We start from the raw sequence: 144,179 nt of genomic DNA, 5'->3' as shown, positions 1-144,179 counted from the left end.
TTCGATGCCACGTTGTTTTGAAAGCTTTTCAAAAGAACGACGTGTTTGCCTCATTACATCATAATAGAAAGCCAAATTGCTAAATAACTAAATAAGGTATTGTCATAATCGGTTATTGCATTCCTGGGATTCGTCATCACGGAGCCATACCTATTGATACATGATTGCTTCGTTGGATCAAATTTTGTTTCGTCAGTGTTTGATCGTGTTGGATTGATACAGTTCCACGATAAAAGTCTGTTTTTCGCGGAAAACACGTCTGTAACAAATTATTTCGATTTTTCATCGATTTTGAAATCTGCTGCCACTTGAAAGACCCCGAAGGCGTCTGAAGTCTCAAAGCTTAATTTCATCCAAGTAAGTTACCACGGACGAAGCTGTAGCCCGGCTTTCCAGATAAGGAACGACAATTTTTTTTCAAGTTGCACCACGTCTTGAGTTCCAGGCGGAAAGTGAAAAACAGTTGGGGAATTTTCAAAAGCTATTTGTAGGTAAGAATATCATGGATATAAACGTCTTTAATAAATGTCTTTGTTTTTAAATTTCTTATAGAATTATTTTTTTATAGACGGATTTCTTATAGTGGAAGTGTCAAATTTTCAATGGTGATGATGAATAATACAGTTTTAGCTAGATTTATTGTTCTTTATTATTTCCGGGTAGCAATGTACTAGAAACCGTGAGAAAACCTTTTGATCATCTGGTGCAAGTGGATGGCCGAACGAAGAAAGAATTCTGAATTCAATAACAAATCTGCAATTTAGATATTTGATGTGTTGCTTCTTTGAAATATGAAAAGTTTCTAGTAAGTGGCTGCCCGCTGTTAGTTAGGAATGCTTATTCTTTGAGGGCTGCATTGACAATGTTTTTGATCTTTCTACGGCTGACTCGTTACCGCCACCATTATAATATTGGACCAAAATATCCATGTTTGTTGTTAACTATGATTCATACTTGGGCGTGGCAACGTCGTAAGATCCTTAGTTTGATCGCTTGCCAGCGAAAATCTTTATTCGTTGACGCGATGTTCATTAGCAAATCCCGTGATTTGTTAGAGAAGAACCCCAGGATTGCAAAAATAGCTCAAAACGTTTGTGCTGTCGTGAAAGAATTTGAAGAAACTTCCCGATATGTCTTGTTGTCTATTATTTGTGACATCTTAATCTTACTTTATAACCACGACATTTGTTGAGAGAGTTCTCGTCGATGGTTTAATTTTGCATACTTATTAAATTACTCATCACTGACAGGCATTGCAAATAACTAGGATTTGTTTTGCATCCTGTGTTTCTTAAAATGTGTTTTTCAAAAAAGGAAACCGCGGTGTAAGTCGAATTTAATTTTTAGCCTAACAGTGTCGTGTTTAAGCTGTTCTTTATAATGCTTTTTCAACAGGACATGCCGTGCGTGATGCTTTTGCTACATACAAATTCACACCCTCAATTTTCCCTCTAATAATAGAACCTTGACTTGATTAATTCAATTGAAACTCTACCTTGTCTTCTGACACGCAATGTTACGCAACCTGCCTTGGTGTCCACAATGTGGGTATCTTAGCAACGAAAGAAGACATTTCAATTCGATTTATAAAAATTTGCCCCTCCATCTTGAAAGTTGTGGCGTGGGCCCTGTCTAGGTGATTTGTTTGAGTCTACACATTTTAAGGCTTATATGGACACCCTGTTACTGACTTGCCTCAGAACAGCTACTCTGGGTACCAGAACCACATAAATTCCATCGCTGAAGAAGACAGGAGTGGAGCTGGACTTGCTACAAGTCTCTCTCTCTATTTCTCTATTTATTTATTCTGTCTCTCTATTTCTTTATTTATCTATTAATCTGAAAAATTAAGAAAGAATAAGGATTTCAGGTTAATGAATAAAGGCTAATTACCACATGTAAATTCAGGCGTACCGCTACAAATCAAAGGACAGCATGTTTTCAATGTTCTGCGAAATTGTTAATGAGCTGTATAAGATCCAGAAATAATTTTACTGGTACTTTGACATTTTGGGGAGTGTTTGAATTTTGAACAACAATGACAAAAAGTGGAAAATGTCATGGCCTAAAACGCTCATGTGGGAAAAAAACATCCAATCAAATTGTTTAATTCTGTTTGAAATATGTTGTAGAATAAGTCTTGAATGGCCAGTAAACAAAAAGGGAATGTTACTTCACCCCAGTTGCAAGCTGCCTTCTTTTAACATTGTTGTTCATTACAAGTGACAATTTTTAAAGTGCTTTAGCTAAGCCTCCAGCTCCTACCTCCACGTGGCAAAAGACATAAGGCCATCTTGTTGTTATGCAAGAATCCTGGAAATTTAGAATTATTGAAGATTCCTGTCATGCTATTGCAACATATTTGAAAACAATAGACAATGCATACCATGTTTTGGAGGCAATAAGTCCCGATAAACCGGTATGTTTGATATATAAATTTGCGTTTGACCGCTTATAAAATCTTGTTTAACATTTTATATGGCAATTTGTCATTTATAAATGCCTTAAAAAGTTTAGGATAGACAACGTAGACCCTTGAATCCTTTTGGATTCGGAACAAAACAACTGCAAGTTGTCAAAATCCCCCAAAACCACCTCTGATATGCTAATCGCTTATCATAAAATAAGCAAAGTCAATTAAGACTGCAAACCTCGAGCCATTACAATTATCTTTCATTGAGTCGCGTTATTAGAAATTGGATTGATATTGTATTTGGTTTTTAAGATAGGCACTTCTTGCTCACCAAGCAATTCAGGGAAGCATGGATTACTCTCGTCAAAAGAAACAGTTTCAAAAGGTTATAAAATGATTAGTTTAATCGTAATGCAAATGAGCATATTGACCAGGGATATATAAAGGACGGTAATAATTTGGAAAATGTGAAGGGAACTTTTTCAAGCAGTTTATGGGACGCAGTGAAAAAAAGAAAGGACATTTGACTGAAATTATTGCTCACATGGAAATTGGAAAGATGTATGTCGTATAGTATGACCAGGGGTGTAGAGCAAGGGGGCTCAGGGGGGCTAAGCCCACCTTGTTGATGCCGAAAATTGGCAGATCACTACTTTTGCTATTGTTTTTCGCAACATTTTGGGCAAGAGCCCCCCTTGTTATTTTGATAGCACTACGCCACTGAGTATGACTCTTGATCAACTGAATACCATTCTTACTTCGTCTTACATCACTGCATCTCATTGCCAATCTGCATCGTTTCCAGATCCGGCTTGGGTACTAGGGTATAGTTTGAAGCAGATATAAACATAAATTTTAATCTAAGGGGGTTGATAACTTCACCCTCTCTCCCCTCCCCCAGTTACCCGATCTTGACACACTCTGTCAGACCATCTGTGGCAAAAAATCATCCGTTACTGGGCTTTAGATACTAAAGGTTGCGTTGCCCAAAAAACCCTCGACGTTGGCAAAACTTTTCCAGGGGGTCGTGCCTCCACCCTACATAATTGGTAAAGCCATAGCAAGTTTTCTTACAAAGAAGATTAACGGATTCATGAATCTGCACAACAACTAAACTCCAAAATTATTTACAGCATTCGCGTAACAATATGGCTAAAGCCCACATGTGCTCTTTCGTTTGTCAATGGGTCATTTCGCCGAAATGTTTTTCCTTTGTTAAAATTTATCTGCACAAACGAACTTAACATCGTTAGGTCAACTTTAACACTAAACATCCGCTGTATCATATTCGTTTTCATATTCCGTCAGTAATCAGAATATACACGAGGCCTTCTTTTTTCAGGAATCTACTATATCTGCTAACGATTTTGATCATTGCCCCCCCCCAAATTGCTGCACAGAAGTTGTGGGCGGGGGCTTTAGCCCCCTAATTATTGTCAAAATGTACTTAAACGATACAGAAATAATTTTGTATTGGGCTTCTTGCATAATTAAACCTCAAAAATGTTTTAACCCCCCTAAAACCCCAAAAGTGTTGTTCTGGAAAGTTGCACCCCTCACATCCCCTGAACACAGTATAGAGAATAGCAGTGGCGTGGTGACCAAAATAATTAGGGGGCGCAAAAGGCGCGCTCCGAAGAGGTGCATATTTCAATATGGCATCTTTCCCTAGTCCCTTTCTTTCCATCTCTGCACTCCAACGCCACTCCAACTTCTCCGCCACCCTTTGAAAAGGTTGTTCTTGTTATGTAATCATTGCAATTTGAACATGGCGAGGGTTGGTGTTTTTTCCGAACATTAGTTGAGCAGCCAGATACATTGATTGGTTGAGCAGCAGCTGAGATCAGAACATCGGCACCATGTGAAGGGCCGGAGGCAGGCCGGGGAGGAAACTTCACTGAAAGTGAGAGGGGGGGGGGGGGCAAAATGTTTATATTGCTTAGGGATATAGTGAAAGCTGCACCATGGTTGGCGGTGAGAAAAATTAAGAGATATGACATTCTAAGGATGGCCAGAAATGCATCCATAATATTTACCACATGGTTCCTAATGTTTGTAAGCTTTCGTTTTGAAAATTATGACCCATTGGTTGGATTTTCAATTGACACATTTCCTCTCGTGTTACTCAGCGGACATGGAAAGTATCAAGAAAAAATATACTATTTTATCTTGAAAGTATTCATAGTTTGCAGATATAGAATGTCAACATTGAAATAAGAACAAAGTTAGGAAAACTTGAGCATGAAATCATCCAAAAATAAGAACATCAAGCATTAGCAAAAATTGTTCTGTTCTTATCAATGAAAACTGTAGTGCATCAAATATTAAAAGTAGGCAAGACCAGGGACGCCGGAGAGGGATAGAAGTGCCCTTGACACCGGCCTTTCGACGAAAATCCTGATTGTAGTGCCTTATTTATGACGACATTTTTTAAAACTTCTAAAGAAATTTTTTATGCCAAAAGTTAGCCGATACTGACAGAAGATCGAAACGAAATGACAGTTGCAAAAGATTTGTTGGTAGCTGAGCATTATTTTCAAATGCCCTTTTACCGAAGCCTGTCCCCTTACCCCTTTGTCGTTCCGGCGTCGTTCCAGCGTCCCTCCGGCGTCCCTGGGCAAGACAGTGTCCTTGGGCAACCGGTTTCAAACTTTTTGAAAAAGAGGGGGATGGATGACTCATATCGTTATAGTGTTTGCGTTGGGTCGGCAAATGCGTAAGATAAAATTTGTCAATGTGAGCACGCTTCCTGACGATTGCAATGCAAGTATAAACGATTTTCTTGACAGATATGGAAGAGCCTAGACCCAGACCTCTAGGTAGGCATGTTTTGCTCATGTTTGATTAATCAGTACTATCGCTGAAGCTGAGTAAACATGTATGTTATATGCACGCCTTCACGGTGTGTATGTGAAGGGCGACTAAATATAAACATTACAACAAGGTTGAAAGTGTTTCGATTTCGAAAGTCTTTCGAAACGCAGGGGAACATCTCGTGTAGGTCCATAAGGAAATTTGTGTTTATGCATGTATCGCCAATAAGGAAATTTATATAACGGGATTGCTAATCGTTGAATATTTTTGCTTATTTAGTTTGCCAGTTACGACAGAAGTTTTTAGAAATTCATGGAGTGCCGTTGTTATGGAAAACCCGAGATACTATTGGGTGGTCAGCTAACTGATAAGCTATCAAGTATATTTTGCCCAGATACCCCCGTCCCCACACTCCTGGTGTGAAAATATTTTAATATCTCTCTGGGGAAATATGTCGGTTATCTGAACCTGAAGAGTCTTGAACATATTTTAAAAACCTGGCCGCCATGTCGCTTCTAGCAAAAGCCCCATGTCACACTCAATAACTCCACCTGTCCCATTTAAGTAACCTGGCAGTTTTCATAGTTCTTTGAAGCTGGTGTTTACATCCACGTGACCCCAGTGTTGTGTCCCCCACATGTGGATAACACTGCCGTTTCCTTTCCATGCTCGAAGCCAACCTGTTTTGTTACAATTAGGATTATAATGGGTTGTATTTTTTTATTATACAGGTATATGTATTCAGTGTTTTAGAACAGTGTAGAAAAGTATGTGGACACCAGTATGTACCCGATGTTCAAGTAAAAATCCTCTGGCAACTAGGTATGGTAGGAAGGGTAGAGAAAAGTTGGAAGGGCAGGGGAGGGTAAGGAAGGGTAGGGAAGGGTAGGAAAGGGTAGGGAAGGGTTAGGAAGGGTAGGGAAGGGTTAGGAAGGGTAGGGAAGGGTTAGGAAGGGTAGGGAAGGGCACGGAAGGGTAGGGTTAGGAAGGGTAGGGAAGGGCAAGGCGGTGCTAAAAGCAATGTAAGATAATGTGTTCATTTGTGATAAGAAAAACTAAAAAAATAGGAGTATAAAACTGTAATAAATTGGAAAAGGGGCCCGCCCACCTGCACAGCTCGCACTGCTTCGCGTTGGCTGGCATCAAGAAAAACACTTTATTTACTAATGTATGAGTTTGACAGTTCCAGACGGAAAGTTTGCTGCAAATGAGCCTTGGTCGGAATCCCAGATTCATTGGCAGTAAGCGGAAAATTAAATGGTAAGATACTCTAAGCGGAAAAAACAAAAACTGATGAATTGATTGAATTTGGAGATAATGGATGTTAGGCAATATATTACGCTGCAGCATACCGAGCTTTCTCTATTTTATAAGAAACCAAATGAAAAGTATTTGGGGTGCGTGATGGTGATAGCAAATTGGTGGATGGAACAAGTGCGATTCATCCCAGGGGATGGACTGGAGTAAGACAAAATGCAGGAGTAAGTTTTAGAAAGGGTTGGGCTAGATTGTAGAAAAGGCAGACAATTATGAGTCTGTTTGGAATGATGAATGATCAAGGGTGACCGATGCAGTTTTTATTGCGCTAGTTCTGCCAAAAAGCGAATGTTTTGAGCACTTTTAATCTTTTGTCTTGTTTAGAAATACGAAATTATTGTTCTGTGCTCGCATAGAGTTAACAGACCGAATCACAATAAAGTGGCCTAAAGCAGTGTGTTAGGGTAGCAGGTGTTATTGTGAAGGGAAGTCGCTAGTGAGTTTTTATAGCTTCAAATTCACATAAACGCACAGCTTACAGTTAAGTCGAGAACGGGCTCGACATTTTGATATCATTTTCATCTACAGTGTGAGAATATACTTATGATAGATACAAAATTCACAGGGGAGAAAACAATCTTTAACTTCCAAACAGGCAACTTGTAGTACTAAATGGCCACACCTTTTTTGGTAGAAGTCTTATGATCAGAAAGTGCCAATAAAATTTTTTTCGTGAAACCAATATTTTGCCTGATTTTGGAAACGTATGCAGGGTATTAAGGGCCCACGCTAACGGGGGGGGGGGGGGAGGAGCGGAGGGGCCACGGCCTCCCACTTTATTGCGAAGCAAGTTGTTTTAAAGCTGCAGTAAAAGGGGGGAAAGCTTGCCCCCTACTTTTGCTAGCCTTGATATTGCACATATATAAACGACTTTATAAAGACCCTTGCTTATACCTTGTTTATATTTCATAACGATACCAAGGCCGGAGTAATGTTTTATGCATCAAAGAAAAAAATGGATTAAGATGGATAAACAAGATTGTGTACTGTATGTGGGCTTGCTAGCCAGTCTGTATTGGACCACTAGTTACTCGAATGGGTCCAAAGTAAAAATCTAATTTTTTAGAAATAAGTATTTTTACACTTTTTAAAGGAAAACCCAAAGAAATATTGAAAGTATCTGATGTTTATATGGATAGAATAAACTAGACAGGGGGTAATGACTATAGTTCAGCAGAGGGGGCATGCAAATCTACCATGGCTCAACCGCAAAAATTTCGGACAGGGAGATGATAGATGGGACACTTGAACACACAACTTCTGTAAAACTAGGGAGTCAGCGAAACAGAGCACAGTAAATGAAAGTTAGGGTAGGCAAAAATCCCGAAGTTTGTGTATTTAGTAAAGACTGGAATTGGAATTATGTTTTGATGTCTCTCCGGAAATTGAAATGCAAAAACCTGCGAAAATTTTCGCCTGGAGAATTTTCCAATTTTGTGCTGAATTTTCAAAGCATGACAAATATGGTGTCCAATTGAAAATCCTTTATGACCAGAAATAGGATTGTTAAAAATGTCTTTGTTAACCAAAATCAGCTGTTCCTAACAATAATACACGCATAGTCGTAGAGAAGGCAGATTGCTTTCTTTCATGATACTGACGCTGAATAGTCCTAGGAGTAACCGTTACTGCTTTTTATACAACTTCAAATAGAACAATTCTTTTAACCCTGTCGACCTGTCCAATCAGCAGCGTATATTTCTTTCCCAAATGCGATTATCCAATCAGAGAATTCTTATTGTAGATCTAATTGTATCTTAGAATAAGATTATCCAATCAAAGTGAGACTAAAGAGCCTTAGCTTTTGTTTTATTTTAGTAGCTGTCCAATGATTGAAAGCTATAAACAATCACTATTGTCTAACGAACTTGTCCATTGTCTGCTTTATTGAATCCACTCCCATTCTGGACTCAGGCGCGCTTTTGATCGTGTGCCTTACCGAATCAAACCAACGTGGTGACTGTAGAATCGACCTTCGCGGTGTAGGCTTCTTGTTCGTTGAAACGCTCGTGGTATTAAAACTAACAAGTTTATTTTGTCCTTATCCTACAGGATGAATACCATGGCAAGAACATCTCTTGTGATCTTGACAGTATTGATTTCATCTTGCTGTAAGTACAAGTTTCAAGTTTTTCTTGAAAGCAGCCATATTTGATTTTGTCATCTTAGGCTGTGTCTCCATAGTGTTTGTCCTAAGTTCAGACTGTTGTGTGCTATCTTATATGAAGTTCACCGCTGATTTTGTGATGGTACATTTCACTCTTTAATTGCTAACGAAACTGGGAATAGTATTACCTTTGTACATCCGGACTGTACTTCGACTCTGTGAAATGCCACGCCTCAGAATCGCGACAAACAAATCTAACAAACTTTCGTGCTGAGAAGTAAAGTAAAAGTTGTCGTAAGTACGTGTTTGTAGTTCTCAAGAGCTCGCCAGCCAATTAAAGCATGATAATTACTTCTTCATACCACTTTAAAGAATTTGTTAATGTTCTTGCTTGGTGCCACCAAATCCACACCAAACCATCAATCCTAGGGTAAGTTTCACATGAATATATTCAGTTAATTGGCATGTAGACTGTCTAAAGAAGATGCATTTCATCCATTACCCAAATAAATGAAAATGACTATATTAATATCCAGTTGAGATATTGTGAGATTAGAATAGCTTGGGTTTCTCAAGGTTTCTTGTCTCTAAGTATTTTATACCTCAACAATTTTTTTATGTTTTTTTTCAAGAATAAGAACATTCATTTTCATCTTGAGAGGGCGTTGTTTTAAACAATGCGCGTGTCTGCCAATACTGGATGTCGGATTTAAACCTCTCACAGCCAGTCAATTATTGAAACTGTAACCGTCGTGCTTGATAGATTTCAGAACAATTAGGGATCAAATGGCAGTTCTCCATGTGACATGTGCTGCTCTAGCAAACACAATATGTCCCGCCAGGCTTTCTCAATTTTTATCTTTCTACAGAATTTAGTTATGGATGCGCCTAAATCTACGTTTTCTGACATATAAACATATCTGCCTTTCGCTAGTGGCCGAAAGTCGTTATCACTTGGTTCTGTAATAAATAGATTTTTGGTTCAACCTTGTCTGCATGTGAAACCACTTGTTCTAAGATTTCTCGTTATCTCGGTATATACCCGAGATTTCCTTAAATATTTCCTGCCCAAGCTTAAAGTTTAAGCGGCTGTACGACATTTCTGAAGGCTTCTTGTTTCCTAACCGTAAACGTTGCCGGTTGTACCTGCCTGCCTGACCCAGGTGCTGAAGCGTTTCGTTGCCTGTTTAGATGGCTATGAAGCCTAGGCCACTTCAGCTTCAAAATTCTTATCTGCTTGAAATTCAGGAGCTAGACGCAATAGGAAATAATTTATATTTTCGAATTTTTTTATTCATACAATGGCTTGTCGGCCCTAAAACTAGGCGGTGGTTCGTTTTTCATTTTTGCAGCTGTCTCCAGCATTCATTCCCCTACACAATAAAATCGCTGCTAAGTTATTTTCTCTTAAAGAAGCATTGATTCAGGTCGTTGAACCAAATGTAAGGGCGTTGACAAGAATTGCTTATGTTTCAGACAGTTTTTGGTGGCATCTTTGTTTGGCGCTTTGATCTCGCTAAAATATCAGTTCTCTCAACCAAGTTAAACATCTATATATATATTTAAATATTCCCAACCTATGAGTCGTTAAGAATTCAGGTATAACATGCAAGTTTTACCCTTAAAACAATGCGAATAGCTGTTGTAAAGATCTTTTCGATTTTTCTTTGATTTTTACTTGCATTCACATATTGTCTTGCATCAATAAATCAAGTCAGTTTCCATAAATGGATTCTATCTTCTTTGCATTCAATATAAAATTTTAACATTAAATTAGGGATGCTTTGCATCAAAGTATTTATATACATTTGAGTGTCTGAACTGTTGCGACTCTGAGAGACTTCTGAATTCAAGTTTTAAATAAACAAGGTCACTTTTGATTAATAATTTTTTTTTCTCATGGCAGTAAGTTGAAAATATTAGTTGGATGGTACAATTGTTGTTTTTTCCGGCTTGATCCATTCATTCAAGTTTATCACTTAATTTTCAGTATATATATACAATTTACATATTAATTATTTGAAAGTCTCTTGGTTATTGAATTGATTGAAGTAAGGTCTTGTGCTCCTATTTTAAGTGACAAATGCGGTCTTAGGAAGGTTTTATCAAAAATATATGTGACCCCTCTTATTCCGAAAAGTGTAAAATTCTGATAAAGCTTGTATGGTTCTTTAGTCCTAGACATTACGTTCAGTGCCACTAGGATTATAATGTTATCTTATAAGCAAGGAAAGACATCAGAAATATTCATAATGACATGGAATGTTTATATTGTGCCTTCTTTTTGAATACTTAGTATTCTAAAAATGTGATACATTACCAACAAGAAAGGATAATTGTTTATTTAGCCTCTTCTTTTTAATAATTAGGTTGTGCCTTTTGTTAGAAAGGTAAAAATTGTCCTGGAATGGAATGTTTTTGAACTGAAAGTATCTAATTGTTTAATTATATATCATGCTCTATGTGATGTTTAATTGTTTAAATATACTAATTCATTATATATATATATTAATTATATATATATAAATATTATAACATCTCCATATAGAAATTTTTAACATCACATAGAGCGTGATATAGCATAGGGTTGGAGAAAATTAAACTACATGTTTTATCTCTACAAGCCTGTTTCCTGAATAACTCACTCTTAAGAAGATGATGATATATACTTAATTATATTTATATATATTTCTTGAATGTTACTATGAGCAAGTTGAATTCACAAGTCTGTTTCAATGCATCTGCTACCACTGTTCTTTCAGTTTTTAAAGCATTGTAGCACCATACAAAATACAATTTCTTCAATGCACGTTATTAGCAATGAACATCAGTATTTTTTTAACATTTCCTCATTCCCTCAATACATGTTTGATTGGTCAGCTTGTTTGTTATTTTTTCAAATCCTGTCTTTGATGTTGATGAATCCCTGTCACTTCTCAATGTCATTTTTTTAGATGCTGCCTTTAGATGGGAGCTGGCAGCCTACTCCCAGGAACTTGGTGACACTGTAGCACTAAAATGTTTGTCTGATGACGCAGCAACATTTGAGGTATATCACAAAGGTGTAAAGGTAGTAACTGGTGGCAAATATACAGTTACTTCCTACACCTATGAAATAGATGTAAGACTAACTGGAGTAGGTATTGATGAAGCAGGAGAATATGAATGCAGAGTTTCTGGATCTACAGAAGTCCAAAAAACTCGAGTTATGCTCAAAGGTATGTTATGCACGAGTTATTAAGCTTCAGTGAAGCCACCATAAATAGATTGCAATAGTTATTTAGTTATTTTGTAAATGTTAAAATTGGATACATTTAATACTTGATTTGGCATCTCATTTGTCTGACTACAGTCAAACTTTTAATTAACATTTCCTTTGAATGACCATTCCCTTTGAACGAGTCTCTCACACCCTTCAAATGATCACAACTTAGCATCCTGTCTACTTAGAATTATATGTGTAGTAACATATCTCTTACATGGAATGTTTTCTCTAGCTGTGCAGGTATTGTTCGGCATAGTTTGGACAATTATATATATACTGTTTGCAATTTCAGCCAACTACCCTGATAATGGCAAGACATTCTACAAAACATTGGGAACGAGGTCAACTGTTCCCTTTTCAATCATTGCATATCCAAGGCCTGAAATAGAATACCTCATTGTAAATGCTGTTGGTACAAAGACAACTGTAGCAAAGGCTGGCTCACGTGGAGATATGAGAGTTGGAGGTGATAAGTACTCTATCAATAGCACCAATGGCCATCTTGTGATTTTCAGTGTACAAAAAACTGATGGAGGAAAGTATGCTGTACAATCTGTTGGGGCTGGTTCACAGAAAAATGGCGAGTTTACTCTCGTTGTTGGAGGTGGGTTTCAGTTAGTGTAATTCCAAAGATACTGCTTTTTAGAACCTTTAAGAATTTCATAAAATTTAAAGTTATCACCATCTAAAATTTACTGAAAACTTTTGGGTTAATATAAAATTTTGATGAAAAAGATTTGTCTTGTTTTCACATACCTTTTTTGTATGTACCTGTATTTCACATACCTGCTGAATTATGGAAATCTTGATTTTATATGTGAAGAATATGAAAATGTTTGTTAGGGAAAAACCAAGACTTGAAAACTTGTTGAGACTAGGAATGTTATTTTGACCTGTACATTTCTTCTGTCTCTATATAATAGTCTATATATATATATATATATTTATATATATATATATATATATATCATTTTGCATTGTGAGAAAACGAATTTTGTTGCAAAATTTACTTTTTGTTTGAAAGTGCCTGTATATAAAAATATATGGCCTGAAATCTAAAGATATATATTATTACTGGTTTTTATTGTAGATAAACCCCAAATTACAACTGCACCAGATGCTCTTTACAAGCTAGTCAGTGGGAAGGCTGCAACAATCACCTGCAAATTTGATAAAGAACCCGACACTGTCAAATGGGAATATACCCCAAAAGGTGGAGCCAAAGTTGAAATTACAAAGGTCTCCTCATCAGGTGGATTGTCCTTAGATGGGACCAATTTGAAGATTGCAAGTGTAGATGTCAAAAGCGAGGGTGCTACATTAACTTGCATTGGATCCAATAGATTTGGAGAGACAAAAGCTAGCTCTAAAATCGAGACTGTCTTTGGTATGTTTCATTTTTCTAGAACTAGTCTTTTCATCTTCAGTCTTTATAAGTGATGAATTGAATATATTTTTTTATGTAGGTCTACAATCTGCTAATAAAATAGTTATTATATACTGTGCATAATCAAAATTTTATCAATCCACTTTTTATATAGCATTTTTGAAATGTGGTAGCAGGGTTGGACACTTGGTCAAATATTGGGGGGGGGGGGCAAGCCTATTGTTTTAATAAGATGACATCACATTTCCCATTGTTTTAGAACAAAATACCATTGTCCTCTAAAGTATTGGGGGCGGTCTGCCATTTTCCTCTAAAGATATCATTGAGAGAGCTGGGGACAATTACCTCAGCTCAAACAAAGAATGAAAATAAATCATCAAAAGGGATCAAAACTTTTGTCAGTGTGAAACAGTGATGATAAAATCTAGATACTTGGTCTCATGAGGGAAACATAAACATAACTATACATTGTAGTATTTAATTCATTTAAAATATTTTGTCACGTTTAGTGTTTCAGTAGAAAAAACCTTTTTGTTCTGTGCTACGAATTAAATTTGATTTGGTGCCAAGCCCTTATCACCCACGTTTTTGGCAGCATGTGTTAATTTCTTAATATGAAAGCCCTGTACCTCTTATGATTAAGAATACATTTGTTTCATGATCATTTTCAAATTTCAGTAACACCAAAAATAGAGCCACTGGTAAATATAGATATTGCACAAGGGAAATCAAAGACATTGGTGTGCAAAGCATCTGGCAACCCAGCACCACAAGTTACTTGGCATAAGATGGTAGACAAAACATTTTCCAAGATTGATGGTCAAAAGGTTTGTATTGCGCTTTTATTAGGTTGAACAAGTAGAGATTTCTTCCTTATTTAATTTATGCATAAGCTAACTCTATGTACCATTTGTCATTTGCTGCATCAACACATTATCCAAGTTCCCTCTTCATGTCAAATATATATATTCATGTTTGAGGTCTTATGTTGTTTTCTTCTTTTGTCCTATTTGATCAAAACTTGTCCACTAAATTTTAATGAAACTGTGGCTACATGCAGTCATTGTTGATTGTAATCCAATTTCTTTGCAAATATTTAGACTACAGAAAGGTATATTATTTTGCACAATTTGGCTTTCCACCAGACACCTCATGCGAATCCATGCACCAATTATTCTTTGAGTTGTGCTTTTTGAAAACTTAAAGGTATTCAAAGGCAGTCTGTCCCCTATTTTGCCAAACTTTCACGGGAGTGAAACTTAGGCACTGTTAAGCTTGTTCGATAATTAAATGATTTAAACCAATCAGAGACAACTTTGATTCCAGAGCTTTTGAATCAAATGGCTGTGTTCCTGTTGTAGTGAAGCTGTGGCTAGAAATATTTGTTTCCCTGTTTGGTTTCTGTGACAGTTATGTCAACAGGGAAAAGAAATGCTTCTGTTATCATCATTCACTTCCAGTAACTCAATCTTCTTGCCATTTCTGAAAGCTTTTGCTTGCAGTTTCAAATGTCGTCCACTACCGCTGCTGGGCCAGCCAAAGCGAGCAGCGTTATCCGTTAAGGTGGGAAGACCAATTGTACAAAGAAGCCAATCATTGAGGGACAGACTGTCTTTAAGTTTAATTATTTTTAATCTTATCAGGACATATTCATCTTGGGTAGATACAAAAGAAATGTTGACAAATAAATAAAGAAATTGCGTCTAAAAACAAATTTGCTCAATAGTTCACCAATATTGATTCTTGCTCTTAATGGGAAAATCTAAATCTGGAGTTTCTAAACTTATTCTTTCCATTTTATAAGCAAAAGCCCGGCAACAGTACATACACAATTGCTAGTGCCTCCCTATCTGATGCTGGAACATACAAATGTATGGCTCTTTTGGCTGATATGGCTTCACTCAACAACAGTGCCACATTGACTATCACTATTCTCAGTAAGTATAGTTGCAAGCTTTAACATGTTGTTTATAGAATACAAGTATATTTTAGATCAAGGAAAGATGATCAGGCAGTAAAGGTTTGGGTTTGCTGAAGTAACATCTAATGTAGGGTTTCACTCTATGGTCTTGTTTTGAAATGTTCCTTGTAAAACTTAAGATCAGGATAATGTACCAAAATGTTTGCTTATATTTTGGCATCATGATGTTAATACTGGTGAAATTGATTTTATGATGACATAGAAGTTTAAATTTGGTAAAAGATTAAACAATGATTAGCAAATAGGGGCAAAAAGTTTCACTTGGGGCAATTTTAATGGTTGAATCCCTATTATAATTTCAAGTGTCACTTGAAATTTGAGCTAAATGTAGATATTTAGGCTTCTAATGGCGTTATAGTGCTGATAGCATCCTATGTCCTTTTCTTTTGTTTTAATTTTCTTTTCATTTTTCTTTCAACATTTCTTTACATATATTCTTTACATATATATTTGTGATTTATTATTTTCACTTTCCTTTAACAGCCCTTCCTGTGATTTCTGAAGCAGAGACAACTAAGTCTAAAACTTATGCAGTTGGTCTTGAACAGAGTCATAATTTGACATGCGTCGCTTCTGGGAATCCATTGCCAAGTTTAGTTTTCAAGAAGGATGAAACAGTGCTTCCTGGGGCAATTGTAGAAAAAACTGCACTCAAAGTCAAAGCCACATTGAAGCATCTTGCAAATGCTTCATCAGACTCTGGTGTTGTTGTGTGTGTGGCAGAGAATTTAGTTGGAAACGCTTCTCGCAACATTGATATAAAAATAATTGGCAAGTTGTCTTATATTATATTATATTATATTTTTGTCTTTAGTAGTCAATATTATATTTTTGATTGATCTCTACTTGTCCTTGATTTAACTGTGTTTGGAATCAAAGCATACAGATTATATGGTTATTTGCTATCTTTAATGTTCTTTGCTTTTCTTTGGGGCATCACATTGTGACCTGCTTGAAATTATCCATAGATCTACCTGTTGCACCCATTAACCTTGTTGCATCTAAGGTTGAGAGGACCTCTTTTGTGCTGACATGGGATCCTGTTCCTGGTGCCAGTAGATATGAAGTAAAGCAGTATATGAAAGGCGTTATTGGTGCACCAACAATGCCAAGCATGAAAATAGAGGGCCTTGCTGGTGGTGCAGACTACAAATTTGCTGTTGCTGCTGTGAACATAGCTGGATCTGGACCTTACTCCACCTTTTTGCCAATGAAGACTCAAAAATTTGGTAAGTGTCAAATAGAATTTTGTTGATTTAACCCTACCCTACAGCCGCTGACAAAGTATTGTAATTATTTAGATATAACAAGGAATGGCAGTCTAAAGCCGCTTTTACACGGTCAGATTTTGTCGAATTCGACAATCGAATTTGACAAAATCTGACCGTGTAAAAGGAGAAATTGAATGTCGAAAGCCATCATCAGATTGTCAAATTTGATTTTTCAAGAATCAAGTGTGTTCTATTCCATTCGACAAATGGAAAGGTGAATGAATGACATTCTTGCTCGCCCACGCTGCTACGTCATCCAAATTACCATGTTCTGTATTGTTTCAGTCTGTTTGCAATCATTTTAAAGAAAAAATGGAGTGAAAGCAGCCAAAGTTCAACAAAAAGGAAGAAACAGAATTATTCATTGCTAAATACTCATGTTGTCCTTCATGTAGTCCTTTCCTTCCGTGAAGCGCAACTCGTTCAAATCATATGACTATGATTCAGCCATTCTTTTGTCCATGTTGTTCGTTTTTGCACCTTTCCTTACTCCATTTCATAAACAGAATTGAGGCATTTGACTCTTATCTTATTTGTCAAAATCTGACCGTGTAAGAGCGGTTTAAAACTTTTAATAGTCAGTTAAAGCTCTGTTGTTTGTGGGACTGAACACTAATATCAGTTCACACATTGAGCTTTATGTTTATGAACTTGTATTGTTATTTTTACTGCTGAGTATAGTCTTATTTTGTAAAGCAAATAAACTTTGAACTCCATCTTTGCAAAACAATTTTGCATGGTCAATTTTTTTGGAAATGTATAGTTTTGGTAATGAGGATGGTTTCAATAAATCTGAGAACCACTGTTTAGGTTATTCCTTGCATTTAAAAAGTAAATTCTTTTTTCTGAAGTTCTTTCAAACTTCCCCTTTCCCCATGAAACTATGATGAGTGTTATCTTTTCATATATATGTGACAAACATCCTTATCTGACTTGTTTTAACATTGCTTTTAGACCCGCCTGCTAAAGTTGTCATCAGTGATATACCATCAAAATTTGACAAGAATGATATCACCATTAAATGGGATAAGCCTTATGATGGTGGTGATGCAAACCTTCTGTACTCGGTGACATATTGTCAGGTTGATGGAGGGGCAGAGAAAGATTGCAAAACTGTCAATACTAAAGAAACTACTGTGGATCTGAAGAATCTAAAAGAGGATACAGAGTACTCTTTTACAATTAAAGCTGAAAACAAGAGAGGATCTGGGGAAGAATTGAAATTCAATGCAAAAGTCGGATCTAGTAAAGGTAATAGCAAACAAAACCATTTCGATTGGATCCAAGGTTTTAAAGAGTATATATATATATATATATATATAGTACCATTTTTGTTGGAGGGTGTTATTTTATTTATCTTTACCCATATTACACTTCACAGCACCACCACCACCAACCAAGGCACCAACAACAACACCACCAGATGTTGTTGTACCTGGCGAGAAGAAGGGACTTTCAGGAGGTGCTATTGCTGGAATTATCATAGCTGTTATCTTGATCTTGCTTCTTGTGATTGATCTCTTCTGCTGCTTCTTCAACGAGTGTGGATTCACATACTGCTGTTACCAGACGTGTTGTCCAACAAAGGGCAAAGAAAGTGGTAAGTAATAAACATCTTTTTAACTATCACTATTAATGCGGCACTTTTTAACTATCATGCAGCACTGTCTTATTAACTATCAAATTATTCCTCAAAATGTTATATGTATCCTAGTATATCTATGTTTTCACCACCAATGTTTAATATGTGAGCTGAAGAACACAGAAGTCAGCAAAACCTTATATATATATGTTATTTTTAACGCTTGCTTTGCTTTATTTTTGTGTATTATATCAGTTTTAAATAGAAGCCATTTCTTTGTTGTGTTTTTGATGTGTGCTAGAAATAATGGGAATTTATCTACACTAAGCAGCTGCATTGACAGTGGTGTTCTAGTCTGATCGATCATCAAACTTGATCATAAAAAGATTTCTGTGTTGACCTGATCCTATGAAACACATTCATAAAACTGCTCAATAGTTAATCAATGCAAACCTGGCAACTTTTCAAATATCATTATAGAAAAAGCCTTCGATCTTTACCAGCTTGCAAACCAGACCACGTTCATTTAAAGGCAATCTGTCACAACGTTGATTGATTGTAAAAACAAAGGGATTTTTATTGTTTCCAGTCCCCCTTTAATTTATCGCATTGTAAAAAATATGGTGGAGCGCTGGAATCGTGTTTAGGCTATTGTTTCAGCTATTGTTCTCGTTAACCAATCCACAACGAGACAGATTGCCTTTGAGGCTGTAGATACTTATGATTGTTGAACTGAACAAGATTTAATATTTAGCTCCACAGAGGTTTATAACTGTTGTTGTGACTTGCATTTGTTTCAGGTGGAGCTGACGGAAAAGATCCTGAAAAGGCTGAGCTAAAGGATGTTGGAAATGATCATGATGGTGAGACGAAAACTGCCCCAGAAGAGAAGCAAGCATTGACGGAAAAGTAAGAGTATCTCTTAATTGGCCTAGCTGTTTTTAGTTGATGTGATTCTCCCATACTAGCAGTATGTAAGCTTGCAGTTTCCTACCTTGTGATTAAAAAATAATTTCAAAAGGCCCTAGTGTGTTCATAAAACACATTATACCAATTCCTGTACTTTACACCATTTTCAAAATTCATTTTACATCTTCTCAAAGACTATAGATATTTTTATGATAATTATCGTTTTTAAAGAAATACGTTTTTGCTGGCTCAGTATTTATTTTTTTTTATTTATTTTTTCTTAGTTATATATTTTAATTTTTATCTTTGACTTAGTATATATATCAATACTGATGTGTATGTATGATTTTACCATGCATTGATTTTGATCTACTTGTTTAATCTTATTTAGAAACCTACCCATTGCGTTTACTAGAAATTTCAATTTGCAAGTGCTAATTGTATATATAAAACTACCTTTTTATAGAGTGAAGAAATTCTTTGCCATAATTGTTATATACTTAAGATGGCCAAATAATAACTTAAAACCTTTAGTAGGTCAGCAGAATCGTGAATATGTCCTATTTTTTCTTGGGGTACCTCAGCAATTGTTGTTTCTTTCTTTCAATATATCTGTTGGTATTTTTTTGCATTAAATTCGTTTTTTTTTTCAGGAAAACTGAAGACGTTTGAAACTGACACCGTACTATAGGAAAATCTGCATGCCTAGGAAGAAATTATAATACTGCATCTCGAAGAGAGATGCTTGTTGGAGTATTATTTAAAAAACTGCCACAAAGACATTTAAAATGGGTCTCAAGTGTTTTGATTTCATTAAGTCGAAATTAAGAATGCGCATACGTGTAGAAGCCAGACTGTGCCAAGTTTTTAAAGATGACAACAACAAACGGAAAATTCGTTGCACTGAATGGAACTTGATGTCTTTTTAAACTTGGTCCCGTGTACAATTTTAGCCAGATTGTAATGTAAGGTACCTTTAGGGTCCGTTTTATCAATTAGGAACCTTTACTTGTTTGGTTTTGGTTTTTCTTGATTTTGTTTTATCATTTTTGGCAGTGGAAATAGCTTTTTGAACCTGTTTTATTTCTAAGTCTCTAAATAGATATATAAAAAACATGTCGTAGATAATTTTAGTTTTAAGTTTCGACTTGTTTCTGTCAAGTTTCGCAATCACCTTGATGATTTACTGGGAAGTAAAAAGCCTGGCATTGTTAGATGCTTAAGACCATCGTTGCGTCATCCACTGTTAATTAAAAAGGGTTATAATTTTGCCCGTCTTCAGTAAATTATCTTAGACCAATCTGGTAGAGTTAGATAATTGCACATTATTTTTGTTAGCATTAGGCTGCAGAGGAGAGATAAATACATACATGAATATACGTCAATAGCTTTTGCTTGCTTCCCAGAGTACAAAATGGAGAAATTATAGGGATTATAACGTATTAAGCATATTTTCGCGTTTGCTGTTTGACTTCATTTGATAAATTTGCGACTAAAAAGTAGTTAAATTGTTGTTATCATTTCTTGCGAACACGTGCTACGTATGAAAAGAAGAGGAAATTTTCTTGTCAGGCTGCTAGCTTCGCTAAACTGTCTCTTGCTGATCAATCAGTGAATACTGGATTAAGTTTTGCAATGCATACGAGTCGGCATGCTGACCCTGAAATTCGAAGGTTAAGCATCAAGACCCCGCGGCTATATCGATGGAACAGTCCCTGGCTTGCACATTTGGCCTGTGCACTGTGAATGCGTTATTGCCAGTTGCTTCGAGTTGCTGACTAGGAGTTTCGTTGTCAAAGAAGCAAATTCAATGCACGAACGTGTATTTACTATAGACAAGAGCATTATCGTTGTTAAAAGAGCGCAGTTAGTTTGCGTTATTTGTAAAGTTTAGTGCGGTTTTTAGTTCCGATGTAGTTTGTATTTATTGATTTTAACCATGCTGTCTTCGTTCCAAAGCTGTCTGGGCCAGACCTACCGCCCCTTATGCTGTTTTGCCTGTGGCGTCATATACTTTATTTCCTTATCCGGAAGCGAATTCTGCTTGTGCTGAGTTTATTATTTGAAATCCCACTTGCTCCCATTTTGACAGTCTAAGAAAACCAGATTTCACAATGTTAAATTTGTCTTCTTTTGCTATGTTGCCTTTTAGAGATTAATTTGTGAACTCTTTAATGATTGGTGATTAAGTTATATTTGTGACTTTACTCCACTTGATCTTGTGTTTTGTGCCTTCCTCAAGGACAGTGAAATTTATTCTTCTGACGTCTCGGTCTGTGCCTGCGCGGCGTTATTCTTGTGTCAACTAGATTGCCTTCAGTTACCTTGTCCAAAATGATTTTTTTTTTTGCCTAAACCAAAAGGAGTATACCGGCTCCTTCCAACAGACGACGCAGCGATCTTCCCGAACTTGTCTTTGAAGATTCTTGTGCCAAACATTTTCCAAAACAAAGAAGGGTACTTACTATTCAGGAGCGATATTATTTTTTGAAGATATTCTGTTATATCAGAAAGTCGACATGCCGCCTTGGATAATTTAATTGCGATTACGTTGAATGCAAAAAAGAAAACCTTCTGTTACAAATCCAGCTTCGCCTAGATTTTTCATTTTTCAACCTCGATTATTTCAAAACTGTTTCTTGAAGGAGGTGTTGGTTCAAGAGTAAGAAGATACAGCAAAAAATGTCTATAAAAGCTTACTCATTAGAAACTGCAGAATAAAGAATCTGTTACCAAGATCAGAGAATCTGTTACTAAGATTAAAGAATCTGTTAATCTTTGATTTTTTCAAGTTCTTCAAAGTGATAATTTTAAACAATGCTTGCGAAAAAATGAATCCAAGAAACAATTCTCGAGAAACAAACTAGTATTCAACATATTGCATTTAAAAATGAATCGCTATTTAGAAGCCCTTCCTTCCTTTGTCAAAATGTTTTGTCATAACTTTCTAGGCCTTTTTTCAAAAGCCCATCAGCCTTCTTGCAGAAATTACCAAGAAACTTGGATGAAACTGCGCAATTTGATCCGAAAAAGTATTTTTATTCTATGCTACTTTTTCTATATTGTGTCTTTTCGATATAATCCACTGATTTTTGTGCTGTACAAAGTATCTAAGCTTTGCTTTCTGCAAATTTGGGTTCCTGTGAGTATTTTTCCCTAAACTGCATCGATCCTTTTTAAAACTGCATCGTTATGCTGTTTATGACAATTTTCTTTGAATTTTAATCATTTCTTTTTACCATAAAAAACCGTTAATTTTTTATCATTTTCCTTGCCTGCCGTCATAACAGGCTTGAATTTTCTTCCAAATATGAAAGTTCAAAGAAAGCGTTCTTTCTCGTTTAAGGATCTTCTTCATGCCCTTTGAAGCTTTATTTGAAGCTAGTATGTAGAAAACTTATACATCGATAATTTTTGTTTATTTTCCAAAACTATAGGCTAGGACATTCTTCAAAAATTGACGTTGTCAGAAATGATTTATTTTCTAAATGAAGGCCGATCTTTCAATCTACATCATTGCTAGAGTCTAGGTTAGGATATTTTAAAACTTTTTTTAAGTACTTCTTATACAAAATCAAATTGGCAAGATTCGATGCGGCCTTGCTCGGGAATAATGTGTTGGCTAGGAACCAAACTACTAGGCTGATTTTCTACTGACACATCGAATTCGCCCCGTGAAGTTCAATGGGCTGGTTAGAAAACCAATAGATAGCGAAAATAAAGCGACGACATGCCATTTTGAAATACAGTATAAAAACTTTTGTCCAAACCAATTCCCCTGTAAACCACTTCTTTAAAAAATTCTACATACATTATTGGCAATCCTTGTTGGTAAAACAAATGGCAAACACGATGCCATTAATCTGAATCAGAACTGCTGCCACTGAGATCTAATACATGACGTGCCACTTGACTTTTCTTCGGCAATTCACTGCTTCTTACAGTTGGGACTCTTACTTTCTTTCGTCCACGTGTCGTTTGTTTTGATTTATTGACCCTCTTTCTGAACTCTAAAACTGTAGGGACACGTCGCTTTTTATACGATGTTTTTCTTGAAATACCCGAGACGTTTCTTGCTTCAGATCCAAGATCATCAGTCAATGGCAAAGGACCATCAGCTGAAGACAAAGAGTTGCTAAGACCTTCATCAGCTCCGGTCAGTGTAACTGTTGCCTTGGGCCTGGCCGCGGATGGCTCGTGCTCTGTATTGCCACACACGCCGGCCCGCATTAAGTTTACGGTACGCTGCAGTCGTTTGCTTGATACTGTACGGTTTGAAGTTTGTTGAATGTTCGTGAAATAACGTCTAAGGCTGGTTTGATTCTAAAGAATAAGTGAGGTATGCAATCAAACTTTACCAACGTTGCTAACTCTACGCAAGCGCATTTGGTTAAAGAGCGCTAAAATTCAATCATCGTATTGTTTTGATTTATCGGGTTGTTTTCGTTCGTTTCGACATTAGCTTTTGCTTACAACTAATTACACTATCATTATGGATAATGTGACGAAAGGTGTCTAAGAAGAGGCATCAAGCGTCAATCAAGAGGCAGTAGCATAGAGGAGCTACAAGAAAGTGCAGGGAGGGGGGGGGCGAAATTAAGGCCATCGTTTTGATAAGAGATGCGACTCTCGCCCTGAAGGACCCTGATGACAGTGAAAAAATATGCCATCGGTTTTCTTGAAGGATAAAAAATATAGAGAAAGTGGCAATTGCCTTTGTTTCTCGGATCGAAATATCGCCAATCTGTGCATCCTTCAGTGCGGCCGTCTACCCAGTCCTTTTTTCTATCTGCGCGATAAAATTTTGGGCGAGATGTTGGATCGTTTGACCAGGGCATTATTCATTGTGCAGTCTGGAATTTAATCCTAAAACAATCTGGGATTAAGACCAAAGAAGAAGAAAAAGAGGTTTAACTGCAACAAAAACCATCCGAGAACTTCAATCAACATCTACCGACAAGTGCTAAATTACCGAATAGTTGCTACAAAATTTGTGGGAGAGGGGTAACACAATTTCAAGACATTGAACCCAGGAGCTTGCAGTCAAGTCTCTCAAGCGAATATATGAATATTTAAAGTAGATTTAAAAAAAGATCTAGCTTAAAATTAAAATCGGGGGAAGCAATTTTACTCCCAAGTGGGGATGAATTCTCCTTGCACCTTGTTCAGTACATTTAGGCGCGTAGAACTAGGGTATAAATTAGAACCTTTCTAGACGCCTCTGGTCTCTGTTATGTCCGTAACTTAGAACCAGCCAATGAAAGACTAAACTTTTATTTGGCGCACCAAACTAGAGCTTTTTTTGAAAAAAAATGCCATCTTTTTCAGTTAATGAAAAACCTACCTGAGTAGAATTAAGCTGCTTCATGAGTGGGAGAACGATTTCGTCTGTGCGTGAAGATGGCCAAGCAAACTTCAAACGAGCATATCTGCGGTTTGTTAAGGAAACGTTCCCTTATGATTAAATGATGACTTGATGATGAAACTTTTATATTTTCCGATTTCTTCAATAAACTTTTGCTTCAAAACACAACCCTAAAGTCGCCAGTGTAGAGAGCAATGCGCCAATGGAACATTGGGAATGAGGTAGCAGTAAGACTTTTCAAAATAGCAAGCGGTCAGTGGATTGAGTCAGTTTGGGGAAGGGTGGTGTTGGCTAGGCGAATAGGGTTGATTGATGCAGTGATCTAGGTGGGGGCCCAATGAAATCTATAGATTGCAACTTCAACAACGGAAATGCCTGTCAACTGGGTTACTTTTTGGCATCATGTTGCCACTGTCCATCTTTCGATAAAATCACATTTATTGATCATTTTTAAAGTAAAAGTGATCATCGTTCCACAATTTTTCCAATAAAATCGGATAAATTTCTTGTATTTTCTCCAATACCTTACAAAAAAGTGTTTTTCGATCTAAGAAGCGCGAAGCGTAGTTTCTAAAATCTAAGGCCTAATAAATGATCGAAAAGGATACTCTCTAATTGAATCCAGGTCAGGCTTACCCCACTCAAATGGCTCGTCCGAGGGATCGACTGTTGGGTTGATGTATGCATTCCAGACTTGAGGGTTTGGAAATGACTTGGGAAGGTCCACTGTGCGCTATGTTCAAAGAGAAGTTTCAAGTATAATGAGATTATTTTTATGCCGTCAGTCAACGAAATTTAAGGAGATTAGTTGAAAAATTGACAAAATTAATAAAAATGGACCAGATCAAAATATGAAATACATGTACCGTGATGAAATCAATCTAAATATGTCTATTGATAAAGAAAGCAGAATTTCCATATACGATGTTAACCAAAATCATTGATAGCAAATATTAAAAAGGATGTTCGTCTTTAGAACTGCTAGGAGTCAAATACAAAGCGAGGAAAACATCAGGCAGGCAAAACACTCTAGCCCAAGAACACCTAAAGTTAAAACTTCACTAAATGAGAAAACCGCCACCCCCCGTCTTCCCTCATCTTCACATCGGGTGATAACAAATAGACAGAAAAGGATAAAATAAATACTTAGTTTCTTGCTTCCTGCTTAGAAAACTTCCCTTCAAATCCAGTTTGTGTCATGTTAAGTTGAAAGGATGAATTCTAAACATACCAGTTTGGCTTTTAGCTTTGAATCTTTTTGAAAAAAGTCTATCTCGTCCACACCTTTAACCTCCTCAAACCAGTTCCTAGAAAATTGAAAAAAAAGATAATGCTACATATAAGCGTGCAGCTGCCCGAAGATCGTGTTAAGCGCGAATTTCGGGCTTGGGTCCGGGTCTGGACTTAAGTCCAGGCTACACGACGCCTGACTGAAAATCACTTGGTTTTGATTTCGGATTGTTGTTCACTTTGGATTTCTCTTCAAACAGAAGCTTCAGATACACAACTCCAAGTTACCTTTCAATCCAACTTATGCCCCTGTTACACGACCTCGGATTTAGGAGCTCAAGTGCAAGAAAAAGTTTATCTCGCATTTTTGGCAGAGGAGCTTTTTTAGAGGAGCATTCATGATGCCAACAGACAACCAAGACAGTCCTGTTGAGGCCTGTTGGATGAAACTACCTTCGTTTAAACAAGGAAGAATATCAACAGAACTACATCAGAGTGGTTGTCACTTTAGTGAATTTCACTCCGGTTTGGCAAACTGAAACTAATGCTAAGGTCGACCGTTTGGTTTCATGGCCTTTTTACTCTCTTGGTTGGACTGGAGGTATTCAAAGGTGCATCAGAGGCTCCTTCTTCTGAACTTCATAACAAGTATACCGTTCGTTCTTCCCCATCCGCGCACCCTGAATGGTGCATCAGCTCATAATTAGGAAAAGGATATTTTTCACGTCTATTCCATCCCCCAAATCAATTACAATCCGGGCTTTGCGGAAATTCAGTTAGCGTCCTCTTTTTGCCAGAGGTTGATGGAAGATTGAGCGATTTGCGCCGATGTACTACCAGACTCACTCGTTCTCGATGATGTGGGAACGTAGCCTCACGACTGATTTCCTGGTGTCTTTGGAATGTTACTCTAAGACCCGTTTACACGAGACCTGGACCAGATCGGATCCAAAAGTATCCGATCCCTGAAATGGCAATGCGTTTACACGGGATCCGATCCAGGACCATTTGCGTTTACACGGGAATGGATCCAGAATTCAATTGGTTACGCGCATGCGCTCTTCGAAAATTGGCGCGTATATGACGTTTTCAGAACTTTGTGCGTGATCAAAACACAGTTCAACCTGAACATGGAGGGATGTAACGCTAAAAAGGGTAAATTTTCGTGGACTGAAGAAAAAACTGCGCTACTTTTAAAAGTAGTATTGGACTACAAAACTGCAAAGCTTGCAAGTGGACAGGATTGAGAAAATATAAGGACAAAGTACGACGGCATATCGTCAAAGTTTCGTAATAATTCTTCAACACAGTAGTCTATCAACTTGATGTTCGGTTTTCTGGCGCCAAAAAGCCACGGATAACATATTCAAACTACCTTGAATTGAAAGAATATTCAGTCTCACTTTCGACAAATAACGTAGACGGATCCGATCTGGACCAGATCCACCCGTTTACACGGGATTCGGTCCAGATCGGATCCATACGGGATCACCTCTGAAAGCAATCCCAAAAGTGTTCGGATAGCGGATCCAAAAGTATACGGATCCACCAGTTCCCGTGTAAACGCAAGGCCTATCCGTACTCTTTTGGATCCGATCCGGTTCGGATCCGCTTTCGTGTAAACGGGGTCTAAGGAAACAATTTTTGCCCTACAACTTGCATTGCACATCCTTCGCGCTACTCATCTTCCGCGGTCACATCATAATCATAAAAAGTACTGCTGTTTCTCCTTGCTGTGAGATCTTTCTCTTAAAAGATAATTAGCTCCCCAACAAAATTGGCCGGCATAAAAAGCTTCAAGGATCAACAGAAACACGCGCGCTTGTAAGATTAAACAAAAATTTATTACTACCTGAAAAATCTAGGTATTAAGCTGAAGTCGGGACGGTAAATTCTAAATTAAACAAATCATGTTAAAAATTCAGGCGCGGTGAAGGAGGTTGATATATTTGCTGATAAGTTTTGTGAACGTTATGTTTGAACAATTGGTAAATATCTTGATAAAAATGCCAGGTGAAGGAATTATGTAACTGACAGGTTTAATTTTCTTCAAATGCTTTATTTTAATAAGTCAACAAAAGAGAAGGAAACCAAAATAACAACGTCTGAAAAGTAAACAAAAGGGAGAACGCGTTCATCAGTGACTTAAAATGCAGACAAAATCTGGAAATTTAATATCACAAAAGATCTTGAAATACAGTTGAAAGAAAAGAAAGCGAGTTGTCAAATGAAAAGAAAACACATCAAAAGAGGCGAGACAAAAGACTGGATTCAAAAGCACAAAACAGCTCTAGATATTTATCATGAAAAGAACGGTTTTTACGAAGCAAAGTCAAAACAATTGCAGAAGTTTTATGAAGCAACATGTCTTGACATGTTGAGTGGCATTGAAGCTCTACAGTGAAACGTTAAACTTTAATGTTTTAAACACAATTGTGGAGATTCTGAATAGATAGCCAAGCAAAAATTAGAGCAAAGGATAGGGCACATTCAAATACACGACGGAGACACAGTGGCTGCCACAGTCTAGAGTGTTTTTAGGTTTTTCCATAACTGCGTACACAAAATCTGAAAATTACTGAGAGAGAGGTTTAGAAAGGGTGAGGCCAAATTGTATTATTGTATGGGAAAGTCTAATTGTAGGGAATTGTCTAGTTACCATACTGCTCGATCTGATAGTCATAAATAAGCATGATTAATAGTCATAAATTAGTATGATTAATTATTTCAAGTAAAGGGTTAGGTTTAGGGTTAGGGTTAGGTTTATGTTTATGTTTAGGGTTAGGGTTAGGTTTAGGGTAAACTAATTACGTCATAAGGTCGAGCAGTATGGAGACTAGACAGCTCCTAATTGTAGACCTGATTGTCAGGATCTTATTTCTGTGAAAATATGCTGGGTTGGATGCATACCTAGAAGGACTCAAAATTGAAATTCTACAGAGCGAAAAAAAGGATTGGGGAGGAAACAGAAACCATAAAAATCATTTGAAAAGTATAAAATTTTCTCCGTGGGGGTTAAAACCAAACGATTTTCTTCATAGGCAAAAAAAGGAGCCCATTCAGGCTAAAAATGTACTGTCAGCCATGACAGATCAAAGGACAGTGTACGAGTGGTTTTTATAAGAGCTAAGTTCTGTTTTATCCACAGGCGTGATTACTAACAGTTGCTCTACTCAATGAGTAGAAATCAGTATTAAAATTTCCCATTGCTCATTTCTTGGCCTTTCTTGTATGAGAATATTTATTAGGGAAATTTCCTGCCTTATGTAAGAGCACCTTCTTCATTGACTACTTTCCTTATTTATGGTAATGTTGGATTTGCCACGGCAAGTTGTTTGTGTGATCATCTCACCAACGTGTAATCAACTCAATATATTTATGTAGCACTAATTATTTCTTTTAAATGCATTCCAAATATGAAAAATCAAACTCCTTTTTCCATTGTATCAACCATATTGAAAGAACGTCAATTTCTATCTGATTAAACTGTTTGACTATCCTATTTCCAAATGGTAATGCGACTATTGTAGCATTGGCCTACTTTTGATAATCTTACAGCTGCGATTGTGGTTAACCTCCTGTCAGAATCATAAAAGCTTCTCATTTTTCCTCCAGCAAATGAACCAGAAATTGACAAATCTCCACGAAAACGATGAAGTAAATACATTCTCCAGAATTGGCAACTGAAAATCTTTTGTTATCTCTGGAAATCTTGTTCATTTGCTTGAATAATTGCATGATAAAGCATGATAATCCTGTTTAAAGAAACTTCACATAAACGATTATTTTACTTTGGCTGACTTTGACTTTTATCCTAGATTATAAAACAATTTTCAATGCTTGATAGTCTTGTTGTCTTTTGCTTACCCCGTTAGTACTTGAGTCCTGATCACTCTAGTGTTTATCTTAAATACATGATATCACTAAGTTTAAGTTTTGGTTAATTTTCTCATGTGATGCTTTGAATTCATACCCTAGCCCTCAGAACTTAAACAGCTGATCGCCGTATGCGAAATTCAGCACCAGCCGCATGCTTGATGTCGCAATAGTATACCGCAAGTTGTTTAAGAGATAAAATAAGGGGCAACACCAAATGCGGCTTAACAAATTTTGAACATACTTGAGTCTTGCCAAAGCCTGCATTGGTTCGCCACCGAATTCCTGAAGAATTTCCATTGCAGTAATAACACCAATACCTTGAAAAAATAAAACATAGTTTAAATGATGAACTATTTCAGAACTGTCACACTTTCAGATGAAGGGACAGTATTTTTATGAATCGAAAAGACCATTTCAAAACAAAAGCTTAATTTTCAAGGGCGTCAGCCAACAAGGGTAAGATAGTACCCCTAGTGTCCATCAAAAGCGATCAGAAACTTATAACTTAATTCCGATAAATTCACACCCAGAAATAGCAGAAGCTTCAAATAGTAGAAGCTATTGTGTTTGATCTGCAGAATTTAATGATAACCTTTTTTTGGCGAACGAAGGCAAGACTCGATAAGATAAGGAAAGCTTAAGTCTCAATCTACCCTTAAATCTTACAAGGAAATTATATTAGATATCAGATTGGATAAAGGTCAAGTTGGAACAGGGGAGAAACACGGGGAACATGTATGGAGAACAGGGGTGAAACACGGGGGACATGTAGGGAGATCAGGGGCGGAACACGAGGAAAGTTAGAAAATATGGAGACACTGGAGCACAGTTCAAAACGAAGCAGCAAGTTAACGTAAAACGATGAGTTGTTATAAATATAATTTGACAATCACGGTTGGAACCAGAATGCAAAGGTATTGCAAAGGTATTGCAAAGGTATAAAACACACAAGTTTAAAAAAATTCAACTCATCAGGTAATTACATTACAACAAATAGCTGGATGAATGTAGGCATTTTCGTACATTGGCCATTTGTATAATCAACAAATATATATTATATCATTTCTTTTTTCAATCATTTAAAAGAGGAAAGTTGCCAAATTGCCACATAATTGAACCACCAATTCCTCTTTGCTTCTTCGATAGGCTTTTTCATGATGATCAGGATTAAGTCACTTTCCTTTTGGTAAACTGTTTTTGCAGAAGGAAAAGCAAAAGAAAAAACTGAGTGGATAAGCGTTTCTTTTTTCATCCGCATCCTACTCCGAAAGGGACTGAATCAAGATATAACACGAAGAGGATAAAGGAAAGTCTACACCCCCCCCCCCCCACCCCCCGCTTCTGTTCACTATCTCAGTTCTAAGAGTTCCCCAGTTCACTGTTCTAATAGTTACATGCACATCATAAAAAACTCCAGTTTTTACCGTGAATTCCTTCCGTGTAATCACTGCCAGTCAGGTAAGCGAGAGCAATCATTTTTTCGCGGTCAAGAACTGGAAAGAAATAAAAGTTTTAAGAAATGTTAAACTCAATCATCGTCCTTTCTCTCAAGCAATCTTATAGTGTTTTAGAGAATGTCTCTAAAACGATTGAAGATTAAAATTCATCTTATGATAGCTGCTGAGGGATAACGAGATTTGTACGTACAACATTGATTAGCGTGCATGTTCTCGGAATACGTCCCTTTTCAAAAAACACAAACAACGCAAACACCAAGATGAGAGAAGGTATATTTTAGAAATTTGCTCCTTCAAATGGGCAGCAACCCCTGTTGAAAAAACCATGTTAATCCTTTGCCTGAAAATATTTCTACTGCAATTTTGGTTTCCGGTATTTATTATTCCTTCACGGAAATTAAAACAGTCTCATTAAGTTAAATATGCATTAGTCTCATTTTGGAACGATAAATGACAAAAGTTTGAAAAGATTGTAGTAAGGCTGTACGAGTCAACATTCTATAACGACTTTTTAAGGAGGGGTAAATATATTTAAGGAGGGGATTTGTTTTAAAAGAATTGCAACATTGTTGTACATTCCAAAGTTAGGAACAACTTCTCGTCTCTACTTGCATATTTAAACACCGGTGTTTAGCCATATGCTGATACAGTACACACCACTGACCATCACAGAAAAATTCTTGATTCTTGCACAAGTTAAACTTAAATTTTCAAACATGGCCTAAACCTCTTAAATATCACCAGAGCTATGTAATAAAGAGATTATCAAAGTTAAGAAATAAAGTCATTCATACAGGCCTTAAAAATAGACAGAGAGAATAGGTCATTAAATATTAAATGTTTAATTGAGGATTGATTTAAAGAAATCTACGACGTGAACACTAGGAGCTTTTATTACCAAGAAAACCTTTGTTTGAACAAGAAAGCTTTGTTATATCAACTGACCAAGGTGCAGTTGCTTTAACAATAAGGAACATATCCGCAGCTTTGTAGAATTAAAAAAGGCTTAAAAGTTGTACTCATTTATTCAAAGTCTGTGTATAAACATGCAAGTGACGCAACTGGCTGTTGACGCGGTAAAGCCATAGAGATGAAACCTTAAGCAAGCTGTACATTGCGTGAAATTGAGACAAAACATAATACCTAGTGCAATACAATCCATAGTAATATTTCCTTAATGCATGCCTGGCAGAGTCGTTTGCTCGTCACTCGTAAAGGGACCAAAAATGATGAAACAAAAACTGAAGAGATTCTTTGAATTGCACGCTCATCAAATTAGGAAAAGAAAAGATGTAGGCAAAATAAAACTTGTCAAAACTTATCTTTGATGATAGTTTAGTTTTGGTCGATTTTCATGCAATCTCCCTTGATTATGCCTTAGGACAGATTTCTAATTGTATTTTAACGTACTGATTGGTGGGAAATTTGTCCTTTTGCTTGTCACAGCAGTGAAGGAAAAACTGGACTTTTAACCCAGTAGCCTTAGTCAAAATGGGGCTATTCCAATTTGCCAGCTCAAACAAAAACACAGAAGATCACCAACAACAGCTTTTAAAACCTGTTGAAAAGACGAATGACAGTGCTAGGAGTGAATGTGAAGTGAATGCAATTTTGACGCTATGAAAGAAAGTTATCTGTTAGGCACAGATGCAAGTTTTAAAGATAAGAAAGTGCTTTCTAGGATGCTCCCACAGCAGAATTTCTAACAGAAGATTTTACCGACAAGTATAAAGTCAGTTGCACAGTAAAAGAGGCAGATTCCAACAATACAGTAGAAACCCGCACAAAAGAACCTAGGTTTTTTTCTGTCAGCCTCAATCGGTTTTCAATTAACAGGCTGCTATTTTACATTCCAATGTAAAAGGTTCTTAACAAGGTTCTTATATACGTACAGGCCTTGCACACATTAACAATGTTTTCCACCAAAAGAACTTTAACGGACACATATAGACTAGCTTTGATTTTCATGTTAAATTTCAACCAATCAAATTAATTTATGTTGTTAGATTGTCCAATTAGAATGCAATATACCACAACCTGATTTACTCTAAGCTGGTTTAATTTGCCTGTGTAAAAATGCCATTTTAAAAACCATATTTTTTCATATATATAAGAACCTTTGCAAATTTCAGCCTCTTGGGGGTTCTTAATTATGAGGTTTACTTAATTATGAGATCACTTGAAATCATCTAGAAACAAAGAAGCAATACGACGTAAGGAAAATGATAAAGCATGGAGCTCTATGTCAGGCCGCTGTCCTTAAGCAGGTGTAACAAAGAAGTGCAAAGCAGCGACTTGTTGTAAAAGTATTGGAATTTCTTAATGCATCTTATGGTGTACGCATATAATGATCCACAAGTTGAAATAAAAAGTGTTAAGAGTTGGCCCTCCTGAGCACAGCAATCAATTGGTTCGTTTATTAAGTACAGAACGTTTGGACTCAAACTTTGCAACATACAACCACTTGCCTGATTGTATATATGCTCCTAGAATGCTTCTGTTGTATAAATATATCTAAAATCAGTTTTCGTGAGGATATCAGTGACAATTCAGTGATAAGCAATCGACATTTGTCTTTGTGGCAGACTAATACTTTAAGAATTTGGGGCCCTTCAGTTATATTCCCCTCTCGTGGAAATCATTAAAAATGCCCTGTTTTATGATTTTCATGACTTTAAAAGTTTTAAGAAGATGATTTTCGAGCATATCTTTAAAATAATTCATCTTCAAAGTCTATTAATTAAAATGGTTTACTTAATCATTTCGGCCAATGATTTGATCCTTGTTACTCATTAGAAAGACTTGATATCATCTAATATCACGCGAATTTAAAGTATAAACAGTGCCTGCATACCATACACAGTCGACTGTAACAAAAATCATCATGAAACGTCATAGCTACTCTCCTTAAAGAATTGTTATTTCGTATAGATGAGAACTTTCTTTAATTTTCAGTCTATGTCACTTTTAAAATTTGCTTTGAATATATGACTTTCATGTACGACTGATGTCTATCTTTTCAAAGCTTTTTCTTCCAATCTTTAATAAAAATAACTTCTGAAAAAATGCAACTTTGCTGAGACTATTGTGCAAGGTTGAGCTCTATCACAATAATTCCAAAGACTTTTAATTAATTTTCACTCTGCCTGGGCAACTTGTGAATAACAATTTTGTTCCAAAATTGACAATAAGTTAAATCTTTCTAAGCTCGTTTTGGACAATAGAAATGAAGACAGGAGTAGAACTGAAATTCGGTCTTATTATAAAGAAGCGATGTTGATGAAAGGAAAAACAGAACTGAATGGAGTGTGAGGCAAACTGATTGAAGCGGTAAATAGGCAAAAATATGGTACGATTTGGCATAAGAGTTGGTTAGATGAAAAAAGCAAGATCTTAATCATTTTTAAAGGTGAATAGTATTTTATTAGCTAGTCGTATTCATTTCGAAGGTTTTATATCTTGAATTGTGCTGGTAAACGGGGTTTTAGAAATTCTTGAAATATTTTTTTGATGCAGTGTTTGCAAGGAAACTCTGGCCTAGGGAATGTTAACCCTTTCTGGAAGGTTGCCTTCTGGTTTAATCCCAAAAAAGTCGTACATGAATGTAAAAACATTGGGCTTTTTTGCAATATGACAACTTGACAATGTATTTCACAGAGTCCCAATAAAAGTCGTTCCAATTATCTCCCGTAAATAAAAAGCATGTGTAAATGTCAATTCCTTGAAACAAAAAAAGGTGCCTGACACCTATCATGTCTTTAAGAATGACATTTTTGTTGTAATGTTATTCATTTCTGAGCAGCTACTTCGCGACACACTTTTCGACGATGTTCTTTCTCATCTTGATTGGATGGAGGTCTTCTGAACGTAATTCATTTTCCAAATCAGGTACATATGATTCCCTGCAAGTTGCTGATTTCTTATAATTACCAATATTTATTTTATGTTTTTTCTTGAAACAATCTTTTTTTTAGAATCTTTGCCACTTACAGCAACTCTTAAAGTCTTCTCTGCAACACAAATGATTTTATGTATATCTTTGGGTGGAAGTACGAGGCCACCACAATACTTAACATTCACGATGTAACTTGATCAACTGGATGCAACTCGAAACAAGGGGCCGTGGATGGTTCGTTATCAATTAGGTATTTCCGGGGGTCATCAGATTCCATTTCGATTTTGAGGCACTAGTAGTAGGTACTAAGTGCTTTCACAATCTCCTTTCGTTTTTGGACAAGCTGGTCCCTAACATAACAGATCTGGAGATCGTTGAACATTGATTTTTGTTTAAGACTTTATTAATTGTTTTCAACATCTCCTTGGGGTTATGGAATTCTCAGATTTGAAGGTGCTATAGTAGCCCTCGATAGCTCTTCGGAGTTCACTAGTCACCCTGTTTCTCATGGTCTTGTGCTCAGGCCATATTTAATGGTCTTTTTCAGCTCCTGTCTTAGTCCGGTCTCGCTGGCGTATCATTTCAAAACCTCGTTTATAAACATAGATGGTTGAAAACCTTAAAGGTTACCTTTAAAACAAAGTTACCTTTAAAAACTAGACAGATCATCAACTATTTTGGTTTATATTCACCTGCTTGGAAATCTCCCGTTCTTAGCTTTTGTGTGAAATTTACTTTTTGCCCATTAACGACATGTGTGATTTTACTTTAGCCAATAACCATAGAGCTAGATATCTAGCGATTTTGTCGTATTCATATCATTGGTTTCAAGATACTTGCCGGTGCCTTACCGCTTCGTCAGTCCTAGAAACAAAACATGTTGTTAAAAAATCTTGATGTTAAAAAAGTGACTCACATAGTGCGTGCTTGACATTCTCAATCAAGAAAAGCTCGGCATATTTATCCTGATTGAAAATATTCTTATAGACCCTTGTCCCACCAAATAACAAGATGTCGCTGTCATCAGTTATCGAGCCATCGGTCTGTTTTGTAATGTCGAGAACTGCACATTGCGCCTCCGCTTCCATTGGACTGGTAATAAAAGGAATACCAAACAGACGCAGTAATTCCTAGAACGGAGGACATAAAAGAAATAAAGACTTTTAAGATAATATCAATGAGAGGTACTTTTCGTTACTTTAAAAATGGAGAAAGCATATACATAACATCTCGGCTATTTGTTGGTGATCAAAGATTACCTCATGCAAACTGAATTCAAAGGGTAATCTGATACTTGTAGTAAAAATGATTGGATTGCAAAACAACTTTCTTCAATCAAATGATAACATTAATTGTTATTTCGGCTTAAGTGACCCTTCCTTTTAAGCAGACGTCTCCTTTGAGCTAGTGTTGCTTGGTGTAAATCATCGTGCATCTTGTCTCGCAGTGACGATGGCCTTGGCCATTTTTAAGGTTATTGCAACGTGTAACATCGATGCCTACCACTTGTTTTGCAGTCTTAGGTTTGACCTCTTGCCTGGCCTCAATCATTGCGAGTTTCAGAGATGGTTACTGCGTGTTACAGGCCTTACACAAAATCTCTAAAGCCCATTAAAAAAACCATTGCGAGACCAGTTGAAGGCAAAAAACACCCTTTAAAACAAGCTTTTGACCAAGGCATCTTTTCACCTTCAGACTATTTCTCGTATCAACTTAATCAAAACCCAAGAGCAAAATTTGTGACTTACTGGCTTTGATTGTGCGAATTAGTTACCTGAGATTGAAGGCTAGGCAAGACTACAGAAAGATGACATGCTAGTTAAGCTTAAAAAGTTTATGAAAGCTTAAAATCTAGTTTAAAGGCACATGAAAGCGCTCAAGCTATTAAAGGTAGAGAAAATGACTTGTCGCAAAAAGTCAATACATTTTAAGCAGGATTTTGCGTTCGACTCGCAAAAACAATTGGCAAGTCACTTCCATAAACAAAAACCTTATCACATAACAGAGAAAAAGCGTTTACCTGCACGTCCGTGTATTCCTCGTTACTAACTGAGGCTGCAGCACGTGTCTGGCGATCTCTTTCTCTAAGAAGCTCGCTTTGCTCCTGTTGCAGAGAATCCTGTACGGCATTTATTTGTTCCTGTTAAAACAACCATAAATAACATAAATATGAGATACATATGCAATAAAACTCTTACGCAGTACGATCAACAAAGTTTCTCAGAGGGTGGATCCAATATTTATTAAACCAAAATGAAAGTATAATTTTAAACGGCTTACACCTGTTAAAATGATCCTTGATCTTGAGCTAGCCCCGTTCTCTTAGGACACATCATAAGCTCTGGCCTGCTACATTTTAAAACCCAACTGATGAGACAATATTCTTAACATAAAATGCAAACTTAAGCAACCGAGTCTTATTACATAGAAGAGGTACTAAGAAAAAATCTAAACTCGCACTAAGCGCAAATAATATCAAAACGTAACTCCGTAGTCAAGGGAAAAACAGCATTCCTCTAAGAGAAAAAGTGCTAGTAATATGGAAGCGGCCGAGTCTGTATAACGAAACAGAGTTTAATCTTCCAAAACAGAGAACTTTCTCTATTTTGCTTGGCAAATTTATAGATAACTTCATGCTAGCAGGAACAAACTTCATGCTAGCTGTAAGGGTATGTCAGGGTATATTCAAAACGTCGTTTAGAGGACACTTGAAGGTGTCTTTTGATAGTGTGTAGATCTTTTATAAACATTTGTTCAAACAAGATAACACTTATTTGCTAACAATGCACCAACTCATGGCGACAGGACTCTAGATAACTTCATGCTAGCATGCAAAGGTAAGTTAGGGTATATGCGTTCAAATTTGCGCTTAGTGCTAGTAATCATTTGAGAAAAAGTGCTAGAAATATAAAACCGGCGGAGCCTTTATAACCAAACAGAGTTTAAACTTCCAAAACAGAGACCTTTCTCTGTTTTGTTTGGCAAAGTTATAGAGTTCTGTCGCCATGAGTTGGTGCACTAGTCGAATCTTGATTTTTGAACTTCTCGTATTAAAGTTTGAAGAAGAGGCGATAAAATTCGAGGTTTCCCAAAAATAAGCGCGAAAACGATTTGCTGACGCCATTTCATTTTTTTTACTGCCTAGCGTTGTTTGGTTTACATGCGATAATTTTTGCAAATATCTTGAATTTTGGTTGCAGAAATTGAAAAGTGAGCCGTTCATTTTAAGACTGTATTTTCAAGGGAGGGTAAAATATTGTTTTATTTGTTGTCTTCTGTTTTTGATATAAATAAAACTGCAATACTTCTGTCACCCTGTTAAGCGTTGAACATTAAAACTTTGAGAAAAATCTTGAAAATTATTCAAAATCCTTTGAAACAAGGGATGTTTTTCAGACCGCTACTTATTTTCCACACGTCTTCATAGTGGTGCACCTCCGGAAATCCACCCAGGGTTGCCTGTGAGGGCATAAGCGTACGGGAGGAAAAATCTATGGGGGCTGCCCGACAAAAGTTCCATAGTTTACCAACATTTTTGCCGGACTAAGGGAAGACAATCGTCCGATTGGGGTTGATTTAAAAATATTTTAAATGTTGGGGGTCTGCAGCACCCCCTCCCTAGCCCAATGGCTTGTATCCCCTCTGAAGATCCCCTTTTACAGGATTTACAGTATTAGATGAGCAGAATTATATGTAATTATTTAACAAAATAGTTAGCTGTTCTATGCTGTTAATTAAATGGTTGCAAATAAACAAATTCTGACACCCATAGTTTTTATAGCGGCGCTGACGCACTTGATTTTGGCCCGTGCACCACTATGGCGACGAGCCTACGTTTCTTCCACACAGTGTTCTACTTGTTAATGTTGGTTGTACGGAAAGCAAATTGAATGAATTTAAAATAATTCAAAACGTCGCTTAGTTAGAGGACACATGAAGGTGTCTTTTGACAGTGTGTAGATCTTTTATAAACTTTTGTTTAAACAAATAACACTTATTTGCTAATAATGGATCAACTCTAGATAACTTCATATCGACGTAAAGGTGACAGGACTCTAGATAACTTCATTCTAGTATGTAAAGGTAAGTTAGGGTGTATACGTTTAAATTTGCAAATTGGAAAACAATAGGCCAACTGGTTTTACAGAATTTGCCCCTGTCCCATTTTGCAGGCTCATAGTACTGCGATTTTTGAAATTCTGCCACCATAACGGAGGTTTAGAAACCAGAAGCGATTTCAGTCACTTCGTATAAATCTACTTTAAGCAGATCCCAGTTTTTAGAAAGGGCCTGACATGAACTAAAATTTTCTGTGGCAACAAAGATAAAAGCAGAAGCTGGACATAGGATTGGATTATTTTAACAAACCTTGTTTCAATTGAAAGACTGGTTTGAAATCAAAGGTAAATTTTTCAGTTTTATCAACTTAACTTGCTTTACTTTTTTTTAACAAGACAGCAGCTATATGATTGGCTTAATAAACAATCACCAGAACTTTAGGAATACTACATTTATTGCTGGGTTTTCGAAAAGGTCATTTGCCGCATTGTTACTTCACGTGCAAAGCTTCGTGTTCCACAGATGCAGAGGTGGAAAAAATTTTCTTCTTTCTGGGAACCTAAGAATCTGGCTCAAAACCTTCTGCAAGATTTAGGGGGTAGACAAATAAACTTTCTGTTTGTGCCTATATCTCTATACTTGGTTGATGTATAAAAGAGGGCAAACTTAGTTTTAAGAAGTATGATACTTCTCATTTGAATGTTCAATCTGTTTTTATTTTGATGCTTAATTTGTTTTTTTTCTCTCGAAGTATTTCTATAGAAGGTTAAATCGAATGCATAAAATTATCAGGCAATCAACTTCTTAACATAATCAGTGTCATTTAACATCGGAGATCTTGACTATTGTTCCAAAACTGTCATTCTCAACATATTAGATATGCCTTTATTTAATGCATAAATCCACATAAGAAAGAAATCAACTTTAACTAGAAATTGATTCATTCAATCAATCATCATGATGGAAAATCAAAAGGAAAATCCATGCAAAAATCTCCAAACATAGTTTCAGAAGAGTTAGGGCAAAATCATTTGAATTGTATGGTGCAATTTATGGAGAAGGCTTTGCCTAATCTTTTGACAAGTGAGAAGCAACATGTGGTTGAAATGGAGTCCTAGCATGCAACAAATTAATTTAACCAAGCATATTAACTTATGATCAATGCTGCTCACACCATGGTGTCAGAAATGTTTTCTGTAAAAGTAGATTCCAGTCTCTATATTATTCTCAGTTTTAATCATGGTTTGTCTTGAAAGCTCAGCTGCTAAAAAAATTCTGATCGTGAGTGGCTAAGATTTCTGTGAGATGGCGAATGTAAATAATATGCACCAAGAATTTCTTTCCAATGAAAAGAGACTAATTCCCACAGTCCTTTGGCAGCTCAAATTTAGCTGCTCACAGGCGAGTTGAAAATAATACTTTCTGTTAATTTGACTTAACATTTGTCACCAGATTTTTACATTTACTCTAACACTTCAAAAATTTTCTGTGAAACTTTCTGCTACATTTTTATCTAGAAAAATTTCTGGGAACTATGTTCCCAGGTTCCGATACTTTTTCCACCTCTGCACAGATGTATGGTTTTAATGTGCTAAATCAAGCAAAGGCTATGGTATTTTTAGAGAATCAGAAACTATAAGAAAATCTTACCTCAGATTGGCAGTCCTGGATAGTGTTCTTGAATCTGTCGAATTCTTCACTATCCAAGACAAGCGCTCTTTCATCCTTCTCATTCTTGCTGCTATCAAAGTTTTCAGGCTTAGGAATCGCAGATACATCTTCATAATCATCATCTATTCTCATCTCAGTTGCCTTCGTATCTAAAAGACGGGAGTCACTTCAGTATCTTGAAAAATAACAGTTGAATTTACTTGCAGGATTGTTGAGGAGAAAGAAAAACTTCACTGAGCCTGATAAGACAAAATTATTAATGAATTACAAAAATCATTGTTACCTTTCCACTAAACGTTAGAAAAATGATTTCAGAAATGCAGAGCAAGCCGAGTGCTTAAGAATTCTGAGCAATCAAAAAAAATTAAATGCCATATATTAAATTCAGCATTTAAGGTACAAAATAATATGTGAATCGGGAAGTGGGAGGGGGATGGTGTTGGTACACAAGAATCCGATAGTGCCGCTGTGAAAGGTTGGCTTAGATGAGAGGGATGATTCGGCAAATTAGCCTAAAAACTTGAGCACTTATTATATTTTCCATATCTGACCATTATTTTAAGAGAACATTCAGTTCAGGCATAGAATGACATGCATTGCTAATAACTGCAACTTACTAAATGAAAATAATTACCATCATTGGCGAAGCCCTCATCTTGATCTGGTTGCACTCCTTCCACCTCCACCAAATGATCACCTTTATTGGCCGTAATTGGCACGGTCGCTGGTGTTGTTCGGAGGTCTTCTGAAGGTAACACCGGCGGTTTTCGGTCATTTGAAGAAAGTTCATCAGCTACTGTTTTTTCAACGGTTGCCAATTCTTCACAACTGGAATCCTCAACTACAAAACTTGCTTTCGCACTGTTTGGTACCGTAGAGGGGACCACTTGAGATTCAATTTCCTCCTCACGGAGAGACCCATAAGTGTATTTTGCTGCAGCAACATCATCAATAGGAGCGTTTAAATCATCATTGGCATTTTCATTTGAGAAATTCTCTGCATCGTCAGAACTACTTTCTGGTTGAAAACTGACCAACTTTTTATTTACATGTGTTGTGTTTACAGACCTGGTAACCTCGAACGATTCGTTTGTTTCATTAGAAATAGCCCCTAGAGAATTCAAACAGGCATCCTCCACAAATGGCAAACTTCTCTCTGGCTCACATTTGCCCCCTGATTCTTGGCCCATCAACTCAACGGCTTTACCTTTGCCTTTTGATTTGTCACCTTCGACCTCCTTCTTTTGACTTATTCTGAACTTTTCAGCTTCTCTAGATGAGAATTCCTCGTCAAAATCACTTTCTTCCGTGGTATCAGACATAAAATCGGTAGTTCCCAACCCATCAATAGACGAACTATTAAACTTGATTGGTTCTCTTTCCAAGCGTTCAAAATGTTCTTTTCGCTTGACTCCTTTATAAATATCCGACTGGCTTGTTATATCTATTGACGAACTGAATAAAATATTTTCCCCTTTCTTTTTGTCTTTTTTCAGCAAAATGTAATGTCGTTTATCCTCAGAGGCAACTCGACTTGCTTCAAATGTTTTCATATTCTTTCGCAGGTAGCTTTCTTCTTCCAACTCCCCTATATCACCAGATGATTTAGAATTCATTTCCTTTCTGACATCCCCGATCTTTTTAGTAATTTTTCCACGACGGAATAAATTCTTCAATTGGAAGTCTGAAAAGTCGTGTGCATCCTGAAGATGAAATTTTATAAGATGCTAGATGCTAATTCTCAAATTTTATATAAGATGCAAATTAATGAAAAATTACTGTTTACCCGTCTGTCATAAAGTTCTCGACACCGTAAAGGCAGAGCTGTACATGCTTTTGGGTGTATAGAACGGATATGTTCTAAGTTGCTACTCTAAGTTTCATGCTTAATGCTATCACAAGGCAATATAATACAGTAGAGTAAACTGTCTACAGTGGAGTGAAAATAACATCAGTTGAAAGACGTATGCACAATACCTCAGGCATCAGCTGTGATTTACTCCTATTATATCTTCGTCTATACGAGTCTTTCATTTCCATCAAAAGCTCATGCTGTATTTCAGGTGGCAAAGTTTTAAATTCCTCTGCATCCATATCGACTTTTGTGATTTCTTCAAGCATTTTCTACAAATAAAACCGATTCGCATTCATACATGATGATATATTGCCCCGAGTGATCCAGCGCTGGAGAGATTTGATATAAACAAATACTAGAAGCAGAGGTACAGAATATATGATGAGACATACTCTTTAAATAAAGGTTGATTCCAAGAAGAAAGTGAAAAAAGAAAACTTTAGGCAAGTTGTTTCTAATATTGCTATTCAAGTCTCAGAAATAATTTTCGAAACTTCAAAGAAAATCATCAAACATCGTAGAAAAAGTACCATTGATTGCACTCAATGAAAGGAGCTATGAAGCAAAGTGCTGGCCAGCTTCCTAGCCTTTAAAATAAATTGAATTATTTTGCCCATGAAGTTTCACAACCCATTCCGAGTCCAATGTGTCCTATGAAAGTTACATTGACAGGAGATGGAGATTAGACAGGAGATGATAAGAGTGATCAGACAATGCATCGCTTTGAAGACAATGAATAGCCCTGGACGTACGCCAAGAAGCCTCTACATTTGGACTACCGTACCTCTACGTTTTCACTTCTCATCCCCGAGATCCATTCTGCCTCTGCATCAACATTGTCATCACTCTCTGAAGAGCTAACGAAAACGCAAAATAAAGAAATTTTATAATCGGTTTTTTAAAAATAAAACGGCTAAGATAGAAATATTTATACTTCAAATAACCAGCAAACCATTATTGAGTTTTTTATTCATGATAAACAAACCCGCTAAATAATGACAACACCCTGGAGGCAAATGGCTGTTGCCATACTCCCAAAACTGAACTTTTTCCTTCTCATTGAGAAATCTCAGTTCTATACTGTTATTACCACATCTAGAAGCATTGAAACGAATTTTGACATTGCTTAAAGTTGCTTTTTACACAAGAGAAAAACATCATATTTAGAAATACAGAGACTATATACAAAATAAGAAATCTTTGGAGTTTGTTTGCAGAAATAAATCGATTAAAGTATTGCAATTCAAAAGCAAAAGCATAGCAGACAGACGTTTTCTTCTCTGCTGCCATACTGTATTGAATGATTTACCTTACATTTTCTCTTGTAATGGGCAATGGTGGAAGTTCGAATAGATCTTGAGCTTCTGGTCTTGATGAATTTACGGGCCTCATTCTATTGAGGAATAATGTGACTCACTTATACAAAAAACTCACACATATTGAAATTGCATTCGATGAAGAGCTTACATGAAAAAAGTTAGATTTCATCTTTGCACTTAATTGTAAACGGTAAATTCAAGATAAAATGTGTACTGAACTTGAAGCTAGCTTATATGTTAGATGTTAAGGGCTAGAAAGTTGGCAGTTTAGGCTCCAAATAGGATGATTCCTTTAATGATATTCTTAACTCTAAGTACATAGGGTACAACGAGATTCTAGTTACATGGTTGATGTTTTTGCCTTTTTTGCCATTTTGAGATTCTTTAAAAGAAAGAGGACACTTTGTGAGAATCTAGAAGCAAAAAGCTTATCTTTATCTTATCTTTATCTTTGATTCGATACATTCTTCCAAAATCTAGTGTCCACATACATTTTCTTACTTCTGTTGCATGGACATATATACAAGCAACAATATTCTGATAAAGACAGACCTATATTCTACCATACAAACAGTCACCCAAAGCAAAAATTTGTTTTTCTGAGAAAACCTGGCAAGACTACTTACCCTTTCTTTCCTGTTACTGTTTCCAGAGCCTTCCCTTTGATAAAGTTGTGCAGAATTTTCTTACTTGCCTTGTGTGCCTTTCCCTCAGCAGCAATTTTTCTCTCTCTTCTGGCAGCCTTTTAGGTTGGAAAAAACAGGAATGAATTACTCAAAAGACACAAAAATCATTGCTTAATCCAAATATCAAATAATCAAACAACCTTGAATAGATCTACTAAGGAAGCCAGGCATGTGCGAGGGAATGCTTTATAGCTGTAAGATTTCCTAAAGAGCTACTTCAATTAGAACTAAATAAAATAAATATCTGTTAAAAGTCAGAAACCTAAAAATGACACCAACAACACACTACAAAATTCATGAAAATGAAAGAACAACACTTACTATTGTCTTCTTCTTCAGTTCTGGTACCCCACCATCAAAAACAAAAATGGGCTTCACTTTGTAAAACAGCAACTTGCAAATGCGATGAAAAATCACAATAAGGTGTGCATTATGAACTGGATTTCCAAATTTGTCCCTCATTCCCTTCGCTGCCTTATTCAACCAGATACTGACATCTTATTTACGTTAAAGTAAACATAGATACTCTATTTGCAACAGTATGTGAATGTGAAAGAATATTATGTTGATTTGCTTAATTAGAGGCCTTGAGAAGAAAGGAACCAACCTTAAACAACTCACTACTCACCCAAGAAAGCCAACTGAATTATTCAGATAAGAAAATTATTCAATATCATGGAATGAAGCTTCTCAAAGCAAAAAGATTTGAAAAGGAATCAATCCATTTAAATCATAGCATGTTTCACAGTGACCTTATCATTTTAAGGTTTTCAGGTTATCAGCCTAAGTGATAAGCGAATATAGCAGCCCTACTATATTCAAAGATATGACTAGTGTAGAAAGGATACCAATAGCTAAAACCTTCCCTTCCAACATTTCAAGAGGAATAGGCTTCCCAGCTGGCTGCAACAGCTGCCAGAGTCCATGAACACCCATCTTACAGCACTAAAAATTGACTCTGCTTTGAACTACATCATTGCGTAGTGTTTCTGTGTAAATCACAAAATTCTCAACCATACAGGCAATAAAACCTATAAGAAAATTGCAAAAAATAAAAATCAACCATTTTTATGAAACCAAAATCAAATCCTAATACAGCAATAGCACAAAATAGGGCTCATTATAAAATCAGTGCAGTTATGCATTTCAGATGTATGTATTCATAATTTATACTCTACTTGGATTGACTGACAAAAGAAACTGACATAACTTAAATACCAAAAAAAATTAAAGACGAATATACAAGGTATGATAAATAAATAATTTTTATATGCAAGTGTCTCTGAATGGGCAATCTTTTACAGTCATGTGCTCCCATCTCGGATTGGCCTATTTTGATCCAAAGCCCAGTAAGCATTCTAGGGCTTATGCTCACAACAAAGTTTTAGCCAATATTTTTTAAGAAGAAATGGCTCATCAATGGATACTGTGCACAAATTCTCAAATAAACAATTGCTGGTATCAAATCTTCGAAATTGTTTACTTAATAAACAAACACAAAGCACAAAGCAAGATAATCCTAAAACACCACAACAGGGAGACTGGGTAGTCTCTACTTCCTAGTTTGTCAGACAAAAAGCTTTGTTTTGAAATGTTTGTTTTTTTAAAAGCCATTTTCAAACATTAAAAGAAAGATCAAATCAAACATATAAAAACACCCAGCACCGCTGCTGCCCCAGACTGCAAAGTTTCGGTATGTGAGGGGAATGCGTTCCCGTTTTGCTCAAATCCCTTCCATGAATTTTTGCAAAACGCAGTTGGAACACAGACTTTCATGTGATTTCTACAAGGGCTCATCACGAGGCTTAGAATACTATTTAAAAATTGAATTTCGCAGCTTTTAACTTGTTATTCTGCAACATGATTTGTTCCCGCATAAGTGTAAGCAGCAGAAAATAATTCTCCACGCATAAAAAATACATTGCACTCTGGTTTAGGCCTATGTTGGTATATATGGAAAGATTTGTAGTGAATCATGGAAGCCTGCATTTTGTCCTGTGGGAACATAAAACTAGAATTCTCTCGCACTCTACAATAAAGTTTTGGCTTATTCAGTTTTAGTCAGCTTCTTCCGAATCTTAGCAAAAATCCTCTTTCATAATAGGTCCTTAGCTATAGAAGAGAAAATGACTTGACAGCAGCAAATCTCCACAGTTTCCAGAATGAAACCGTCAGCGTCCGCAATAAATTGCCTGTGTCAAGCCCCCGCCATATCATATCAGGATTACTTCTAGATCTGCGCATGGCCTTGATATCACATACTCTGAGTACCAGAGCCTAAGAAATCGGGAAGGGATCTCCATTCTCCTTCTGATCTAGACTGAAAAGTTTGATCCAATGTTATTTATCCTTCATTCCGTCCGCGCAAAATTCCACGCACAAAATTTGTTTATCTGTTCACGTTCTCCGCGAATGTTCCACCATTTAAACTTCTGACTTCTGGTAACAAGACAAAACAAAGAATACAAAGCCTTTTCGAAAGCATTTGCTTCAAATTCAGCGCACGATTTGGCGGGAAACGTTATCCAAAAATTTCAAAATTATTGTTCTGGCGTAACCCCGCACAGAAAAAATACTTAACAGTCTGGCTGCCGCCCCAGGCAAGTCAATGGTGCAAAGCATCAGACAAAGAAAAGTACCAGATTTTGAAAACGAAATACACGAATTAAAAAAATACAAATCGTGTCTTCAAACCTCTTTAAAGCCAAACATGAGAGTTTACTACAAAATCTTGTGTCTGCCTTACTTAGGCCAAAGACGGCATTTAATACGAGGTAGCGGGACAATGAATACGAGGCCTTTTTGCTATTGTAGTTTCGGGGGGCTTTATGTTTCGGAGTAGTGTGGTGGAATTACGATTTTACCTGGACAAAAATAATAAAAAGCTGTAATTTGGCACATAGGTTCCATACGATACTGGGAATAACCAGAAAAAAGCCCCATCAATTGGACATTGGGAATTCCTTATTTGGGGAAATCCCATATACCATTTTGGGCAAAGCCGATTGTATCAGTGTGAATACTAAATAGTGCACTGGCTTTAGTAAAAATGGGAATTAGTCTAGTGTTCTTTTAGGTATTTTTGTCTTTTCTTTTCATAAAAAAGTACAAATATAACGTATGTGTTTTGTGATATAGAAAAGTTAGCACTCGAAAAAGGTCACACAAATAATTTCAAAATTTCAGCAAGGTTATATATTTTTGATCAGCATAAGTATGATTGGTAAAAAAGTTTTAAGGTTCAAGGAAAAATTTTAAGGTCATAGAACTTATGAATTAATGCAACTTTTTTGACACAAGCTCTGTAAAAGTTGAAAACTCAGTGGCCCTCGGAGAATATCCACATGTTTTTCTGGTCCGGCACTCAAAACAATTAGGAACCCTTGTTGTATAGCTTATTAAAAACCTATGTAGCAATTTTATTCGTTAAAGAGTCTTCCGGTAATGCTACAAATTTACTGTAGATACAACAGTTTCTTATATTTTCTGGCAAATAATTCAACACTGGCTTAAATAATTTACGGTCTCGCCGTAATACCGACACAAGGGTCTCAGAGCAACGCGCTTTGCAACCGCCTATGGACAACATAAGCAACTTCACATATCAAGGTGTAACTGCATGGAATGAACTAAGTACAGAAAGAAAAAATGCCCCTTCATTGGCTGTTTTAAAGGAATTGTTGATTGAAATAAAAAATCAAAGGGTGTGATGATTCTGCTCCAACGACAATCTTTCTTATTCTAACCAAAAGTAGGTCGTATATTAATTAGTTTTTCTTATAAGCAGAATGGGTATGTTTTTTAACTTAGGTTTTTAAACAGGGTACATTGTATATCAATTTTTATTGCCATTACTGAAAGTTTTATCGCGTATAAAATAGATAAAAATGAAAAAACAACATTCAAACCCAGGGGCGGTGCCAGCCCCAAAATACTGGGGTGGACATTGAAAGTGAGGAGCTGATTAAGGGCTAGAAACCTGTGAAAATCCTTACAGCTTGAAAAATTTTGGGTACAAGTTTAGAGTTAATTATTGTCAAAAACCATTATCAAGGAAGGAAGGCAAAGACCACACTCTAAAAAATTAACTATTTAGCACGATAAAGCTGTGTTTTATAGATCATCTTCATTTTAGTTTCTCACTTTTTACGGAACTGATGATCCAACACACCATACTCTATGTCAGCTAAGATCTGAAAAGAACCGTAACTGACCATCAAAATGAAAAGGTTGCGATCTCTGAGAAGAAAACGTAGAACACCCTCCCCCTAATGTTTTTAATCCAGTTTTGGAAAAATTAGAAATTAATCATAAAAAAGTGGAGTGGACATGTCAACCCCAGTCCACCCCCAGTCCACCCCCAGTCCACCCCATGGCGCCGCCCCTGTTCAAACCCGATTGTACCCAGGTAACCCGATTGCTGTTGAACCTTTCAAATTGATGAGAGAAGGAAACATTCGTTCCGCTTTTACCCGGGCAGACGTCACTACAGCCTCACATTCAACTATTTTGACAGAAATGACGTCAATAATGGTTTCGATTTGTCTGATGCCTAAAAGTAAACAGTGCTTTGACGCAACTTTATCTAAACATATGCTTAAACGATGGCTTAAAACATTGACACTGGCTGGAGTATCTGCGTAAACAAACCCAACCCACCCCTAGAGGCACTTTTTTCATGGTTACATGCAACATCTCTGTGCTTCGGGAAGACAACTTTGTAATTTTTCTTTATTTTTACCAACAAGACTTATTTGATAGCAAAAGTATGCAGGAAAACAAAACTTTTTTATTTTTAAAAGAGCCAGCAAAACGTATTTGAAACTGGACAGACCAAAAAATTGAGGCCGTGAAAGGGTTTAGTGAAAGTGGTATTCTCATGCACGAATGATTCTTCTGCAGTTATATATTTGGCCTTTTTATCTCATTCTTAGCAGGACAGAATTATCGACTTGAAGATGATTTCTGTTTTTTAACGTTTTTAGAGTTTGTCTGTTAACCAATAGATATTATGACCCAAGATTAGGCCATAGAAAAAACAAAACTCCGCTCTTTGGTTTTGGCACCAAGTTATTCAGGATCAGGTTTCTTTAGCCAGCTTCAGGGACGGATTAAAGCAACAATGATTGAGGTGATATTAAATGACGATTGGAGTTTATGCCCCCTCCTTTCAGATGAATGAAAATGATGAAACGCCAATTTTCAAAGTTGTTTGCCTCTTTTAAATAATCAGCATGTTTTTTTCTATCACCATATGGGATGACTCGGGATGGCCTGTTTTACGATACGGCTTCCAAAATTGCAAACATTGATACACATACTGAATCTTTTTTCTGAAACACCTAAATTTGTCACTTAAATATAAAATGTTAAGTTACCAAGATACGGTGTTCTTGGGATTGTCCTGAAGGTCTACAAAATAAGTTCATAAAAAGGCCTGTCGTATCATATCAAAATAGCAACACGAGGAACAGCAAGGGTCTCCATGTACAAAGACTGAAATTAGAACATACCAAAAGAAGTTTCTTGTACACAGGTCCAGAAGCTTGGAATAGTTTGCCACAACCTATTAGAGATACTAAATTCATCATTGTACGACTCAAACAAAAGCTTAAAATCATCTTTGATGTAACAGACACAAGGTGGACGAATCCATGGAAGATCAGTTTTTTAGAGCAATTCTATTGATTATCTTAACTTTTTATTGTAATTTACTATTATAGAGGAACTGGATGGATGTCGTGGATAAACATGATTGAATGAAAAAAATGAATGAAATGGGGTTTATTGAATGAAATGTGATCCTTTCTATCAAACCAGCGTTAACAAATTGGCTGGATCTCCCGCGGACAGACAACATCTCAAGAAGTGATCTGAGCCCCCTCCCCTCCAAAAGACTTGCAGTCTTCTAGCATAGAGGCTATGCCCTCCTAGTAGTTACTTCTGCTTGTAGAATTGACAGTCAGAAATATTATTTTTCTTGCACTAAGCAAAAAAAGATTGGTTACATACAAATTATGATCGTACTTTACGATTCTCAACCTCCAATATCAACAAGAGTAGTATACACCTTCATACATTTTCTTGGCTCTGATGTCTCTAAAATGGGGGTTCGGTAGAAGTCTATTTCAAGACTCCCGTTCAAAGGCAACCTTATCTAGAAGGAAAAAAAGCTCGGATAAAATATAAGGACAAACAACGAAAGTGGACTATTCCATTTTTTGATTGCTTTTGTATCAATCTAAAACTAACAAACATTGAGAAAAACGAAAAAGCTGACTTTCAAGTCCGCACAGTCAGCACGAGGCTATTGTCTTCGTTTTTACAAAAAACCGGGGTGTAATGGCTTTTTTGACGGACTTTTACTGCAACGAAATCTATTGCGTCAAATCACTGTTTACCTCTAGGCATAAACAAGACAGTACTATGCATTTTAAATGCGTGGAAAACAACAAAATCGCAGACAGATCGAAGCATTTCTTCGTCATTTCTTACAGTATAAATTGATGCAAAGAGGCTACAGTGACGTCAAAAGGAACGAGTGCTTTGATGGCAGATCCATTTGAAAGATTTAAAAGCGATCAGCATATATAGTTGTTGATGTGTATATTTGATATCCCTATTGAATATTACTTAGCGGTGAATATTAATAGCTTCTGACGTCATTTTTGTCATGAATACTGTGAAGATACAAAAGAATCCAACAAGGGCGTTGGTGGAATACGTATCCATGAAGTGGTAGGTTTAAGACAGGATTGACGTCAAATGTTGTAAACTTTTGGCTTTCTCTCAAACAGGAACTTTAAATAAATGTATAAAAGGGCATTTGTAAGCAAACTTCTCAGAACAAATATTTTGCAACAACTTCAGGCTGCAAGACCTTCTCCAAGAGACAAGCAAGTGCATTTCAGAGAAAAATCTTCGATCGTCTAAGGTAAATAGAGTTTGTTTTATTTTAGCATGAAATTTTAACATGTTGTATTTAACCATAGATCCAGGCAACCTTCATAACGGTTTTTGTTCTTTTTTTCATTCTTTCAAATTTTGTGCCAGTCATAGATTCCTGTAAGTGGCTGTAAAACTTTGCAACCTTGTCATACTAAAGTTGATTTGATTTCAGTTCATAATTAACAGTTGCATTGGTTCATTTGTGGTCAAGATCCCTAAAGCAACTTTAAGATGAATCAAGGGGTTCTTTCACCACGCTGTCGATTTTGAATGTCTCCAATTGATGCACCTTCGTTTTCTTATGATCGGAGCCTTCGAGCCTGTTTTAAGAACGCTAATTATCTACCATATCTGTCTCAGAATATTCATGGATATGGAAAATAAAGAAAACATATTTATTTGTCTATATAAGGCTATCTCTTCAAGAAATATCTGTTGTGCTAGTTGTAATTGCAATGAGATCGATGGATATTCATTGTCATCAGAAAAGAGGAGGATGGCATAGCAGGGCTATTTATCGTTACTTTTGCAGTTTTCCGAACTTCTGTAATTCCTTTAACCAGCATCGCTAATTCCACCATCTTCACAGATATACGAAAATTTTGTTAGGGATGTTGGACATTAACTTATCTCATTTTTGTAGAAAAACCCAAAAATGTCTATCATCCATATGGTCTTCGCTCTACTCTCATTGATTGCCTGTACCCACATGGTGAAAGCAAATTACAGAACATGCATGTGTGATATACGAACTGAAGACGAGGCCAATGCTCCAGTGTTGACGTCATGGTCAGACAGATTGAGATCGTGTGGCCTTTTCTGTGGTTTCCCTGGCGTTCATGTTTCATGCGACGAAGTTAAGAGCTGGTGCCCAAATAACTGCTTTTCAAAAGCCAAAGCTAAGATTCAAAGCAATGCCGAGTTAGACAACATGTGCAAGAGACACGGCAAAATGGTTTCCCCTCCAAATGGCATACACATGTTTGCATACAGCAAAGTGATGAACAACTGCGGGGCAGCCTGGAACCATCACAACCTCAATTCAAAATTGTGCTGTTTCGTTTTGCGCCCACAGAACAGATGGATTGGGTACAAATGCTAAATGACAAAGACTTGTTGTTCCTAGAATGATTTATCCTGCAAGACTGAAATGACTAAGAAACCACTCACTAGTTTAACATTGTTAGTACCCTAGGCAAAGATTGTTTTATATTCATATATTTACAAAAATTTTACATCCTATAAAGAGAAATCGTTTCCATTAGCACTTGATTTTGTTTTCTGTTTTGTTAGAGTCTTGATAACCGGAATATGTTTGACTTGAATATTCTGACTTCGGAAGCGATAAAGTGTTTGCATAGGGTCAATTGACGGCGGGGGAGGACTATTGGCTGCAGCAAAAGTCGATAAAGCAAAAAAGTTAATAACACAATATCTGAAGCACCAGATGTTTGTTCTACCGTCTATTTCAGATCTCAGATTAGAATTTGAAAGAAGCTCTCCAAGCCTTGCTTTTGAAAATGAAATTCTAGGCTTAAAATGAATTAAAATAGGCTTGTGAATTCCTCGTCGATTCAAGAAAGGTCTTTGAGCAAAATTTTATAGCAAATTGAGCTCTGGGAATATATATATTCAAAACATGGACAACGTGATTCTTCTGAAATCAACTTTAACGCACTGGCCGTGGGCAGGATATGCGGCTTCAAGATCTACCGTTAAAACTACACCTGATATATAGCACTGAAATGAAAGGAAAGGCGTGGCAACATTGGCCACATCCATTGCTCTCCCGATTCACAGGAGCTGGTGCCGCCGTTGAAGTGATGACGGTCAAATGTTTTTTTCTATCATCGAATGGGATGACTCGGGATGGCCCCTTTAGCAACACCCCAAAAAAAGATTTAGTTCCAAAATTCAAAATATTGATAGACATGCTGAATCTTTTTGTAATTTAAAACTAAACCTAATATATAGCACTGAAATGAGACAAAGACGTGACATCATTGGACACACCCATTCATTACTCTCCCAATTAACAGGAAGGAGTTGGTGCTGCTGTTGAAGTAATGATGGTTTTTTAAGTTTGGAACGGTCGATTAAGTTTTTAAGGGGAAAAATGGAGTCTGAACTGGCTGCGAAGGTATGTTGTAAAACCATACCCTTGTTGTAAAAAACAACCTTATGGTTGTTAAGGCTAACTAAAAGCTATGTAAGACAGCTTTTTCAATCTCAGCATTTTTGCTAATTATGTAACAGTGTTGTACGGTTCTGTTGTTGTACTTTGAAAACCCATTATCGGTCTAGCCAAGTGACATGCAAATCAGAGTATAATGAGGAACATAACGCAGTGCTGTGTGGTCACCAGCAAATATCTGCTCGAAAACTAATCGAATGCTCGAATTTGTATTCAATATCAATTATTGGGCACACTAACTTATTATTTCACCAAAACCATAAAACCCAGATCAAACATCGTATCTATGATGCACCAAGGGCTGCATAAAAGGAAGGGGAAGAAGGCCACAAGTCTCTCAAAATAAGAAGGCCTTTAAACTTAGTCGAAAGTTATGGTCGTTTTTATGATCATTCCAAGGCAAATATTGACGTCATCTACCACGTGACTTCCAGAAAATATCTTTTTGGGCCCATCTCGGAAAATCAATCAGTTACCGATATACAACCATATTTTGAAGTCAGATTTGGTATTAGGCACTTGCTTAGTTTGTCACAACAATATCCCTGTCTAACTCCTTTCCTTTACTAATTAAAAATCTTTGCAGTCTTTTTTACATGATTAATTTATCTATTATATGTTGACAAAAAATTTAGTCATCACATTGACTAGTACCTGACACTGTCAGTTTTTGTGGTATGTAAAAAATGTTGAGTATTTAATCGGCTGACTGACTAAATGATAATTCAAGGTCTAAAGGCAAGTGCACAGGTCTTACCAAGAGATCAATGAGTTGGAAACCGTCATGAATAAGGTAAATGGGGTCACCCGCATTTCGCGTGAAAGCAAGCCGTCAGAAGACTGGTAACCAGCCTGTGTTATCTCTTGAGCATGGCGCTTGATCAGTAGCCTAAGCATAAGAAACCAAATGCATGTTGATCCTAGGGTATTTGGGGAAAGGAGAAATCAAGGAGAGATTACTCACATATCATTGGTAGGTAACTTTATTGCTAGGATTCTATCTGATGACTAAGTGTAAATGGACAACATTTCAAAAGAATAACTGCAAGATAAAAATTGAATGAACAGCTGTAAACGTAGAGCATTTTATGACAAAAACTGGGTCAGAGTGGGCACCGATGTTGACGGCCATGAGGAAAACTGTCACATCCAAAATGCGCCTTATCTTATGTTGCAGAATATCAGAGAAAATCTGACTTTCTAAATCGATTAAGAGTTAGAACATTTTACAGAATGCAAACACCCAATGTGTTAGCACGTAACATACCAGGTTTCTACGCTGTTGTATCTTGCTTACATTGAAGTGATGTTTTGGTTACAGTGAAATATCGTCTTTAAACTAAGTTACGTTATCATGATGTGCAACAAACTTGAAAAAATCACTTTCTATGAAGATGGTCTGTGTATGTTCTTTTTGCGAAAGATTTTTCTGCTTTGATAAGTATATCGAAGAATGTGTCATGAGCAGATGGAAATTCTAAAGACTTTCAGTTTCTTTCGTCCCTTTTAATGAAAATCCTTTAGAATTACAAAATAGAAAAAGCTTTTTGGAATCAAGATATACCTTACATTAACTCTCCTATCTCATATTATTCATAATTTTTCTGTAACTAAAGTGCTCGAAATCCAATCATATCATTGTACTTTGACTCAATGAACCTCTTTAAAACCTGCGATTAATAGCTGTTTCTACTTAGCTATACAAATTAGACAAAAGATCAAGAGATTCTTAATCAAGAGATCAAGAGATTCTTAATCAAAAGATTCCTAATCAAGAGATCAAGAGACTCGTAATCATTTAACTAGGAAGCTTATCGAAGAAAATAAATTTTAAGCAAAGCTGCATCAAAATTTTCAGTGCTGTAGCTGTTACTGTTCCTAGGGAGCCCTTCCCCTCCAAAAAATATAAAAAAAGATACTTTGCTTCAAATGAACAATCCCCTTAGCTCATATTTTTTCAAACAATGGCGCCCCTCCCTCCCAAATAATTATATCTTTCCAATGGTACTGTACATTCAACCTTAATAAAAATGGGGCTAAAACGCTCTTAAAGATTATCTTAATACTTGTAACTTTAATTCAAATTGTCCCTTTTTCTTTTATAAGAAAAGACAGGCAAAACTTCTTAGAAAGAACTAGGTTTGGCTATCGCCCCTTTGTTTATTTGTTCATTGTGAATGTATAACGCCAATAACAAACACTGGCAAGAGTCACTTAAAAATTGGAAACAACAAAATCCATAGAGAGTCAAAGAAGGCACTGGGTAGATATTTTCCATTCTCAGATTGTGCAATGACTTATACACAATTTTTATCTTCTGCCTCATAGAGAAAATGGGTATTGGAGGCATAGTGACTATCGCAATGGTATGCATTGTCTGTTGTACATGGTTCCTTTGTGTATGGTCTCACGAATTAAACAGGAAGTACAAAGAGGAATAAGAAAAATATCCAAAGAGCCATCGACAGTCTGGCAAAATATTTATCTACCAAAGACTTGATATGAATGAAAGGCAGCTTGAAATCCATGCTCATGGGTGCTTTGTATACCAAACACTAGTGAAAGTGCAATATGGCGAACGTTTTCCATTAATGTTAAAGCTAGAATTTCATCTTGCTATAGATAGTTTAATGCTTGATAATACGAAGTGAAATCAGAAGATACAGCCTTACAATCATACAATCAATCAGAAGATACAGTCATTCAATCCTACAATCAACAGTTCTTGGGAAATTGAAACAAAATTTAATTGCAAAAAATTGTTGTGGTTAATAGTTGGATTAAACTCTTAATACACAGAAGGCTTTGGTTATTATATAGATAATTCGTTGTAGAATAGATATGATTTTATGTGATGACATTTTTTAATTGACTTCCTCTCTTCTGTCAATCCTGCAAGTATTGTGTTCCTCATTACAATTGATACCTGGGAATGATATCAGATCTAGAACAACAGTTTTTTGAGACTGCAGCTGTCAGTAAGAAAATACTTTCTTGACTCTCATTCTTAACTTAAACATATCATACAGACAGGGTAAAGTATGAGCCAATTAAGCCAAAATATTTGTAATGCCGTGCTCATAAAATATATTTTTCAATAAGGAGAGATTTCCTTCCTTTCTGACTGGCTGAACAATTATTTTGAACTTGCGGTAAGATCTTCAACAGTCTTCAAAGTTCAACTCTGTTAATTTATTTCCAGAAGATTCTACAGTACGCAAATTTTAAACAAGGCTGAATTGTTTTTTTTGCTTTGTAATGATTATTATGCATGCTGTCAATAATAAAAGCTAAAATGATAGAATAGAGGGCAGACATAAATCATTGCAAGTATAAAGAGGAATAACTCCGTCTATATTTGGAAAATTCAAACATGCATTGTGCGTCCTTTACATCAACAAAACACCAAACCTTTTACTTGTGAAACTTTGTTACTTGTCCAAATTTTCTTAACAGTTAATATTGATATTAAAACAAACAGAAAACAGAAATAAAAGGAGGACAAAAAGATCTGACAATATGTTGTATAGAGCAAAAACACTTTTTGAATTGTCATTCACAAAACATCATGTACAAGAATAGAAAACAACTTTAGGAATTTCAACATGCTACCTGTTACGTCGAAAAATCTGGCAGCCATGCCTTGACTTTCTTACGAAGTTCATCTTTTCTTTTCTGTCGTTTTCTCTCTTCCTTTAGATCTTCAACAAACGCTTTCCATTGACTCAATGCAGATTTTAAAAGACGCCTAAGGAGATAGATAAAGGTCAATCACAGGTAATCTCGGCATTAATAAAATATATATTAAATATTAACAAAGATAATAAAATTTGACAATGAGCTGCTAGCTTCACAAGATTCAGTTTTGATCTTGAGTTGGGACTATGAATAGGGGAGACAAAACCGGAACAAGAAGAAGGGAACCTGATCATTTTGCCAAGAGCATAGTCTGACTATATGTGGCTCATTCGTAAATAGAACAGAACATCAGATTCAACAAAGTAGGGTTACCGAGGGTGGTTACCACCTCTCAGCCGAATAAGGCGACTGAAAGGCAACGTTATTTGGAACAGGATGGTGATATGGAACTGAATGGGGTACAGTTTTAGGCTCAAAAATGAGGCTTGCCATTATCTTTGGCTCTCGTTTCCATGATCACACCCATTTTGTTCACCGGTCACCACAACTGCCCATTAGTTCAGACACTGAAACTGAGCAGGCCATAGTGGATAACATGAATCAGGTGAGGTAGATATAATGTGTAGACAGTTGCCCGCAGGTTGCAGGACTGATTGTGTCCAATCATTGTATCTTAGGGCCTGGGAAAGATTTGGTTGTATAACTTACTAAACCTCATTTTGTTAGTAATACGGTTGGTGATGATAAATTCTAGCCAAAATTTGGCTAGTTGTATGCATGTCTCATATTTATTTCAACTTTCTTTCCAAGTTTCACGGTATACTAATACTAATTGAAAAATATACATACTTTAGCATACGACACTTTTAAGAAGTAAGAAAAGAGTCCAAATTGGGAGCAACTCACTACACTTGATAATTTGCCGTTCTATTGAGCATAACTTCCAAAAAATATTCCAAACACATCCTGGTCATTACCAAACAAAAGCAAAACTGTTTTTGCTTACTTTTCATCATGTTGTTCTGCCTTTTCTTCATTCGACCAATAGGCCAATCTTTCATTTGTGACGTAATATTGCCATGTTTGAAAGTATTTCTTCACGACTGCAGACATGAAATGCCTTTTTGCCACATCTTCGAGAATATCGTAATGCTTTCCGTACTGAAACACGAATGATTGCGAAGGACAATGAGATAAATAAACGAGATTTGCAAGGTGTCCCAGCATAATATTGGAGAAACGAGACTTACAGTTAAAGTATGAGCCGCTGACTAAGAAAATCAATTTTTGAAATGTTATTTAGAAGAACGAAAAGTAGAAAAAAGGAAGGACAGTTTCTCACACTTAAATCGTTTTTTATTTTGCAAGTTACTATAGCTTTTGTGATATTCACATGTTATTTTTCAGAAGAATCGATGCATTTAATAACAAGATATAATTTCTGAGTTCACATTATTCATCTCAAATTCTGTGGTGTAATTGACATAATGGTGCTAAGGTTGGAGGTACAAATCAGGGGCCTAGAACATATACTTCCAGACTCATTTCCCTTGCACTGAACTTGCAATATGTGAAACCAAACCATTGCTAAATGATAAAAGGAAGTGAAAGACACATGTTTCGAACCTTTTTCCAGGCTTTAAAGCTCCTTCGCAGCAGAATAACTCGAAAACATTCATCTGCATATAAAATTTTCTCTCGCTTGCTTTCAAGTGTAAAATTTCTCCAGACTTGAATATAGTTTCTAAAAACTGTTCGTGCATAATACTTTTCTGCTATTTGTACATTGAGTTTGTTTATTTCTACCAATCTTTTCCAAGGTTCCAATCCAAACCGTTTAAGCAAAATACAACAGTAATTTGCATCCGCCTTCTCACAAGCGATTTTGTACTCCTGCTGTCTTTGCTGTTTCTCTTGCTCACGCTGTTTGTGACATAAAAAAGAAAACCAAATCATTTTACAAATTGTACAAACTGAAGCCAGTCCCCTAAGCCCAAAAAGTGCCCTGAGGCTAGCCTCAGATCAAGCTCGGGGCGAATCCAACAAAAGATATCTATTTTTCCTTCCATCTAGTCTTTTCCGACCGAGCCTGATCTCAGAGAGAGCTGGAGACATACATATCACTTGGATCGAAAACATTGTGTGAAAGGCTCAAATGTGCGAGAATAAACTATAGAACATACCTCTTTCTTTTCCCTCTCTTGTTCTTTTATTTGTCGAACTTTTTCTTTTTTCATTTCAATTTCAGCAAGCATTAATTTTTCTTGCTCTTTTTTGAGTAGTTCCTGAAAATGGATAAATATAGTATTAACAACACCCAACTGACCTCATAACAGATAACTGGTTTATTCTCAAATTCTTTGAAATGATTTTCATTAGTTGACGACTTGTTTGGATAGGAAATTGTCTTAGAAATAGGCTTGGAGGCTGTTGGGAAAGTGTTCTTCTTCTGGAGGCTGTTGGGAAAGAGAAACTTCTAAGGATGTTTTATTTCTACCAAATACCGGCCCGACATAATTGATAGTTTCAAAAGCAAGAAAACGAATGACGTTGTAGGACAGCCATTCCAAATTCTGCAACTTTGAAAATTTCTACAGAATAACCCCTACCAAAAGGCGGTTTTGATAAATCCTTTCCAGCGATACCTCTTCAAACAGAGGGGTGCTATACTTGCGATGCACTTTATAGAACATACTGCCTAGTATTTGATTCACCCTAAAAGAGTATGCATTTTGAGGAATAGTTTGGGATATTTGTTCTTGAGCAGACTTTCGAGAAATGGCAAACTATTACAACTGGCCTCACTATCATTTCTTTTCAGGGGATAGTAGTAGGTTATTCGCAATTTTTATTTGTACGGTTTGGGTGCCCCGCCAAAGGCAGGGCGACAAAAAATTACTATAGGCTCATCAATTTGCCCTCCTCCACGGAAATCTTTAGTAAAAGGCGAAAGATTTGTGCGGTTTGAAGGAAGACCAGAGCGTGATATACAAAAGAACGGGCGAGCCCGATATAAAAAGCTGCCAGGTGAAGCAGTTGGGAGAGTGGTTCGCGCATGCGCAAAGTTGATACTCATTTGAGGAGACATTTTTGAGTAATTCGTTTAACGTAAATCCTCAAATCAGCCCCCTGGGGGCTGGTTTATCTTTGGTATTTTTGGATAGGGGGCTATTCGAGGGAGGGGTTATACGATGGGGGGCTTATAAAATTTAGACATTTAGAAGACATTATTGAAAGACCTCACATATTTTAGTAGGAATTTCTATATTAACATCTTATTAATTATTACCAAAAGTATGAATTTTTGTGGTAACTAAATAAAACACCAAAGGCAACCTCAACTGGCAACAATTAACAAATTGAGAGGGACCAATTCGAGGATTTACGGCAAATATGTTACTGTCGTTTCTATTGTGTCATTAGAATACTGATAAACCAAGCTTGCAAAGTCAAAATTTCAAGAAACGCCCCAATATAATGCTAATAATTTACTAGGGTCAACACAAACTTTGTCTCTCGTTCCCACATTGTTTAACCAAGCGGCCCACCGCGAGGGGGCAAGGGAGATGATTGCCCCTGGGCCCGTAAGCAAAGGGGGACCCGCTGGTAATTTAACTGTCTCAATTTAAAATATGACTCTTAATGACATGGTAATTAAAAATCTGTACTGGAAAAGCTGAAAAAATGCTTTACAAAAATAAAATGTAAGTAGATTTAAAATATTATACGAAAAGTGAATCCATTTTAAACGCATTTTAAGTATATTTCTTTGGGTAGGAAGGGGCTTAAGCATTGGGCCTGCTCCTGGGCCCGGTGTGGCTCTCGGGCGGCCACGCGTGTAACACAATATTAACTTTGATCTTAACAAGAAATTTAAATATTTTATCGATTTGATTTATAAAGAATAAAAGACGTTGGAATATAAACAAGGAATATAAACAACACGCTTGATTCTTGTGATGAAATAGCGTGTGTATAACATGACAGTATGATAAAATATTCAGTTCTTAATAATGCATTCGCTCTTTCTTTTTGTTCTTGATGCACTTCCTTACGCTGCAACGTATACACCTTGCGGTTCCTTAATACACGAAGCTCGAAAATAGTAAACAGGAGGTCTGAAATCGGGATGTCATGGGTGGATTTTTTTTCGAAACATTACTAACTAAAGGGAGACACTTATATTGGAATATAAATCTAGTTAATTTTTTGGTTTCTTTTATTAATTTTTATTATCGCATCTCGTACTATTGTGTTAATTTTCATCGATTTGTAATTTGTATTATTCCGGCTGATTATTGTACATCCAATCCTCGCACTGATGACGCATGCGCGACAAAACTAATAATGAACAAAGAGGCCAGGGGTGACCCGTCTGGTTATTTCTATCTAATAGTTGTATTAGACTACTGTAAATATGATTAGTTAAAGGAAATGTTACTGGTGCTGGAGGGGCCATTACCCCATAGTTAGTATGTTAAGAAATGCCAAAGCTTTAAGAGAATTAAATTATCTTTTGTTAGCAGAATACAACTCCACCGGCTCAAACTTAACTTCATCAACACTTACAAGTTTTTCCTGCTCCTGTCGTTTTCTTCTTTCTTCGAATATTGCTTTTTTCTCCGCTCGCAGTTTAGCTCTCTCCTCCATCGCTGGTAAAGATACAGAAAATTGGCTCTCAGTATTTTAAGATTTATCCAGTTGACGTAATTATCATGCGGGCATATCAATAGCTACATATCTTCAAGGTAACCTATATATCTTAGACATTGTATACCCCCAGCAAGCAGAAGCACCAGCTTTGTACAATCATCATCATCGTTACATTTACATTTAACAACCCTTTTGGGTCATACAAATGTCTGCCCAGTCAACTACAACATTAAAATTTACTGAGGTGATTTCGACATAGGTTGTAAAAGGTATCCGAATCAAGCATCATATTCTAGGACAAAATTTGAGAAGAACATATTGTTCACATAATTGTTTCATCGATGTGCAACGTTTCTGCTCAGCCTACACAAACTATACCTTCAAATGCATTTCTTCTACTTTTCTTTCTCGAAATACACTCATTTCTTAGGCTCAAGAAAAATGGTTAACGTTGGGTATTCGGGAAACTTCAATACTTATTGTTTCTGAAGGGTTTCTTAATTATGATGTCATTGAACTTAACATTGGGGGCTCTTTATTAAAATTTTCATGAATGGAAAAAATTATTTATGGATGGTTTCGAGGCAGCTTAAAGCGGGCCTCATCAATTTCTCTATTGTTTACGAATGCTCGATGCATATGTGTCAAGATTCGCTACTGTTCTAGTGCGATATATAGACGAGGGAAGTGAACTTTTATGCTCTGCACCTAAAGATTAATACCAACCAACCAGACTGACTTTCACAAAACTTTGGAGATCTGTGCTTGTTTCAAAACGCCAATGTTTCTTAATTAATCTTCTTTGAGTACTGACGTTTTTTAACTTTTCTGATTGTCCAATACTCGTTTCTTAAATCGTGTTTCTTAAAAAAATGAGAATAACATAAAAACGTTGTTTTGATGAGAAAAAACATGAGAGGAGGATTCCACTTACGTAACAAAACTGGTTTGGTTGCAGCTTTCTCAGATTTGACTGTGGATTTTCTGGAAAGCAATTCCTCCTTACATCTCTTTGACTCTCTCTCGTCACTTAACATGGCGCTAACGACCGATTCGGAATCCACTTCGTCAAGATTCAATCCAGTTTCTGCCTTTTCGTTAAAGGGCTCGGATTTAAGAACGCTTCTGTTATTGCTACTCGCACCTCTTATTCGGTGAGAGTGTACAAGTGACGGATTGCTAATTAAGTTTGATCTCCCCTTTTCAGACACCGGTAATCTTGGCTCCGCTGATAAAGGAAGAAGTTTCTTTTCGTCAGATTCTACCCTGGTGCTTTCCGATTTATCTGATTCAGTCCTAAATGCGTTTAACTGCTCATGTCTGTTACTCTTATTCTCTGAAAACTTTTTAGGGTCCTTTTTGGTAAACGTCATTGATAATGGCCTATTTCTGGGTTTACGGCTTGAAGAAGGCTTTCGTTTTTTATCTTCATTTTCGAATATCTCGTCCTGAAAAGAGATAAAGAACCTACTGAAAAGATAAGAAGAGCAAATTGATACAGACACCAATAAGTATACCTCTAGTAAAGAAAATAAACACTTTTAAATAAATTTCAAAAATATGCAGAAAAAGGGAACAATAACACTTCTATCGGAGGAGATGCACATTTTCAAGTCTATTTATGAGTGTTAAAAAATATCAAACTGTACATCGACATTTCAGTACACTCATTGTCGAGCCTTAGAAGACACACCCTGCAACTGTTAATACATTGAAAATTTTTGACAAAAAAGAATTTTGATAACTAAACACATCTCATTTCAAGAGTCTCTTTATATCGTATTACAAAAATTTACTCGCGTTACAAGCTGAACAAGTTTTTTCTGCAAACCTCTTTGAAAGTAATCGGGGTAAAGCTATGTATTTGTCTATTCATGCGAGCTAATAAAGGCAGAATTTATAAGGCAAAATAATTTTCTTACTATTTTTCCGTTGATGTCTGCAGATCTACCTGTGTCTTGGGGCCCACTTGTATCAGCTTCCTGCTTGTTCACTCCACTTTCACTATTCCCCCAGAGTTTTCCACTAGCAGCTGCTTCCAGGAATGTCGCCATTTTCAAAGCTCTCTCTTGCTGCTCTCTTTTGATTTCCTCTAAGCGATACTGCTCCTTGGCCCACGAACGCCAACTGATAAAACATTTCCGCATCAATTTCAGCTTAGCATGACCAATTGCCATTTGCTCTTTTCTAAAAAATGAAGTAAACACAATGAACGAGGGCAAGAATACAGTGAAAAATCCTTCATGAAGTTGTTTTACGTTGGGCAAAAAGACTGCACATGATTTTCAAAAACTATTTATTAATTTCCTGACGTTTACAAACACATCACATCTTATGTAGCATTGTATGTAATTTTTTGCAATGTAGAATAAAATGATACTGTATGTAGAGGGATTTTGAAATATAAAACTGAACTGAACTAAACAGTGAATAATTTTACAAAGCGAACATTAAACAAAGAATTTCACTATAATTGATACTAAATAAAACGTCAAAAACAATTTGAAACGGATAAGTTTCTGATAGTGTAGGTATCAAATCATTTTGACTCAAAAACTTTAATCATGTATTTGTACCCAAAAAGATGACTTCCATTATATGAGAAATTTATATATATTCATGATAGTAAATTATCATCAACTTTTTCACTTATGGTCATGGAAAGTTTCAATTAAAGTGACAGCCCAACCTGTATCTGATCTTTAGAGCCATTGCAATATCCTCGGCTTCTTTACACGACTTCAAATGATTTACGTATGCTCTCCATGCATTCCATGCTCGTAGCTTGCATTTCCAGTCACACATGGCGCGAGCCTTTCCAACCTTCATACGATTATCAACAACAAGACCATACCAGGCCGAGAAAACCTTATGCAAGAGCTGAAAATAAAACGAGACTTATAAAGTAGTTTATAATATATTATCTTAACAAGATAGCATAGATATAATTTTTTCAAAGAAGCATTGTAGCTCGAGTTTCAAACAGGAAAGGTCCTCAAATGAAAACTGTGAAAAGGTCCTCAAATAGTGCATTCTGCCAAAACCCGATTAGGTTCTTCAAGTTATACAAGAATACACAACCCACAGGTCATCATTCAGAAGAAAATAAATTATTTGCATCGATTTCAAGTTTGTAACTTAACAATCTTTTTGCAATTATTCCAATGCATTTCACACCACATATGAGATTAGAGCAAAAAAGTTTTATTCAATAAAAATTATTCGTACCCTCAGGCTTCCAGCGGCTTCCCGTAAAGATTTCTCTTCCATTTCAACCAAGACGCGCCTCCTCATCTTCTCTTCAGCCATCATTCTTCTCTCCTCTTCTTCCTTTTTAAGAACTTCCTTTTGTCTCAACTCAAAACGTACTTGCTCTTCAGCTTCTTTCAAAGCCCTTTGTCGCCTAAGATAATAAAGTTTCCAAAAACCATAAAAACGTAGCAGTTTAACATTACATGAATATAATAATACATTTCAAATAAGATTTTCCAATATTTTATTGCATGTTTCACAGCTAATGCCAACAAAACTTCTTTTGTAGCAGTATGTACACGTTGTAAGAGGAAATCACTTGAAACAATCTAAGAATATATTTATATCTTGTAAATAAAGCAAGTAAGACTATTGGTTATCTGGCGAAGTGATCTGGTTCGATGATACGCGATATTCCGGAAAATTGTTGAACATCATTGCCTCTAGAAGCGTCCCCATTTAAGAAAGTTTACTCACATTAAAGACTTGCCCCAGTTTAATTTCAGCAGATAAAAAGTAGGCAGGAGAAAACAAATTGTATATTAGACAAAATTGTGTATGTATATTAACGATGTTGAATATCTTTCTGCTTTCCGAAATTTGATACAAACTACAACACATGATAGAACTATATAAGAATGTTTGGACAAACTGTGAAAAGACAAATATATTTAACTGGCTAAAACATTTAACTGGCTGACACACCGTTAAAATACTTTAATTTAACTAACTAACTATATTATACAACAGTTACACATACGTTGAGCCTTAAATCCAATGGTTTAAACTTACTGACATCCTTAGTAAGAGCTCCCTACATTCATAGGGTGCTCCTGATATTTATCTAAACCAACAATTAAGACGACGCTCCATACCTCTCCTGTTCTTCTTTAGTTTTTAGTCTTTCCTCTTCCATTTCTTTGCGAATAGCTGCCATCTGCCTTTGAATGGCCGCTTCTTCTTTCTGCTGCTTCATTTTTCTTGCTTTTTCTTCTTCCTGGATCTTTTTTCGAGCCAAAACTTCCGCATCTCTCTTCATCATCTTTTCCCGCTGTATATTGTGTATCTTTTCTTTTCTCGCTTTGTTTCTTTCTTTCACCTGTTAGAATGTTTCTAATGTTTATTTAATAAAAAAGAGTGATTAAAACAAATATTAAAATGAAGACACTGCAAAATTTATTGCAAATATTAATGCAAAAATTCCATCCCCTCAAACCAAAGTGTCTTCATGGTATATGAGCTTTCCTTAATCTAAATTCATACTCACTAATTGATGCCTCTGTTCCATTTTGGGTCTTGGGTCTTTGAACTTTTTCGTCACTTTCTCCATTCCAAGATCTGACATCACTGTCTCTTCAACATTTGTATTACTCATAAATTTTCTGAACATCTTCTGAGCTTCTTCTTCATAGTCAATGGAAATATCATCATAATCTAGACAAGAAAAGTCAGAAAATGTGGATGCTAAGAACTAACAGTTCGCTTTCAATACATTATCAAATCGAATTATGCTTTTTTATTCCAAATAGAAAACTACACATATTTGTAACTTGTGTTTCCAGCTTGTAGATATAGAATTACTCACTCAACCAGCTAAATACTTAATGCATTAAAAATCCTACTGCATTTCAAAAACTATGCCACAAAACGTTTCAGGTAGATGCATCAGTCTTAAAAGATCGTACACAATACAAAGTGCTGATCTCTTGGTATTCTACCAAATCTCCCAAACAATTCTCAGACTATTTTGCAATGAATTAATTCTAAAAATGATAGTAAAAAGCAAAATTACCATCATTATTGTAGGAATTCTGAGTCAGGATATGTCCATCTTCAGATAATCCGTATGTTTCTATACCATCATTGTTATCTGTTAACGCTGGTATCATTGGCTTTGCTTTAGAAGACCAATTTTCATCCTTGAATTCAAGCTCAAGGTTCAACTCTGATAAATGCTGACCTTGCATCCATTTATCCACAAGCTCTTGAGCTATTTTTAAAAAAATGCTTCTTAAGAATCTCTACTCAATTTTTTTCTAAATACTCAAGTGACAATCAAAATAAATCTATGATATGAAAAAATATTTCAGTCTCAACAGTCCCGAAAAAACATTTAAGAAAGCTCAAGATGACATTATTTCTGTTTGCAAAAATGCAGCATGACTAAATTTGAATATCAACACCTTTGTCATAATTTGGACATAGGCCTATATGCTGTAATGAAGGCATTGCAAACATTTCAATAAAAAATTAAATGGAATAATGGAAAAGTTAGACGGAATAAGCAAAAAATAATAGAAAAAACAGAATTGGCAAAGGAGCATCCCTACTAAAACTACCCCACATTCCAACACCCCCTTCCCCTTGGCACCACCACTGCCAGGGTGAACCTTGTCAGAACTAAAAATACTGTTAAAATATCAATCTATAAAAGATCTGTCTATTAAACACTTCTATTTAATATATTCATAACAGGATCAAATAGATTGTACCCTTAGCAGGTGCAGTTTCTTACAACAGCTGTTCCTTTTGAACAAAAAGGTAAAATTGGAAGAACAAGACATAAAGCTATCCTTTATTGAAACTTGTAGATATAAATTTAACCTCATCAGGTTAAAGGCTTCGATAGAAATTTTTACTTGAAAGAAAGTAAGTCCTTTATTTTTTGGGTCTTTCTAAGGAGCTTGCTGATATACCTTCATAAATAGCTTGATCATCTGGTTGCATGACAGCTATCTCTTCAATGCCTGGGATTGCATTTCCATATGCTTCTATGGAGGCACCATCTGATGCTGCTTGAACTCTCTAGAATACAAAGAGATCTACTTAAGAAATTTTATCAACTTTCTATTTATGCTAATACCCTGATTAAATGCAGACCTGGGATAAATATGTACTTTGTCTCCAAATATTTATATTATTTAGCAATGATTATTTCTTAACTTTTTCACAAGCTTTGCCAACTCTGACATAAGTGTTTGTTTATTAAACATTCTCAAAGTTACTGTTACTGAAATGAAGCCATGATTAGCTGGTCCAAAACAGAGAATTTATTTTGATATTAACTATAAATGTAAAATAAATATCTTAAAATTTTAAAAACCCATTGCTATGTTTAAAAGTCTCACAAATGATATCATACGTATGATAACTATTAGCTGTAAATTTGCAAAATTTCAATACCATAGAGTTGAAAAAGTTTGTTTTTTCAAAAGCACAAACATTTCAATAGAGCTACATGTGGAGTTGTAGAGTTACTTATATATTTATATGTATATGCTTATAATCTGATAAATGAGTAGCAAACCTTTATCCATGCTTGCACACCAGATTCTTCTTGTTTCCTATCAATACCCTTCAAAATATCAATAAAAAATAGCAAATTAAGCTAGTAGGCATAAAAGCTTAATTAAGTAGGCATAAAAATTTTTCCTACTTTCAGTCTTTGCCCCTGCTAAGAAATCATTTGGGTCATAGGAAAATTTACCAATACCAGTACACTCTTTGTTTAAAGAACAATGTGAAAAGAATACAAGCCTCAAAATTGGTCAAGTTAAGAACAAATTAAGAACAAACTGTGGCTCAGTTACTGTAATGTAATTTGGCACAATGTTTCATCTTAAAAACGAGGAGATTTTTGCCAGAAAGAGGTGCTTTTTGGTGAATTTTAAACTTTTCCAGCAAAAGATATCTCATTCACATTGCTGGCAAACAAGGCCTAAATACCTCCCTAGAGCAAAATAGTTAGCAAATGCACTGCTTACACCTTAATTATTAAAGAAGATATCAAAAACAGTCCAGCCACAGATTTTTGTAAAAATTAAGAACAGCAAGCCTAAAATTAAATTCATTGGTTCTTTTGAAACAATCTTGACATGCGAATCAGGAAAATAGATGTAGGCTGCTGAGAACCAAATCAATATCTAATAAACTTCAAAACAAAACATATGGATATATTGTTGAGCTATGCCCACCTGTAATATTTTCAAATTTCCCAACAAATTTGCAGAGAAAAAGCATGTGTCTCTTGGCACACATTCTACTACAAGAATTACGCAAAACTCACATATTTTTACATAAATAACTTTTGTAAATGTGAACAGAATTAGATGAAAATTTGCAAAACATCATGAAAAACCTACCACAGATATTTTTTTAGGTTTTTGAATCTCAAACATTCTGGGGGTGAAGTTTTTTGACCCCAATACTGAAGCCTTACAAGCAAATAAAAACGTCCTGTTTTACTCAAAAATTGTCTGCTTTTTTAGACCAAATCATCGAAAATTGAAGTAGAAGAATATCTAGATTACTATTTGCATGCTTGTTATAATGCAATTGCGTTGACAAACAATTTGTCTGAGCGACTTTTAGCTTTGATGATTCTAAATATGAGAGAGTACCATGGTGTTTGGCTAATTGTGAATTTGTACATAAATTGCGTGAAACGTTTGAGCAGTTGATTATCGGTATTAAGAAAAAGGTTCAGGAAATTCTAATCAAAAGAAAACAAGCAACAAACGATTTGGTCATTCTAACAAATACGTGCATGGAACAACAAGCACTCCGTCCTTACAAAACCATAATTTTATTTACTTACCGAAGACGATCCTTTATTCCATTTGAATAAATTGTTCTTTGCCATAACAGTATCTGCACTTTTAAGTATAACTAAAAACGGTTTACACTTTGGCCGAAACAAATTAAGCGCACTGAAACTTTGTTTTTGCCAACAGCCGCCATTTGCAAGCCTCTCTTTGCTTTCCTTCAAGCCTCGTGTTGCAGAGAACAGCGACAGACCAATGATCGCTTATATATCATTGTGTCTGTCTGTGTGTGTCATTCCCAGAACCAAAAACAAAACATCTCCTGTAAATGTCAGCATTGCTGTAAATTTCGTAATTTGATCTTATCGAATTTAAAACATTCAGTAATAATTTATCAGTTGCCCTATGACTCTCTGGGCATCTAGCAGAAGCTCTTAACTAAACTAAAAGAAAGATAAAGAGCCGAATAAAGCTTTTTTGTTGTACTGTCCAGACAAAACATGAGATAGTAACTCCGTTTACAAGAGATAAATGAGTATGTTTCTATTCAGGTTTTGTAGCTACTTTTTGTTGTGTTGCTGCTTCGAAATGTCATTGTTGATTGTGTATATTATCGTCTGTCTGTTTGTGATTTCTGCGTCATGGCGTATACACATGTTCAAAATTTTGGCCATTTCCTCGCTACACTTGCATGGCTAAGATACCTGGGGTTTGCAGGAGTTTGCACTGATTGCAACAACAAAATTTCCTATAAAAAAATATGATTATAAATGTGCAGTATTGAAAATTTCTTAAAAATGTGCAGTATTGAATATTTCTTAAAATAGGCCCTGGCTCTTTCCTTGGACCGTCAAATATCCCTTAATAGTTAAGTTACCCTGGGTGCCAGAGCCTCAGAGAGTCAAAGGGTGAAGAACGGGGGACTCTTTCGCAATTACTTCCCCCGTTCTTCATCCTTTTGACTCTTTGAGGCTCTGGCACACAGGGTATAGCTAAGTCTGCTCCAGGAGTGATAAAGGATAAAATTTTTAAACGTCCTGTGACAGGCTATTTGATTTTGCATTTCAACTAAGAACTCAAAGGCATCTTGATTTTGTATTTGAAGCGCTAAAACTCCTGCGCTTTATACTAAAAAGAAATTTTGTCCAACTTTATTCAAAAGTCGTGTGTCTAGTGACAAACGGGGCTTTTTATCCCCTGACTAATGACCAGCCGTACCCCCCCCCCTTCTTCTTGTTTGGAACTTGGCAGAAACACCTCAAACCTGGAATTCTACAGAAAGAGCCTGGAAAATATGAAACTCCTACAAGTATTAATGGAAGATTAAGCCGTATGTTTTGAAAATAACTTATTAAAGTATTCCAATCTTTCCTCAAACTTAAATAGTTTTCGTTACTGAATAATATCTGTGTTTTTTCTTAAGAGATTCTTTGTCTTTTTTACCATATCTTTCTCATACAGAAGGAGCCCATCAATCTGTAAAATTATCAATTTGCACAAACGGGTGGCATGAGGATCCCTTAGAGCCCAATTTTTCCAAATGATGTTGTCAGATATCTTTTGAAAAGTCAATAGTTTTATAAGCACATGTTCAATGCCTGACCATAATTACGCATAATTGTACGGGCATCATACTAGGCTAGTAGGAGCTAAAGCCCCTCTTTATTTTTTCAAAGAAACGCTTTAAAACTTTCAAAAATTCATAAATTACCGTTTGATGAGAATGAAGTCAATATTTTGCTAAATTTCAGAAGATTGCGTTCAATCGAAAAGAATCTCGTCTCCTACGCTGGAAAGAGAAGTTGCTTTCTCTGTAAAATCTTAGAAGATAGTGTCGCGCTAACTGAAAAATGGCTTTAGGCTTTGGGCTTTAGTCTAACTTTCAAAATCTGCAAACCACTGTACATCATTTGACACCTAAATATTTTGCCACCCTTTCAGAGTTTCAAATACAGTCAATTTGACTGAGAATGTTCTTCCCAAAGCAAATTGTGAAAAGAAAAAACATTAAACTTCGACCTTTTTCTGAATTTCCAAATAGCGTGATTTAAAATATTTTTCCGGGGACAACAGGGATGGCACCACCAGGGGTGCTTGGCGGGGGGGGGGTGGGGGGCAGAAGCCCCCCAAAAAATTCATTGAGCCCCTCCGTCGGCACTTCAATTTTTGAAAAATTTTAAGCAGTGTCGGCACTTTCATAGGATCCACTTCGTGATTTTTCATTTTCTTTTCATTGTTTGATTTTTTTCAGTTTTTGAAGCTTTAAGATCAATAAGCCTGTTTGAATAAACACAGTCATACATTGGATTCATGGGTGTGCATTGCGATATTGTAAATGAGACATGGGACCACAACCGATATTGTAAATGAGACATGGGACCACAGACATGGGACAAGCAACGATAATCGGCTTAACAGGTCAAGATATTTTCAGACCTCAAATAGTAGTTTTAATAGAGAGGTTATGGAAACTTCCGTTTACATATAATTTTTTGCATTTTTAAAACTTCTGCTAGTTTCAAACATGGTTATAATTGTGTGCCTTTAAAGTTCCGCTCTAGAAAGTTGAGAAATCGGAAAATGGTTTCATCCAGAAAACGTTTACCAAAACCTTAAAGTCTAGTAAAAAGCACAAGCTGTGCGAAATGATGCAGAAAAAATTGGCGCCTTTTTCAATTCGCAACCTTATTCCGCATGCGCAGTAGCAACCTTATCCCACATGCGGGCTGACTCGGCCCGGGCTGACTCGGCCCGGGCAAAGGCCCAGCAAAATCATCCCAGATCAACCTCGGCTTTGTGTTCGCACTACAGAAAATATTTCTTTGGTTCACTCTACCCCCTACTCAGGCTGAAACAAGGTTCGATATTATAGTCTAGACAAGGCATTTGACATTCATGACAGGGTCATACATGAAATCACCTATAATTTAAAGATTTTTAGGCCCCCTGGCCCTCTGTGTCACCATCTCTCTGAACCCCTCTATCATATTGCCAATGACGTCATTTCTCACACTCCCCACCTCCAGCCCTTCGCTATACATTCATTTGAAGAGTAACAAAGCCAAAAAGCATAATTTCCTTTTTATCAAAAAATTTGGAGATCTAAAGTTGCGAAAATTATATTTTTAAAAAGTTGCGAACATTAAAACAACTCTGAAAGGTACCTTCTTAAGGCTGATTTCTCTACGATGTTCGTTGTTTCAGTGTTTAGTCTATAGAAACTAATAACTCTTGCAAATCTGAACGCGTTTCAAAGATATGGTAAATTTTTTAGGCAGCTACTGCGATCGGAGAAAAATAACTCACAATGCTGACTTACAGCTAAAATTTAACTGTACCCAAGAGAGGAAAAGATTGAATGGTGTAACCTGTTGTCTAGAATGCATTGAGCATATTCTGTCTACGCAAAATTGAACTGATAGAATGACTGATAATGCATTTAGAAAACTACAATATGAGTACAAGGAAGAAATAATGTTCAAAATACCTTGGAAAAGGGGAACAAAATTCACTTGAACTCTTCGTCCGACGCTTAATGAAAGCAAGTGAAATTATTTTCAATCGAAAGCCCGGTTTACACTACAAAAAGCTACCCGGGTTCAACCTGTGTTGAGTTCACCCAGGGTAAACTCTCTTCAATTTGTATTCTAAACGGAAAGTGGGTCTAAACTTGGTTTCCAAACGCAATTGTGAGTCAGCCCGGATTGAGTCAACTGCCAACTCTGATTCTTTCTTGAATAATTTTGAAAGGTTTTCTGCCGAACGTTACGTTTCTTTTCACTTACATTTTTTACCTCCCCTTCCTTTCTCTTCCTGCTTTCTCCAACTGTTTCTACTGATTTCCTTCTCATTTCTTCAGCTTTTTCCATTTCTTCAGTTTGTTTTTCTTTAACTTGCTGCTTGCTGATCAGCATTTGCTGCATCAAAAAGCTCATTTATCTTGCAAGGAGAACATGTTTTCCTTTGTGCTCAGGATTAATTCCATTTGCACTTTCTTCTCTTCTAATTTTGGACTTTTTGTTGGTGAAAGTAATCTGAAAGCGATCTCTCACTGCTCTGCAGGATACACCAAATTTCGGCCTTTCTATCTGCGAAAAATTATCTATATTTTTTCTCCACCCATCGCTCCTCGGCCCACCAGGACCCGGCGAAATTTCCTGGTACGCTCTTGCTTCGAGTTATATTTTTCAAAGAACTTTCGAAAGGCAATTATCAATATTCGAAAGAACGTTTGCATAAAAAGTTCGCCGTGGTTATGGTTTCGGCGTCATAGATTTTACAGTTTAGTTTAGCTTCACCATTAAATTGAGAAAAACTATATCAATGATGTATCAAATTTCCACCAGTTTTTGCTAATTCCTCGTAATTGTATAATTTATTGAACAGTTTTCCGATATCTTCAAAAACGCCCAAGACTTGTCATTAACCAAGACTTATGACCAGCGCAAATTAGTTTCTTCACTTATGACTAATGCGAATTATTTCAAATGCCTGATATCGAATAGCTGAGAGGGTTCTCACTTTTGAAGCATTAACTGAGTACAATCCTATGTTTTTTTCATTCAGAATGGTTGTATCTGGATAAGATTATCGATGCGTTGGCAGTTGGGTATGGGAACGTTCACATATTACCTAATCAAAGATTGAAGGGGAAGGGGGGGATCACACAAATTTTTACGGTCATAATGATCAATAAATGATGCAAATTAGATGATAATTTAGGGGGAAGGGGTTTATTCCAATGTTGCCCATATTTTGTTATGTAATTTGTGCATGTTAATGCTCTTCCCATTCTTGAATGATAATGCTCTTTCCAGGGCCTATTTTAGTGTGCAGTATTACACACTTTGTTCAATTTTAATTTAAAAACGTACAGTATTGATTTCCAAAATGTGCAGTATTGAATTTTGGGATCTGTGAAAATGTCTTTTTGCGGCTATCCCAGATTCCTGCTTTGTTCACAAAATGCGAATTTCCTCGTCACTTCGATATAGGGTTCATGTATTGTAATTATCGTATAACCATCGGAAAGACTCTCTTATCAAGATTAAAAACAAAGCGAAATGCCCAGAACCAAAAACAAAACATCCCCTGTAAATGTCAGCATTGCTGTAAATTTCGTAATTTGATCTTGTCGAAGATAAAACATTCAATAATAATTTATCAGTTGCCCTAAGATGTTCTGGGCATCTAGCAGAAGCTCACTTAACTCAACTTAAATAAAGATAAAGAGCCTTATAAAACTTTTTAGCTAATAGATCACCTTTCTTCAAACAGACCCAACAACCTCTGTAATATATCGGTCGTAAAAATCGGTATTACAGACCACTATATGACATACGGTATTAGAAAATTAAACGCTAGAGTTCATGTCAATGACGTGAAATTTAAAACAGAGTCACGCAGCTTGAAAAATTATGACTGTGACTCTTTCCTTAATGACTTGGGTAGTATTGACTGGGAGATGGCTATGTGATGTAGATAGGATGGCCAGAAATTTCTACGATCTCTTTCTCGCTGTCTTGGATGTGCATGCCCCGTTGAAAAAAAGGACCGCTAAGACGGGGCACGCACATGTACCATGGATTTCTCCAAGCATCAAGAATTTGATGTGCGAGAGAGACCATATTAAGAGACGGGCTGAGAGAGATCCAGCACTATGGCCAAGATATAAGCAGCTTCGAAACCAGGGGCGGTCTGGCGTCAAAATTGCAGGGTGGCTAGAAAACTCAAGGGCCCGGTTTAGGGCGTAGCGGGAAAAATTGAGCCACACCCACTAAAAATGTGGCTTAGAACACGATTGATTCAATAAAAATTGATAATAAAGCAATACGCTAGACAGCAGCAGTATATCGACTTTAATTCGTAAATTCGGACCCAATTGGATCCATACCTTTCCTCTCGTGTAAACAGGCTTTAAAATCCCATGTACAGTTAAGAATCAAGATCAAAACTTATTTAAATTCTCAGAGTTTCAACTCTTTTCGAAGAAGTGCAAATGAATCAGCAAATTGGCCAATGATTTGCTCGTAGTCAAGTGGAAAGTTTTCTCTTCTTTTGAAATTATCAGTAGCGCTGAATAATCTTTCAAAGGAAACTTGGGTGCAGCTAAGTGTCATCAAGCATTTATACGCGTTGTAGAGGGAAGGGTATGCTGCTAGGTGCATGTTGTATTCACTAATTATTTTTTTAATCAACTAATTAATTGTATTCACTAATTAATTTAGGTTCAGGCTGACTGTTCTTAATTTTCGCAAACATCCGAGGGTGGATTGTCCTTAATTTGTTCTTAAATTAGGGTGTAACCAGTGCGATTGCTAGCTTTTTCGCTCTTGGGAGGTGTTCAGGCATTATTTGCCAACAAAGTGAGTGAGACAGCCTTCATTTGACGACAAGATTGAATATTTTCACCGAAAAGCAACCACACATGGCTAAAAATCCTCGTTTTGGGATAAAATGTTGTTCAAAAATGCATTAAATAGTAACTCAGCCTTAGCTTGTTCCTAATTTGATCTCAACTTTTGACCAGTTTTGATGCTCATATTCTTATAAAATTGTTATATATGATAAAGATATAAATTTATAAAAAAAAAATAAAAATGAGCGTCGGTACAAAAATTTTAATGCACATGGTATGCACAGTTGGCAAGCTTTTACCCTTTTGATAAAGGGTGTCGATGTCGACTTTGGGGTCCTTTCTCTCTTTGTGAATCCCCACCTTGAAAGTCACAGTTTTCTTCTCCATATGTTTCTTCTCTAAGAGCTGGTTCCTTGAGATCATCTGTTTTCAGGATCTCTATTTCCACCAGTTGTTGTTTTCACTTGATCGATAAGCTGCTGGTAGCAATTTGCAAATGCCAGCAATTCTGACATTCTATGAACTTGAAATTTTGAAAAAGGGCTCTTATTGCTCTTTTGCTTTCTCTTTGTGTCAACAAATCTTCTTAGCATTGTTAAATCCTGATACAGATCTCTGTAACCAGATGAAAGTGACGACCCCTTGTCATCTCTCTTCTGAATTTCCTGTTTTGAATTTTACGTTATTTTCATTTACTGAAGCCCCCCTCCCAATAATTGCAGCCTAAGCATAAGCCTGTATATCAGTGTACTAAGTGGAAATGAATACAATGAGCAGCCGCCCCCCCCCCCCCAATATGAATTTCGTTCCCACGGCACTGTCTCTGACAGTCAGATACCCTGGGCCACATAAATTAGGGAGCGGAAATAGAAGATAAGAGTACGCTCATTCGCTTCTCTGCTTGGCATTCTGTTTACGCGCTCGAAATTTTGTGGCTCTGGGACCCAGGGTACACGTAAGATTGAATACATGGCTGAAATAACATAAACCAGGGTTTGGGTGGTTTGAAGCGCGTGTATTGGGACTTTAATCGTAATACAATCAGTCTAGGGCATTAAGTATTTGACATTAAGTTAAAAAATTTTCTCCAAAGCGGAAAGGCCCGTAAATTTTTTGCACACAGGGCCCGGGTGGCGATCGCCACTTTTTTGTTGATTTATATCTCCTCTAATTTTCCATACTGAACCCTATTGCAGCTCGCTTTTTGCCACTATTCAAAATGGCGGGAGTTAACAAATTTGCCTCACTTGGCAGTACGCAGCATGACCCGAGTTAGATATCTAGCTCCTTCGGGGCTTCTATATCATTGGTCAAGTTAGGCAGCAGCGAAACAGAGGCTCATGGAGTAAGTCTAAGCAGCTAAGTCAAATATCCACATAACCAATAAACGCCCAGCTCCATTTAAAGAATCTGACTGTTGGCATACTGTTTTGGAAAAAGGCAGATAGAGTTCCGTCGTTACAGAACAAAAATTCTCTCCACATTCCATTAAAATGTACATTGTTACATTGAAAAACTACTTAAGTTTTTCGTTGTTTAGTGCTGATTAATCGTGACAGATGAAGTTGGCTTCAACAGGAATCTAATCACAGTAAAATATCAATAAAATTTTGACTAAAATTTCTTCAAAATTGGCGGGTCAGATCTAAAAAACCTTGAAAATTTTATGTTGCAACAAAAAACAATAATACGACATATCATTTCATCGGTACTATCTTATATCAACTAGATTACTTTACTATATACATCTAAAATACTACAATGATTGCACAAAGTGTGTTCGTGGGTAAAATGTTCAATTTTGTTAAGCATTGCTATAAAAATTAATGGAAATGGTTTTCTCAGTGCATTACATACTCAAAGAAAACTGTCTTCACATTCTCTCGATAGCTGCTGAAATGATTTTGAGTTCTTTTGAGTCCCAGCAAGGAATAAATAACAAGCTGTTCGGTTCACCACGAGGCCAAAATGAAAACTCCATGAAACAGAATCACAGAATACAGGGACGTATTAAGTATAGAGAGCTTTTCAAATTAATGGAATCGATTTCGTATGCATTAAAATTCAGTCATCTGATGATGCCGATAAAATTGCGCATTTCAATGCCAGAAATTTTATGCCAAAAAATATGGGCGATAGTATCTATCTGCAAAAAAGTAAATATGCGTTAGAAATGTTAAACTGGAAACTTTCAAAATGACAGTGGGCTAGCCAGATGAAAAATCTGAAATGGATTAAAGGGCATCATAGCAAGGAAAATCATTGAAAAGCACTGCAACGAATGAGCTGGTGACATTGTGGAATGAAAAATAAAGATTTGACCTATTATTGTAAAGACCTTGTGACAGTAAGAAAAAATTGCCAAACCAATTATCAAAAAATCGATACACTAGAACGATATTAAATAGCAAATGCACTCTTCAAGCCATTCAGAAAAAGTTGGGTGTTAGAATCCTGTATATTCGGTTGTCTTTTGTGTTTATTTCGAATAAAATCACTTTAGGTTTGTGACTTTTAATATCTGAACTGATCCAGAATCATTGTTTGTAAAATGTTTGCATAGAAGGAGTATTTTCTCAATAGAAAGTGAAAAATTAACAAGAACTTTTCATAACGTCATGCCAAAAGTTGATTGTGTCAGATACTTTTAAGCCGGGTTTTCAAAGAGTAAGTACTCGAAGCATTATTAATACCCTTATCCAATGCTTTAATATACAGATTTGTCACTAAAAAACTTTTGACAGGTAATGCTCCAAGTTTAATAATATTTTAATACTGTGAAATCATTAATCTTATAGAAACGAGTACTGAATGGCAGTCTACCATGGCAGAGAACCGAAATAGTCTCTGTATTAGACTTTTTAGCCCATTCATTAATCGTGGTAGTCATAGCCATGAGACATATACTATCATATTACCGACAACGAACCTCTTTTCAGGGAATCTTTACCCTGCCTTTAGCTTGCCCATAATCCTTTGGCGTCCACTCGAGGCAAGATTCATCAATATCCATTTTTATCCTGTCCCGAGCTTTACTTTTCTTCTCATATATATCTAACATATCCTGCATTTAGAACAAAATTTCCACCATTATTTCTTTAAATCTAACACGAAACATCACAAAATCTATCTTTTATATTTTCTCTGAGTTTACAGGCTATTGTGCATAAACAGTACTGTGATAATCCATAACAGATCATTTTAGAAAGTTAAACTAACCTACCTGCTGGATTGTGATCATGTGTTTTCCTTTCCAATATTTCAGCATACCAAGGTACTGCATTGTACTTATCAGGTCGTTTGACATTACAGAGGTTTTCTGGCTCATTTCTGCATAGATATGACATTCATTCAGGTAAAAAGATACGCATTGCTTATGTTGGTGTTATAAAAAAACCATTGTTCGGCGCTACAAAAAATATGCTACATAAACAGGCGCATATACTCGGTGTGATTATAAAATTGCATTTTGTGAAACTTTGCCGACACATTCTTCAAATAAAGCAGATTTGGCTTTACTTTGGAAATTCCAACAAAAAATACAGTGCTAATTCAAGAAACATATAGCAATGTAGAAAGGAAACAGGTGCAAATGGTGCGAATGGAGTACGAAAAAAGAATTCACTCCAACTTGTTAACTTTACGTGCATATACAACGAGGTAAAAACGATACAAAGTAAGGGGCTTAAAGGTTTTCCACAGAAGTATTCTAACTTCTGTAAATTCTTGCATATCTGATATCGGATTTAACATCTTTGTGTTATGCAGCACTTTCATATGCCCGCTAGCTCCGACTTTCTTGCAAGCATTCTTAGAAATTGAAAATATTTCCAACAGAAAAGCTTTCTATCATCGTACCTTTTATGCTGACTTGTGCATCTGGAAAAGTATTGAGGTATCGCAGTAAAACATCTTTCCAATAACTTCGATAGCTAATCAGCCCTAGATCTGACAGCGGACGCTCTGGTGAGCCTATCTTCCCTTCCACACGAGATAAGAGGTAGCCTAAAAAAACACAAAATTAAAATGTTTTTAAATAACTTCTATTTTCAAACTATTTTGATCCGTTCTGTTTTCATCAATTTGATGGCTATATTCTGTTGTAGAGTAAACAGAAGGTAGGATCCTGGATGTAGGATCCTTAACAGACAACTATCCTGTGCAATCAGCGTAAAGAGGACGGCGAGCTTCTCTGCCAATGCATTCAGACCATAAAATAGGGAACCCAATGTTCTGTTTACAGGAACAGTGTAATGATATTATAAACTACTATTATGAAATACTCACTAAAATCGATAAGAACTTTTCCATAGCCCTTTTGCATGCAATGTGGCATTACCAGAATACAGGATACATTATAGTTTAGAAAAGATACCTTCTCCTGTTGAGTAGAAAAAATAAACGTTACAAAGGAGTTGGAGATATAAATGACAAAAAAAATAAATTTGAGTTGGACGCATTCTCTATGGAGCCTGATAAGATCGATCATTATGTGTTTCTTGGTCCGTGAATTGGTAAATTAATTTGGAAAGGGAATAACTGAAAGTCTTGGGATCGATGATATCCAAGAAAAATGTCATCCCAAGGAAAGGCCAGCAACCACCCTCGTGTCACAAAAGCACAAATCAGATTTAAGGTCAAAATAAAAAATTAGTTCAGTTTAACGAGCATTTCAAGCATCCTCTCCCGTCAATGATCGATATATTTTCGTATTCCTTTAGTCACACCTCTCGAGCCCTTGACTTTCATTACTATTAAAAGTAAATTAAATCACAGCTATGCAATTAAACTTTATTACATAAAATGACAATGGTTTGCTCAATGGCATCGCTTTAAACAGCAATTTCAAACCAAGTTTGCAGAGCTCTGGCAGAATAATATTAATATATTGTAATCCAATTATATTTCATCCTGGATTTCATGACCAGATATTAACAGGAAAAAAACATGCAGAGCCCCAAATCTTGCTAGAGATTAGTATAATCCCAATTCTAATAACACAGCAGTGAAATGAGGTGATTCAAATTCCAGGATTAGGTTTTTTGCAAAACAATTTATAACTACGCTCCTAAGTCTTGATAGGTCTTTATATCTGAATTAAATAACATATTTTATGAAAGCAGCTTACAATGCCTCAAATCTTTTTTAGCAGATGCATAAAAAATTAGCCACTTTTCGGTTTCTCTAAAGATCCTGAAATCTGTTTAATAACTGGAACACAGACACCTTCCAGCAGTGATTGGCAGAAACTTGCTAATGTAACTAAATGATTTCCCTGAGCAGTACTACTAACATGCCAATGAAATTGCTGACTGTCTTCTAAGTATTCTTGTGTTATGGTCCAGAAAGTTGAAAACCCAGTATAACTTAAAGCAATTTTTCACTAAATGTTCAATTTCAGTCAGGCATCATTAAGCAGGATGAATTTAATATTAGATTGCAGATTGTTATACAAATGAGTTTGGCGAGAAAGATCTTTAGATTAAAAACATCAATATATTCATGGTCCTCGGCGGTCGCTTAGTCCATGCCTCGTTTACTGTTGCTTTTGTCATTCTCCGTTAAATGTATAATCAAGCACGGACTAACAAGTGAAATTTCTGCCTTTTTATCGTTAAAGCCCTTATTGGGATTTTCAAAAGGTGTAACTGACATGTTACGGTGGAGGCCTAGAAGAGGGTGGGGCATATGAACAATTTTTACTTCCAGGTTAGGGACTTATTCGAGGGGGGCTTACACGAGGGGGCCTATTCGAGGATTTACGGTACGGAGGGGTCTTGACGATAGGTTGTAGAGCGTGTTATTATCAGAACCTGCTTTACAAATCAGACATACCTTGGAGAAGTATCCCACCATGTGGCAACCTGAGGTATCAGCAACGGTCATTACATAGAACAAGAATGGCTCCACTTCATAGTAAAGGGTTTTGTGGTCGAGGAAAAGCTTGGCGAAAAGACACAAGTTTTGACAATATGCCTGTAAGAACAAAGCGATATAGAAGATCATTTAATACTCACTTCTAATAGGCAAAAATGTGAGCGATGTTACAGGGAAGAATAACTTGCAAGGATGTGAGAACATCCAGTGGCTATGATACAATAAGGTTAAAATGATAGAATGTCAGGTTGGCTCAGTGTTATGGTTGCAAACTTTACAACCAAGGATCTTGTAGCTCGAGTCACTGACATGACCAGACTCTCACTTAGAGTGACAAGATTCACCGGCTCTCTGTAATATTTGGTGTAGGGATCACGAGGCGTGGTCACATCTAAAAGAAGGACCAGCACACTTCTCGATAAAAATAGTATATAATTGCTTTAAAAACAGCCTTCAGATGCTAGGTAGAAATAAATAGAATAAAAACTATTTTATATAACATTGCAACAGAAATCTTAGATTGTCAATGAATAGAATAAGTAACAGTAACAACATGAAATCACAACGATAGTATAACATATTAAAGTACAAAATTTTATATCGAGAATAGCTAATAATTTGGTACTTGGTGCATCTGTTAGGGCAAATTAAAAAAAGGAAGAAAATTTCACTATTCTGAGGTGGTGCTTTTATATGACTTTTATAACCAAGTCATCTAAATTGTTGAAAGTGTAGTCTGTACTCGATTCGATCCTAATAAAAATTTGACCCCAAGTTCGTAAAACTGAAGACTGCCAACATTCCTAGTTTGTAGTTGACAAAAGCCCTGTTTTTACATCACCATCACATTATTATCCACAAAGCGGAAAAAAATTCCTTCGTAAGAGCCACTATCGAAGTTATGTTCACAAAAGATTGGATACGTACTTGACTCTTTGCTCCATCAACTTCAAAGACTGAAATGTTTCCTTTTCGGTAAATCTCATCGCCTGGCGGGTGTCTCCATAAGCATTTTGCCTGTAAACGATTAAATGCTTAATTCGCTAGCTTGACAATTAAATGCCGCGAAATGTATAAGAGCAGAATTATTAGTTTATTGATGAAACAAAGGGTCTCATAACCATGGTTTTAAATTTAGCATTAAGAAACAGAGAGCCAGCTGAAATTCGCTTTATTAATCAACAATATCTTCCTGTGGTATAAATGGCTTGAATATGATTTTAATACATGAATATGAAGAGACACCTGGCCCAAAAGCTCACTTACGTTCGTTCTAGGTGGCCTATGCCACAGCTTTAGCAAACATAATAGCTGTTAGTGCCGTAACAGAGGCAGCTGTGGTCCTCTGAAAATCTTCAGTACGAGGCTCTTAGTTATAAGACTGAGTAATCGTGCAGACTGGGCCCTGTACTCATTTTTCACATCAAGAATACCACCATTAACGAAATATTTTTGCTGGGGGCCCCTATAGGTCGGGGCCGTTAGCTTCTGAATTATAGGTAACGTAAGTCCGTTACGCCACTGACAGCTTTAATTATGAATGAAATTTTAGCTTAAATTTCTTGTCATAGAAACACGACTTTACTGACCCCGCAAATAGTTTTCTTCTAGATAAATCAAAAAGATAAAAACGAGCTCATGTTGAACTTGCTTGTTTACTCAGTATTCAGAGATTGGCTCTTCGTTGCATCAAAGCATAAGAGTTGTCGAATAGGGCCAACTGGAAGCCAATATGTCTCTGAGGCACTGAGGTGCCAGATTACGTTAAGATTCATTAGCAATATCTTACGATTTAAATCAACTACCATCTTCATATTTCCATCTCAGCCTCTTGGAAAGCACAAGAAGCCACGACTACAGTCAGTTGATGAAAAATCTCAGACAAAGCCTGTTTCTAATCACCCGGAATATTTCTTTTCTCTGACCATAGCTCATAAATAGATATGCTCAACCTGTTTTCATTAAAATGCCACATTAATTAAAAACTTTGTTCTTACCATGTGTCTTCGTAGAATGGTTGCACTTTTCGTATACTTCAAACAGTATTCGCAAACGAAAACTTTGCCAAGGATTTTGTATTCGCTTGGATATGGAGATGAGTACCATGTATCGATTTCGAAGTCACCGAATTCAACTTTCCTTATTCCTTGTTCCATGGCATTGTCATTAACAGTATCCTGCGACAAACAGAACAAATGCTTCGTTAAAAAACAATATAAGGCGTAGGAGTTCCTAGCTTTTTAAAGCGCACTGACGGCTGGTATATGATACAGATAACGGGAAATACACCGCCGCGGTATTTTGTTGACCTATAGGCTTTTCACGCCGTCAATTATCAAATAAAACTGAAGAATTGTAGCTTCAATTGGCTTGAGCGCTTTTGGTTCAAGTCCAGCCTACAAAGCAGTCGCCCATTTTGGAGCGTTTTCAAATTTACAAAGAGTTACTTGCGGTGTTCCACACGGTTCATTTCATGATACATCCTTTTCTCTCTAATCTACATCAAGGACCTCGAAATATCTCTCTGGAAATTCAAATGCCACAAGCATTCAATATTCTGCGAAAAATATTAGTGATCTTGAAACTACACTTGACAGTGACCTCAGTCGGTTAAAGAAAGAGTTATAGAGAGTTATCAGTGAATATCATTATGGCATAATTAAAAGTAATATTAAGGCACTAAAATTGAAATCAAGCTTTTCCTTGGGATTAATGATATTTTATTTGCCTTTGGTATTCATCGTCGATCCAGCCCAAAGACTTCAGTTATTACCTTTCCAAATTAATTTACCAATTCACGAACCAAGAAACACAAAATTATTGATCTTATCATCTTCCTATAGAAAATGCGCCCAACAGCAATTTATTCTTATGTCATTTATATCTCCTTTGTATTGTTTATTTTTCTACTCAACAGGAGAAGGTATCTTTTCATTAAAATGTAAAATATTTAGGAGTAAAGTTCAATGATAACTTTGCTTGGGATCAGCATATAGATTATAGTGTAAAGAAATATCTCTTGCTTTAGGACTTTATCAAAATATGTAAACAAAATTGTGCTTAGAGATAGTTTTCATGGTGGCTGCGATGCGGTTTATGTAAAACTGCTTAACATAGCCGCCAGCATTGTCACTAACAGCATCCCTCTTAATGCTAGAATCCTTAACAGTTATGATGCATCCAACATAAACTTAATCAAGAAACTAAATTCATAAAAAGCAAGCAAACGCTCCTTTAACTAATTAGAGCGCATTTGCTAAAGGTTGATTGTACCCAGGCTCATTCTATGTTTGATTTATCAGATATTCAATAAAAGTCCATCCAGGCGGGAACCGAATATCGAATGTACATGACTCAACCTAAGCTCAACCCAACCCCATTATCTTTTTCATCACGCTAATCCACCCTAAAAAGGGCTTTAAATGATAAAAAAACTTCGTTGGGCTCAACCTGGGTAGAATCCAGGTAAAAAAGTGTCATGTATAAAGAGGTGTTCAAAACGACAACAATGCTACAATACACAAAATCTCACCATTTTGAGATTCACTTTCTCCTGGGTCTCTTTGAACATTTCGATGTCTGCTGCGGAAACGATATTTTCAAAATCACTGCTACCCTGACTTGCAACCGACTCGACATCTTCGTCCGATTTTGCAGCTTTGGTGCGTCCCCTTGATCTTTGGGTAGGCTTGGCATCCTTATTATTACTGGATCTTTTCATCTTCTTTAAATCTTTCTGCTTTTCATCGAAAGACAATTTTCTTTTAGAAATTCCAATCGAAGAGTTATTCTTTTCAATTGACTTCGCTGCTGGTGGCCTGCCGGGCTTCCGCTTCTCTGACGATTTTTGACCAGACATTTTAGAAGCCGACTTTTTCTCTCGAGACTTCTTTATACCCGAAAATTTTACAGAGCCTCCTTTTTCGGACCTTTCCCTGGACGAGAGCTTCCCACTGGTATCAAATCGTTTTGGTGTAGTTGGTGTTGTCTTTGGAGTGAGTTTATTGGAACGCGTTGGAGTTACCCTGGGTGACTTCACAGGTTTGCTCAACGGGGTTCGCTTCAAAACTTTATTAGAGTTCTTTTTATCAGGAGTGTAGTCAGCTTTCGTTTGGTACACTTGCACAGTCTGTGCAGCTAAAATTGACCTGGCAGTTGTTGGCGTTATTGCTGGCTCTCGAGATGTCTTTCGCAAAACTCGAGACATATTACTGTCCTCCTCACAACTCTCTACGTCATCAGGGTCCTGGAAACAGATTTTAAAGAATTATTGGTTAGGATCTTAAACTTAACCCAACCCCCGTCCTAAATATCAGAATTCTGGCGTCTGGGAGTAACGAAAAACTGCGACATATTAAAACAAGGCAAAGGAAAAACCTTATTTCATACTTTTTTAACAAGGTTGCACTTTTAGGCATCCAATAGGGTGTGATCCTAAATATTTTTCAAGGTGCGAGTTCTAACATTCCGCCCAACTGGGCTCGCTCCGCCCAGCTTTGATGCGAAAAAATCTTTTCGTTCTGAGGTACAGTTTGCATAAAAACGAAACGTTGGAAGTTATTAGAAACAGTCTCGCAATAGAGAGAAGCAATAAGTCTTGAGATTTGAAAAATTCCCCATCTGCACAAGAATTCATCTTTATTGAGGACCGCATAGGAGTTCGAAAGCAAAGACCAATTCCTATCTATTTATGATAAATTTTGCAGATCGTTACCATGCATACCTTGATTGTTACTGCTGACGAAGTTTTTCTTAACTCTTCTCTTTTTGGCGTAGATTCTTTCTTCCCTAGTACAAAAGAATGCAATAAACATAATGAGAAACAATCAACAACATCGTTGCTTAACAATATCTTATCACGGAAAAGACCCATCATGATCATCAAAGAATATTTTGCCAATTCCAAGTTATCCCGGCACAATTTATATCTATTACTGAAATATTACTTATTAAAAGCATATTATAACTGAAAACGCACCAGAAATGGGAAATTTCCGTGGTCTTCCCCTTTTCCGTTTCACTGGTTGCTCGTCAGTGCCTTCTTCGTTCTGTCGATGCCCGAGTTCTGCTTCAAAAGCATTCTTTTGTTTATCAACGTTTTCATTGTTGCCACTTGTGTCTGCATATTTCTTGACATCCTCAGACACTGCTTTCGGCTGAGCCTCTTCTTTCACATTCTTGTTCACAGCAACAACATCAATAATCTCATCATCCGTAACTGCCTCTTGTATTTGTGGCTCAATTTTATTCACAACCTCTTCAACGTGACATTTCGCATCATTCGACCTAACTTTAGTTTTCAAAACTTCACTATCCTCTATTTCTGAATCTTTATCATTAACTTTAGGCAAAACCTCCTTACCCTCGACCATTCTCGTAGAATCCTCTGCTAAATCAGAATGAGTGATTCCAGAAATATTCGACAGTCTACGGCTGCATCTTTCGCGAACATACTGCTTCCTCGGTCTCTTTATTTTTAATGGACTGCTCAAACAATCACTTTCTTCTGATTTACAGTCAACTTTCATAGAAGGAAGTTCATCACTCTCTGCAGGTTTATCTTCAAGATCGTCGGTCAACGATTCTTTGGCATTTACACATTCTTTTCTGATTGCATCTTTATCTTTGGTATTTTCTTTGCCTTCATTGATACTTTCATCTCCTTTCTCTTCGCCAGCACTCTTTCCACACGACCTTAAGTTCCGTCTAGAAAAACCTAAATCATTAATTTCCTTCTGTTCCATTACAGAGTGATATTCCGTATTTTCCTCTTCACGACCCTCTTTCTTTCTCTTTCTGTTGGCAGAAAAATCCTGAGCCTCGCCAACTTTTTCTGCTTCCTCTTCATCATTATCTCTACCTCCTCCAGGCGACCTTAGCTTCCGTTTCGGAACTCTCAATGCATAGCCTTTCTTAATTTTCTTGGTAGAGTTATTTTCTGTGTCTACAGTTTTGTCATTTTCTTCGATTTTCTTTTTCGTTCGAGAAATATCTTCAACCATGACATCAACATCATATGTATCTTTCCAATCCTGCTTAGCAGTACTACTTTTAGTGTTACTTATGCCCTTGCTTTCCCTTCTCTCTACTCCTATATCTTTACCCAATTCTTTGTCATCGCTATTTGCAGACTCATCTTGCGTTTCTGCATTTTGAATATCTTGTTTTGTGATGCTAGAGTCATTTTCTGCCCCCTCATAAGAAGTTGCTATTTTGTTTTTTACAGAATTAGGCAGTTCCTCTACATTCTCGTTACAATTTCCGCTCGCATCTTTCCTTGCAGAATTATTTTCTGTCTCAACCACTGCGTCGCTTTTATCGGCTTCTTCTGTCGTAGAACCTTTTCTCTCTTGTGGATCTTTACCAGCCCTTAAAGTCTTGGACCTGCCGCTCCGTTTGCCAACTATTGCTACATCGCCTTGACTCCTTTTTTCCACAGAATTTCCTTCTACCCCTGTAGTACCCATTATCTTTTTCCTTTCATCTTTCTCAATAGATTCATCTTCCCCCTTTGCATCTTCTCCTCCCTTTGCATCTTCTCCCCCCTTTGCATCTTCTCCTCCCTTTGCTTCTTCTCCCCCCTTTGCATCTACTTTCTCCTTTGCCTTATTTTCCACAGACTTAACTTGCCGGCTTCGAGTTGTCGATCCCTTCTTTGCAGAACCTCTAGAAGGATCATCTTTACAAACGTGAATCAGCTTGCCAGTATCATCTTCAACTGCACCTGACTGATGTACAGTTTTTTTGACATTTTCAATAACTGTGTTACTTACAATGCTTACTGTACTTCTGCCATGTGCAGCTTCTTGTTTCTGTTCGGTTGTTCCCATGTTCGGTGAAGCCTTTTCAGTATCAATGTTCGAATGCATTTCTTCATCATCTTTGGTATCAGAGGAATGATGTTCCTTCCCACTCTTCATTTCAATGAGTGTCTCTTCATCTTCGTCTCCTGCAACTATTATTTCTTGCCTACTTTGATCGGCCTTATTTTTCTCGGAAGAGTTTCCATCAGTATCTAGAATATTGTCATCTTCTTCACAACAAGGGCACTTCCAGGACTCTGAAAAGATTTGTTAGCTATATTGATAAATCGTTAACCTCCTATCGTGCTATCATTAAATTTGGCATTAAAGAAAAAAACCATGTGCTACATCGAATACTTCGCAAGTACCAAAGAACGCTTGAGCTGAGTTTAAACACATTCAGCCTAGATAATGTCAAAGGCTTTCCTGATATCAAAATCCTGTAAATGAGCAGGTCTAGGCTGGTGAACAGTCGCAGCAAACAGCTTTCAACGTAATCGTAAAAACATACCATTGACCTTACAGATGAGAATATAAGCTACCAAAAACATTTTTAAATAATAAGCTTTAAAGAATTCAAGAAAGTATAAAGCAGATAAATTTTTACGTTTTTCTGTTCAAATGTTCGGGAGTTGAATAAGACACGTATATATCTCAATGAAACGATTTCTTGTACGGATAATGCAAGAAACAGAAAAGAATGGGACAGAAATTTATGGAGCAGAAATCCATAAAGATATTCTTGGCATACTTTATAAAATTATAATCAACTGAACATACTTTAAAAGGACAAAAATGATAGATAAATAGTCTTTATAATTGATACGTTGACTTACTTTTTCTTAGAATTATTGGCTTTTTCTCCAGGCAGAATTTATGAAAACCTCTGTCACAATAATCACACAAGATAATGGATTTCTATGAAAACAAAACACAGAGCTATATAAAGATTCCCTTTAAAATGAAACTGTCCTTTCTTAGTTTAGACAAATACACACTAAAATGGCTGATAACAGAAGAGCATGTATAAGGATGAATTAGAAATGGATATGTATTGATATAATAGCCTTGGTGGGTAGAAGAGAACAGTTTTAAGTTGGAACTTTGAGTTTCACACTTAATGCAACCATAAAACAACTATAGCAATGTTTCTTTATAAAGCCTAAGGCTAATTTTTAAATAAAGTTGCCAGATTTCAATTTCAGATTTATTACAATACTAACCTCCTTATTTTTCTTCCCACAAGCATAACAGCCTTTGCAGTCATTGCATTGCCATGCATAAATCTTGGTTTTTTCAACTGCCACCAGAGGCATCTCCAGACAGGTTGGATGAGCTAGAGCAAAATAGGTGAAATTGCAAGTTCTTTGGTTGGAATTATCGATTTCAAACTTCTGAACAAGTAACAAAGACCAGCCATGGAAATTGCTCTCAGTTAGCAACAAATTTGATACAAGTATATAACTTGCTTAAGATCTTTCATAGTATAAATTTAAAAGTATATTGTCACACATTTTGTAGTATAGTGCAATGCACAGCAATATCCATTAGTCGCAGCAGTCAGGAAACTCAAAGAGAACAAACAGATGTGATGTCATTTTTGCAATTCTAGTGAACAGTGAGATAAAAAAATATTTTCATTACTGAAGTTCATAAAGCAAAAAGAAAATTGTCATCTAACAAAGCTTAACTGGAAAAGACTTTATGTCTAATGGTATTCTAATTAAATAAACAAATTATTGCAAAGGTGTCTAGAGACTATTAAAATCAGTGAAGGACAATGCCACAAGATCAGTGATAATATGTGTTGATTGGGAACAATATCAACTTAATAAAAGATTGATTAAGCAAATTGACTTTGATGCAAGGATAGCGAGAGGAAGGACCAAGACACTGCTCAATAAGCATAGCCTTTCTGTGTTCTAAAACTACCTCGAAACTAGGAAACAACTACAAATACTTTATCAGGATGAACAGTTTTAGTCAAACTGAATCTACAATGGATTTAGCCAAACTGTCTCCAACTACTGAAATTAAAAACAAAGTGTTTATCATACCAAACTTAAGGCATTCAGAACACATTAAAAGCTCTTCAAAGTCCTCATCATTGCTACTTGGAGATCCATAGCAAAATACACAAAATTCCTCTGTTATCATCAGCTCTTTTGCCTCTAAGAAATTCATGCAAACAAGTTTAAAAATTCAGTATTATTTAATGCACATTAAAATGGCATACCATAAAAACCAGACCCTAAGACCCTGATACCTAGGACCCTAAAGTACTAAAATAAAAAAGGACCCTTAACACCAGAAGGGTCTTCGCCCCGATAAGACAATAGTCAATCAAAGTTGACTGTCATCATTGCACCATGAGGAAACATCAAATGTCAAATTCGTTTTTTGCTTCTACTACGGTGTTCTTCCGCATATTATTCACATCAGCTGCTGTTTTCAAATGAGTCTGCCATGGAGTCAGACAGCGACAAGGAAGTTTACGGCAGCCTTTTGGGCTTCTTCTAGTTTTCTTTTCTTTTGTTCCTTTTGAGAGAGGTTGTTACAGAACTGTTGATATTTTCCTGCAAACTTTGCACAAATCTTTATATAAAAAAATGTATCCTGAAAACCTCCACCATTGGATTATAGAAAACAATTATCAAATAATTCATTGAATTCATTTTTATGCGGGGGGTTTTTGATTGAAGCTGACCTCTGTAAGTAGATATCAGTTCCAGAATCATTTCAAACTTCTGTTTACACACCCCATGATTTGCCAATAATGCCATTTTTTCAGAATAGGGAGAATCCAAAAAATCACACAAAAGCGACAAGCAGCAATCAAAGAAAGTGTGTGCATCTTCATCTCTGACACAGGCCTGGATCTTGATCTGTTTCTCTTCTTTATGGTTGACTCCAAGAAGTTAAACGACTTTCAAAGATCTTCAAATTCTTCGTGACTTTCTGACTTATTTGAAAGCAGCAGCTGATGTGTATAATATGCGGAAGAACGCTGTAGCTGGCACAAAAGCGCATTTGACAGTTGATATGTCCTCATGGTGCGATGATGACAGCAACTGCAATCAACTATTGTCTGATCAAGGTGAAGACCCTTCTGGTGTTAAGGATCCTTTTTGATGTTAGTACTTAAGGGTCCTGAGTCTTAGGGTCTGGTTTTTACGGTATGCCCATTAAAATCAAAGTTCCATGAATAGTCCTTGTGAGAATAGTACAGGGGTGAACAGTTACTGTCTTGAAACCAATGGGGCATGTGGTTACTCTCCTCTGCTGGAGCATTCAAAGGAAAGTTCAACCAACATGTGCAGATTTTAAAATTGGAAATTTAGGTTATATATTTTGATTTAAACAAATCTCTGATTTCATTAAAGGTATATAATTGATACCTTTTCTTTGATCAACACATTTTGTAATATTGTCATCTTTAACTAAAAAGGGTATGTGCACATTCTATATGGGGATTATCTTACAAAATTAGATTATCTTTTTAAATTAATGCTCATGGACATATATCACTATACAAATTCCTGGGCCTAATGGTTTAAAACAAGCTCAAAAACATATCCACTTAGGCAATGAGTGTCTGTTGTTTTTGGCTGCAACTCTTTCTATATAGTTTCTACTACAAATTTTAACAAAGACATAGTTTCTACTACAAAGACTTCTCCAGAAAACTTTGAGAAATACGGCTAATGACATGAAAGGTAATACATATTTATACACAAAATATGGAACAATAATATCAAAAACCAATAAAGCACTAATTTTCAATACACAACACTAATTTCATTACTAATTTTCATTACAATGAGGTACATAATTGTCATGATTCCACACAAAATTTTTAGTATCTATAGAAAATTTTCATTGAAATGACACATATATATACAAGCAGGAAATACAGATTTGTGCAACAAAAATAGTCATTTGGTTTTTTTACAAATGGTGAGGATAAAATGTAAAATTCCATATGAAACATACTTACTTGATTTGCGTGGAGTTCCAGTGCGAATTGTCTCAGTTGGCAAATTTTCATCAGCATTTACTGTTTCATCTCGATTTTCTTTTGTTTCTTTGCCATCTGCCATTATTGTTGAATGTTTTGGCAAAAGATGATTACTACTAAAAATAACAGTGAAATACTGTTACATTTAAAATAATAGGATCAACAAACGCTTCAATCCTGCATAAATAGTGGATAAAACACTTACCTTAACTGCTGTATCTTAAAGTCATTCAACATTTGACAAGGGAAGGAAGCCTTTCAACCTTTGACCACAATAAACTTCTGCAAAGTTGATCTAAAAATTGCTTTCACTGTAATGCCAGTAATTTAAAGTATGCCTCTGACCAAGTGGCATGGTAGCACACTTTTATCAGCCCTGTCAGGGGCATCACTTCATACTTTTTGTTGGGGGGGGGGGGGGGTCTTGGGCAGGGGTTGCAGCATATTTGCTCTGCAGAAAATTTTGCCCTGGCAAAAGTTGAAAATATGAGGAACTGGCCCTCAGTTCGGGTAACACTAAACTAATTCTCAAGGTAAATCATAGCCACTTAGGCCCTTGCTTATTGTGTCCATAAGTTCACTGATGTGTTTTCTAACCATGGGGAGGCGAGCAAGAAAAAATTTTTAGTGAGTGAGGCAAACCCTCTATCCTGGTGTTTAAGATCATGTGCTCATTTCTTACGGCACACTTTCAATATGAAAACTAGCACCCCACTGATTTTGTTATACTAGATGTGAAATAATTATACACAAAAATTTTTCAAAGTTTCCCTCTATGTCTTAAAAAACCACCTGCTGCATATAAAATACAACAATTGGTGATATTTATTCTCAAACATATTTATATTGCCTTTACAAGCAGATCTGATTATAAAAGCAGGGATAATTATTGATGTTGATATGAGAACTATTGATATTATTCATCATAAGTTAAAAACATGAAGACAATAGTAATTTATCTTGTAGGTCTCTTGCAAAGATTGAATTGATTTTCCTTCCTAAGAACCCTTGATAATGTTTTGAAAATATTTGTTTTATAAAAAAATTACAGTGTTTCATCTGGCTTGAGAATATTCTCGCCAGTTAGGAGGGGGTAATTTCATACCAAACCAAACAACCCACATGTTATGGCTACTCCAATTTCTTAACAAATTTGTAAAAAGGCTTGCATTGATAATGAAAATTTGTTCTTAAAATTTCAGCCTAATAGATTTGAACTTTTAGCCCTAACCTGTGCTCCTTAAAAAAAGTAAGTTGTATTTAAATTTAGTTATAGGTTCCCTTTTTAGACCAGTAACCCTTTTAAAGCCTTTTTCAACCTTTATTCAAATATGGTAGTAGGTACAACCTTCCCAGATGGTTAAAAAATAATTCTGAAAAACCATCTCTCAAGATTTTGGCTCTCGGTAAATTTGTATCTCTCCCGGAAAAATTAACACCATAAGCTTCTTTAATGTGTAGATAACCATGGTGCAAGTTTACAGAATGGGCCCTCTATTAATGATAGGGCTATGAGCTTTGCAAGCAGGGCAACTCCAAAAAATGGCAACATTTTTTAAAACCACTGATAGTGTTCAAAAGCAAGAATAAAAACTGAAAACCGAATTTTGAAAAGTGTTAAAAATTGAGTCAGTAGTCACAGCTTGTGACACATCATTACGGTGGTTGGAACCTGGTCTTATTTCCCTTTATCTTCCCATTCTTGCAGGAAATTTATACATGCTTTTTCTACGGTCGCAGGGAGAAAGAAAATTTTCCATGCCCTGCCAACAAGCGCCAAGGTCACCCCAGTCCAGAGCCGGTGTCCCTTTCCCTTGTTTTTAAGAAATAGTTTCCAGAGCTTTCTATCACGATCATCATGACATGGGGTTAAAAGAAATCGTTTCTGAGATCTAAAAGTTTTCAATGCAACTAGCAAAGCACAAAGATCACTCGTGTAATTTGGCGGGAACAACATTATTATGAATTATGTACGATAATGTTGATGCACATACATGTAGATCGGATACAAAACATACCTTTAACTTTCCAAATTTTCAGAAAGTATCTGAATAAATGGACATGGGTCATCCGAAAAAGACTTTCAATGATATGTTAACTTCGTTGTTTACAACTCTATTTAAAAGTTAAAACCCATATCAGACAGCCGCCATTACTTCAAGCTTTGGACATTAGCATATAACCTCTTTTTAATTTTTATAAACACGAGGCTCCAGATGGTCAGTGCTCCATACAGTTTTTTTAGTGGTATAATCAAACTACTATATATACTTGATGAATTCATCACTGTTTATATATCGATAAGCTGCCGGTTTACAAAATTAAATGAACATACATTCAAATAACAAACATAATGTTTTTAATTAATGATGTTAGATAAATTGTTTCTAGTGTCAATGTCACCCAATTCACCAATAAGGACAACATGTTGTCGGGACCTAGAACCTCTTATACAAATTACTGCAGTTCTAAGTAAGCAAAAACTCAGCTTTCTTTTGATCCAAGCAGAGGTTTCAATAAAATTTTGGTGATGTTTTTCAGCAATTAGTTCTATACAGTTTTCTAGTTATCGCCTTGAGTTTAAATTATCAACAGGTTGTAGTCGTCTAGAACTCAGGGGGCTGATCCCCCATTGTTATTGCTGAAAATTTTGATGTTGTTTTTGCACCCTTGTTATTACTCTATAAACTCTATACCCTACAGAACTCTATAAATTTACAGAACTGATTAAATTTTATGTTTACAAATAGAAAATTTATCGTGAAGCAGGCCTGTTGAAACAAAGCTTGCATTAAAGCATGGGGCGGTTATTTCCGAGTCGTTATAATTGTCAGATAAAATGCGGAGAGAGGAAATATCAGAACATAATGAATGCGTCTTTAGAGGTTATGCAAATGAAAAAAACGACCTCTATGTCAAGACAACGCTTTGGACTTGCGGTTAAGAATTTATCTGCTTACACGACAAATTTAACCAAAAAAAATGTTTTCGAAAACGTTGACTTGTGGTAATCTTGTAAACAACAAGCAACTCAAGCAAACATTATTCAACAACTAAATGAACATTGCAAGAAAGCTTTTAACAGTATAAACAATCGTTACATTATAATTTGAGATTATACAAAAAAATCATATAATTAAATTAAGTAGTTACTGAGTATTAACAATGTGGTATTTCTCATAATTAATAACTTTGTAGTTTTTCCAGTAGTTTGACCAGAGGATGCGGTAGCTTCCCCACCCCGCGATGATGCAATTAATTTTTCTTGCTTTAACATACAAGATCAACTTGAAAACCTCGTTTCACTCTCACTATCACTCTTTATCTCTTTCTCTTGTATTAAACAACATAATTGAAACGAAATTACGTCATCGCTGAATGATTGTTACTGTGTTGTCATATTTCATGGCCCACCGGTTACATTAAAATCGAAAGCAAAGACTAAAAAGCTTTTAGGTTTTAAATACCATAATAAAATACCATAACAATGCTACAGACTTCGAAGAGTTTTCTATTCCTGTTTAATGACAACAATAACAAGCCATACTGTTACTAAATATGGCATTGATCATGTTTTTGTCGCAAAATGTTACTCCAAATTACAGAGCTCTTCTTTGTTTTATCGTGAATTCTTTATTAATACAATACTAGTAAAAACGTTATCATATTTTAAGTTAACTTCAAAATTCAATAATACACGAACATTGAAAATGACTTCAAATGTATATCGTTACAATAATGCAAAAGTACAATACTCAAGTAAGGAAATTCTTTGATCTTTATTTTCTCAAATTATTTCATATTCACCATCAGTGTCAAACGTTCGATCATCTTCTCCGTAATCGAAGGTCAGTTCTGTGAAATCTGAATTAAAAAAAATGGGCAGGAAATGTTTTAAGTTTATAAACAGAAATGTCCAGTGAAGTATATTCTGCACATTAAACATCTAAACAGATATAGCTGCAACATTCAAATACCTTCCTTGTCCTGAAAAAAACAGTATCCTAACTTGACAGAATCACCCTTTAAAATAGTTGAATATTTTAAATATACATATATTTAAAAATATTTAAAATTAATCTGACTTTGATAAATGGTTATAACTTGACAAAGTTATAAATTATTTTATTGCAATTCACTTGACAATAGAACGAAATATTTTCTTCAACAAACAGTTGTTGCCAGCTTGGTGTAGAAGGATTAAATTCTGTCACATGTGTGTGCTACTATATTTTTAATGGTTCAAACAACATGGTTATGATAATATCAAAATTGTGATGATGAAAGCAAGCCCCGTTTATGTGTGTCACTGGACTTGTACACTGACCACACTAAAAACCCCCTTAAACTAACCCCTCTTTGTCAATCACAGAGCAGAAGAAAGGTGTGTCAAACCTGCACGTGCACAATCCAGATCATCGCATGGTCTTTTTGGCAGCTCGAAAGGAGGCCAGTGTGCCGGCCTCTTGATGGATATTTCGAACATTGGTCGTTTCTGTCCATCGATTATAAGCTGCAGAGTTGGAAGAAAACAAAAATTAAATTGAAGAAAATACACAGAATTTATTCCTCGCTGTTTCACAGGAAAGTAAATCAGTAGGCTAGCCAAGAATGCGGATTGAATATTGGAATTCAAAGAGAAAATATATGAAAAAAAGAAGATGGCTAAACAACACTATACCTGGGTAATTGCATCACAGAGATCGTCGAATTCAGCTTCAGTGTGACAATAAAATCCCTAAAAATTGACAACATGGCATGTGAAAGGCGACAGAATGCAGATACAAGAGTCAGAATAAGAAACAAAAAGGTTTCAATGAAGCCAATTTCTATTCCATACGAATTCACTTTTACGCGCTTTTGGTGTAATGAACAGGACTGTTTTAAGAAACTATTCCAAGTTTCACACTTCATGCTTTTATCACGCAATTGTTAAAACTATTGAAATAAACGAATGAACTTCTAAATGGACCATTTACAAGAAAAGAAATATCAAATTGGCTTATTAAAAATAAGACTCATAGGTTTTAACATCTATTGAGTGGTGTTTTATTAGCTAGTCTTCAACAACATGTAGACGTTTAATATCAACAGCTAAATATTTTCAATGTTTTCCATGTCCCTCGTTTACTAAAAGAAGCAATGCAGTCTCTGAAAACTGATTGTTGAATGAAACTTAAAACATCTGACAGTTAATAAGAAATAAATATTACCAGTGCAATGGAAGGATCCAATTCTGCAAAGTTCATGAAACAAGGGTAGACACAGTGATAGGACTGGAAGAGAAGAAATGTCGCATTAGAAAATTTGTAAGAAAATCCCCGTTGGCCCCGTTGTCATTTTGACCGACCAGTTCCATCAAAGCAAGTGCTCCTTCCCATGTTTACTGCATAAAATAGTAGGTATCTTCAAGATATGTTTTATATGAAAGAATTATAAATCATGGACATAAAACACGTTGAGAGACAATTATGATTCAAAGCAACTATTAGTTTCAAAGCCTCCTGTTTATTACTAAAACCCAGCTTATTTACACATAGTATATTCTTTGCATTCTTACATCTTTTTCTCCTTAAATCAATCCAAGTGGAAAGCCATTCTAGTCATCTCAATTGCAAGATCAAGACATCTAGTGTATGAAATGTCAATGAACTTAAATTGCATAGAAGAACAAAAAAACCATCTACCTCGTCAGGAATCGCACTGTATTTTGCAGGACTTATGGTTGGCTGTGTTGTATGTGGATCCAAATATATCAACCGATGGGCTAAACGAAAATAAACTTGTATTAAAATGTACTTAATACTTTGCATATCATGAAGCATACTTTTGTCAGATTGCAGGGTAAATTGATCCCCTTCTTACTGACAACCTTATCTCTCACCTGCGTGTAACCAGGTATCTTTCCTGAACAGCTTTAAACAATATCTTGCTCAACTATAGAGGTTTTTGCTATATGGTCTTTCAATCGTAGATATATTCATTTTGTAAGATACTTATCGTAGATTATAGAACAGTTTTATGATATTATGTTCACATTGAATTGTAATGAGGTTAGTTTATTTTTCTATAATATTTGTAGGTTTTCGTCATTGAGGGGCATTTAAAAATCAGCATTGCTGAAGGGCTAGCCTAAATTTGAAAAATAAAATGAAATGAAGTCCTGATTAGAGCAACCTGCAGATATAGAAGGGGTGCCTTATGACAAAATAGCAATTACCTTACGTATTTATATTAAATGGAGGCATATAAAATCATGACTTTACCATTGAAGCCAATGAAATAATAAGCGTGGTTCGGCTTTCCGCCAATGAAACCCAATGATTCTTTAATCGTTAAACATGCCTGCAAGAGAGGTAGTTATAGAAAAATGCTTGAGAAAATACTAAATTGTAAATCAAAGTTACTAGAAGTAAAGTTTCGTGGCAAACCTCATGGAAACCCCATGGCGGCAACTTCAAGCTTATCAAACTGGAATTTTCTAAGCCCGATTTCAGGGGTTTTTGAATTCAATATTTTTTTCGTCTTAGACCTTGCATTTGGCTACCGCTGTAGCATTTTACATTTTGAAATTAAAATTTATTCACAACCGGGGCTTGATAATAATTTGTATAATACTTTTGAGAATTCAAAACAATACGAAGCAATCTAATGTAAGATATCTACCACCCACCCAGTGCATATAACAATTACGGTAGTAACAAGCATAAAAATTGAACACATTGTAAATCGACATTGTAAATCGGTGCTGATCCCTGACTCGTTTCCAAAACTTATGAAGCCTCGTTTCCAACTAGATAGATTCAAATCGTTTGTTTGCCTATATCTAATTCTTTTCACAACCGATTTGACTTCAATAACTTTTAAGACCTGCCAACAGCCACTACTCTTAAATCGTATAACATTGCTGTCGATAAAAAAAACGAAAATATAACAATGCAGGTTATTTTTCAAGGTCAGATGTAAGTGCATGGAACAGCATAACAAACCAAAGAGATTCCAGATACCTATTTAGCAAATGAAAAAGGGAAAACACAAATGAATAATAACTACCTTTAGTGCAGAATAATAAGCTGAATTTGTCTCGCTCAGTCCAAGTCTCAATGGTATAAATAATATCAATGGACGCCAAGAAGATGTGTTTAGTCCAAATGATTGAGTCCTTTTGTATGGTCCCATTTTGTTAACAGACCTACGGGGATTCCCTGATCTGTCAATCACCGACTTGCCGCAAGAGCATTGCTCGTTTGGGATCACGGCACCAGCAGTCGATCCACCTTCCTTTGCCGATGTGCAGGCGCCATAGCACTCCCACGAACTGTAGGATGATTTGCATAATTTTTCTGCAATAATTAAAATTAACACTGTTGATATAAAACTATTATAAACCTTAAACTAAGATATGCAAAGACAGGGGTAATTAATCTCAAAGCTTGTAGATTACAAATCAGATAGTACAGTGCGTCTCTTTCACAGCGGTAGGCAATGGCCTGAGCTTCAGCAGTCAAGATCGTGGAAAGGTAGCAGGAATTTGATCAAATATTGCCAAAGATACAAAATTAATGAAAGTTGCTTATCATGACCGAAAGAGAAAAGTTCTTGAGAAGAGTACGCAAAATGACAGTATTACACATGCATGTCAATGTTTTTTGGTCACTGCGTTTGGCCATACATTCCTCTATATGCTATGATTGACAGCTATTGATCAGTTACAATATACCAAAATACAAAATCCAGTTTTCATTTCATTCCTTTAAAGAAAAAGGCGTTGGAAACATCTCCAGAAAACTTTGGTAAAATTGTACGGAAAAATTAAAACGCTTTGTGTTTTCCTTGAAAGTGAAAAAATGTACGTCTCATAAAACTAAACTTACTTATGTCCTCGATTACAAGTGTATTATCCATTGCAACGTGAACTGCCAAATTACTCCAATCATCAAACATTATAAGCTTTCTGTAAACAAAGAAAATAAAAGTTAATATATGAACATGATAGTTATTTTTCTAAAATATAAAAATTGTCTACAAAAAAGACACGGGTCTAAACTACATTTCGACCCACGTGCAGTCATACGTTTTCTGACGTTTTATACTTTGAAGATTGTCAGACGAAAAACTTCAGTATACGCAAATGTTTGCTTTTTTCAAAGCCATTTTTAAGTTTTGTACCACCAAAAGATTGTTTACAAAGTAGTTCCTTAAATCTTCTGTGGCAATCTCTTGTACAAGAGAAGGCTTTATTTTCACACAACATAGAAACGAGGGGAAGTCTCTCTTTCAAATATTTCGACGAAAATGATAGGATTTATAGGACATTCCAGATAAAACAGTAGGCTTTCTAGCAAAGGTTATGAGGTTTTTATAGAGTGAATTGTTCCTCGCATTGAAATGCAAACATCAAAGGGGACCTAAACACATGGGCAGGGGGACATGGCCTGGTGAGCAACCAGGGTCACCATTCATTTCTACAAAGAATGATTATGATGCAGAATCAACTCACTTTATAACTTGCGAGACTGTATTTGGGCCAAACCATTGTCCGATTTGTTTGCCTTCGCTTACACCCATCTGAGCTGCAATACAAATCAATACATCGATTTTTACATAAAAACCCTCTTCGCAACCTCTTGATGTGCTCTTTGAGGTCATTCACTTACAGATGCTTCAAAGATGGACTGGGATATCAATTCATGGTACCTTTCAAGAGTATTCTAAAGGCAAATATTCAACTTGATCGTCATGAAAGCCAGAATATTTGAAAAAAAATAATATTAATGTGATAATGATACAACCTAGACTCAACCATTGTTACCTTCAACAGAGAACGTTACCTCGAATCCAGAAAAGTTTTATTTCATAAATTTTGTAACTGCACTAATGTCACATGTTTGACTTGACGATAATGACGTTAAATGAAAAACAGTTTCTTGCCACATGTGCTTCTAGGGGATGGGTGTGTGCTAGAGGTGTATTTCAAATTCATCAAATAAACCAAATCACAAAAGCTAGATGATACTCCTGTTTTCTTTTTTGGAATACAAATATTTGCAGGAACATTCAAACAATATTACACGTGCTTTGTAATTCTAACAATCGGGTCTAGATCACGACTGCTTACAAAAGCAGGGATTTGCAGCTCAATATTTTCTCTCATAATAAAGAACTTGGGAATCTTGAATTACTTTCAACACATTCATCGCTTTCATAGAATAACTTCCTTATCAGCTAACCACATTCTATATTTCTTTCAGTTTCCTAGATAAATTTATACCTTTCAGAGAATTCTTCTCAATCATGACCAGGACAGAACTTTTTTTAGGCTTTCCTCCTATAACTTAAACCTTTTATATCCGATTGGGACATTTTTTAGACGTTTCAATACTGGATTTGGTAATTTTGTGTTTGATTTCCGGTTACTTGGTCCCCTTCATTTGATTTCTTTTTGATAAGGTTTTCACAGATACCGATATTTCATAGCGTTTTCATCAGCAAACGTGCAAGCGGTATTACGCAAGCCAACTCCACGCAAACAAAATACCAATCCTAAGTGAATCCAATGCTAAGCTATGACAACAGAATCTGAAAAATGGATCTAAGCATTCAGATCCAAACTTCAGTGAACCAAAGAAATCAATCTATATCATGCTACTGTGAATTGAAACCGCTCAGTTTTTGCATTGAAATAACAAGCCTCTGACTTTAAAATTATTGCAGACGGTGAGCATTTCATTCGCTACTTAGTACTCTGGGGGCATTCCAACTAAAAGGAAGAATTTCTATTTTACCATTTCTTTGAAGCCCGGCCCTTATGAACAGATTGCAGCATTTTGTTGAAATGTACCTGCATGATAATTCATTTCCATTTTCCAATAGGCTTTGGAGGTTATAGCTTTTAGTAAGCATGCCACCATACAAATTTTTATCAATATTTTTTTTTTTAAAGCAATTTTCGGCTTTTCATCTTTTGTAATCTTGTAACATAATCTTTGTTAATTGTTGCATATTGAATAGTTTTGTATGTAGTAGAATTTTAAAATTAAATGAAATGAAAAAAATTTCAGGTATCATAAACTTTCAAATGACAAACAGGGACGGATTTTATGACTTGGTGTTAGATAATGACTTGGTATCACACCCTTAAGGCTCGTAAAAAGTGGTAGATCATTTTAACTAAAAGATTAAAAAGTTAAGAAGATAAATAAAACAAAATTTTGGTGTGTTTACCCAAAATCTTTGAATGACGTAATGACGTAAAAAAATACGCTCACTGAATGACATAAAAAAAATTGGGAGGGGTGTTACATCCTCATCACCTGTAAGTCTGTCCCTGATGAAAAATGTTGAGTTAGGATTCAAAAAATGATGTCAAGGTTAATTTCTTTGATATATAACATCAAATTTTTTCAAATATCGTATGCTTGATGAGTGCAATAACAATTTCCATGTTAGACAATTTAAAGAGGCTAAAATAAATTGTAAAGTAATTCTTGGTGAAATTAAAATTAAAAATATAACATAGATGGCACCCTATGGGTGTACATACTTAAACTCTGCCTTTTGAATACTAGATTGAATAGCACTCACCAATCTGGTGAATGGAATACAAGCTGTCTTTCTTCTCCAGGAATGATTTCAATATCTATAGAAAAGTAGATATCATAGAATTGAGAATAAAATAGACAGTTTCACTGTTTTAGAATGATTTTTGTGAATCTTGGTGTTTCTAAGTAAAGCTCACTAAATCAATAGAATAAAATTTTGGAATTACTTACTTAAAGTGCAGCAAACATCTTGTCTGCTGCTATTCGCTAACATTTTTCGCCTGATATCTAATTTGAGAGAGAGTGTAGTGTTCTTTGTTTTTTCCTTTGGTAATTTATATGTAATTTGTCTTAGCTTTTCGCAATGCCATGGAGTGGTCAAAGTATTTTGCACCCAGTGGCATCGTCCTTGTAGCATGGTTAAGAATTTTGTAGGGAGCGTGACTAGTCAATTTGTATTGTAAATTTTTATTGGAATGTAAAAAAAAGGAAGGAATCTAATGAGGATACCAAGAACATATTTTTGCAACTCACCATCATATAGGTTGAGTCTGTCATTTTTGGTTTCCATTTCCATTCTACAAAATAGCAAAAAATTGATTTGAATAGTTACAGGAAGTCTTACATAATGATAGGTTCAGTGCACATTAAATGGGTGCTATGACGGCTCCCTTGCCCACTTGGTAAGGAAGGGACTAGTTGGTAGTGACGAGTAGTGCTTTGGTAGAGCAACAGCCTACAAGAGGAAGAGGGAGGAAAGGGGGAAGTGGATGGAAGGACGGGGAGGGAGGGGAAGGAGGTGAGGGGAAGGGGGAGGGGAAGGGGGAGGGGAAGGAGGTGAGGGGAAGGGGGAGGGGAAGTGAGGGGAAGGGGAAGTGAGGGGAAGGGGGAGGGGAGGTAGGAAGGGACAGGTAAGGGAGGATAGAGATGGGGAGGATAAGGGAGGGTAGAGATGAGGAGGGTAAGGGAGGGTAGAGAAGGGGAGGGTAAAGGAGGGTAGAGAAAGGGAGGGTAAAGGAGGGTAGAGAAGGGAAGTGAATTTGAGGGAAGGGGAGGCTAAAATGAATGAAAGAGGGTGTAATCATTGGTTATTGCCAAAAATGATGCAGTTTTTATAGTAATTCAGACATTTAGTAAAAGAATAACACACAGTGCACATAGCAAGAGCAATCTTTGCTAGAGGGCAAGTGCTCAATTCGGGGCTTTGAAGTTTTTTGTATGCACAAATCTTTCTTCCATGTATGATTCATATTCTATTTGTAACACATTGCACTTACTTTTCTTTTTTATTTGTAAATAATGTATGTTTAGGGGGTCCTGATTAAAGGGTAGGTACACATCCTCCCACTGTACTTGTGACAGGTGCATTACATTCAAAGAATATTCAGATAAATTACAATATGCCAAAGAAAAAGTGAATCCACAGTAATGCAATCATATTATATGAAGGTACTAAAAACTTAAAGGTTGAACTGAAAATATAATGTACAGAACTGAAAGGAATTATCCAATGTTCAGGCTTCATTTATTTCAAAAGAGGTTTTCAATCTCTATCTATTTCAAATCAAATTGTCAGTATCTAGCAAGAAAGTAGGAAAACTTCAGTGAATTTTTTCCAGTGACACTTAGATTTAAATTCCTTGATGAGGAGATATGGCATTCTGTATTATTTGGTTGTTGTCTGTTGGGTTTGGATTGCTGGGTAAGAGCTGTACTAACAATTATTTATTTAGCTGACTTCTGCTTGTCCATGTTCAATATGAGCATTACAGATTGATCTAATAATTAATTTTCAAATTTATCTAGTCTAGCATAGCAAAATGTCTAGTCTGCCTCACTTGCTGCAATTTAGGAATTCAAGGTAAAAATCAACTGAATCATAAAATTTCATTCTGACTTGAGATGGTAACTAGAAATTTACTCTGAATAAACTGATATTCTAGAGCCATAGAGAAACAAACATGATGATGGACATACTTCTTCCAAGATGCCTTAGAGTCATGGCTTGTGCCAGCATCATTTGGCCACACCTTAGCATGCAACCCCACCCTGCATCTGATGTTGGGCCTGTACCACCTTGAACACAATCAATACAATCAAGATTAACAACAAATTATAACTTGGCCATAAAGAAAATAAAATGATTAAACATTAACAGGCCTTTTCGTAAGAAATAGCCCGGGCGAGTGGCCCATCGCTCGCATGATTTCTCTTGCGCAAGTGATCGCTCTGATAGTGAAAAAATTGTTCCTGTTATAAGGTACCTTTGTTTAAGGTAATATCAAATGAAAATGAACGATTACAAGGATTTGTAATGCACTCAGAGAAAGATTAAATCCTCTCTATAAGTGTGCTTCGTTTATAATTTTTATGTACATCATGAAGGTCACAAAGATGTTATTGCTGGATGATAGCAGAATGTTGTCCCATACCTAACTTTTAAAAACACTTTAACTGCCCAGAAATTGTTTCAAGTGCTAATGTAGTTCAAATACTAAGTACCCAAAGTATTCAGAAACATTTCGGTGGAATGGATTTTCAAATGCATTTTTTTGTTGAGGTGTGGTTAAGTCAACTTACTTATAATTCCTGTGTTTTGATGCTTGGTTCACAAAAAATGACTATAATTGTGTTAATTGATAAGACATTCATTCTTCACAATTTACCATTCTCAAACGCTTGCGTGGTTTGGTTTGCTCGAGTGATTGCTTGCATCAATCGAAAAGGTCTGATTCCTGTAGCAACTCATTAGCTATCACCAAAAACTAGCAATTTGAATGAAACTTTATTCTAATTAAAATGAATAAAATCACAATGTTGTAGTAGCATAGAACCAGGGGCAGCACCAGCCCCAAAATAGTGGGGTGGACAATGAAGGTGTGGAGCTGATAAAGGGGTCTGGGTGAGAAACGGGTGCAACACCATACGAGAAATCACTATTTATAACCATTGATCATTACTGATAATATTGATCATTATTGATAACCAAGTTTGACATATTTTGAAACCCTCAATAGAAGTGTTAAGTTTCATAGGCAAAGGTTCACAGTTTGGGTACAAGTTTCAAAGTTGATTATCGCTAAAAACCTCAGCTAAAATCTGAAAAGAACCGTAACTGGCCATCAAAATGAAAAAGAGTTTCAATCTCAGAGAAGAAAACTAACATTCCACCCCCCCCCCCCCCCCTTAAGTTTTTAGTCCAGTTTTGGAAAAATTAGAAAGTCAATCTTAGAAAAAGTGCACCTTGTGATGCTGCCCCGGCATAGAACTATATCAAATACAACAGACTGTTAACATAAGGTTACTGTAAACAAAGCTAAATTGAATAGTTTTGTATATTTGGGTCTAAATTAAGTGACTCTAACTAGTAGGTGAATCCAACCAGTATTTGACTCTAACCAGTATGTGACTCTAACCAGTATGTGACTCTAACCAGTATGTGACTCTAACCAGTATGTGACTCTAACCAGTATGTGACTCTAACCAGTATGTGACTTTAAGCAAAGTGACAATAAGCAAAGATGACTGCATGGGATTAATTCCAAAAATTATAACAGAATACTTGATACATTCAGGTGTGGAATCAAAAGTTATGTGGGAAATGGAGTTTTTGAATGAATGTTAGAATGAATGTTTAAATTAATGAAGGAATAAACAAATGAATGAATGAATGAATGTATGAATGAATGAGTGAATGTATGGATTTTTAGATGGGTGGATGGATTGATGAAAGATTACTTGGCTACATAATTTTTCCTTAAAATCATACCAATAGGCTTGAAGTTCTTGCGGTAGGTAAACCATAGTAGTGAGCGAACTTCTTCATTAAACTGATCCAAATCTAATAAGCAATATAAATTTCAGATAATTTGGCAAAAAATTTCAATATTGTATAGTTTTTTAAACATGTGTTGTGTAGCCAAAAGTGATCTAATATCACAAGAAAAATATTTATTCAGACTAATTGATATTTTAAAAATGTGTCAGTGCTACACTGTGATCTTCACAGAGGCCTTGAAGTTTCACTGTTCATTGTAAGATTTAAACCGACATAAACCAGTAAATATGTAAGTCAAATATACACATTGGTCGTCACTTTTTTCTCCAAACATAAACGCAAGAATGATTTCATACAGATATAGGCCTATTTACTGAACGACAGTGGACTGTCCAAAGTTACTTGTTATTTGAGCAACCTTACATCATCAGTGAAAACCTTGAGACCTTGAACTTTATCATTTCAAAATCAAACTGTCTGTTAAGTCACAATCAAATTAGTAGTTTAGTTATATGAGTTGGTATCAAATCTAGACAGGAACGACAAATTCTAGGCCAAGATAATTCAATTAGACCAACATCAAAACATAACGTTGTAATAACAACAACATAAATAGACGCTAGATTAGGTACCATCTTCAAGCAAGAAGTGTTTCCCCAAAACCCAGGCAGGCTCTGTGAAGTCAAGATAACTTTCAGTAGGTACAATTGAAATACCCTCGTATGTTAAGACCGATGCATCCATTATTGGACCAGCCATATTTTGCCTTATTCCACGACTGTCAACAAAATTTATCGAAGTTGTCACGAATTTGCCTGGTATAAAAAGCGGAACAGCCTCCGGAATACAGAATGAGGCGAGAATAAAGCAGGTACTAATATTGTGGACGGAAATTATCGCGGGTATCAACGGGGGAGGGGGGGGGGGTCGGGGACACAAAAAGCTTGCCGTGAAAGCTCAAAAAAAGAATTTAACTTAGCTCTAACTCTCAAAATATAATGGTATGTAGAAAATTTACAAAGCTACTTTTTGCTAAAGCCAGAGGTACATTTTGGTCTCTACATAGGGGCACAGTTGCTTTAGAAATAGGAGGCTATAATATAGCACCCCTTAAGCTCCAAAATTGTCGGAAACTTTCAAGGATTTTTTATCTTTTTAATTCTAGACCATTTTTTTAATTATCTTTCTCTGCATTCTCTATTCTTCTTTCACTGCATTTCCTTAACTTTCTGCATTATTCCAATCACAAATAATCCCAATTGGTCTTTCCTGGATTAGAGCTTATTGTTCCACTGGGTGCAAAAGATTTTGGCATCCTTGCATTGCACGCTATTCATTTTATAAGAGACCTAGCTTGTGGCCTTGTTTTTGGACCTCTTTTTATCAAATTATAGTACTAATGGTTCCTTAATACTTTTTAATTCAACTACACATAAAAATTGCACATAGTACATTAGAATTCTGTATTAGTGTCTTTGATTCTTAACTGGAGCTAAAATCAAGTTGAAAACAGAAAGAAGACTAGAAAGAAATTTCATACATAAAAAAGTGGAAATTCGATCAAAACGGAAGATGAGACACTCAGAATTACACAATGAATTATTTTTGTAGGAAACAATTCATGTTTGCAGTCCTAATTCTCGATTGTTTGCAGTGGTAAAAATATTCAAAAATTAAAAGCTCCTCAGGGATCTTATCTTCAGTACTAACGGTTCTGAAATTTTTTCTGCCTTCTACATTTTGGTTTCTGTGGTTCCTTATTAAAAGTAGCGTATTGTAAGCGAATTTGAAAAAGATTGAGTAAACCCCACATGAATATTGTTGCAAAGAGCGTTTTCTACACAAAACAGAGTTAATGATCAAATTTTCCCTCGTAATTACATTACCTTCCCATAACATTCTTCCTTTCCTTCTAATTTATTTATTTCCCTTTTTCTTTCTCGTACTTATCTTAGATCAAAGTTAAAGGAAGGTAAAGCTTTTTGGCAAGCCTGGGACAAAGTGTTCCATACGGATCAATACTTTGTCTAAACTGCATTTTCTACACTATTAGTGACGGGTCCCGCTGATGTTTTCCAGACCACAAAACAAAATCTGTAACTGCTAACAATACTTTTTAATTAGATTTTATCAAAACAAGCACAAGCGAATGCCAATTCATTAAAATTCGATTCTAACTATTAGAAACTAAGGGAAATATTCAGAGTAATCAAATATTTGCCTTAGATGCTTTAGAAATATTTAAAAATGGATGTCAATTTGAACATCATTATAAAGATAGAAAAATAAGGGTTTAGATTTGACTTCCATGCTGAAAATTTTCGCAATAAAGCTGCAAAAAAATTAACATCTTAAAAAAATAACAAATGTATGGGTTATGAAGAAAAAAGTTGCTTATAACCACTGTCATTCTTTGTCATTGACAAGGATGTTGTGGAGCAAAAGAAGCTGGGGGTAAATAAACTACACATTGTCATACAATAGCTGCTCATTCAATCCAAAGAGACTACCTTCCAAGTTCGATCTAAAAGGCTCTTAGCTCTTTAAGTATTTAAAAATCTTACTGTCCCTGACTCAATTTTTATACAAAATGTTTGATACTAGACGATTTGCCACAAACTAAAAACGTTTTACAAACCCTCTTAAGGTTCCAATGGTCAGAATTACCAACTATGGCTCTCAAGGGGTCATAATCCCTTTCCTTTGAAACAAAATCAGCCGAAACATAAACCTTTTCAGACATTTAATCACGAAGTTGCTTCTTGCAGTTAAAATTTTCTGTTAATTTTGCTGCAATTGACGATCTTGTGCCATCATCCCTGATGTTGCTTAACGTTACCCTTATTTGGTATGGTCACGATAGTAAGCACCAACAATAGAAAAAATACAATGACAACAGTTTAAGTTTATAGTACTAATGCACCTACAGATCACTTTCTCGAATGTACAGATAAATTTCACATAAAAAATTACAAACATTTTAAACAATCTTTTTTGTGCATTTTACATCTATATATTATTAAAGTTACCTTGTCAACCTGTTTCTTAATTACACTTTAATTACGAGCAATCACTAATATGAGAATATCAAAATCGGGAAAAATGAACTGATCAACATGAAGTAAAGGTCTTTTAATTATAAAGTATATCGAGCTTAGCTATAGAGTTTCAGTGTCAGGTAAGAGTTCAAAGTACTACAAACTTAGTCCTGAAAACGACTTCTATCAGAATACGTTATCAGGGCCTTCGACGAAGGGGGGGCCGGGGGGCCTTGGCCCCCCCACTTTTTTGCCAAACAATAGAGTTTTTTCAAAATCTTTTGTTATGGGTGTTAAATTTTCCCTTGGCCCCCCCACTTTTCAACCTTTGGTCATCATTATGATTATACGTAATTCTATGTCAACAAAACAAAACGGACCAGAAAGGCAGTAATGAAGTATCTTATCCCCTTAAAAAATCCAGAAAAAATTATGAGGTGACAGATCCCCCTCGTGATATTTAAAGGGGGTTTTGCTGAGCACGTTCTCTAACCTAAAAGGGATTCGTTGATAAAGCCGTCTAACTTCAAACAACTCGCATTATTCTATGCTTTTCTATGATAAACATTGCTAAACAGAAATCCATTTTCGACCGATCTCTTCCTCATAAGCTCTTTTAATTATTTCTCCTGCCTTTCTTTTCTTTTTCCTAATCTTTTTCCTTTCCTTCCACTAGCTAATGAATTTGCTGAATCTTAATTGGTTTTCGCCATACTTATGCTACATACATCTGTTTACTTCACCGCGTCATCTACCATTGCAAAAGAAGACACCATGCATATTTATTCGCAATTGCCTACGACAACTACCAAATCAATGACATAAACTTTTTAATTGCTGGTTTCTTTAAAAACATTGACTTTTGTCTAGTTAACTCTTTAAGTTTATTTAGGAGAATTATCTGACTACCCGCAAACACGAAATTTCCTATAACTACATAAGCGATTCAAATAAACACAGTTCCAAACCTTCAAGATAATGGACTTTTAATTCACCATACGATGAAATGCTAGGAAATACATAGTTTAAACTTTTTAAGCTCTTTACCTCATACATTTACTCTCGCTGCTTTAATCTATGCTGCTCCAATACTTGAATTGTTACCGTTTGCCAAGTTCGTAAAGACGTTTTTTATCGTCACATTTCTGGGCAGAAAAGATTAAAAAAATTCAGGACAAATAGTAAATAAAAAGGAAAACAGAAAAATGTTTGCCTTTACCTTAAGTTATAGCCTTAGGCATAACTTTACCTTAGGTACAAAGCTTCACCAGCTTACCTGTCGATGACATGGATTTATTCCTGTTTCTTATTATTTTTCTATATATAAATCAAACTTTGTAATATATTTGAAGAAATAGGTCTACCAAGCTACAACGAATTAAGGTAACGAAACCAAACTAGTATTACATAGTACGAAACAGAGTACTGTCATCTTAGATAACATCAACCATTACGGATATGAAATAAAGGTTTTACTGAACGCAAACTAAACCTGAAACCCATGAGAAATGTATGTGTTCGACCTGGTATCTGTAACTTGCAGCTCGTGACCTTCATCATTTTTGGACGTCCTGTCTAGTGAAGGTGACCACCAGATATCATCATTAAATGGTTGCTCAGGCGTTTGATGGGTCAAAATATGGGGAAATCGTTAATAGATTCTTCAAAAGCTGAACATGACTCTAAACGACGAGAAGTCCTTGGTAAATCGTAAAGTACCATACTTACAACAAGACTGTGCGATTATAAGGTGCAATTACCTCTAACAGGAATATGCACAAATAATTTCATTGGCATTGGCTGTATTTTCGGTGCTTTCTGCCTGTTCAATTTCCTCAAGAGGCGATTCTTTATCAAGTTTAGTTTCTTCAGTTCTAGCATCTTCATCGCTTTCTGGCTTACAATCAACGTGATCCGTGCTTTTTTCAGAAGCGTTTGACAACAATTTTTCTTCTTGAAACGTATTTTGTCCAGCTCCAAAAGAAGTCAGAGATGTTCTTGATTCCCTGGAATCTTTGTCGCCGGATGATTTTAAAGACTGATCTTTTTTTCCTCCAAATGAGCTTAGAGATTCGCGATTCTCCTTAGAATCTGATGTTTGGGCACCAACACGTTCAATTACCAACTTGTCTTCATTGTTTTCATCTACGTGTTCTGAAATTGACTTACGTATTTTTTTTCGCTCGTTTACAATTTCAATAAGGGATTGGTTTCCGTTTTTGACACGCCCAGCTCTGCCAGAAAACGTCCCGCACCTGGGCATCATCTCCTCGTTATCGTTGTCGTCGACCTCGCTTTCGTCATGTACACTGTTACGAGAAATATTAACTATTGCTGTATCTGCGGTCTCCTCTGAGACAAAGGCATCATTTGTTTCCCCATACAGCACCAAATTCATCAAAGTTTCTCGCTTGCGTTTTGCGAAGTTATCATTTTGTCTCATGGTAGACCATTTGCTCTTAAAGTCAATATCTCCTTCAAATTTTTCCTCTTCTTCCGCACTTTTTCTAGAAATTTGAAAAAAAAATGAAACAGCAAAAATATTTATTGCTTTCACGTGGAATCAAAGAAATGTACAACAATGGCGCAATGATCTAAACCCCCTGTTCAGGGTCTCGGCATATTGGAGCCTCTCTGCTCACTTTCAGACCATATGCATCTTCTGTCAGCGTTGCATTTTGTCACATTTTGCACGATATTGTCAGCTTGATTAGAAATAATATCTATTTTTCATATGATCCCTGGGTTACATTTGTGTTATGTATATGAAACTAGGTTACATTCTAGCCTTATTCTGACCCCTCTTCAATCACCTCTTTATCGTCCCCAAAAAAACTACCAATGATTTATTAAAGACAACATGAATGCTCACCAACGTAGATGTAGAATTAATAATTACCGAAGGGTTCGGATTGTTTTTTTGCAATATTTTCATTCAGTTTTAAAACCTAAAATTGGCATGGAACCGGTCTGAATTTAAACTTAGGGAGTACCATTTCACAGGACGGTCATCAAGAAATTCACCTGATTCTCATTCTTCAAGAGGGGCGCACAATTTCCAAAAAAGGGGCGCCAGACTTGCTTCAACTCTTTGAGGGAGAGGCAGCTGCCCCTAGTGCCCCCCTTAAATCCGCCACTGATAGAGCAAGACCAAGAAAAAGAAACGCGTGCTACTTACTCTGACTGCTGTCTCTTTGTGCGCTTTGTTCGCCGACAAGCCAAAATGACACAGAAGATCATCACAATAAGCAAAAGACCTCCTCCTCCGCCTGCTGCCGCAAATATAATGGTTTCTCCTGAAAAAGAGAATCGGTAAACGTTAATTTGAGCATGTCTTTAAAAACATAAGCGTGGTCGTTCTTTTTAATGAGTAATACTAAAACTAAGTGGAATAAAAGCTATCTTTAAAACAAAGCTATCTTTAAAACAAAGCTGTGACACCGACAAGAAGGGGATGTCCCTCAACAGTTAATGCTATAAAAAAGTTCTTATGCTACTGAAAAATTGATATTGACATAGGCAGTTGGGTCCATATGCTCTTAATTTGGTCTGAAGCTAATCCAAACACAGATCTTGTCCAAATGTCTACATTATGAAGCTACAAATTTGGACATCATATGATAAGGATGCAGGGGGTAAGTAGGAGAGAGACTCTGTTCGCCATTGTTCCCCAAGATCTGAGGTTTGAGTCCCTAAATAAAGAGACACTGGGGAGTAAGACGACTTGGCAACTTTCATATTGCCAAGCGTAGGGAATACGGCGGCCTACGGGGTATGATTAATTTAACCCTTTAGTTCCCACTGTTGCCAAATGGCAAAGTGACTTTCACCATGGTTCATCAAGATGCCCCATGGGAAGTTGATTAGGAACTTCTTGATAAGCATAAAATTACAATTTCCTGAAAGCCCATCTTCGCGAGTTGAATTTTATCAAACAGGCCAATTTGCGAGAAAAACCCAGGGAAAATTTAAGGTATTCTGCAAAAAATATTGCACAATGAAAGGATGTTGATTGGCTAGGCTTTATATTGATGCTTCTACTTAAGATACTTTTCTGATTTTAGAAGGAGGAAAGGAGCTTGACGTATTGTTGGGGAATATCAAATATTCTATGTATGATTGTAAATTCTATGTATGATGGAGAGCCCTTAGAGTAGTGATTGATGGTTTAACAATCATCTTTCGTTGTTAATCGATTCATAGCAACAAAAACACTTCAAAATTATTCTGACATGTTGAAAATCAGCTACGGACAGTTTGTGAACTTATGAACAAAATCTGTCGCTAAAAATACTTACGATTAGACTTTTTATTATTTTTGTTGTTGGGTGGAGAAGGCGGCAGTGATGAATTAAATGAATAGACTGAGCTCAGGCTAACAGACGGACTGAGTTTGAAGGTTACCGCCAACCTGCTGGGAGTGTGGGTTTTGAATGAGTTGACTGTTGCTGATGGTGCAATTTCTTGGGTGTTCACTAAAGACAAGCTGATCGATAAAGATGCTGGAAACAAGCTTGTAGAAGGGCCATATAGTGTTCTCAACACTTCAGATGGTGATGCAGATGCTTCACCAATCTCTGAGCTGAAAGACGAGCTGGAACTAGGTGTAAGATATTGTCGCGTATTGGAAAGCTGGGAGACTGAATCTGCTATCGGCACTGATGCCTCTTGTGACAACGATGGTAGATGTGGTGTTTGTAAGCTTGAGGCCTTCTTCGTCAATGCTGTGTAAGTATCACTAATAGGAATGATGCTAGACCTTGGAGTGGATTTTGCGCTTGCAAGAACACCAGACAATACTGTGGACGCAACGGCAAACATAGTTGCTGATGTAGGAAAAGTTATTACATTGAACGTAGTAACAGCAGTGTTGCTTCGAACGTCAGATGCCGCAAGGTTTGAAGGCACACTAGACAATGCTGCGGACGCAACGGCAAACATAGTTGTTGACGTAACAGAAGTTATTACATTGGACGTAGTAACAGCAGTGTTGCTTCGAACGTCAGATGCCGCAAGGTTTGAAGGCACACTCCTTGAAGCTACACTAGACAAACTGGTTTGATATAACGGAGATGTCGCTACTGTGTAGATACTTCCTGATGTGCCACCGTATTTTGACGAGGAAGAAATCGATGTTGGCAACTGACTAGTACCTAGCCTAGTAACCGTCAGTAAAGCTACAGTGCTGCTTAACGAATGCTTGACTGTTGTTTTCAAAAAAAAGCTTTGAGAGACAGCAGTAAATGTTTCCAAGCTTGTAATTCTTGTCATGTAGCTTGAGATGGTTGATGAAAGGCTATACAGTAATGTGGTGCTTTGCCTACCTATTGAAACACTAATCGAAGACAATGGAATACTACTGACTGTGGTTCTGGCAGAATTGCCATTGATTGAGATGTTCCACGCCGATGTTATAAAGGAAGTGTGATAGCCAGTAGTTCTTGTCGTAGATGCATTGAAAGAGGAAACTCTTAGAGAAGATGGGTTCATAGTTGTAGTTCGCAAAATGCTAGAAGAATTATAACTTGAGCTTGTGGCTCTGACACTGTTAGTTAAAATCGTGGAAGCCGGAGTTGACAAAACATTCGTAAATAAAGCTGTGCTGGGTTTGGGAGAAACAGAAAGTGTGCCATTGATTGTGTTCAACTTTGCTGTCACTAAAAAGAAAAAACAGACTATCATCATTAGACGGAATATGAATTTTCGTTCTATAAAATTTTCAAGATTTTAATTAAAGGGACGATGATATTACGGCAATGACACAACCAATGTTAACAATTCCCTTGCCTCACTAGTTCGGGGGGGGATGGGACTTACATACTAAGCTGGAACGTTCCCGCCTATTTTTTGAGAAACATGGACATTAGAAATTTTGAATCCCTGGATAAAAAAACAAGTTTTTTGAAAGATGATATTTCGAATAGACATTATAACATGAATAAATCAATTAACAACCATAGCGTATCTATTAGAAGGAAAGCTGTTCTATGCAGTCCAGGAAATTTCGGGTGATACACTTGGTTCTAGAAGGGGTACATAACACAACTGAATCTGCAGCAATGATTTGGAAGCACTGTTATGACACTGATCTTCAGGTTGACGCCTGAATTGAAAATTCTCTGATAATTTTCGCTTTTTTTCGGGAAGTTAACAAGAGTTTAAGGCTTTTGTGCTTTTTTTTTGTGCAGTAGTGTTCCCTGGAGAGGCACACAAACTTTTTATGTACGGCGAGGTCCATCCGCAATTTTCAAGTTTTACAGACCCAAAATTATTAGCTAAAAATTGTTGATAAGAACCAAAAATATCAAAATACTAAATCTTGTTGTTGAACAGATAAAACACCACTAGTCATAGTTATTTATACTGTATTGTATCCTATAATAATAAGTTTAGAGACATCTATCTGTTCCTGCTTTTGATACTGTTATGTGTTAGTTGGACCCATAAGTATCAAAAACGTATATTGTTAAATCATCTTCCCAAAAGTATTAGATCATAAGGAAAATCCTTACCAACAATTATCGGTTGGTAACCTCCGTACATAAAAATTTCAAGTGACCCCCCTCTGGATTTTCGAAATGAAATCGAGAAACAGAAATCTGGTGACATTGAGTTAGAGAGCTGGTAATATTGAACAGATCTTAACCATATATTAATAAACCAGACATTGAATTGACGTACCAATGATCAAAATATTCAAAGCAAGTGTCTTCAGGTTGAACATGCTTCCTGATAGAAATCTATAAAGAGAAACAATATACGATTAAAATGCAATGCACATTAAATTTCAGCAATCTGCTTGTGATAGACGACTTGAAAACAAAACTACAGGAGAAAGAATCAGCCAAGAAATACGGCGTAGCAAACAATTCACCAAATGGACTTGAAAGTTTATCAGGGTGCTAAACGGATAAGACAACCTGAAAGGATAGCAAACGTTTTCCGCAAAAAAACGTTAAATCGGTTAGAAAGGAGCCTAAAATGATGACCGGTGTCTAAAAATGCTTTCACTCGTCGATAGTGTTATTGGCAGCGCACTAGGCTGTTCCGTATTTTATACGACCTAATTTCCCTTGCGGCTGGGCAAGTATAACAGGTTATAAAAGGCTAGTGTACGGTGTGTCATATTGTTCTCGTTATTTCTCGTGTTTCCACTGAATCATCCTATTAAAGACCGTTCCAAAAACTGTGAAAATATCCAGGGCTGCTGAAAAGTTTCGGTGGCCCTGGAGCAAAAAAGAAAGACTGTGCGAGCGGAGTGAGCACAATTTTATTGCGAACATTCAGAATATTTCATGCAGTCCCTTTTCTACAATCGTTTAAAACATTTTAATTTTTTAGGCATACTTTAAGTGCGTTTGATAATTTGCATTCAAAAATTCACTACTTTACGAGGCCCCCTAGACCTAGAGGGCCTGGGGAAATTTGCCCCCTTGCCCCTATCGGCGGGCCTGGAAATGTCTTGCATTTGCAATTATAGTTGAGAGCCCTGTTAGGCCCATTGGACGTTTATGAAACCCAAGCAAACCGTTTATGACTACAAAAGCCCGAGCTGTGTCGGCGAACGTTGGTCAAAGATATCTTGTGTACAAAATTTTCCAATAGATGATCAGAATAATAATTTAGATGCAAACTATTAAAACCGCAAGTGCTTTCAGCCTTAAACTGGATATGTGTTTAGCATTTAAAATAAGTAAAAGGTTGAGCAATATTTGTGTCAAGAAACAGACAGAACGTTGTCAATACCAGTCGACTAATCTGCAGACAGGACACTGCTTGTTCTAAGAACTAAGAGACCTAAACCTGTTTTGAAAGGACTATACTGTTAATCAAAGAAAGGAATGTATAAGCGATTGAAAGAATGGTGTATCGCGTTTCGTTTTCATGAAATTAGAAGTCAAAGCGCGAAACATAGGCGATTTAATTTCGTAAATACACTTTTTAATGGAACCGGTGAATTGAAGTGCAGAATGAGGGCTGTTCTTAGTGTTACCAAAACTTTTAGGCTGTATTGTTCTTGGTTTGTTCTTAAATTATAAGGGTGTATAAACTAGCTAAAACAGTGTAACGGTGTATCTTTACTGATGTTTTCCATTGCGGGCATAGAATGATGACACAGAACAGTAAGCGTGGCCCCTTTGAAGAAGATAGTCTATCATTACAGATCATTGGTGGGGGTCCTGCCCCCAGTATTTACAGACCTGTGACTTTGCTCTTGCAGTTGAGCGCAACAACAGTTCTTGAAATTGACGGTCTTAAATGTGGGCTTGATGAGATGTCGAATGGATGCAGCATCATATTTAAGCGAGTGAAACTGTTTTTATATTTGTTGAGTGAAAGCAGCTTAGGCTTTGCAAACGGCTCCCTTTTGCACTAGGAGAGAGGAACGTGTAATCGTTTTCGCAGGGCCCACGCCACCGGGAGGGGGGAGGCCGCAGGGGCCATGGCTCCCCGACTTCTTTGGTAGGCAAAAATATTTCCAGAGAGGCCCTGTTTTGAAGCACTAAATCGAAGTTCGACATTTAGAACTTGGCTCATCCACCTTGAAACTCGTTGCGTGGACGCCGTTTCGTTGTAACACCATTGTTGAGAGCTACAGTCGGGAATCTAACGATGTTGATCTAGACATTCGTACCTTCTGATGTACTCTGGGTCTTCTGAGATTACATTTAATACATTGACGGGGCTTACAAATCCACTGATTTAAACAGCTTTAGCAAAAACGGCCTACGCTGATAACAAATGGTATTGTGACCACCTTATGCCAACATAGCGAAAATGCTTTTAAGTTTCTTACTGTTTTAATGTTCTTGAGTTATAAGAAGAATCTTCTTAACTTCACGAAAACAGTTGATTTGCAACAAATCTCATTGTAAACTATTAACTCACCTTGTAAACGCGTATTCAGATGAAATAACCTGTGATTACACGACTGAAGCCAACATGCCTTCGCTACTCGAGTAGCTTTCAAGTATCAAATTTCATGATGATTTTCATCACTTTCGTTGAAACTGCAACTGTGAAGCAATCCACTCCATGAAAGTGGAAATCTCCTCAGCCATGAAAGGTATTACCCGTTAACTCAGCTGAAACGGGCTCTGTGATCCAGCGAGAAATCACTTCCAAATTACGGAAGAACAATCTGATAAGAAAGGTCACCATAAAGATTTCCGGGTTCAAAATGTGCACCAGGCAACAAAAGCTTGTTTGGCCTCACATACAATTTCACTTTTGGAAAAACCAGTGCACTAAAAATACGCTCTTTTATAAATATGAGTGAGTTTAAATTGAGCGAAGCTTTGAAATCCAAGAAACTAACTGATATGACAATAACATCGAAGAGCGACTTTAATGGGAATTAATCGTTTAATTCGAGTTAATACCCGCGGGGAAAGTGCGCAGATTCCCCTTTTCTAGAATCGGGTGGTCCCACACGTATATCCTTAGTAGGCTGTGGATATCATGTTACCTTAGCTATTTGCTAATCACCTTGTGGTATTTTCTAGGTGGTCTTTTCCTGGCATATTTCTTTAAGTACAGTGATGCAGCTAGGGTCATGTCATATTTTGCAGCAAGACTCACGCGTTGTTTGTACGCGTTTTCTCTGTAGAGAAGTGAACTATTCTGCGAAAGTGTAACTTATTTTGAACCCGCTAATAAAGGACATAGTCCTACCGTCAAATGGCCGGGCGCTGATCATGGTCATGATTTCGACCGTTGCTTACTGTTGTCATAGTATGGCTGGAAAGTTGCAGGTACTGGTTGCTGGGCCTTGGCAGAGTTATCGAAAGTTATAGCAGTTCAGGTCAAGCGCTCAGTGGCTGCTGTCTACTGCTATTACAGTTTCAGTTACCCTGCATCTCGATTCTATCACGTGCTCCAGAGAAAAGGTTGTACCAGCATTTTTTTTTCTACATTGGCTGTAGCATGGTTTGTAGGTTATTTGTTTTTTATTTTCGATCCACTATTTCCTGCCGCTTTTCATCATACCAACCCTGGAGCTTCAAATCTCCACCATAAATACAACAAAATAAGGGGGCAGTATTCAAAGACCACAGTGCTGCCTCTCGGTAAAGCCACATGCCAGGCCGCCCAATCAAACGCATCCACCACGAATACCTGCTTGTTGTTATTTGTTCTTATTCTTTCAACTAATTTACCCTGTCATGTTCTTGTCCAAGGCAAGGATGCCTGTACTCAGAGATGGCAACGGGGGCAAAGCGTAGGGAAAAAAGGGCAAAACAATGGCCCGTACAATAGTCAAACAAAGAAAAATGCTCAATTTCGCGAGGTCAGGGGCAACTGCTCTAGCTGCTCTCCTGGCGCAGGCGTCCTTGGTTCCATTCATCTGGGATTCAACAAACGCCGTCTCTAAAATCCCCCCAATAGCGAATAGTATCTTTGTTGTGTCATTGTTGGCGTAAGGGGTGTGTGGCAAACTGCCCCGTTATTTTATATTTACGTGGAGGAAATTAACACTAGCCTAAAATTATATAGTCATGCCAGCAAAATTTTCTGGACACGTTACATGGTTCATCTAGGATCAGTTGTTTTAGGCTTTTAAAAGTATCAAGATCCAATTAAATGACACCCATCGGCATTGCAAACAATTCAGCAGGCCCTTGCTTTGGCTGCATCACACTGCCGCCCCCCGTTCAAAGCAGTCATACTGTGGTTTAACAAACCTGCCAGTATGGTCATAGTAAGCGTTTAGCGATCCCAATATTGCTCCCAGTGTTCTAACCTTCATTCTTTAGTTTCGCAAACACACCTGTAAAGTTCGAATATCAGTTTGATCTTGTTTCAACAAAAATCAATAATCAAATGAATCAATAAATTGACTAAGGATTGTTTTCATTGTTTTGGTAATATCACATTGCTTGCTTGGCTGTGGTTTAGTGGGCCCTCACGGTAGTGTTCACCTCAGTCTGGCACCAAAACTTCGCTCGAGTTACATAACATTTTTAACACTGCGGTCTCGGCAATGCCCCTTGGAACATCTTGATTGCCAGTTTACTGTTTTTAGATAACCCAAATTGGTCTATTCCTTTGATTACTCTGCCTAACAAAATGGAAATATTGCCTACAGCAAGATGATACCAAAAAGCAGGGCCGTCTTGAGCCGGCTTGTGCCCAGTGGTTATTGACAAAACAGGACCCCGTTCAGAAAATTCCTGCGGCCATGCCCTTCGGTTTCGGTTTCGGTGAACGTCCTTTTTGGTTACGGTAATTAAAAAGATTTGTTAGAGATTTTTGCAAGAATGTGCAGGAACACTTAGAGTGGATCTGAGGCACGTGGACATTTCTCTGCACTTTGCTTTTTAATCCGTATACTTTCCGTATGCTGAAATAGTAGCTTTTGTTGCATTTTGAAGATATCTTTAAACACTGTTAAAACAAGTGATTCTGCCATTGGTCAACATCTTTTAGACAACCCAGATTGTGCAAAACTCTATAACGACGACATGTTTCGGATAATTGGCAGAGCCCGGTCGTCCTTCCATCTAGCAGTTTTGGAGTCAATCTACATAAAAACGAAAAAGCCGCCATTGTGTAGACAAAAGGAGTTCGTTTTCTCTCTTGGACTCCATTGGTAATTTTTCTTTAGGCTCGCGGCACTGATTGGTCAACTATACCGGTCTTGTGCTTGCGTTTTTCTGATTGGCCTATTTCGATCCACAACTGGGTATATATTTTTCAAACATGTTTTTCGGAACCTATTCTGACGTTTTATGCTCTGAGGAGTGTCAGACGAAAAAGCTTTAAGTATGTTGTAAAATGTTTGCTTTTTTCAAAGCCATTTTCAAATTCTGTACCGCAAAAAAAATTGTTCATATCTTATTACATTATTATAAGTGTCACTAGTCACCATGGCAACAAACTTCCAACTAACTACACGCTTTATTTTCAACCAAAAAAAAAAAAAAAAAAAAAAAAAAAAAACTGATTGTAATACAGGTATTTTGGTGTAATTTGTATAGCAGCAGAGCTAAACAATTTAGAAAAAATGCGCTGGCAACTTTGCTCTCTGTTTTCATCAATCATGATCGGCAAATGCATCAAATGTTTGTTGTTATTGCCAATTTATGAATGCATTGTGTGCCCACTTTTGTTCTGGTGCAAATTTGATTGGTTTGAGCAAGCTGTATTTTGCTACTTTAGGCAAGCCTTTTTGTCGAGAGCGAACTTCTTGGTTCAACAATGTAAAACGTGCTATATTGTTAATACTAAACTTGCTCAATATATATATATATATATATATATATAGAATTGATTTGCTGTAGTTATGCAAATCTATTTTACATTTTACAATGAATTTACTAACATTAGGCACACTTTGCTTGGTAAATGTAGAATAGTTTACTGTGGCTTTGCAACAAATCTGCAGAATCTAAAACATATAAGCTGAATCTGCAGAACCAATGTTTGCAATATAAATCGGTAAATACCTAGATAGCTTACTGTGGTGATGTTTCTTAATAAATGCAAATATGTCAATTGTTCTGTCATGCAAACTGCAATGGTAAATATAGTGGCAGTTTGCTGTGTTTATGCAAACTCAAATGGCAAATGCAAAATCTTCCTTGCCATGGTTCATAAATTCACATGAAATATGGAGATAGTGTGCTGCGTTTATGGAAATTCACATAGTAAATACGAAATGTTTTCTTGTTATGGTTTATATATTCAAATAAAATATGGAGATAGTTTTCCAGGGCTATACATACGTATACATACATAAAAAAGCGTCTGCTGTTGTCGCCATAACACGTCTAGTTATGCCTTTACTCTTGGTGGCAAACAGGCAAGGTGAACAAAAAACAAACAAACCAAATGTTTACTGTTGTTGGCAAGCATGCAAAACAAAACAAAACGTTTGCTGTTGTTTGGCAAACATGCGAATATATATATAAAAGAAAAGAAAAACCATTAAGCGTTTTCAGTTGTTGGGAAGCATGTAAATAAAAGAAAACATTTGCTGTTGATGGCAGAATGCAAATTTATAGGTTCAAACAAACAAACAAATATTAAGTGTTTGCAGTTGATGGCAAACATGTAAAATAAAAACAAAACGTTTGCTGTCGTTGGCAAGCATGAAAAATAAAACAGAACGCTTGCTGTCGTTGGCAAACAGGCAAAGAAAAGCGTTGTGCTGTTGTTGGCAAACATGCGGAAGAAAAGGGTTTACTGTTGAAAATAAAAATAAAAATAAAAAAAAAAAAAAAAAAAAAAAAATATAAAGCGTTTGCAGTTGTTGGCATAGATGCAAAATAAAAAACAAAACGTTTGCTGTCGTTGGCAAGCATGAAAAATAAAAAGCGTTTGCTGTTGTTTGCAAACATGCAGGAGAAAAGGGTTTGCTGTTGTTGGCAAACACGCAGGAGAAAAGGGTTTCTTGTTGTTGGCAAACACGCAAAAACAAGCGTTTGCTGTTGTTGGCAAACATGCAAAAAAAAAAAAAAAAAAAAAAAAAAAAAAAAAAAAAAAAAGCGTTTGCTATTGTTGACAAATATGCAGAAGAAAAGGTTTGCTGTTGTTGGCAAACATATAAAAAAAAAAAAAAAAAAAAACGCGTTTGCTGTTGTTGGCAAACATACAACGAAAAGCGTTTGCTGTCGTGGGCAAACATATGAAAAAAAAAAAAAAAAAAAAAGCGTTTGCTGTTGTTGGCAAACATACGACGAAAAGCGTTTGCTGTCGTGGGCAAACATACAAAGAAAAAAAAAAAAAAAAGCGTTTGCTGTTGTTGGCAAACATACAACGAAAAGCGTTTGCTGTCGTGGGCAAACATACAAAGAAAAAAAAAAAAAAAAAAAAAAGCGTTTGCTGTTGTTGGCAAACATAAAGAAAAAAAAAAAAAAAAAAAAAAAACTTTTCTCTTGCTTTCTCTCCCCGCTTCTCTTCACCAATAACTTCCTCCCTTAGTAAGGTTAGGGCAAGAGTCTCCCCCAGTTACAGGTTTTCTAAGTCAGTGTTTGATGGGTGTAAACATTATCATGTTTCTTGTGGCGGGGTAAAAAACTGAGGCAGTTTTTTCCCTGGAATCAAACACCGACCATAAAATTGCGTCATTGCTCAGGCAAGACAAGGGCTGATGCACCAAAAGCCCAAAATGTTTTTCCTGAGATTAGGGTGTTGTTTATCATAACTAAGGGGCCCCCGCGATGGAATTAAATGGGAATTAATCGTTTAATTCGAGTTAATACCCGCGGGGAAAGTGCGCAGATTCCCCTTTTCTAGAATCGGGTGGTCCCACACGTATATCCTTAGTAGGCTGTGGATATCATGTTACCTTAGCTATTTGCTAATCACCTTGTGGTATTTTCTAGGTGGTCTTTTCCTGGCATATTTCTTTAAGTACAGTGATGCAGCTAGGGTCATGTCATATTTTGCAGCAAGACTCACGCGTTGTTTGTACGCGTTTTCCCCTCCCATCCCTGTCCCCTTGTACTCACTTCTCCTCCTGCTTATATCCCGTCATATACTTCCTTCTGCCTTCTCCTGTCTCACTTCTTCTCACACAGTCATTCGATTGTGTGACAGGTGTATCAGTCTGATTATCGGGGTAAAAAACTGAGGCAGTTTTTTCCCTGGAATCAAACACCGACCATAAAATTGCGTCATTGCTCAGGCAAGACAAGGGCTGATGCACCAAAAGCCCAAAATGTTTTTCCTGAGATTAGGGTGTTGTTTATCATAACTAAGGGGCCCCCGCGATGGAATTAATTTTGATTTGTTCGTGATGTGATTTGTGGTTTAATATTGTTGATTGCAAAACACACCATTTGCTCGGCTTGCACAACAACATTACATTTTGTTCCTTTTCCATTGTTAGGGAACCACTTAACCGCAATGAGCTTAAATTAAATTTGTTCTTCGGAAAAATTCTTTGTCAGAAAGAGAAGCCACGCCCTTTTCTTTTGGAAACGCCAAAACATTTCTGAATGAAATCAGTATCAGTGATGTTTAATAGGGGGCTCCAATAAGGAATTCTCATTTAATTGGTCGCAACAAACAATTGCATAGGTTAACTGTGAACAATTGCATAGGTCACCGCTGCAGAGGCAGGCCTTACTTCTGATTTGATAAATCAAATCTCACCTACGCTCGCGCCAAAGATTGCAGAGGTGAAGTACACTCTGATTGGCTTACAAGACGTTTGCATAGTTCAAACAAGCGGTGATTGGCTCTCGAAAACAAACAAGATCCTGGATTCAGAAAATACGGACCAGATAAAAGCCTAGAATCGCCACTCGACTATTCTGTGGAGAGGCCGAAAGATCGTCAGTAAAATATATGCCCTGTCGTCTGCAGGTTGTTGGGATCAACGGGGGCAGATCTAGGACGGACGTCGCTAAAAAATTTGCCAAAGAAACTATTGATTAAAATTTTTCGACAGTTTCCATTTGTTGTTGTTGTTGTAAGAATCTGACTTAGGCTTCTGCATAGGTTGCTGTAGTCTGGATCCGCCTCTCAAACCTATCCACCATTTACAGGGGGTATAGGCCCCTAGGCCTCTTCTCCGTAGAAGAGTAAGTCTCCGTGAAAATTGTGCTGTTTTTTCGACGGGAGGACATCACTTATCGATTGAGAAAACTCGTTTCAGGAGAGGTGCGATCGTACACTTTCTATTGAGCTGCAAAAAGCAGCACTTGGTCGACCAGATGCAACCTGCTAGCAACCTTCTTTCGCAAAAATTTTCCGTGTGTGAGCTTCCTCCCCATTGACCAACTAGGTTAGCCCCGAAAATAGTTCCCTTCAGCTTTTCCTACTTTATTGATAAGGACCGGCAGCTTTTAGAATACAGGGCTCTCGATGGTAAAGACGGGGGTTAACCATTAAATTCACTGTTATATCTTTGTACAACAAAACATCCAATTTTTGCAAGGCTTGAATAAATTTTTCGAACTTAGCGGATCTTTCTGTAAAACTGAATTTATTTAAAACGGTTTGGCAATGGAAACTGGCAGAAATGGGATGCTTCTGCAATCTGCACTGTAAGAGTACTCGGTTTCCAAAAATGTTTCTGCTCTGTGCCTTCCGCGGGACTTCTACTTATTTTATTCTACTGTTTTCATTCTACTTACTGTTTTCATTTCATTAAAGTAACAAAATAAAAATCAAACTTGAAATATCAGAGGCTCGAAGCAACTAGCATGATTCCCCAAACTAGAATTTGTGTTGCTAGACTGCGTACAAAGGCCTAACTCCGAAACACGATTTGTAAGAACAGGCTAAACAATGTTTAACACCATCGAACGGCAAAAGGTGACAAGGACTGTCCAAATCTTGTACATAAAAATAATACTAACGCGACAATTTTTTTTGTTTGGTCAATGAAGACACTCACATTTCTTTTCATAAAATTCACAACCTCCAAAGGATAGTTACAAATGGATGCTTAGTTTTGTTCTGTGTTTAGAGAAAAAAATTGAATCAGTAAAACGTCTACTAAACGTTTGTCAATCATTCTGATCAAACCCAAGAGAGGAACCGGAAAGGTTATTTTATATGCAAAAATTCCAAACACCACCAACCACAGCTCCTTCCTCGCTTACCCAAGTGTCTCGGACAAGAGTGTGCTGACTACGCTAAAAATTTTCGAGGAAAAAGTAGAGACTCAGTTACAGAAAAGAAATTAAATTTTAGCTGATTCACATATCCTTAACAACTGTCACATGATTAAGAGATAAATAAACATTCATTGGAAAATTACGTACATGAAACAATCACAGCTACCAACGAATCACAGCTAAATATGAACCTATCTACGTCACGAACAGTAAGAACTGAGAACGCAAAGAAGGGTTTTGAGGTTGACTAGTGTCCAAGTTGATTCTACTATAATGCTATCTGTTAGGTTCTGTGAAAAGTGTTTCGTACCAGATAAAATGCATTAAAATACAATAGCATGGCATCAAAAGGCAGAAAGGGGTTCCATAGACGAAATAACTATGGGCAATGTTTTGTACCATATTTCTAGCAATTTACAGTAACAATCATTTTCTGTAACTTCGATAAGATGGGATGACGGGAAGCATAACTCAACGCTTGACAAAACCGAGGAATTTTTAAGTCGTTTTAAGAGAATTTCGACACTAAACCACTTTTATGCCATCGCCTTTTTCTTTCGATATCTTTTATATGAAGAGTGAGGACGTTTCGGATACGATCGGAACACATATCCCCCTTGAACTTTTGACTGTTTCAACGTGTCACAACAGATCTTAATTTTAGCTTTGGCTTTTCTAAATTTCGCTAAGGTTGCAGTGATTGAATCTGGAGAGCGACAGTTGCCGCAAAAGAAAGTTGGCTAGGCAGGTTACTTTCAACTAATATAAAGATCAAAGAAGCAACAAAATTTTTTTTCGAATAAATTACGTTGACGAAGTTGCATATGAAACAGAGCCGGTCGGCAATGTCACCTAAACTGTTTGCTTGGATTCTGGACTTTCTCGACCTTGAATTGAAATTCTTACCGATCATGTTTCTGTTTGAAATGGTGGTTTTTGGGTTTAAAAAGGATGAACATTTCTAATTTAAGGTTATTCTACATCCGACAGCAACCAATAGAAATCAGTAAGAGCAATGAGGTGTGAAAGGTAGCTGCATGCTTTCCTTTCATCGTCATTCATTTTCACTCGCGAACTTCGAAATTCGAGCATCTGGGGCCTAATTTTTACTGGATAGAAAATTCGGCATGTCAATAGAGAAAAAGCCTAGATAGAAAACAGGAGAACAGAGTGAATTCTTGTAAACATGTCAGTATCTGAAATTCAGAAATGCCTTGATAAAGAAAAATGAAAGACATATAATGACCGACTCCGTAGCAAGTGCATTGAACGATCCCAAGCTATTTAGATGTTATCGTAACCTCTAGGCGCTTTTCGACGACCCAGAAGATAGGCAATCAAGACAATCACAATGAGGCCAGCCAAGGAGCACCCAACAATAATAGGAACGAGGCTGTCTTGCTTGTTCGAATTCATTGGAGAAGTGCATTCGTCCGCTGAAAGAAAAAGGTTAATTGATTTAGTCGTGAAATGCAGCTAATGACAATAAGAGCCTGGCATAGGTAACTTTCTTAACTAAGATTAAACTTTGTTGTCAAAACCCATCTGGCTCTGTCCTTTTTTTCAAACATTATCAATCAAAATCAAAGTCTTAACCTTGGTTAAACATAAAACTAAAGGCATCTTTGTTCATCTATGACGACTCCAGTCATAACACTGGATTCCTTAAAAAATGGAGCTCTCTCTAAGCTCGTAAACTTGGCGAGTAAACAAAACGTGATCAAGTTACGTTTGGTATAAACACGTGGTAAGTGATTGATTTATACCCCCTGGAATTGTTTTGTGAGAAGAAGTCTCTCTACTAAAAGAGTGTGACGCATTCGTACATGAAAAGTATGTGGTAAAGCAAAATGGGTAAGCAAAATGTTTGGACAGTGCAACATCTGAAACATGTAAACAAGAAAGAGCAAGGTGTACGATTGGAAAATGCACTAAACTTTAACATATATGCATTAAACGTCTCGTGAAAGTGTGAATGCGGGTTGAGCTGTCGTTGGTAAGCGAAATCCTTTCATCTATTCTTATCAGATAGGGGGGGGGGGGGGTGGGGGTTGCAGTATCAGAGTGTGCAGACAAGCTGGAAACGACAACGTAGTGAAATGTAAGGGTACTATGAAGGAAAAGAAAGAAAACCGAAATAAACGCACAGGTCGCAATATACTTGTTGCTCTTGCTTCGATGCAGAATAAACACCAGACGATTGGTTAATGCTCCCAGTGTATTTTCATGTTAGCACATTACGGTGAACTGGGGGATTTTCCCTTTTTTCAGCTTAACATCATTGACAGCACAACAGAGCATTTTTTTAACAGTGTAGCTACTGGGGAAAAACCCCCAGTGGGCCCAATGCCTTTCCCAGCAGTGAGTACCAAAATCACAGAAATTCCCCAGAAGTTTGGGGCCCTGGCGATTTCCACTGACCTCCGTTTTTTTAAAAAAACAGCATATCTCATGATATCCAACTCAAATTAATCCTTTCTATCAGAAACATTACATATAACTCTACGGTGATGCTGTGCCCCTTTCATTTAACCACAATACTAAAAAAGACATGTGCTTCTTTAATACGTGAATGGAAATAGAAGATAGGAACAGGCAAGAGGAGCATCTATATGAGATGAAGGGTTAGCCCAGAGTCACTTTTTATTCTTCTCCGGAAGACATTCCTCCGCTACGTGGCTTTGGTACCCAGGGTAACTGGATCCCTGATCCCCTCAAGGTTTAAGATTGTGTGACAGTGTCCAGTGCGAACTGGCTGAGGTTGGCATTGCACTGTTTTTATTAATTTTTTCTCTAGCTGTGCTTGTCTTTTTTCTATTGTTTCAAATAAACGGCTCACTGCAGCGTAGACCAGTGTGCTTCTTTCGGTTATTTCTCGTTAGGCCCTTTTTGTAAATTTTCCCCAGTAGTGAAAATTTCTTAAACAATGCTCTGCAGCACAATTTCGTGTCAAATCTGTTTCGCTGTCAAGGGGCACTGCCACTCCCAGCCCTTACCTACAAGTACCTTACGCTGCAAGCAAAAGATCTCGTCTTTCGTAGTGTGTTCCCCATCTTCGCACTTGTCGCAAATCCAGATCACAAGCATTGTGAATACGTAGGAAGACAATCGTAATACATATTCATTTCATGATGACCCGTAAATGAAATCACTTGGAAAGCTTACTTTTGTGTCCAACAATAACGATTTTCAAGTGGAAAGGAAGAGGCGGAAGAGTTTCGCGGTATACTAAATGACATTTTAATCTGACATGAAAACCAGGAAAGTACAAAGATGAAAAGTAAAAGGACGATCGGCAGTAACAACGGAATCCATCTCTAGGTGCGGATCAAAAATTACATGGAAGAATATAGTATGTTCTATTTGCTTCATGATATTACCCATCTACAGCTTACAAGAAAGAGGCAGAAAAAAGGATCAATTTATTGATTACACATATCTGCAGATGTATGGTACATTATCATTGTAATTATTTATATTGATCTGAGATGAAATTTAGCAGAAAGTTTAGGACAATAGAGAACGTGGACTGATTTCAGTTATCTTTAGCGATCTTTGAGTGTCGGACCGAGACAAGATGGCGGATATTAGGTTTAAACGCTGGATAGGAAATTGAGACTTCTGGTGTGACTTTGTACCAGTGGTGATCCTACCAATTTAAAGTAGTGTTTGGCACCATTCCATACACATTCTGCTTAGATACAAACCAAAAGACCAGCAGTTCTGAAACGGTAAACTTAAAGACAAAGCCACGCATAAAAAACTTTACCGACAGACACAGTCCAGAACAAAGGAGAGTAGTTATAAACCTCTTTTATTTTGATTAGAATTCCGAACTACAATTTTCAAATTTAAAAAAAGTTGATTAACTGAAATTAAGGAAAAATAAAGAGGTAATTCTGTGTGCATAAATCACTGAAATCAAGAAAGAATCATAGAAAAGTCAAGGCTATTAAACCTAACTGACTCGAACAATTTTCTCTGGTCTTTATTTCACAAGGTACAACAAATCCCGCTTATTCTTACTATTAAAAAACAGCTTCTCTGAGACAAAGTTTATTTTACTGCCTTTCTAAATCATAGACAATCATTTCCAAATTCTAGACAGCGACAGGAAAGCAAGATGCACTGTATTTTAAGTCATATCAAAAGTTTGAAAACGATTCAGACGGTGTCGCTCGCAGAATAGAAGCTGTACGACCTTAAAATATAACGAAAAGTCCGGAGAGTTTCATCAAATTACAAATACAAATTCCTCATGAGGCTTTCTGGAGCAATCCCGTGTGTATTCAATGCGTTGACAAATATCTTGCTTCAAGCAATAGAATCTCGTGCGAAAGAAATAAGCCAATCATAACTGCTGGTAGCCTGGCTCTTTTGACTTGCGTCGTCCAATCAAATAAGCGATGAGAACAATGACAATAAGTCCAGCTAAAGCACAACCGACGGCGATCGGAACAACATTGCTGGTCGACTTCGAGGGGGTGGAAGTCTGGCAGACTTCAGCTGCGAAGAAACAACAGAAAGCCCATGAACAACTACACACCACTACCAATTAGGTATACAATATAGGACATGGGTAATTGGGATACAAAGGAAAGTGTATCAAGCAACATAGGATCCATAAAACTTCTCCATATAGTAAATTTGGGTTATGTGATCCAATACATATCTTCTCTTAGGAAAATGCTTCAAATAAGGGCCCCATTCCCTGGTTTGCCCTTTCACATCATATGAAGCATATTATCCTTCCATCAAATTTTTCGACAAAAACAGGCATCTTCAATATCTCATCACATGCCAACATTTTTAAAAAGCGTGACACATACACAAAAAATATCATAAAAGCAAATACTGACGCAAACATATACGATGAAAAAATTGCATCAAGATTTGCGCACCACAAAAAAGGGGAACAAAAAGATCATTTCATGAGGATAAAATAAAACTGATACAAATACAGGCACGGGGGGCAACTTTGGACCAAATCACAAAATCGAGGACCTGAACGAAATAACATGCTCACTTTGCATGAAAAGAGAATTCGATGGAAATGTAAGTGGCTTCAAAGGATCTCGAGTCAAGAAGAATGGAACCCGGGAAGGATGACATGACAGCATCATTCGTTGTCATGTTTGCGAATAATTTTGAGTTACGTATTGTTATAAACACAAACAAATGGCCACAAGAACACAGAAGAATTCTCAAATGGCGGGCAAAATGCTATGCAAGTCAATAAAAATGAAACCACGAATCTTACAAAAAACCGGTAAGATCCAATACAATGCAAAAACAATGAAAAATGACAAGAATCAGACCGAAGAAAGTCAATATGACGACATGTGACAATTTCAAGTGAAAGTCAAGCAAATTGAGAAAATAAAGAGTTCTGAGCGCAGAATCACGCCCAAATATATTTCTACATTAAAACATATATACACTTTGAAAGCAGGAATAAAAAAGCTGATTCACAACAACATATCAAAGAAGTTAGGAAAATAGCTTGCAGTGGCTAAGTCCACCTAGGGCTGCGTGGATGACATCATTGTGACATGTTTCATGAACTCAAGAAGAATTTACAGGAGAGGTCTATATTCCATTAGACCAGTTAGCTGCACAATCTCATTTGTAAATTAGGCTTTAGAAAATTCTAAAACACCCATGTCAATGCCCAGAAGGAACAAGGATAGGTTGCCTTTTCATGTGTCACGAAAGAACGAAATATTCACTTCCTCAAAGTAGAGATCGATGTTCATGTCATTACAGAAGAGTTGATTCTCACTCAGGATTGCCTTCAAAACATTTCAAATTACAAGAACAGACATCAATTAATCTAATGGCCAAAACAATTAGATATGAAAGAATGATGTCTTTGCTCTGACAAAAATGGTGCTAGAAAATTAAGTTACAGAAAAGAGCTGGTTACGTCTTTACCCTCTTTGTAGCAAGGATTACTGAATAAGAAGTAATGGCTAGAGTAGCTAGCTGTCCATTACTAGGCAATGCATGTTCCCGACTGAATTTTCATGGTCTTCATACTTTCAGTTATACAGCAATGTAGGAGCATAAAAACATACCTTTGTTGAATTTCTCTTTCGAAACTGGGAACGGTTGAATATGTATTTTCTCAAAGACAATTGTTACGTTGCCATCAAGAACAACACTTTCAGTAGTTCCACACTCATACGAATGATTCTTTGAGGCAGTGAATGCCTTAACATTTGATTCCTTTCCAATGGCTGCAAACACATTTTCTAGAAGCAAAAGAAAAAGATGAGATACCGACTAAGATTTAATTTATACCGACTAATTATTCTCAACTCAAATGGGTGTCAATGTAAATACCCATGCTTTTCTTGACTAAATGCTTGACCCAATTACAGCAGCTATTCAAGTTCAAAATTAAAGTTCTAACAACAAATAATGTTTATTATTATTTTTGCAATATGTTGAAAACGTCAGAGAATAATTATTTTAGAGCCATACCTGCAGGGTTGTCAAAAAGAGAACTGTTGACACTGCCAAAAAATGTCATATTCAATGTTGACCAAGAATAATCCTTCTTCACGTCAAATGTCCACTCAAATTTAGTTTGATCAAAACTTAGAGAAATCATTGCTTTTGAATCATTTTTTAGGGTTGTATTTTCACAAGAGCCATTCATTTGTGCACCTCCTGGCAAGTAAAAGCTTGCAGAGTTCATCTGTGAAAAAGAAAAATAAAGCTGTTGCTAGCTGCTTGGAAAGTATTGATAAATATTTTCTGGCTTCCTGTAACAAATTTTCATGATCTTAAATAAAAATAATTCTTGACATGGTCTTCATAAACTATTATATTATTATTTATTCCTTTTTAATATTCCTAAGACATCAAAAAATTCTGTCCTTCAAATAATACCAATGTTCAACAACATTAAAATTGAATCCTTCTTCCCTAATATTCCAATGTAATCATATTGTATTTACATATGATAAAAATACAGTTTTAGCGGAAAAGTTGTAAAAACAGGGTTAAAAGCTCCCTTTCAGAAAACTTCACACGAGCAAAAGGTCTCCACATTTCTTTCCATGCATCTTGATCTTGTGCCTCAAACAGATAGTGGCAAGCAAATGGAAATATCATAAACAATATGAGGTACCTATGTATTGTAAAACATTTACAAAAAACCATGTACAAAAAGAAGCTTACCTTTTTGTCCTTTGTAGTTTTGTACTGAACCACGAATTTTATGGATCCTTCAATCATTGCACAACTAACATTATCCTTGTGCAAAGTAAGCTTGAAATAATGTTGGTATGGTGTAGTTGGCTTTGGAGATGTAGTTGGTGGCATGGTAGTTGAATTGGTGGTTGGTTTTGTAGTTGAATTGGTGGTTGGTTTTGTAGTTGAATTGGTTGTTGGTTTTGTAGTTGAATTGGTGGTTGGTTTTGTAGTTGAATTGGTTGTTGGTTTTGCAGTGGTGGTTGGTTTTGTAGTTGAATTGGTTGTTGGTTTTGTAGTTGAATTGGTGGTTGGTTTTGTAGTTGAATTGGTTGTTGGTTTTGCAGTGGTGGTTGGTTTTGTAGTTGAATTGGTGGTTGGTTTTGTAGTTGAATTGGTGGTTGGTTTTGCAGTGGTGGTTGGTTTTGCAGTAGTGGTTGGTTTTGCAGTGGTGGTTGGTTTTGCAGTGGTGGTTGGTTTTGTAGTTGAAATGGTGGTTGCTTTTGTAGTTGAATTGGTAGTTGCTTTTGCAGTGGTGGATGCTTTTTCAGCAACACCAACTGAACTAACTTGCCAGCAAACTATAAAGAACACATAATAAGTTTAACACAACAAAGACTGTTAGCAGAGATATATCTTAATGTGTTTCAGATTATTTGGTATATTTTGTCATCATTGTAGTGACTCTACTTAGGCCATTTTACACGCACTTCCTACTCCTTCATCGATCATGCAATTGCAATGACATCAACTTACGCCATTCCTGCATCACCTACCACAGGACATTCCCTTCACCATTGTTTACAAATTCACACATCTATGTCATGCTGATTTCTTCCCAAGTCTAGATCTTTCCTTTTCCATTACATCATTAATACATCATCCTAACTCATCCTTATTCAACACATTTATTTTGTAAATAAGTATGTTCATTTGTATGTTAGTCAGTCAGTTCACATCAGAGTTACACAGGCAACACACTGTCTTTCACACTGGCTCCGTGTTCTTTGCACATTAAATAGGAATCTAAGCAAACATCAACGATGGAAAGTCACATGATATGATAGGAACCATTGCAACTTTTGCCACATAATAACATTCCTAATTCAATTCCGTTCATTATATCATAATGCCCTATACACATTCACTTGTAATAAAACAAAGAATGGCATAAGGTCTATTAACAATGTTTCAACATACAGCCTCATCATCAAGTGAAAGCATAAAAAGTCATATAATTTTTTGTTCCTTGCCCCCCCTTTTTTATCAAAATTGCATCAAAATTGCTCAATAAATTACACAACAGCCGAATTTGCTAATCATGCATATTTGCATAATCATTGGTCTTCTCCACCATTCAAAAACCCTGAGGGAAAGTCTGAACATCCTGAAAGTCTTTGAATATAAAAAGCCAATGAAAAGTTTAGTTAGTAACAACAACAACATAAGGGCCACTAACAGTAATAGCAACAACAAATACTTTATGCTGAATAATACTTTAAACTAGAAAAAGATAACATAGCAAATGGAAATTTCTCTTTTTTTAAGTTTGTTTTTCAAGCATTACTTTTCTAAGATTTGTCAAAATTTCTTTCTTCACTCAAATTGACAAGATACTAAACAGGAACATCACATCAAAGCTTCTTTTTTGAGCTTCTTATTCAAAGTGTTTTACAAAGAATCTGTTAGACAAAGGTTTTTGAAAGTATATAACACAAATGTCTTTTGTCAGAAAATGATATTTTCAGAGTCTATAAACAAAGTTAGGTACCTAACTACAAATGACACGAGAATAATTAATTTTTCTAAACCAATTCATCTAAGTAGCATATAGAAGCTATTTGCACATATAATACACTTCATTCCTAGCCAAATTAGATCTGGGGTGCTTCAAGTATCCATTCAAGGTGCAATTTCTTTTACTTCCTATGCTAATGATATTCCAAATGCAACATTTTGTTTCACTACTTCCTTAATATCAGAAATGATAAGCTAACATACAGCAAATGTTGAATTCTAATTTTCATGAAAGTTATACCCCTTGGTGTGTTTGCTGTACATACCAATAATAATAAAAAATTGCTGCTCATTTCAGCAGTCGATTACTAAATATACATGTCCTGTAAGGAGGACCATAAATTTCTTGGATTAAGAAAATATATGTTTTGCTTCTTTGTCTCTTGGCAATTAAAATTTCAACAAAATTTACTGAACTTCTTTCTAATTTCACTATTTCAAGGTAGCAGTCTTTGAGTAAATGATAGTTAAGAATACCAAAATTGATGCAAATGATGGGTAGAAACACTGCAAAATGACGAGAAGGAATCCTATAAAATGTTGATATATAAATCCAATGCGAACAACCAAAATATTGAATTGATTTAAACTGTAAAGGCCTGAAAAACAGCTAAATCATAACAAACATAATCACTATTGTATTCTAACTATAGATCTCAAATTGCTTTAAATAAGCATTTTAGTGTGCCCAGCAAAATTTCTCTCTTGCTGGATTTGTTAAATTTTGACTAATTATTCAAAGATTTGGTTGCACTGTCTTGACGCAGGACAAACTCATTAGCAGAAATGGCATTACTATTTGTCGTAGTGGAAAAAGCTTTTTTTGATTTTCAATGATTCCACTTTACTTCAATACAAGTGCATCTGGGCCAACTTATATTTTGCCCTTTATAAATCAAAGTTTATCGAGTAATCATTATTTAGTTGTAAATGCAACAAAAACAAAATGAATTAGAAAAAATAAAGTAAATGGCTTTGAAAAAAGCAAACATTTAGTAAACTAAAGCTTTTCGTTTGACACTCTTCAGAGTTTAAAACATTAGAACATAGATCGAAAACTCTACGCTAAGAAATATATACACCCAGTTGTGGATTGAAATAGCTTTAGTTTACTAAATGTTTGCTTTTTTCAAAGCCATTTAAAAGTTTTGTACCACCAAAAGATTGTTTAAAAAATAAAGTGTAAAACTTTAGGGCAAGATTTGACCCAAACATAGCACATGAAATAGCATGGTCCCTTTAAACAATTCAATATGGGCAAATCTGATTACAAAAATGTTGTCTTGAGAATATAAGCAAAGTTGTGATATCAAATGAAATTATTCTTATTCAGTGGTTGTACAAAAAATAAAAGCGGTGAAAAATAAACTGAAGAAGATTGGTGTGTACACAATACAGGATAGAATAAAAAGGTTATAAGGTTATCTATTAGGAAGACAAGAAAAAGTAGGCATTAACTAAAGCCAGTTATCTTTAATAACCATTAGTCTACTGGCATACAGGGAAACATCAATGTCCATGAATCTCACATTGCATACTTTTGCCTTCTGAATTGGAACTGATTACAAACATACATATTATTTCTCATTTTTTACAGAAACTGATGTCAATTTTTGATAATTCCTTCTCAAACCACTCCAAAAATTCTGTCACCTTGCCTTGGCAATTTGAAGCCTTTTTAAATAACCATTTGGTAGCCTTTGCTATCTAAGTATATTGGAATCATGATGTCATGAAAACTTAAAGCTATCGAGCAAGATATGGTATGAATAGCCATCTGTTTCTTGTTCCGACCTGAGTATAAAAAATGGAATACAGTACAGCAAGGTTATAAGTTGCAGCACTAAGTTTCATGTTTGATGCAATTGTCAGGCACAACTGCCCATCTCTATATACCAAAGTGTTTAGTACACCTCTGCCTATATAGTATTAATCACTTTATGACCCAGGGTGCATTTCATGTTCTTAGGCCTGAAGATCTTTGGCGTGCACTCAGGTTTTTTTTCGGTGTTCAACTGCAAACCAATAAAAAGATTTTGGCGTACATAAAACTGGACATAAAAAAAGAAACCACGTACATAGTTAACATGCAAAGCCATTAAATAAAAACTCACACACCACAGTTTACTTTATTAATCATTTTATTAATCAAGATATTTACAGTTTTATTAACTGCTCATATTTTCAGTGTACCTAAACAAATGCCCTGGTGGACCTTCAGCATACAGTCAAGACGAAATGCACCCTGGTATATGACAGACTGGTACAACAGTACTGTATACATATTTAATCTAAATATATATATATAGGGTCACGTCGCCCTGATTGAGTATACCTAGATAAAATCAAAATTTTTCTATTTGGCATAGACTTAAACATAAGACATAAAACTTGCCACTGAAAAATCCTCCAGACTCTTCAGATATATATTTCAAAAAATCAGATTATTAGTTTTACAAAGTTTTTTGAAAAAGCTACGATACTTCTTAGTTGTCTTGCCCTGATTGGGTATATTTTCCATATTTAAATATTAGTATGCACGAATAAAAAATCGAAAAGAAAATAATCGATTAAACACTTGCAAAAACCTTTAAAACATCCTTGCATGCCAATGTTTCATCGAGTTTTTTTTATCCGCCGATCTGGCGCATGCAAAATTGTCGCTTTCATAAGAGTCAAAACAAAGGGAAAATTATACGGCTTTGACAAGGTTCAATTTTTTAGCCGAAAATTGTATTCAAAATGTATTAAATTTGCTCTAGAGTATTTTTTTAAATATATTTGACTAAAATATGCTTCCCCTTTAAAAAAAATTATAAAAAAAGAATACTGAAAATATCCTATGCAAAATGGCAGACACATACTTCTTTGTTTCAGGTGAGTCATTTTCTTGTCCAATTCTTTGTTCATTGATTGAGTAATTGAATGCAAATGTTTTCTTAACTTTGATAAATGACATATACACATCATTTTGCGCTATTTTGGTCGCAGCTTAGCCATAATTGAGGTGATGTAAATTTCACGTTTCCTGTTACATTTTCAATCAGGGCAACATGCCCCTATATTGTATCAATTTACTTTCTCCTCAGTCATCCCCAACTCATTCATTAATTAATGTTTTGCACATGCACACATAATGCTGCTTCTTTCCTGTGCAATTTGACAGCTTTGTAACAAGCCAGGAACATTATTACTTGTTTTTATTGCTTGTTACAATCTTGAGATTTATCTTAAAACTTTTTTTATACTTGAATCTTCTTCTTATATCAATAGGGAAATAAACAAGAGGGGGATATCCAGACATGTAGGAATACAGTTCAGTAACATCACTTCAAATGTCAACTTTGGTTAAAAGCTGTGGAATGAGCTTCCTGGTGAAATTATGAATTTCCTGATAAAATTATAATTGCTTCTTCAAAACAGATTATGATATATCATTATCAAGGATTCCCATTATTAATACAGTGCAATAAACAGTTCAGTTTCGTTTTCCAACTCCCAGCAACTCAAATCAAAATGACATAAACAGATGAAGGCAGCATTACCAGGTTTAGAAGCAATATCTGCTAATTAAACTTCCTTATCAACCTTTCTAATTAAACTGCTAATTAATCAGCAAAAACGTTTTCTCTTTGGATACAAGTGCAACAACTCAAATAATGGTTAAATGCTTGAATAAGAAAAGTGGGTGTTGGTCCTGTCTCGAACTGTACCTTAAGGTCCAGGAAACCTCAAAAATCATAAAGGCTTGTATGAAATATCCCAAATACACAAGGTTTGAGTATCATTTTATGGACTTTTATCGAACATCGTCCTCTACTCAGGAAGCGCCAGCGATATGATGCAAGTTCTTGCGCAACCATATGGCCTGTCTTCGCAGTAGAATTTGAGACTAGTACAAAGTAGCTGCATATTTAGTCAACTAAATACTATTTGAAATGACAGAGTTTATAGCAATTTTTCAACGTTTGATCTAAATGTCAGTCAGTTCACTGCTGAGAGAGTGTATCTACGCTGGTAACAAAGTTGTGTCTGAACTTGACGCAGCTTAAGCGTCACATGCATTCCTATTCATGCCAACAAAAATACTACTTAGTAGCAAACGAGGGAAATTTAAAACTTACCAGCAAGGAAAGCTAAGAAAAACAAACAAGACTTCATGATGAACTGGAGATTCCTTCAACAAACTTTACGTAATTTGACAAACGAATCAGCACCAATACTTCGCTCACGCTTCCAAAGAGACGGTCACTCAAGTCTGGTGTCATGTGATGATAGAAGCCTGGGGAAAGCCTTGCCATTACGTCATTTCCTGCAAGCCTTCCTGATGTTCTGTGACGCAGGCTAACTAAAACCTGTATACTGCAATCGATACATGTTTGACATTCGCGCTACTACGTAGCTGTCTTACCATGCATATTAGCCATAAAGTGTGGATATGCAGCGTCAAATTTCCTCAGTATCCAGTTATAGTCAGGCATATTTTGGTATGCATTTTCATACTTTCTTGCAGTGGCGTACCCAAGGGGGGGGAATAGGGGGTCCGGACCCCCCACTTTTCTAAAATATGATCCTCGAGATTTGTCCAAAAATGATGTCAAATTCATTGGGGGGGGGTGTAGTATACTGTATGCTTGTGTCAATAACAATTTTAAAATACTTTGCTATTTACCGTAGCTAACATTAATCAAATAACGGGGTGACATTTTGCAAAAAAGGGCGTTTCCCCGCATTTGCGAGTGTCTGAAGGGCGTGGTCCAAAAAATTTTCAAGGGCTCCGCCCTAGACCTCTTAACTGGCTCAGCCCTGGGTACGCCACTGCTCCATACTACCAATCCGAAATTCACAGAAATTTGCAGTGATGAGAAACACTGGAAATTAGGGGGAAATAAAAGTATAATTATTGATTTTAAAGAATATTTTCGCCCCCGTGCTCCCACCCCCCGTCACCGTTAGTATTGGGATTCCATAACTACAATAGTTTTCACTTCATTCTATGCATTTTTTCTTCATTCCATAGTTTCAATACTTGAAACTTTTGAATAGGGCTTGTAGTCCCAATTACTTTCGGGTCTCTGGATTATTTGAAAGAATTTTCTGTTTCCAAAAATTGGGCACAATTGGATTTAAAGATTCAGAATTTTAGAATTCAAAAATGAGTAAAACTGATGTATCGGCAATTTAAGTGACACACGCCAACATTTGAGATAAAAATTAATCATTATCACTGTTGATAGGCAACTTAGAAGTTGTTTTGGGCTGTTTTTTAGTGATTATAGTTATTCTCCATATGCAAAAATAATTAATGCCAATAAGTACCGAACAATACATATATTACGATAGCTCTTTGGTCTCGTGGCATTTTACTAATGGCAGATATCATGTTGACTATTGACTTGCCATTGGTAATTTGTATTAATCAAATTCTATATTCTTTTTGGGCTAAAGTGAACTCATCCATTGGACCATGCTTGTTCTCCCAATTCCTTTGAACCTATCAAGTTATGAAGTAATTTTAAGCATCTACGAGTTAAAACAGGTATTTCAGATTTCATGCATTTTATTATGACAGTTTCGCAAATACTTGGTGCAAATACAACGAAAACCCGCATTGCGGTACTTACAAACGCATTGAAAATACTCACTGGGTATGATCCATAGGAAAATCCCCTCTCTCTGTTATGACTTAAGTCTGCATTCCTTATGCAGCATGCAGCGACCCTAAACACCCTCTTTATTTTTGGGAATTCCCTTCAAAAATCACTTGCATCACCGTTCAACCGTATTAAAGCATAGGGGTTGAACTATAGTCTCCCCTAGGTATTTCAGATAGATGATACTGTCACCCATCATACATCTCAAATTTGCGGTACCGTAAATCCTTAAAAAAGTCCCCCCCCCCCTCGCCGAAAGAACCCCTACCCTAACACATCAATTTTTATACACCACTTGAATATACACCACTTCAGCTCATAATTGGTAACACATTCAGTGGCGAATGAAAAAAACTAAAATAAACGGCGCAAAACAATGAGAATATCAATATTTTAGACTAGAATATATATTTTGAACCTTTACCTATGCCTTTTATAGTATTTTAAAAAGATTTATCACGCAAATTTGCAAATTCACGTATATTTTATGTGGCAACCTATAGACGACTCTTATAAGTTCCCTTTCGAATAAGCCTCCCTCAAATAGGCCCCCATATTAAAAGTGCTTAAGCTAATAAGCCGCTAGTTTAAAGGTCTTTAAGCTCTCCCTTCTTTTTCAAGAATCTTCTTGTGTTGAATGGGATGTTTGTATACATTTTTATATCTTAAAGTCAGCCACTATAAGCTACTAATTAGTTGTTTTTGAAAAGTTGAACAGAGAACAAACAATACCAATACTAAGCCAAGTTTCTGGTTTAATGTGTTCTAATAAGATACCTTGTCTTAGTTTAAGTAAAATTGTCAGTGCTCAACAGTTAGCATATGCTGTGAATGCAATATTTCCCTTTCAGACAAGGTTTTCGTTTTCTTGTATGGTGAAGTAGCATTCATCATCAAAAGGCTTTCTTCAAGCGTTTTGAGGGGTGCGACCGTGAAATATTCCCGAAAGTCCTTATCTTGTAACGGTATTCGCCCTCTTTCATATGTTGTAATGACATTAGATCGCTGAAAAATGGGATCTGGGCACTAGTTTGCAGGGTTGGAGGGATAGTTATATAATCAGTCAGATTCAATCATTTTCTTTACTTCAAAATGATACAAAAAAGCAAAAGCAAGAAGGAAAGATTTGCTTTGGTTTTTATGTCGAAAGTAAAGGAAAACTATAATCTTAAAACTTAACATCGTTGGGTATTCGGATGAAATTTAGTTTAAGCAATCGATGAACACTGTCCACGGATGCCTTACACGTTTTTTTTATAAAAAACGTGGATCAGCACTAACAACTAGAAGATTCTTAACATGGCATCCAAATTTTGGCGTTTTAGTACGAAAAATTTCTTGGTTGGTTTCTTTTTTCTGGACCTGAAATTTCCTTATTGTTTTGAAGTTGAGCAATTTTGGAAGAATATAAACACAGTTCGCCACGAAAAATACCTTTTCCAAAGAAAAATCAACAAAGTAAAAACTTTTGGACTCGTGCTCTTGAGCCGCGTACCAAATTTTTGGCCATCCTCGTACAGGTTTCTTATAAACAAGTTTCTTATAAATAAAAAAACGTGTAATCTAGGGGTTACAACATGCGTGACCAGGACTTGACAAAATACAAAATGAAGGGGATCCAGGGGCTTGCCCTTTGAAACTCTAAAAAACAGAAACTCTCAATCAGATAATGAAGATGTACTGCTTGACTTGAGTAGAGGGGGCAAGTGAAACTACAAGCTTGCCCAAAAAAGATTAAGTGTCCCAGAGTCGTTTTACAAGAGAGCGGGGGCCATAGCTGAAGTGACCCTGGACTAGGGGCTACCTTCGGTACCAAGGCCTCAAAGCCGATAATTCGGGATCATAAAAGGGTACCATGGCGTTGAGGCAGTAGATTGAAATCGTATTTTTGTGATTAAATTTTGGAGACTATGGCTGCAGATCACAGATCACGAGTTAGATGTTTGACTTACGGTACGAGGCCAAGGGGCAATTCACTCATGCAAATAGCGTATAGATTTCCACCAAAACAAAGGGTTTGCAGGAATATTTACATAAAACAATCAGATTTTCATCAAAGATCTACAAGATTTTTGAAGAGTGATTTACCCCCCGGATGAGGCGTTGAATAAGCTGGTCAGTGTACAACTTTTACATAAACTGTTCAAAACCGCTCATTCAATGGCCGGGTCATCTGCCTGCAAATTAACTTAAAACTTTCTATATGGGTAGCAACGCAACAACTTACCAATGGTTAACAGAAGTGAAATTAGTAAAATCCTTAGTGCAGTCATTTTTGCCGATCTTCTTGTCTGTAAAGATTGCCCTCGCTTCTGTAGAACACCCAAACTGGTTATAGACAATGCCGATAAAGGAAGTATGGCTCGAACGTGAAGGAAGTTAAAGCAGTTAATGTCATGTGATCCCTGACCTAAAAATGCATCGAAACACGTGACACTCTGCGCTAACCTTCCAAATCGGAAATTGCGTCACTCTTTTGTGTTGCTCGTCAAACCCTTGCTTCTTCAAAAACCTAATAACAATCAAATTCCCTTAGAAAACGAAAAGCATGTTAGGACAGTTTGTTTATATCTGGTGATTTTCTTAGAAAAAAAAACCGTTTCTTCGAAAAACTATTTTTTGTAAGGAATTTTTGACCAATTCTCTTTTCCTAGAAAGCCTTTTCAACTTTTAATCTTCATATTTGTCAAAAATAGATCGCAGAGTTGAAATGTTCATGTTGAAATAAGTCTTTACCAAAAATTTGTTGTTTGAGAATCAGGCCGCGAATTCCATATTATGCAGTTTCAAAATTTAGCTTTTCTGAACAACTCGAATCGAACCGAACCGAACGAATAGTTTTTAGTGTA

At 36.3% G+C, this 144,179-nt stretch overlaps 7 protein-coding genes, 1 long non-coding RNA gene and 1 other non-coding gene across 15 annotated transcripts; 2 read left to right on the top strand and 7 right to left on the bottom strand.

Moving 5' to 3' along the window:
• The first annotated feature begins 51 nt into the window (after positions 1-51).
• Positions 52-21,253, top strand: LOC148957708 (neural cell adhesion molecule 2-like). Of its 2 annotated transcripts, none has more exons than XM_089114737.1 (13): positions 52-491; positions 8,597-8,655; positions 11,606-11,869; positions 12,209-12,520; positions 13,007-13,303; positions 13,982-14,130; positions 15,108-15,240; positions 15,768-16,055; positions 16,253-16,513; positions 17,510-17,806; positions 17,937-18,155; positions 18,938-19,046; positions 19,700-21,253. In XM_089114737.1, exons 2-13 carry the CDS (start codon positions 8,598-8,600, stop codon positions 19,716-19,718), a joined length of 2,406 nt encoding a protein of 801 aa, XP_088970863.1. In that variant the 5' UTR covers positions 52-491; position 8,597; the 3' UTR covers positions 19,719-21,253. The 2 variants fall into 2 exon arrangements, with proteins under 2 accessions (XP_088970863.1, XP_088970862.1); XM_089114736.1 differs by lacking the exon at positions 52-491 and adding an exon at positions 6,420-6,487.
• Positions 21,254-22,777: 1,524 nt separating this feature from the next.
• On the bottom strand, positions 22,778-47,248 carry LOC135684816 (DNA excision repair protein ERCC-5 homolog). 2 transcript variants are annotated; one of them, XM_089114733.1, is made up of 17 exons: positions 47,157-47,248; positions 45,311-45,493; positions 44,784-44,959; positions 44,403-44,518; positions 43,767-43,850; positions 43,242-43,314; positions 42,580-42,726; positions 41,237-42,305; positions 40,582-40,751; positions 36,893-37,012; positions 35,789-36,002; positions 30,945-31,013; positions 29,762-29,837; positions 25,643-25,718; positions 25,020-25,144; positions 24,391-24,475; positions 22,778-23,369 (listed from the first exon to the last, which is right to left on the bottom strand). In XM_089114733.1, exons 2-17 carry the CDS (start codon positions 45,396-45,398, stop codon positions 22,905-22,907), a joined length of 3,153 nt encoding a protein of 1,050 aa, XP_088970859.1. In that variant the 5' UTR covers positions 45,399-45,493; positions 47,157-47,248; the 3' UTR covers positions 22,778-22,904. The 2 variants fall into 2 exon arrangements, with proteins under 2 accessions (XP_088970859.1, XP_088970860.1); XM_089114734.1 differs by lacking the exon at positions 47,157-47,248 and having other exon boundaries at positions 45,311-46,077.
• A 3,928-nt stretch (positions 47,249-51,176) lies between these two features.
• LOC148957707 (uncharacterized) lies at positions 51,177-56,319 on the top strand. The gene is made up of 3 exons (XR_016145156.1): positions 51,177-51,396; positions 52,054-54,577; positions 55,933-56,319. It is a non-coding gene; the product is annotated as an uncharacterized LOC148957707 (long non-coding RNA).
• A 282-nt stretch (positions 56,320-56,601) lies between these two features.
• Positions 56,602-70,043, bottom strand: LOC148957706 (coiled-coil domain-containing protein 191-like). The gene is made up of 15 exons (XM_089114735.1): positions 69,746-70,043; positions 68,456-68,503; positions 67,845-67,953; positions 66,941-67,138; positions 66,416-66,582; positions 66,024-66,247; positions 65,125-65,299; positions 64,586-64,776; positions 63,819-64,083; positions 62,831-63,344; positions 61,813-61,895; positions 59,427-59,528; positions 58,870-59,166; positions 58,250-58,404; positions 56,602-57,352 (listed from the first exon to the last, which is right to left on the bottom strand). Exons 1-15 carry the CDS (start codon positions 69,788-69,790, stop codon positions 57,220-57,222), a joined length of 2,706 nt encoding a protein of 901 aa, XP_088970861.1. The 5' UTR covers positions 69,791-70,043; the 3' UTR covers positions 56,602-57,219.
• On the bottom strand, positions 60,110-60,227 carry LOC135684985 (U5 spliceosomal RNA). The gene has a single exon (XR_010515923.1). It is a non-coding gene; the product is annotated as a U5 spliceosomal RNA (small nuclear RNA).
• Positions 70,044-77,505: 7,462 nt separating the features above from the next.
• On the bottom strand, positions 77,506-95,493 carry LOC135684821 (uncharacterized). 2 transcript variants are annotated; one of them, XM_089115084.1, is made up of 16 exons: positions 94,767-95,493; positions 92,728-92,864; positions 90,788-90,901; positions 89,954-90,066; positions 89,567-89,648; positions 86,906-88,987; positions 86,651-86,715; positions 85,460-86,173; positions 83,925-84,104; positions 82,855-82,944; positions 81,886-82,026; positions 80,338-80,431; positions 79,909-80,055; positions 79,274-79,380; positions 78,980-79,114; positions 77,506-78,196 (listed from the first exon to the last, which is right to left on the bottom strand). In XM_089115084.1, the coding sequence occupies exons 2-15, from the start codon at positions 92,828-92,830 to the stop codon at positions 78,986-78,988; spliced, it is 4,161 nt and encodes a 1,386-aa protein (XP_088971210.1). In that variant the 5' UTR covers positions 92,831-92,864; positions 94,767-95,493; the 3' UTR covers positions 77,506-78,196; positions 78,980-78,985. The 2 variants fall into 2 exon arrangements, with proteins under 2 accessions (XP_088971210.1, XP_088971212.1); XM_089115086.1 differs by lacking the exon at positions 90,788-90,901.
• A 131-nt stretch (positions 95,494-95,624) lies between these two features.
• On the bottom strand, positions 95,625-107,879 carry LOC135684824 (cysteine protease ATG4B). Its single transcript, XM_089115089.1, has 14 exons — positions 107,700-107,879; positions 107,059-107,130; positions 105,267-105,365; positions 103,824-103,867; positions 103,333-103,387; positions 101,249-101,321; positions 100,623-100,702; positions 99,802-100,091; positions 99,015-99,093; positions 98,436-98,515; positions 97,962-98,024; positions 97,430-97,486; positions 97,144-97,261; positions 95,625-96,612 (listed from the first exon to the last, which is right to left on the bottom strand). The coding sequence occupies exons 1-14, from the start codon at positions 107,824-107,826 to the stop codon at positions 96,536-96,538; spliced, it is 1,314 nt and encodes a 437-aa protein (XP_088971215.1). The 5' UTR covers positions 107,827-107,879; the 3' UTR covers positions 95,625-96,535.
• A 493-nt stretch (positions 107,880-108,372) lies between these two features.
• LOC148957705 (uncharacterized) lies at positions 108,373-119,441 on the bottom strand. 2 transcript variants are annotated; one of them, XM_089115087.1, is made up of 6 exons: positions 118,995-119,441; positions 116,787-116,845; positions 114,404-115,762; positions 113,284-113,401; positions 111,866-112,612; positions 108,378-111,250 (listed from the first exon to the last, which is right to left on the bottom strand). In XM_089115087.1, the coding sequence occupies exons 2-5, from the start codon at positions 116,827-116,829 to the stop codon at positions 111,868-111,870; spliced, it is 2,265 nt and encodes a 754-aa protein (XP_088971213.1). In that variant the 5' UTR covers positions 116,830-116,845; positions 118,995-119,441; the 3' UTR covers positions 108,378-111,250; positions 111,866-111,867. The 2 variants fall into 2 exon arrangements, with proteins under 2 accessions (XP_088971214.1, XP_088971213.1); XM_089115088.1 differs by having other exon boundaries at positions 108,373-112,612; positions 114,404-114,904; positions 118,995-119,440.
• A 7,308-nt stretch (positions 119,442-126,749) lies between these two features.
• LOC135684823 (LAMP family protein lmp-1) lies at positions 126,750-143,715 on the bottom strand. Of its 3 annotated transcripts, none has more exons than XM_065200493.2 (5): positions 143,558-143,715; positions 133,868-134,460; positions 133,166-133,382; positions 132,757-132,933; positions 126,750-128,115 (listed from the first exon to the last, which is right to left on the bottom strand). In XM_065200493.2, exons 1-5 carry the CDS (start codon positions 143,601-143,603, stop codon positions 127,964-127,966), a joined length of 1,185 nt encoding a protein of 394 aa, XP_065056565.2. In that variant the 5' UTR covers positions 143,604-143,715; the 3' UTR covers positions 126,750-127,963. The 3 variants fall into 3 exon arrangements, with proteins under 3 accessions (XP_065056565.2, XP_065056564.2, XP_065056566.2); XM_065200492.2 differs by lacking the exon at positions 126,750-128,115 and adding an exon at positions 130,481-131,185 and having other exon boundaries at positions 143,558-143,714; XM_065200494.2 differs by lacking the exons at positions 126,750-128,115; positions 143,558-143,715 and adding exons at positions 130,481-131,185; positions 139,801-139,958.
• Between the last annotated feature and the right edge of the window lie 464 nt (positions 143,716-144,179).

This window comes from Rhopilema esculentum, chromosome 21 (genome assembly GCF_057945365.1).
Source record: "Rhopilema esculentum isolate cy_ngs chromosome 21, ASM5794536v1, whole genome shotgun sequence".
In the NCBI taxonomy this organism is placed as follows: Eukaryota; Metazoa; Cnidaria; class Scyphozoa; order Rhizostomeae; family Rhizostomatidae; genus Rhopilema; species Rhopilema esculentum.
The sequence above is the reverse complement of the archived record's forward strand: the minus strand, read 5'-3'. Positions and strand labels throughout refer to the sequence as shown.

Coding starts and splice junctions, on each gene's coding strand:
- LOC148957705 (XM_089115087.1), bottom strand. CDS start 116,829: ATGTTCAACCTGAAGACACTTGCTTTGAATATTTTGATCATTG. Junction 115,763..116,786: donor TTTGAATATTTTGATCATTG/GTACGTCAATTC, acceptor TTTTCTTTTTAG/TGACAGCAAAGTTGAACACA. Junction 112,613..113,283: donor ACAAAGAGACAGCAGTCAGA/GTAAGTAGCACG, acceptor TCAAATTTCTAG/AAAAAGTGCGGAAGAAGAGG.
- LOC148957706 (XM_089114735.1), bottom strand. CDS start 69,790: ATGGCAAAGAACAATTTATTCAAATGGAATAAAGGATCGTCTTCG. Junction 67,139..67,844: donor TGATCAAGCTATTTATGAAG/GTATATCAGCAA, acceptor TTTTAAAAATAG/CTCAAGAGCTTGTGGATAAA. Junction 65,300..66,023: donor ACTAAAGAAGAACAGGAGAG/GTATGGAGCGTC, acceptor TTATTATCTTAG/GCGACAAAGGGCTTTGAAAG.
- LOC135684823 (XM_065200492.2), bottom strand. CDS start 143,603: ATGACTGCACTAAGGATTTTACTAATTTCACTTCTGTTAACCATTG. Junction 133,383..133,867: donor AAACTACAAAGGACAAAAAG/GTAAGCTTCTTT, acceptor TCTTTTTCACAG/ATGAACTCTGCAAGCTTTTA. Junction 131,186..132,756: donor GAAAGAGAAATTCAACAAAG/GTATGTTTTTAT, acceptor GTTTCTTCGCAG/CTGAAGTCTGCCAGACTTCC.
- LOC135684816 (XM_089114733.1), bottom strand. CDS start 45,398: ATGGGTGTTCATGGACTCTGGCAGCTGTTGCAGCCAGCTGGGAAGCCT. Junction 43,315..43,766: donor ATTACAAGAGAAAATGTAAG/GTAAATCATTCA, acceptor CGTTTTCGTTAG/CTCTTCAGAGAGTGATGACA. Junction 36,003..36,892: donor AGGAATACACGGACGTGCAG/GTAAACGCTTTT, acceptor CCTCCGTTCTAG/GAATTACTGCGTCTGTTTGG.
- LOC135684824 (XM_089115089.1), bottom strand. CDS start 107,826: ATGGCTGGTCCAATAATGGATGCATCGGTCTTAACATACGAGGGTATT. Junction 101,322..103,332: donor GTATTCCATTCACCAGATTG/GTGAGTGCTATT, acceptor TTTGTATTGCAG/CTCAGATGGGTGTAAGCGAA. Junction 98,025..98,435: donor ACAGTGCGATTCCTGACGAG/GTAGATGGTTTT, acceptor CTTCTCTTCCAG/TCCTATCACTGTGTCTACCC.
- LOC135684821 (XM_089115084.1), bottom strand. CDS start 92,830: ATGGCAGATGGCAAAGAAACAAAAGAAAATCGAGATGAAACAGTAAAT. Junction 88,988..89,566: donor GCCAATAATTCTAAGAAAAA/GTAAGTCAACGT, acceptor AAATCTTTTCAG/AGTCCTGGAAGTGCCCTTGT. Junction 86,716..86,905: donor ACGGAAATTTCCCATTTCTG/GTGCGTTTTCAG, acceptor CTTTTGTACTAG/GGAAGAAAGAATCTACGCCA.
- LOC148957708 (XM_089114736.1), top strand. CDS start 6,435: ATGAGCCTTGGTCGGAATCCCAGATTCATTGGCAGTAAGCGGAAAATT. Junction 16,056..16,252: donor CATTGATATAAAAATAATTG/GCAAGTTGTCTT, acceptor AATTATCCATAG/ATCTACCTGTTGCACCCATT. Junction 16,514..17,509: donor AATGAAGACTCAAAAATTTG/GTAAGTGTCAAA, acceptor CATTGCTTTTAG/ACCCGCCTGCTAAAGTTGTC.